The following is a 144,179-nucleotide window of genomic DNA, read 5'->3' as shown; positions in this document are numbered from 1 at the left end:
CAGACAGATGTAAATAAATGTTATATGTGGTGAAGATTGACACATGGTAGCCTTTGAAATTTTGCAGGTAATATGTATGGTTTATATTTCACTCCTGTTCTCTGCAGCTTGTTACTGTGGTTCTCATTCCCATGGCCCTCGGGCAGCAGCCACAGTATTGGGTCCGATCCTTTTCCGTGGCTTCCTACCTGCTCCTAGAAACCCAGACATTCTCTGTAAAGCTATTTCGAGAAGGACATCGCCGTTCAAAGGCTGCATTGGTGAAAGGCTGAAGCTTCACCTACTAATTTATTCATAAAGGACCATTACTCCTTATGCATTTTTAATCTGCCAGACATTGCCTTTTGTTGAGATATGGCGAAATCGTAGATTATAAATGGGCGTATCAATTAATACGGAGAGGACAGCACGCTGAAGCAATTAAGTCCTCTCCCAAAAGTCATTTCTCACATAGGCTGTTTAGCAATGTTTAAATATAATTATTATAAGATCAGTCATAATTACATTAAATAAGTACCCTCTTCACAATGCTGTGCAATATTTAAGGATCGTGCTGTTTTTTCAGGAAGTCGATTGATATACCTGCTTTGAGTCACACGTTCTTGGTGATGAATGAAAGTGTAATTTCATTCCATCAGTGCCGCAGCACCACAGCTCATATTCAACACTGTGGGCTGTGCATCAGAACCCTAGATGTGGCACTTATAGATGAACAACAGTGAATGATGAAAGAGAACCAAAAATAAACGTTCAGACATCATGTCGTCAAGAAGGAGAGGAGCTGCAGGTAATCATGGGTGTGTCTCTGGCTTCTGTTTAGGGACAGGGAGTGAAATAGAGGGACCCCACCCCCCCGCGCCCCTGAATGTCACCGATGGGTTTGTGATGTAATGGGATGCCCGCTCACTTCAGCAGGTTTGTGAAGAGGAAAGGCCTAGAATATCTGTCTTATGCATCCATCACATGTTTTTCCTCAAGATTGTGGCCTTATAAGTGCATGTGGACAGAAATTGAACAGATGCTTTTATCCAAAGTGACACACAATCGGCAATGCGGGGTCAGGCAGTCCCTGGAATGATTGGGGGTTAAGGGCCCAGCGGTGAAACCAGTCAACCAAGGATTTGAACCGGCAACTTTCCAATCACAGGCACAGCAGCCGAAGCTGCGGTCATTCAGAACGACGGCGCTGATTGGCCTGCAGACCATGAAAGGGCCTTCGTCTGATGACTTTCGCAGAAATGTTCCTGCATTAACTGGCTTCATCTAAGTTGTCTATTAGTTTTGCCACCGGTCCACCTGATCTCCGGCCGTAGCGATACAAGGTCCTTTCATTCTGTCATCCACATGTCTGCCTAAGCAGCATTCTGCCCTGACTCAGCTAATATCCGGCTCACAAATTCAGGTAGATGGACAGACAGACAGACAGACATGTGGGGGTTTGCAGAAGGATGTTTCACTGTGTGCCTGATTCCACCCCCCCACCCCCTGATCTGCATTCAGAGAATTAAAATTTCAGCAAGTCATTTACTGATGGCAGGCAGGTTGGGGGCTGCTTGGGTTTCCTGCGGTTCGCTGGACACTTTCAGGACGGGGCTGTGTTTTGGCTGCCTGCCACGCGCCCGTCTGTGTCCCCCCCCCCCCCCCCACCAACAAGGTCGCAGGCCGCCGTGATTCCTGCTGGGCGCACTGGCCTCCAGCGGCTGCGGAGTGCGTTGTCCGGAACACGCCGGCGTGCCGTTCACGTGCACGGTCGCTAACATGTGACTTTTCCTGACCTTCGCAAATGAAATCTGCCCAGAATGAATGCACAGAAGTATGCTGTCTGCAGATAATATGCTGTCTGCAGATTTTTAAACACGTATATGTTTTTAAGGACTTAATGAATGTACCGTAAAGTATGTTATGAAATCAATAGCTAGCGGTATCAGTGTTTTTAATTAATGTAATGGAAATATCAGATTGCACTCCCTAAGGCTAATGGAAGCTATGTTACTTCACTGGACAGCACCTGACCAAAGTCCTAGACTCTGCTTTCACTATCTTTTTACACTTCTCCCAAAAAAAACCACACAATCCTTCTGCCGCATTAAGCGCTGATGTCATAGCTTTAAATATACTGCATTTTCACACACCCCCCCCCCCCCTCAAATGCCGCCCTTGACCTTTGCAGGGACCTCGGCGTTCAGTGACAGTGTGGTTTGCGGTCGTCATAACCGCAACACCAGATCTACCCGATGGCACGCAGCCAGTGAACCAGCTCATTGGCTAATGGCGGATCGGAGAGGGACAGGCGCAAGGCAGAGGTGGGGGGAGGGGGGGCACAGTGCTGAAGACAGGTTGAGAAATCAAAGACAGCCACCTCGCCCCAACCTGAGCAGGTGGAGGGCTCACTCTGTCTGACGTCACTGAACAGCAAGAACCCGGACTCCTGCAGTGGGGAATGCAGTGTGGTCTGTCTCTGCGTGGTTTTCCTGGGCTGAGGTCAACGGCTGATAATGTAGTAGGCAGAACTTCTATATTAACACAGTGTTGTGTCCTTTATGGTTCTCAGTCAGCAGTTGGAGGTTTTCATCAAAGGTACATGAAAACACATGGTCAAAGAAAAATATAGAGGTTTTACTTTACAAACTGCATAGAACCTTGTACAGACAGTCCCCGAGTTAGGGACATGTGACTTACAGACAGCCCGTATTTATGAACAGACTACTGTAAAGCCTGTTACCTTCGAATTTTGGGTTAAGAACTTCGCGATGCACATCAAAACGTCACGCTTTTTCACTGGTTTGTCAGCTCCTACGGTACCAGATGTAGTTACTTGTATTATTGCTCTATAATATTTTTGTTAAAATTATTTAATGCTATTATTTTTCTGACTTACCTACAAGGCCGTGTGATGCCCGCAAGGTCACCGCCTCCCCCAATCTAGAATCTACGGGAAAGCATTTTACGTATCTGATTGTTTTTTCCAGCAGGTGTTTTCTGACAGCAGCAGGTTGCATTCCTGTACAGTCCCCCCCCCGGCAACGGGATCCCCACCCCCTTCATTTCCTGCACAGGGACGCCTCACCCCATCACAAGCCTGGCCTGTCTGGGCAAATGGCAGCTATTCATTTTAAATAGCAAAGATGGAAAGCTTATTTTTTAGAGTCTGTTCAATTGTCACTCCCAAACACTCTATGTCTCAGAGCGTAAGCTGCTCCCCCCCCCCCTCCCCCATCAGCAGAACCCCTGTCTTAGACAGCTTTACAGAGCTGGACCTGGTGTCCTTTGGAGAGACATAGAGAGTCTGTCATTCCAGCACAGTGACTTCTGTCCTGGCCTCCCAAGCTGTTAGCATTTCCCCGCAGCATGCTAATGCTAACTCCCCTTAGAATTGGAGCCGTCCCAAATGTTTCTTTTGCCCCGACCTGTTGCATCAATGAACCCCTCATCAAGTGGATAGCGACCCAACAGCACCCTTATAGACACGTGGACCTCCGTTACTCTAAGATCCCTCCATATCTGCGGGTCCCACATCCGCGAATTCAACCCTCCGAGGATAGATAGATAGATAGATAGATAGATAGATAGATAGATAGATAGATAGATAGATAGATAGATAGATAGATGATAGATAGATAGACAGACCAAATGTCTGTAAAGTGAAAAATGCTGGTGGACGGCAGAGTCAGTGTAAAGTTCTGATCTATGGAGGGTGGGGGGGCAGCGAAGAGTCCTGATGGCCATGGGAAAGAACCATCCCACCCCCTCCTGCGAGTCTTCTTCCCAACGATCCCTGCATCTGTAAGAAGGGACATCGTGGGTAGCCTGATCAGTGCTGCTGGCTGGGTGGAAGGTTCCGGAGAAGGCAGTGAAGGAAGAAGACTGGAGTTGGGTGGAGGTCACGGCACATCCGTGTCATGGCACTGCGAGGCCACATGTTGGCCAGATTCCAGTGAAACTGCAGCGTGTCTGTTATTAGGACGGGAAATTTGGAGTGATCATCCTAAACAGGTTTCATTTACAGCCTGACTACAACTGTGTCTGCCAGTCTTAGAAACTCGGATTTCATTGGAAAACGCTTTCACATTCCTCTGCCTGGCACTGGGCCAAGAATTTCACCCCTAGCACCACAATGTGACTGCTCTCAGCCATCACGGCTAATTATGATGGATCAGAGAACCCGCAGAATAGGACAGGGGGACAGAAATGGAACTCCTGACTGTGATATTCAGCCGACTGGGGCTACTTTAATTTCATTTGACTTAATTTAAGTAATAAGTAACTTTAATAAGTAATTCACATGTCCTAACAGTGAATTTGGCGTAGCAGTACAGTGTGCTGGCTCGGCTGTGTTCAGCTGAACATCGATAATTGACCCAAACCATTGGTTGTGGAACAGAATTTTATCAAAGTAATTCATTAAAGTTTCATTAACAGGATGTCAAAAGCCTTATAACACCATACACTGATTTCACAAAAGGCAACATGATAAAATTCAGGAGAATTAATATCCAAAATAAAATTAATTTATCATTTTTTTTAAATAACCCTCGATTGTTTAAATGTTACTCACTCACCATGTCTGTTGGCACTGTCTCCCATAGAGGGACGCAAGATATCTACAGCCGTCTGCCTGCGACCCTCAACACGCTGTCATTGGTCTGTCCCACAAAGAGGAAAAAAGTGCTTCCCTTGAATTACAAGCTGAACGATGCGCTGTCATGGTCTGAAAGGGTTTTACGGCAGGAGTTTTCCCTCCTTTTACTAAAATAAATAACCAAGGCATAAAGAAGTGGTAGAAGAATTAAAAAAAAAAAAGTTTAAATGGCTTAACACACCAGTTTAGGTTCTTTGTTTGCAGGAGGGGCACCGTAAGGGGGAGGGAAACTTAGGACGGTTCCAAGTGAGTGACAGGGGACCTAGAAAATAATTGGACTGGTTTGGACTGGGGGGCCCAATATGATAAGCCTTCATGGGGCCTTAAATCTCTAGCAACGCCCCTGGTTTACACTGTGACTCCACTCATTCTATTTTTGTCTTTTCCCCCTTTCTTTTGCCTTTCCCCCTTTTCAGCAGTTCATCCCCCCAGCCACAAGTGGGTGCCAGACTCAGCTGCAGCCATTACTGCCTTGCCTGTGGCAGGGCAGCGGTGCGATGAGCTGGGCTACCAGGGCTCGTTTTGATGACATCATCAGCGCCGTCTGCTCTCAGTCGCCTCCTGGGTGGGATGCCACGCACCGGCGACCACAGCGGGGCCGGCCGCCCGTGGCCCTCCTTTACATGCACCCCATGGGAAGAGCTTGATGACTTCATCTTCATCTCCCTGCTTTAATTCGCCGTGTCTGGAAGTATTCTGTTTGCTGTGTTAAAAGCCGTTCCCTTTGTATTAGTGTACCAGCACAGGACCTGCCTTGGAGGCGGACGAAGAACTCACCATTGTACTTTTTTGTCATCAAAAAGGGGGTGATTTCTTTGAGGCAAAATATCCCTTTGACTTTTAAATTTTTTTATTTTTATTTTAAATACCAGCAGTGGCCTAATGGAATAATTAAGAATCTTTTGAAAGAAAGTAACTTTAAGGTCAGAATTCCTTATAAGGTGGAGCTCTCTTCACCCACGGGCCACAAGAGGTTTCCTGGTACTGAAAGTCCTGCATGCGGCAGGGATTTATGTTTTAACGGCTATACAACAACATACAATTCAAAACAGAAAATCATAAGCAGCTGCCTCTTCAGAGCAAACCAGTAGGTGATATTTTAACTGAATTTGAGGAATTTGAATATAACAACAAACAGTGAAAGATTTTAGAGACGTGGTTTTTAACAGGCCTCGTCTACAGATTGTGTTCCTTAAAACCTTAAAACGCAGCACTATATGAAAGCTAATAATTTCTATTCTAGCTTCTCAAGTGGAAAAACTTATTCTTAAAATTTGATGCTCTGATAAGTTTCAGCTACTGAGTACTTTAGTAGTGTTTCTTAAACGGAGCAAACCGGTTCCGTTAGAGAAAGCTGATAAACGGCTCAATCCTGCCACCTACTGGATAACATGAATAACCTCATGATGTTAAAACTCATTGCCAAAGATTAATAGAAAATGTTTTCTCATAATAAACCACTTGAATTGAAGGGAGTTATTCCTTTAATTTAGCTATAATATAGAAATTTCATGCAAATACTAAAATAACTAATATTAAAATAACTAAGGTTATGAAGACATTTGACAGTCAAGGTATGTAATTTAAGACATATAGTCAAGGATTGACATAACTGGTACGCATTCACCTTTATAACGATACGTGCGGCAATCGATTGTTGTAACAGCGTGAATACTTACGTATTTATGTGCGTTTGCGCCGATCAAAATTATCGTGCATTTTAACCTCTATACCGCAAATGAAGTACTAGGATCTCTAACAATACGCCTAAACTAAGACAGCTTTAGCATAATCTTACTGCCATGTGATATGAGGGAAATTGCATGATACTTTGCACGGACTGTCAGGGTTCCTTTCTTGAGTAGTGGGATATATATCTGAAGTCCATTGAGTTGTTTTCTAAATTTGTTGGCATAATTAGATCAAAACATCGATTCTTCTTAAGTTGCTTGCGATATTTCTGCTGGGATGCCCAGTATTCTCCTGGCCTCCTTTTCAGCAATGATGTCAGAGCTAATCTGACCTCTTTTCTATTATTGAAGCTTCCTCAATGTATCTGGCTCTATGAAATATAACTCGGTTTGTGTTGTCTTGACTGTGGCCGTCCTCTATGTACGCCTTTCATCTCTGCTGCATCTCCATTATGCTGTTTATTTTTGCCAGTCAGTGTCCTTCAGCATACTGAATCAAGGCGGAAACTTCCTTTTATCGCACGGATCTTCTGAAAAACAGCCCCTGTTTTTCCACATCCATTTCATTCTTCAATGACTTTGTAGATGTTGTCGCAATGTTGGTCGCTCTCTCTCCTGGAATTCACGATTCAACACTTTAAAGAGATCTTTATCTTTGGCTGACTCCTATTCTTTGTGATTTTCACTGAGCCTCCTTTAATCCGCGTTCTCACTGAATTCTTCTCAGATTCCTCTTGGATGAGTCCTTCCAATTCAGCCCGTAGTTCCTCTGATTCTCCATCTAGTGAGTAAGTAAGTCTTGCAGCTGCCTTTTAGTCTCTCTTGAAGCTTGAACATAGGTGGTTCCACTGTTTGCTCTTGGCAATGTCTTTGATATTTGAATACAACTCTTTCAGTGTTTGGCACTCAGAATATGCTCTGTGATATCTGTCAGCTCCATGCAGTGATGTGTGGGTGTGAAGGTCACCCTGCTGTGTTGCCCACCAGCTTTGTTTCTGGTGCCGCTGGTAAGATATGCTATTCACCCTCTCATGTCTAACTTCCAGTGACCAGGAATACAGTGTTTGTCTGTTTGACTGTCATGTTGAAGAGGTGTTCAAGAAATCCGACTGATAGCACTCGGCCATTCTTAGCACTGTATCCAGTTACAGCCTTACCAGCGAGTCCTTTTTGACTCTGTAAGGTTCCGTTGTCCATTTCCTGAGTTGTTCAATCATGTTTTTGTCTGAACGTGTTAGATGTCGACTCATAAGCCTTCCATTTCAACTTTTAGGATGTCCACTTTTCACTGCTTCATGATCTGTACGTTTAATGTTCCAATGACAGTTCTTTCTTCTAATTGTCTTTGCCAGCTTTACCACTATCAAGAGTTGAAAAGTGTCGATAACATAATTCTTGGTTTACCTAGCCTGATAAGGTACCATACGATGGGGGATAATTTTTTATTGGGTCAACTGGTTTTAAAACTAAATCCAGCACTGACTGTAGGTTTTAAAACTGACGCTTTTCCCCGAAAGTGCGTCATAATTGATATTGCCACTAGATGGCGGCCCAACACAGGCTTGAACTTTGAAATGTTCTCTTTCGATCCCACTTTCTTCGTGGCTGCACATGCCTCGTGCCCTGCTTATTTTACTTCCATCACCGTTATGCATAATGGTCAATCAAGCCAGCTCATGTGGGTTTGCTATGTGTCTTAGCCTCAGATAACTCAGATAAAAATGAGTAACACTGTTGGAAAAAGGGTATGTGTCCAGATTTATGAACGTTCAGCATGATATCCCTGATTGGCTAACAGTCCCCCAATCAAAACATAATTAGATTGTTAAATTGAGAACTGCATTCAGATATCTTTCCAGAAACTCCAACTAGCATGAATGACCTGAACAGTTAAGGAGCAGACGAATGGAACCAGGGCTTGAGAAAGACCAGTGATACAGGGATCGGTGGGTGACAGCATCGGGAATAGGATGTGTGTTTGGATTTGTGAATATGCAGTGTCAGTACCCTGATTGGCTACCAGTCACCCAATCAAAACATGATCAGATTGTTAAATTGAGAGCTACATTCAGATAAGATCCCAGAAACTGCAGCCGGCATGACCTGATGACTGTGAAGATCACACTTATCAAAGTTTCACACAGCTGGTTATAGCAGAGGGCAGCGAAATCTGACATTTGAGTGGAGCTGGTTTTTCCACCTGATGTGCTCATTCTGGCCAACTTAAATTGGCTCATAGCCAGGTTGCTTTCATATGCAGTAATGAATGGTTTCAGGTTTAGTCTATGAAAGCTCATCCTTTGCTTGCTTCAGTGTTGCTAGTTGACCTCCATGTTGGTGCCTGGCTTTATTCTGATTTGATTACTTTCTCCTGCGCTTTGGTAAATGACCACATACTGCTCTTTGCATGTTCCTTGGAAAACACTTTAAAAGGAGCCACAGAATTGGACTCCTGGAGCTACAATGAATGGAGATACCATTAAGAATGACAGACTTAATAAAAGGTGTCTTGAGAAATCTAAATATAGCTTGACAGCTAACAAATTAGCTGGCCACTTTTCTTGGAAGTATGTGATAAGAGGTGGCAATATAAAGTTCTCACAACTAACTTGTGTTTTTCATTACTACGCAACCATTAGTTGGTGTGTGGCTCTGTGAGCTCCCTGCCCATGTTCAGAAGGTTGCTGGTTCAGGTCCCAGGCCTGGCCGAGTGATGTCACAGCCAGACCCTTAAGTAATGCCCTCAACCCCAACTGCTTCAGGGTTCCTGTGTGATTCTCACTTGTCCATCATATTGGGCACATGCATCTACTGACTAAATGTGTAATTTTACCCTTTTTTTTAATTGCTAACAAATTCGACTGCGACTGCATGCACGTGCAGTATACTTTGTTTCTTATATATAAATATAATTGAAGTTATTTAGATGTGAATGTATTTGTAACAGTTTTGATAACAATATGTAAGCATGTAGAAAATGGCCTGTAAAAACGTAACGTTTTGATGGTGGGGGATTTCGCGTGAGTAAGGAATCCATGAGTTTTGAAGCATTTAGTCATTTTGTATGAAATGCATTTTGTATCCTGCCACCAAAGTCCCACAGACACTGTACACATTTCTAGAAGGTGCCATGTGAAGACACCCTGGTCAAACTACGACAGTTATATTATTAGATGGTTGCTAGGCAACAGTAAAACCAAAATGTGAATAGTGATAATGTGAACCATTTAGTCCGATTCCTCTGTGCATAAAATAAAGAGTTGTTCAAAGTTTAACTGCTAAAAATTGAATGTATTCCATTATAGCTTGAACTCTGTTTCCATGTTTGTGTCTTTCCCCAGGCTGATTGGCTAGGAACATAAGAACATAAGAACATAAGAAATTTACAAACGAGAGGAGGCCATTCGGCCCATCAGGATGACCTGTGTCCTTCCTGTTTAATGTACTGATATATTCTGAGAAGATTTTATTATGTTCTATAGAAGAGCACAACATTTGTAAAATAATCAAAGTAAATCCCAGTATGGATTAAAGAATTAAAAAAAAAGTTTTACATGAGCTTTCGGAAGGCCACCTATAGTCTGGCGTGCTGCTCTACGTATCCCCCCCCCCCCCCCCCCCCCCATGTCCCTAAGCCTGAAAATGCCTGTGATTCCGTGTTACTGAGGGGCCTCTGTAACCTTTGGAATAGCCACGGCTGAGTAATCGACTTCTAAATAAGGATGTAATTCAATCAGTTTGCTGTATTAGGTTTGGCTTGGACTAGGGGCGGGGGGCGGGGGCACGTAAAATGTAGGTAGACATAATTTAAAAGAATGTTTCCTCCCTAATGGTATGATCCTCATTAAGAACAGCTCTGGCAAGTTTCTTAAAAGTTTATTGCCTCCAAAGTGACTGTCATTGGCCACGGAAGAGGGACCTGAGGTCAGCTGATTGGTTAGAAATATATCTTTCTGATGTCTTTGATGAGAAGCTCAGCTGCACTTGTGTTTAAAAAAAAAAAGGAAATGTGGCTGATGATGTGAAAGATGCCAGTGAAGCAGAGGCTTAATGTGGTGAAGCAGAGGCTGATGTTCAGCTCAGTCATTGTATGTAATACCGCAACTGTGGATCACTGAGAGCCTTCCGGATGATGCTCAGGGCTGGGAGAATCAGCTTTATGTTTATTGTGCACTAGAGAGCCTTTGATCTGTCTGGCTTTTCATGAAGCATTGCGTAATTGATTTCGTAAACCGAATTCACCAGGGAAAGCACATTGTTGTCTTTAAAGATGAACGGCTGGTCTGTTGGTAAACTACACTGTATCAATTGGGCATCCAATGGCCCAATAACAGTTTTAAAAATGTATAGTATTTGCTAATAATGAGAAATCTAATAATACTAAAGAAAACAGGAATAGAAAAATAGGTAGTCTCTGTGTAAAACCAGACCAGGTATAACAGAGACACAATGTATTTGAAAAACACAAGATTTACTTTGCATTTATGTTGTTTAGTAATCATATCAGGGTTAAAAAACATTACAGAAACACAATTTAGACAAGCTTTGATTTATCAAGCCCTAACCCTGACCAACAACATTTAACAGAAAAGCAGGTCTCCACAATGGCCTTGTGGTCAACTTTTCCAAAATGACTCAGCATTAATACCACAAAGGCATCGTTTCAGCCATCGGGACTTTCATGATCTCCATGGCGACCACGAGTGGCCACGTCGGAACACGGAATGCGCACTTTAGCAGATGCAAAATTAATTCTCATGCTGTTCATTAGTGTGGAGTGTAATCTCCCTTTAGAGATCGTACATCTGCCCCTACTGTAATATCAGACAACACATTCTGCTGTTCATTTATAAAAAGACTGCAGTCATGTAGTGATTTGGCAACTCAACACTATACGCTCATTAGATCCAGGACAAAGTCCCAAGAGACGACAAAAAAGTTGGGCTATTCACACATGGGTGGCACAGTTTGGCATTGTTGAGTGTGAGCGACTTCATCTCAGTAATATATTCATACTGCCTAGTCCTCCAAACCTCTCCACCAATCAGGGTACATTTGCCCTGTTATTAACTATCAATCCCAGAAAGCAGGCAAAGACCTTTGAGAGCACCGTCTGTCAGCTCTAATGTTTGATGAAGGGCTCCACTTTGTTCAATGGGATTCATTTACTGACAGATTTTGCATCAGCAGTTCCTGGAATCTTAAAATAGACAGGGGAGGGAAAAACTTTTGATTTACTTAGCTGTGAAGATGGAGCCGCTGACGTGGTGTGGAAGGCCAGGACTTACAGTCGAAAGATTGTCCTTGCGGCCGCTACTGGGGATCCTGCTGATTTAACCTCGGCCTTGGCGTCTAACCCGAGTGACTCCTGTAAAAAGGGCAGAATAAATGGCTCAACCATAGAGCTGAAAGAAAGATACATCTCCTCTTAAAACCCTTTGCTAAGCAGTTACAAAAACCAATAAATGATTCCTTTGCGCTGGAGATTTTTGCTTTTGATCTCGCTTTTACGTCAATATCACGATAGAAATCCAGCAAAACTCATGCGATTTCCACAACCTTGTGAAGTTGGGTGCTTGTTTATCGCAACTCGTAACCGAAAGACGTAATAACGGTGGCAGAATAGGAACAGTGATTCGATATATTTCAGCCCAGCTGCTATGAGCTTCTCTCGACAGACAGCCCAGTCATTACTTGACCCCTGGGGCAGATGTACGATGATGACAGACTTGCCAGTACAATGTATGAGTCAGTGACTCCATTATTAAACACCAGTGTTTTTTTACATTGAATCCTGCAGTTAGTTTAAGTGTCTGGGAAGTTTTCATAGCAGTTATAAAGACTATGATTATATGGAAAATAAGAAGACACAACATTAATATTGTTCGCTAAGAGGGTAAAAGCATCCAAAGATCTATGGTTGAAGTTTTTGCCCCGTCTTGATGCTAATCCAGCAGGGCGGTACCTCAGGGGTACCCCAGCTCTGGAACTGCGTTCTGCCCCCAGGACTGTGTCTGCAGTTTGCACGTTCTCCCTGTGTTTGCATGGGTTTTCACAGGGTACTCAGGTTTTCTCCTGCCTTCTAAAGACACATATTAAGTGTATTGGTGTCCCTAAGTGGCGTGTGCCTGAAATGGACTGTCACCCTATCCAAGGCCAGTGATCATTGATATCAGCTTGAGTCTTGTTATGAGTTGGTGCAGTTTTAGAAAACCCAGATTTCAATCGGCTGAAGTAATACAGTTTTCATTAGCCATCTCTGATGTTCTCCAAGAACAATATTTTTCTCTATTTCTGCTGCCTCTTGAAAAAACAGGAGATGAAAAGCAAAACACACACACACATACCGGCACCTTTAGTGGAGAACATGCCTCTCACTGTTCTGCTCTGATTTGAAGAGGCCGATGTGGTCAAGATCCCTGGCGTTGGTGTGGGAGATTAGAAATTGAGTCTCTTTATGGCTTTTTTTCCCCAGCCTCATTCTCTGTTGAATGCTGAAGAGATGGGCAGGGATAAAGATCTGTGTGACTTTGACAAGGGTCAAATAAGTGGGTCATGGCATCTCCAGGACGGCAAGGCTGGTGGGTTTACCCGCCATGGTGAGGACCTGCTGAGAGTGGTTTGCGGAGGGAAAAACTACAAACTGCACAATTTTACACCAGCATGAAGATAATTTAAACATCATTTTCTTTGACTGCCTAAGACTTCTGCACAGTGCTGTATATGCACACCAAAACACTACTGGTCATTTATACACACCAATTACCAACTGCACGTTTTTAAGGCTGTGGGAAGAAACTAGTGCTAAACGGGGAGATCGTGCAAACTGCACACACACACAATGGAGGCGAGATGTAGATCCCCAGCCCGGGAGATGCGAGGGAATAGTGGTACGCATATAGCCTCTATGCTGGCTGCGCGAACACCCCCAGGGCAAAACAACTGACATATCTCAAGCTGAAGTAGTCAGCTGACCTCAAGCCGAGAGCAGTCAAGAGAAAAGCGTAAGTTGCCCCAGGAACAAAGAAACACTCAAGAATGAAATGTAACCAAACCGCTCAGGTTCACTTCGGGTTTGGCTCAGGTGTCTCATGTAGGAAATGTGCCAGATAGCACAACCACGAGTGACCTTCCCTTAATGTGCTCTGCGGGGATTGTAGTAGGAAGGCAATAAAAACGCAACAGCACACCTGAACACAGCACAGACAGGGTATTCTCAGAGATATACAGCAAGCTGGGCGCTAGTGCAGAGGTTTATTATTAAGTTACCTGCCACAGTAGCAGGCAGTCTGCCTGGGAGGATCACAAACACATATTGAACGTGGACAAAGGGACAACAATCGAGCCAAAGTCTTTACCAGCTGGAGCAAGTTTCTCATTGCAATGTCCAACATGAAATTCTCCTCCATGAAATTTCCCCCAATATGCAAGTGTTGGTCATTTAAAGTGTCTTTGAAGGACTGAGAGTATTTCCAGGTTGCCGTTGCATGAACATTGATCCTAGCCTGACGCCCATTGCGCTTGGGTATAGGATGACCATGTCTACCATGAAGGGCAAACTGAAGGCTCCACTACTGCATCACTTCTGAACTAATAAAACCAACAGAATTGGTGAGTAATCTGGTCCTCGTGGAAAAGAAAAGCGCCACCTTTGCTGTTTGCTTCGAATCTAATAAGGTACCATTTTTCCATTCCTGCACCTAATTTCCATACTAGGTGAGAAGGATGGATGCTGGGATTATGGCGGAGCTCTGTGCTTGAAGAGGATCGGTTCAGACAAGAGCACTGCTGTATTGCCCAGGTTCAGACAAGAGCACTGCTGTATTGCCCAGGTTCAGACAAGAGCACTGCTGTATTGTCCAGGTTCAGACAAGAGCACTGCTGTGTTGCCCAGGTTCAGACAAGAGCACTGCTGTATTGCCCAGGTTCAGACAAGAGCACTGCTGTGTTGCCCAGGTTCAGACAAGAGCACTGCTGTATTGTCCAGGTTCAGACAAGAGCACTGCTGTGTTGCCCAGGTTCAGACAAGAGCACTGCTGTATTGTCCAGGTTCAGACAAGAGCACTGCTGTATTGTCCAGGTTCAGACAAGAGCACTGCTGTATTGTCCACGTTCAGACAAGAGCACTGCTGTATTATCCAGGTTCAGACAAGAGCACTGCTGTATTGTCCAAGTTCAGACAAGAGCACTGCTGTATTGTCCAGGTTCAGACAAGAGCACTGCTGTATTGTCCAGGTTCAGACAAGAGCACTGCTGTATTGTCCAGGTTCAGACAAGAGCACTGCTGTATTGTCCATGTTCAGACAAGAGCACTGCTGTATTGCCCAGGTTCAGACAAGAGCACTGCTGTATTATCCAGGTTCAGACAAGAGCACTGCTGTATTGTCCAGAGTTCAATGAGGTGTTGATATAATGATGGAATTTTGCTCTCTCTGCCAAGAAAACAATAAAAAGAATCTATCATCCAGCACCAAGTGCTAGACGTGCCTTAGGTGAAAATAGTAGTAGACGTCTTTCATTTCACAGCACATGCATATCTGGTAAGTGTTGACTTATAGACTTATATTCAAAACAGCCAAAAGGTGCACAATATGTCAAATGAAACCACAGAAATGATCACGGCCAAGCTGAAATCCATCTTTTCTAGATATGGAGAAACCTACACAGCTGTTTCAGACTGTGTGCTGTTCACTAATACTAAAATCATGCAGCCATGCAATATCTACCTGAGAAGATTGAGTGAAACCCATATTTAGGTCAATAGAGCAAACAGGTGTTGATGTATACACATTAAACATGAGGAGCACGTATGACGATGAAAACAGGGAAACCAGTACTCCCAGTGGTGGTGACTGAGAGTATATGGACACAGGAAAAGGATGTAGCTTTGCAAAAGCAGTCAGGTGCAGAGAATCCACTAAAGTATAAATGTAATTATACTTAAAATAGTTCACATTTTTAAGGGAGAAATATTTTCTATAATTTATGGATTGTGAGATTAAAAAAAAAAAAAACGTTTAATTATGATGTGCGAATCCCTGGATTTTCTGCTGCACCGAGATCGGGCTGTTAAGTAACATTCCAAATAGCTTAGAACAGAAGTGTTTCTCAACCCGGATCTTGGGGACTGCCAGACCTTTTTGCTCCTGCTGGGAGCTGGGAGGGACCAAAAACGTGGACTGTCTGGGGTTCCCTGAGGACCAGGTGGTTTAGAAGATCATGAAAAGGCAGACATCATTCTGCGTAATTTTAGCTCATTAAGTTTATTCAGGGTTTTATGGAAGCACTGTGATCTCAGACAACAGTCGCATATGTCAAAATCTTTTTCCTTCTGTCCTCCCATGTTCCAAACACATGTACTTGTGTGAACTGATGTCTCTTAATTGCCCATAAGTGTGTGATTGTGTGCCCTATTGTGGACTGCCATCCCATTCAAGCTGCACACACAGGCTCCGAGTTCCCACAGCCCTTCACTGGATAAGCCGCTATGAAAATGGATAGATAGGAAAACTGAATTGAGGCTGATGTATTATTCTACAAATCAGATAAAGGCTGGTTTAAAGAGTGGAGTAAAATGGAAACACTGTCCCAATAGCTACTGAAGGACAATTATTAAATTTGAATGTGTATTTACTGTGTCTGTAATATTCAAGGCCCTTACATGTCTGTAAACGTAATAACAAAGTAGGTTAATGGTCAATGTTGAGCCTATGAATGCATTTTAGCCTCCTTTTTCATTGACTATCGTTCCTATTGAAAAATGTACCAAATTGACTAACTGTGACCCCAGCAGCTTCAGGTTAAGGCTTATAAATTCTGGTACCTTTTTATCCAGCTATTGATTTATATTGATGCTTCACTGGTTTAGCAAATGTAAACGTATTGAGGTCTGTGGCATCTTCCTTCTCATTCTGTGTTTGACTGCATTCCTCTCCCGTTCTTTTCCCGTCTTGACAGCAATATTGTGCAATTGTTTTCTTGTTGTATGGCATCTGTGTAGAAATAATGGGGATTCCTGTCATTCATTGTCGTGAAGGGAGGATAGAAATGAATGAACGTATTTGGCAATGTTCTTTGGCAATGTAGTAGGATATGGAAATGTGGTCAATCAGCAGAACATTCTGTCACCCACTCTTCTCATATTGCACCAGATTCCCGATTACAAATGAGGAAAAAGGAAGAACAAGCTCACAAAATTTTTTTTGAAAAAAGCCTTAAGTCACTTGTATGAGCAAATTACAAAAACTACTGTCAATTAACAGACATTATTGTATATAATTAGTCATGTAAAATTCAGGAATGAGACTGTTCCTCAACTCTGAATGGAGACAATGGTTTCTGCATTTTAAAGTCAAATCTTATCTTATGACTCGGGTCATACAGAAACGCGCTCCAGAGCCTGAGTGACACACTGGTTTCATGAATGCTAATGCCCGGTGCCTTTCTGCTGATGTCCCATATGGGTTAGATGCAGATGACAGATTTCGTTGTTGTGTACTGTGGTGTGTCAACAATGACCACTGATCACCAACACATTAAGAACTCCTAATACGCTATGAGCAGGCTAAACAAAGTGGTCTCCTCTGTCTGGAATACCTTTCTGTGTCATGATTGGTCCTTGTCTTGTCCAGCCTGTACTTTCCCCCTTTGGCCAGCAGGTGTCACTGGGCATCCCGTTTCCCTAGTTTGTTCTGTTCCTAGTGTATTCCCCTGCTCCCTGGCTCACTGGGCTTATTAAGTGGTTTCAACCCAAGCAAGTTATCCATGGTGGGTTTGAGGCTGGCTAGAGACCTGCTTCACCATTTTGGACATTTCTTTCCTGTTCCCTGGTTTTTGTTGTGCTTCTCATTAATTATGTTTTCTTTAATCTCTGTTTGGATCCTTGTGTTGTACCTTAGTAATCCCTGATTATTGTATCTTGGCTTTTAATAGGTTCTGTGCCCGCATTCTAGTATCTCCTTCTGTTTGTACCCTTAATATTTGATTATTACCCTCACCTGTTCCTCGTTGCCTCTAGTCTTTTGTGTTTGTGGTTAACTAGTAATAGCCCAAACTTGTCCCTTGTTTAAGCTCTCATTACCTGTGTATGTAGGTGCCTGTCGTACCCCTGTGCTTCAATTAGTCATTATGTGTGTGCTACTGTTTAGATGTTTGTGTTGCTTTGTGATGCTCCTTGCTTAGACGTCTTTGTTCCTGTGCTGCTCCTTGCTTAGACGTCTCTGTTCCTGTGCTGCTCCTTGCTTTGCCGTCTTTGTTCCTGTGATGCTCCTTGCTTTGCCGTCTTTGTTCCTGTGCTGCTCCTTGCTTAGACGTCTCTGTTCCTGTGCTGCTCCTTGCTTAGACGTCTCTGTTCCTGTGCTGCTCCTTGCTTTGCCGTCTCTGTTCCTGTGCTGCTCCTTGCTTTGCCGTCTTTGTTCCTGTGATGCTCCTTGCTTTGCCGTCTTTGTTCCTGTGATGCTCCTTGCTTTGCCGTCTTTGTTCCTGTGATGCTCCTTGCTTTGCCGTCTTTGTTCCTGTGATGCTCCCTGCTTTAGTTCTTTGTTCCCGTGTCGCTCCCTATTTTGCTGTGTTTGTTCTTATGCTGCTCCCTGCTTTGCTGTCTTTGTTCCTGTGCTACTCCCTGCTTTAGTTCTTGTGTTCTACCTACCTACCTACCTCCATTAGATGTCTTGTGGTTCCTTTACTGAAGTCAAACAAGAAACTAAAGTCCCTTGTTTCATAAAGCCGAATATGGATCATCCTTGGCCCATGTCATGCCGCCATAACATCGCAAGGATGGTCAATATGGTGATCGCTGATGAAGCAACATGGCCCTACATCCGACTTACATGTGAAATGCAAAGTACCAAATATTTGAAATGAAACAAGAAACCAGGTCCATGCTAATTTTGTCCTGTTATTTTAAATTGAGTTAATGAAGACTGATTAGTTAATAGTTAAAATAAGTAGTGTTATTATTATCATTGGCTTCATATCTGGTTCTTGGCTTTGTAGATCTTGACTATCATAAAGTTATGCACATGGTTTAAAAGCCATCCACTGCATCCATCTCAGTCCTGTACTCATGTGACTTCTCAGAACCTGACTATGAATGCTGATTCTGTAATGTACGCTCCTGGGCAAAGAAATGGGCCAAACCCAAATTACACAACATTAAGCTTTGGCCCAGTTTTTGCCCAGGAGTGTAAATGTAATCACTGTGCATATCGAGACCGTTCTTTTTAACTAAATGTCTATTAAGTCACAGGTCGGTAAAGCCAGTTTTAAGCACGTCAGTTCTAAATACCTTAATTAGCGGGCACTTGGTGAGTTACGGCCCAATTAATTAGTCCATTTGACAGCTGAGCTAGAGTGGGTCAAGTGTTAACTGCAGTTGGCAGTGCTGACTGATTAAAAATGTATCCCATAATGCTCTGCTTCATTCAGGGTGCTTCTGCTTGTATGCTGTTCCATAACAAAGCAGAAGAGCCCCAGGTCTCCTGAAATCCCCTCTTTTTATGTCTGTAACCCTGTATGGAACCTGCATCTACAATAGCCCATTACACCAGTACCATGAAGAGCCTTATGGTAAGTCATATCTCCATGACTACTTTCTAAGGGTCTAAGATCATCAGTGGTGAGAGAGGTCATTTTGAGGACAATGACAGTATTTCACGTGACACGTGGCTGCAGTGTTAGGTGAGGCGCGATTTCCTTCCTCTGGATCACAACTTGATCAGCCTGGTTAGACAGTGAACAGACGGAGTCGTCATGTGTGGTTAATAGAAACCGAGCCTTTGTCTGCCCGCTTTGCCCTGTATGCAGGAATGACAGTGGACTGCAAGTCTTTTTGGTGACAGCGAGCAAACAGTGAGCTAATCTGTTTAGATGCTGGCCAAGTCTTTATCTGATAGTCGATTCAAACTGAATCTCAAAATGTTTCCGGGGCTCCGGATAAATGTCCGTACCGTGTGCTCTAACCCTAAGCTTTCTGTCAACCATCTGTGTGTGTATGTCTCAAAGGAGAGTAAGATGAGAAATATGTGAAATCTAAAGAATTCAAATATAATTGTACTTGTGCACATGGCAAATAAAACTCCATTCATTCATTAAGAAAACCTTTTCCAGGAATTTACCCTTGATTATGGAATATAGTTTTAGTCGTCTCCATAGCAACATTTGTGCGCAATGAATGGTTAGGTAAACTAAAAAGCATTCTGTTTGAAATGTCTTTATTTTTACTTTATATAGTTTATTAGTTTTAATAGGAAGATATTGCAGTTATATAGTTAGCATATAACTTTAACCAGTACTCTTGTGAAATATGCACACAGATTCATTAAATTGTATGGAAAAGCATCAGCAAGCCAGAGATTGTTGTCCTTGGACCTCCAGAAGTCTTTTCACTTCTCTCTTGCTATTTCTTTTGTTCTTTTTGTTTCTTTACCTCTGTCTTCATGGTGTGTGCGTATGTGCACATCTCTGTGAATCACACTAGGGCGACTATATTGGGAGAGCAGCTTTATGGGATGGAATAGTGTCAGACTCTGCCGAAAGCTCAGAGTCAGCTCTGGTCTTGCGACGGCAGGGAGCAGTCAAAACACCGCCGCCGTTTGTGAAGAGGTGAGGTGGCCCATCATGGGAAAAGCGTCGAAGAATCGCTCTAGCCAGGAAAGACTGCCTCTCTTCGATTCGCCCCTTTTGTTTTTTTAAACAAAAAATAGAAGAATGACATCCTAAATGGTCTCAGAGTTTGTTCTGACTAAAAGCATATGTAACACTTTGGAATAAATGTTTATTAGATAGGCGAAATATTCAAAAATGTCAAGGCATGTCAGACTACCTCAAAAATGGCTGAGAGACTTCAGATAGTTAAAGGGCTCATTTTATAGGTTCAGATTGGTTTTTCTTTTCCATTTGATTTAGACCGTCACTCAGTGCTGGGAACAAGCCACAAGTCTTGAGGTAGCTTTGTGCGAGACATAGGGCGTCGCTTCGGTTAAGCACTTGATGTGAGCATTCGCAGAGCTGAGCTTTGGACCGACAGATTACAGGTCGCATTACAAGCCAGCGGGAGAGGTGACGTTTCGGTGTGATTGCAGCCGGGAAACAAGGAGCCAGGTGGAGCTGTGAACTTTGAGCGGAGCCGATAAGGATACAAGATAAATGAAAGATTGCTTTAATAACACTTGAGTCACACGTCCTGTGTGTGGCTGTAGATATCTTATACTAACTATAGTGGGTCTTACATGGCATAGGGGCTGTTGAATGGCTTAGGCAGCAGATCCCCCCCCCCTCCCCAAAGTGCTGGGTTTTACGCAGAAGAACAGCCAGTTTGCTGGACAGTCAGCACGAAGCCAGTTGCTTAAGGTCGTTAAATTATCATGCAAAGTTTCTGCTTTAAAAACCAGGAACCTGCTGTTGGGCCCTTGATTGACATGAATTGCTCTATGTATCCAGCTGTATAAATGGGTGACATTTATCAATTGGAATGAAAAGCTTAGAAACCAATACATTGGGGGGGGGGTGCAATTAGGACAACACAGGTTGAAGATCTGTAAGGAATCTCCAAGGTCTGGTGGTTCAGATCTCTGGAGACTATGTTCTTGTACCCTTAAGCAATGATGCTTCACAATGCAGGCGTATGGGGAATTAAGCAATTTGCTAAGTGACTATAATATCTATGCAATAAACATGGAATGATAACAGGCCTCAGTATTTGGGTACATCACAAGCAATCAGCCAGTTATAATGATGTTCAATATTTTGCTGCTTTGTGATGCTTTGTCTGTACTTAAGTACCAACCAACCAGTCGTGTACTAAAACCTTGGTCTGGATTTACACGTCCTCGACCTGAGCTTTCTGCCTCGGTCTGTAATGAATTACTTTTGTGAGACACCTCCCTAACACCGATCACCAGTATGTGTCCTTGTTCCAGAGCAGACACAAAAGCTCCCCCAAGGAACCCTCTTTCATCATCGATATCCTGGGACAGTCCTGAAGTAGTCATAGCTGGGCGAAGGGTCTACATGTGCTATAGTTTTGGTGTCTTTCAGTAAATGGTTGTCTCATGTTCTTTCTGGGCTTTTGTGACAAAATAACAACCTTGATTTTTTTTTGACAAATAAAGGGATTTTTTCAGACTGATTCGTTTTAACTGTCGCAAATAACATATCGAGTTATAGGCGATATTCAAGGGATGGAGCTGTAATTCTCTCCCCCTGTAGCTCTGCGACCACAGCCGGACATCAGCACAGGGTGTCAGGGTCTGCCGCAGCCTGTGGACATTGTTGTGAGGAAGTGTGAGCTAAATGAATGAAGTCTGAATACAAATATAACTTTCTTTTAATGATTCGGTGCTGTAGGGCCTAATATCGTTTAGGTACAATGTGCAGGACCTGGGATGAAGGGCCTCATCCAGACAGGCTCGGTCAGGGACATACCATAAGTGTTTTTCACTCTTTGAATAAAATGTATAAAACATTTTTTTTCTAATTTTCTGTCTTTTTTATTGTTTTTTATTTAGTTCCCGTTTTAAAACTTTATTAGTCTGTTCTGTATCGTCTGTACGATTGAGAGGTTTTGATGAACAAAGATCAGAATTTTTTCATTTATCCCCTTGCACTGTAATTTTGATTTGATTGGCAATCCCCCCCCCCCCCCCCATATATTTACCATAAACCATTCTTCATGCCTTGTGCATGTGTAATATAATTACAATAATTCAGTTCAATTGAATATGAATACTTAAAAAAGAATCTATCAGCACTGTCGCTTAATAATATATAACAGTTTAGAGTAAAAAAAAATTAATATGAATGAACTGAATAAATGCTGAAAACATCATAGAAAGAAAAGGGATTTTATGTGGGAGGAAAATAAGCCCCCAGGGGTCCTATGTCGGCTGCCTGTCCAGCACCACTGGACACGAAACGTTACATAAATCAGAAGAGAAACTGTAATAACTGTCATGTAAAATGTCTCTTTACCTTGAATTATGCACTTCGAGAAACATGCTGCATGTAACGTTTATTACTCTTATTTTTATTATGCTTTAACAGAAGGTCATAATTTGATATGATGATATAACATACTGGTCAATGCAACTACATAATAGTATCATATAAAATATAATGCTCTTAAGAATATGTGAAATAATAAGTCTGCAGAATTTGATGGATTTCCTCCTAAATTCCATGAGCACTTTTGGCAAATTGCTTCACCCCAAGTCGTACAAATGAAACTTAAACAGAATCCTTTTATTCCACCACAAATGACAACAGGCCTCATTTCAGTATTACTGAAGGCTGATAGAGACCCAGTAACATGCCCCAGTTAACGGCTGTTAATACATATTAACACTGACATGATCAGTTGAGAACTAGCAACTGGGAATGAGACTCACTCCATGTGCAATCTACCTGGACCAAACTGCATTTATTAAAGTAAGACATTCATTAAATAATGTATGTAAATTCAGCATAATTAACATGACAAATCAAAAAATATAAAACAATTATAGCATCATTCGATGCAGAAACAGCATTTGTTAAAGCACATTAGAGGTTCCTATTCACAGCTTTCAATATCTTTGATGGGGAATCATTCACTCATTGGATAAAAGTACTATGCAGCTTCCCGATGGCCGCAGTCATCACTAATGGGATAAGATGACAGGGGTTCAGGCAGGGACGGCTTCAGCTGCTCAGGCCGTCAGCGTTTGCTATTTCCTTGGAACCATTAGCCACAGCAATTTGAAAAATCCTGAACTTCAAAGGTATTACAACCACCGACCGACACAACACAACATACTAGATGTGCTGCTTTACTTACCGGAACCATCAAAATGACTACACACATGTGAGAAGACATCATCCGGAGGCGGTGCTTCTGAGTAAAAAGATTAGACTGTATTTGGGGGTAGATCTGTGTTCATCAGGCCCCTGTGATTAAAGATTGATAACATGAATTAAAACAGATAAATAGATGGATGGATGGATGGATTAATTGGATTTCATAAAAACCCATAGTGGATACCAGGCCTGTAGCCAGAAATATATTGGTGTGGAGGTCTGGCAGCAGGGTCCCTCTCATTAAAATTAAAAAAGACCGGGGGGGATTCTAACCTGTAATTATACTACCTGCCCACATGCCTGTGTCAGGCCTAGTTATAAACACTAATCATGTTTACCGCTCTGAGGAGAAGGGGAATATAAAAATGTGTTTCCTTTTCGATATGAATTATTTCTCATTACCTTTCATAAATTGTACATCTGCCCATAGCAAAATATTTCTGGGCTGTAAGGGTGGACCTGAGCGAAGTTCGCGTGCAGCAGGTGAGGCTGGTTGAAGGGTAATTATGATTATGAGCAGCATGATTATTACAATAACAACTGCAGATGTGCGAAATTAGCTGTAATTGTATGTGCCCCCCTCTGCACGCCCTGAACGTCAGCTGGAAGTTTAGGACCTTATTTCGGGTGGGGTTTGGGGGTGGGGGTGACGGAGAATCTGTGACACAGTCCACTCTGTTGGCTTTACAGGTCAACAAACTGTCACTGACACACACACACACACACACACACACACACACACTACTCTGACCATGGGCAGCTAAGGTAAAAATGTTTGTTTGAATGCCTTACTGTTTGGGCTGGGTATCCAAACAGGTACAAATTAGAAACTAAAGCTCAGTCTGACTGGGAGGAGGATAGAGCCCAAGCACTACTGAAACTTCAGCAAGAGTTAGGATGCTGAAATCCGGGCCTCACTTCCATTTACCTCGGTCAGGGTGTCCTAGAGAGGATCATCATCTTTAAATGCTAGTGGCAGTTTGTGGGTAAGTGGATTTGACTACTGTTGTCATCATCAGAAGGTCACCAGTTCGAACCCCATGGTTGAAGGCATGTCGAGCCTTTGAGCAGGGCCCTTTATCCAAATTGCTTCAGGGCCTGTTTTGACTGGTTGTTTTCAAAACCTGCTAAATAAATAAATGCAATCTTCACATCTTACCTCAACAGTCACCAGCAACGTCCAGCAGTGCCCATACTTCCTCAGACGTATGAGGAAGGTCCAGATGTCCCCAGAAGGGATGATATGTTTTTACAGATTCTGGCACGGTATCTGCTCAGCCCAATACCACAGAGCACTGCAGTGGAGGCTGCAGATGACTGGGAGTGTTACTGAGGCACCTGCCACCGCAGCCCAGGCCAGACACAGCACACAGCCTTATAAATGCAGAGTGTGTCATAAGGACTCCCGCCGTTCGTAACGCTCGCTTTTCTCCCTGCTCCCTTCCGGCAGACACCAGGGGCCCTTAGGCAGCCGTCCGATAGCAGCCGGGGGGGTTATTTACACTCAGGCTCCCCAGCAAACACTAACTGCACACCAGGTGCCACAGCACCTGAAACTCTGACACTTCAATCTCAAAAACTCTCTCGCACATGGAAGCTCTGCCTGCTCATCTGTGGAGGTGTTTGCTATCCCCTGTTATTCATTGTTTATTACTTATCATTACCTGCTGTACTCATATATGTGTATATTAGTATTTATTTAGTATTAGTATAGTATTTATTTGACATGGCAGTCTGCAGGACGCAAGTAATTATTTCATTGTGCTTTGCACACAGGTCAATAAAGAAGCTTGATTGATATTTTATGAGTGTTACTGATGGTTCACCGAGCATGTGAGTGTGTCACAGTTGGGTTGGGGTAGGATGGCACATGGCTCTCAGAAGCATTATAGTAACTGACCTCATTTTGTATTCTCTCGCAGCATGATATTTTCTGTTAAAAGGACCCTACAGATGTGGATCACCGAATCCACAACACGCTGTGAGTCAGTCACGTGTATATCTCACCCAGAGTGCACAACAGATATCTTCCCAGAGTGCACAACAGAACTAAGTGAAAACAAAAAATAGATAAAATAGAGGAAAACTGATTACTGAACCATATTATCTTCTCCTTATGGCAATTTAGGTGATTTCTCAGCTCGACTAGTTCTACAGTTTAAACAGTGGACTCAAAGAAATCAAACTGCTTGTCTAACACAAACGAACTGAAGAAGAAAACGTCACTGTCAGTCTCAGTCTCATGTTGCCAACAATCGTTCCTTCAGAGATAGAAGAGGTGTGTGTTTTTAACAGGGGTTAGTATGATACCCCAGGCGGCTAAGATGTTAAAGCGCCTAAATCTGAAGTAAAAGCACTTCATGGAGCTGAAGAATCCACCTTGATGATCTTTATGACATGGGACAGTGTGTCTGACAACATATTATGTTAGGTGAAGTCAGTTGCAAAAATAAGATTATTTTGCTTGTGTGTTCATCTCTCCCCATTCATAAAAAAGAATGTCTATAAAAAAATCATGGTTTAATCAAAGATAGTTCATTGTTGATTTATACTGACTATCTCCCTGGGATGGAAACAAGTCAGTATTTAGCGAGTCAGAGTCGAGTCTTGAGTCAAAACATTGCAGTCCAAATCAAGTATTGAGTCATTCAAGTCATGTCCAAGTCTTCCCATTATTTTTGCTGTCAAGTCATCAAATTTGTGACTCAAGTCCAAGTCTCGTTGGGAGTCAGTAACTTGAGTCCCTAACTATGTCAGTTTTTTTTACCTTTAGTGATTAAAACTTGCTGCAGCAAAATCTACAGTATGTCATAGGATACATGCTTTATAGGCAGAGATAGGTTGTAAAGAGGGTGTCCACTCATGGTTGTCCTCACACGGTTTTTACGTCCGTATATATGCTGGGAGTGATGTATCTTTGCAACAAACTATCTCAGGAGACCTTGCATAGAATTAACCAGCAGAAAATTAATATACACTGAAATTATAAAATTAATGTCATGGTATCCAGAGGGGTACTGTAACCTCAAGTCTTCTTGAGTCATAGGGTCCAAATCAGGTTAAAGTCTCAAGTACATGCCCTCAAGTCCAAGTCTTTCTATTAGTTTTGCTGAGTCAAGTCACAAGTCATCAAATTTGTGACTTGAGTCCAAGTCGAGTCACGAGTCAGTGACTCGAGTCCCCACCTGTGCTATCTCCACATACCTGAAACACCTGTCTTACAATATTTGTCATGAAGTGACTAGCTGTCAGCCTTAGTTGAAACTTGAATTTGCAGCTATAAACTCTTGCTGGACATTTTGGTTAAAGCAATAAAGAAATATGCTTCAAAAAGACTTGAAAAGGGAATGAATAAATCAGATGTGAGGATGTTTTTGGTTGGCCCAGCAAACAGAATTGTGTGATATGTGGACTTGGCAGCGAGGAATGAGTTTACTGACTATATTTTCAGAAAGGGACTGGGCTAATATGACACAAAGGTAAATGCCAAAACATGGAGCTACAGTACATTTGTAGACAAGGAATTGATGCATTAAGGCTGAACAGGGAAAATGATTACGTGGGAGAAGATCATGGGCCAGACTGACAAACGGTTTGCAGGATTTACTAACGATGCACAGTGAAAAGTAAGCGGCAATTTTGCGACTGGCCACATTGCATATGCATTTGTAGGAGTTCCCCTTTAAAGCGCAAAATTTGTGGGAGGAGAGTATTTAAATGAATCACCCAATGCAATTTACTAAGGTCTGCGATAGGCAATATATTGCAAATTGCGCCATTATTTAACGCAGAGAAATGCATGTCTAATTTTGCACAGCCTTTGGTAGATTGGGTCGGTCGTTATTTAAATGAACTAATTGCGCCTGTGTTCATAAATTTGCACATTTTTATTAGATTACCCGCAGAACCGTCCACAGCCATTGGTACTTTTCTTTTATTGCGTCCTCATGTTAATTTGCCTTGCTTAGTAAATCTGGCCCTTGGCTCTTAACACTGATGTCTGAGTGCTTCCTGGGGGTGAGATAAAACAGAGAACACCAATATATACACTTTGTGAGGGGACAGATGGAACAAATCAATACAAACAAACCGGGTCACTGGACTATCCCACCGGGGGCCTACATCACAAAGCCGCATTTCTAGCTCAGCTGGATAACTTGTCAGATTTAAGGTAGTCTGGGCTAAATGTGAGTGAACAAAGATAAAGGCCATTTAAACTGGGGTACCTTAAATCCGAAAAATTATCCGGCTAATCAACAGATCTTGCTTCATGATACAGGCCCCAGAAATGGATGATCCTCAGTCTGAAATGTGACTGGATGAAGCATTTCTATGTTGAGGGGTAGCATGGTTGTGCAGTGGTTAGCGTTGTTGCCTCGTACCTCTGGAACCAGGGTTCAAGTCTGCAGCATGGCTCCATGTCTGTGGAGTTTTCATGTTCTCCTTGTGTTCTTGAGGGATTTCCTTCGAGTACTCCGGTTTCCCCCCACAGTCCCACAACATGCTGAGGTTAGTTGGAGTCGGCAAATTGCCCATAGGAGTGCTGGTATGAGTGAATGGTGTGTATTTGCGCCCTGCGTTGGGTTGACAACCCATCCTGGTTTGTTCCCTGCCTTGTGCCCATAGCATCCAGACCCCCCATCACCCTGAATAGGACAGTTACAGAAAATGGATGAATTTCCATGTTGTCATGTGTCCAGAAGCCTCAACAGTACCCAGTATTGCTTTGTGTATACATGCACAAACAGTCATGGTTGGGTTTTGAATCCACCCATAGTTCACACTTCCCCCCAACTTCTCAGGATTTACCCCCATTGCATCAGCTGCATGTGATCAGTATGAGTTCTATACATTACTCTTGTATCCCTCCTGCCATCTTGCAGAAGGAGCCCTGCTTTATTGGGGTACCCTGGCTATTTTCAGGCATAACAGGTTACCCTCTTCCTAGAGACTCATGCTGTGTTACATAGTGGTATTGCATTAAATATTTAACAAGTCATGATCTATTTTTGTTTATGCGAGCAGTAATTAGTTTTGTTGGTTTATACTTTGGATTGCTACATGTCATATAGATTACCGTGCATTGAAACATTTTCCAGGAAACTGAAGTACCTCCATCAGTGAACTGTCATTTCACATTCACACACAGCTCTGCCCACGAGCAGCCCATGTAAAAATGTTTTGTTTGCACAAGTTGTGTGTTTTGTTTTTCTACAAAGGGCTAACCTTGGAGACAATATTAAAATGGAGCTGAGAGAGATGCGTTTCTGAAAGTAATAAAGCACATAAAGAAGAAAATGAAGTGTTTGTTTAGTGAGCATGGTCGACCGAATCAGAAACAGATACCCATTGTCCTGATATAAAAGATGAGAAACAAAACAAAACAAAGAAGTATCATTTTTTAAAGCATGTTTTGTTCCACTCTCTGGCCTGTTGATATTTTTTCCTAATTTGTTATTGGTCTCACCTGAACCACAGGTGTGCGAGGTTAGATGTGGGTACAAGCCTCACAATCAGGACATACTTATGACTGAATTTAATGAGTGTTATTGATACTTCACAGAGCGTATGAGGGTGTTATGGCTGAGTGGGGCAGGTGGGGGCGGACATGGGGCTGGTGCCTAAAGATGAATGTGCTTCTGCACCATTGTGATAACATAGCAAGTTGTTAGCTGCTTAAAACTAGTTGGGTAGATCTTTGATTGGGCATTGAAAATTTTAATTTGATGGAAACTGCAAGGCCTTTAATTCCATTAATGACTGTACTGTGTTTCACGCCCTGCATTCCTTCCCCCTCATTCTCTCCTTTGTGTGGCTCTAATGAGCCACACCTGTTACTTGTTGAATCTCTCCTCTCGTTACAGCCCTCGTGTGGATCACCCCAGGTGCCTCTCGTCTGCTCCCTCGTCAGTGGTGTATATAGTGCCTCCCTGTCTTAGACTCCCCAGTCCAGTCATTGTTGTTGCTACCTGTGTGTACTCCCCAGTTAACCCCTGTGTTCTAGTCTAATCTTCCCTTTTGACCCATCGTGGTCCCTTTCCTTTGCTGTGGCTGTTATTTTGTTTTGATTTAATAAAACCCTGTTTGCTTTTCCCCACGCCTGCCTTCACCTCCGTCCTTCCTCGTAACGTGACACCATGTTATCTGAAAATACGTATATCAGAATACCATCATTTTTAATTGGTGCTTTACTATATAATATTCGTTAATTATTTATCGCACCATGGAAACCCGTGGAAAGCATGTATATGTAGAGGTTTATAAATGAACCACAAACTGACAGCCCCTCTATGCGGAGCTGTTGGCTGTTTCAATGCTTTGTATCAACCCTTCTATTATGATGCAAATTCAGCCAAGGAGACTCCACTGGAGACATTTCAGTGACCTTCGGTGCACAAAATGGAGCATATTTATCTACACCTGAGATGAATGAGACTCAGTTAGTACTCAGGGCTTGTCAGCTTGACGTGCAGAGAAGCTTATTTCATCCAAGTTTCTTTTAGTCTATAGGCTCTAACTCATGATTGAAGGGTTGGGGGATGATAAGACTGTAATGTGTTTGGAGCCAGGTGACTGTTCGCAGGAACAGCCATCGGAACTCCTGTAAGGAAAAGCAGATGTTTGCCACCACACAGTCACGTCACTGAGCATACAGGTGAAAAGGAGCTTAACTGGAGCCCATTAATGCTGGTTCTAGGGACCGTATATCAGTGTAGCATCTATTTCCTACAGCCGTTTACCTACTGCGTGGCCAGCAGGTCTTCTCAGAAGATACTCCATCACAGGGTGTACTCTAAGAAGCACACAGTTTGGACCATTTAAAGATGGCAATCCACTTCAAGCCTCAGGTCATTGGACCATGCGAAATAAGCAGAGTTACTAGAGAAAGTGGGGTGGGGTTGAGCTGGGTGGTATGACTGAGTGGATGGATAGAGGAGGCACTGTGCCCACAGACTGGCAGGCCTGCGTGTGTGGGGGTTGAGCTGGGTGGTATGACTGTACTTCAGCCATCCATGTATGTTTCATGTGAATGCTCTGGGGTTTGGGCGCCTCCCTGTGTTGTCGTGGGGTTTACAGCTTAATCAGGCAGTTATAAGAGTTACCATTCGTGCACATCGTGACTGGGACACAGAAACCAAAGGAATTTCACTATTTTAGCCATAAGTTCAGACTTTAGGCATATATTTAAACTTCCTTATTTTTTATACTATAAATACACCTCCTACACAATAAAGGAAGGAAAAGCTGGGAGGATTCATTAATCACAGTTAATTATGGGTTCAGCTGGTACAGAGACTCTGATCTGATGGGGGGGGGGGCGGCATGGTGGTGCAGTGGTTAGCACTGTTGGACCAGGGAGTCTCTGCCTGGGTTCCATGTGTGTGGAGTTTGCATGTTCTCCTCATGTCATCATGGGGTTTCCTCTGGGTAATCTGGTTTCCCACCACCAAAGACATGCTGAAGCTAATTGGAGTTACTAAATTGCCCATAGGTGTGCATGTGTGAGTGAGTATGCTCTGTGATGGGCTGGCCCCCCATCCTGGGTTGTTCCTCACCTTGTGCCCATAGCTGCTGGGATAGGCTCTGGACGGTCTGTGTTACTGTTCATCTTTTCTCTCCATGCCCTTATAAATGCATAATCTATAAGTTTGTTCTGTATATTAATTATGAATAAATGAAAATGAATGAAAATTAAATGCAACTAATCACCTCGCAGAACTATCACTATCACGTCACAGAAAGCAATGCGACTCCAATCAAATGGTAGTAATTTAAAGAAGTGAGACGCATGCCTCTCTCTTGTTGTTCCAGGGACACGTTAAACTCGGACGTGCATGGAACTGAAAAGAGGGTCATGTCAGATTGAGTTACTATCCAGCCTATTGGGTCATTGCATCATTGCATCATTGCATCTGCTTGTGAACACATACGTGCCTAATAAACATGCAATGTATCTGTGCTGGAATTATATGAGGCACATGGATAAAATGCTATTAGAAATGGGATCTATTGCTTATCTCATTCTTATCTGGGCCCGGGGTGCCTTCCATGATGAAGAATAAATCTTAAAGTAGAGTATTCTTTGGAGGGGGTGTTGGTCCGTTGGTGAGTTCTCTAAAGAGGAATCCAGAGATACTTGTGGAGCAAATCACAGCCATCAGCTGACCTAAGGAAGGAGTCACAGTCATTGGCTGACTTGATTAATTAGGAGCTGACCTGAGGAGTGAGTCACTGTTGAGCTGACTTGATGAATGAGTCACAGCTCTCGGCTGACCTGAGGAGGGAGTCACAGTCATTGGCTGGCCTGAGGAGGGAGTCACAGCCATTGGCTGGCTTGAGGATTAAGTCTCAGTCATCAGCTGAATTGACCAATGAGTCATAGCTATCGGCTGACCAGAAGAGAGAGTCACAACCATCAGCTAACCTGAAGTGTGTCTTCTGACTATGGGAGAAAAAACAGGTTACTTGGAGGCAATCCACATACATCAGTGATAAAAGCCAGAAAGCTTGCCAACAGAAGATGGGTCAAATTGAAACCCAGCACTGTGAAAAACAGCACCGTCATGCATTAGTGCACATACCTCTTTAACGTGGAAGGCTTCCAAACAAGGAGCAAATAAGGCCACGTCCACAAAAAAATAACTCAACGGGCTGAAAGCCATGGTCTAAATGTTGACATTTAGAAGAAGAGTTACTCTCTGTCCCGGATGACATTGTGTGTGTCCCCGAGACAATTTTCTGAACTAAAACTTTAACAAAACAACTGTGAAGACGTCTGCTGGGAACTGGTATAAAATCCCGAAAGCCGGCCTGTGATCCCCCTACAGGGTGTTGTTCTCAAATCTTCTTTTTCCTAGTATTGTAGGCAGGTATTGCTGCCTTGTTTAGCCCTTCAGATCTGGGTGCTTGTGCAGCTCTGATGTATATTCTCTGAAAATACAAATTCTTCTATAAACCTGAGCTGCCACAGCTGATTTCAAGCACTATAGGGTTACTGACACTCTGACACATTTTATAAACTCGTCCTTGTAACTACATTTCTTCCTGTAGAAGACAAATCTGAGGAGATGGCGGTGATATTTTGTAGTCCTCCTCCTTACATCAGGCCCGGATAGTTACTTCCTTTGGAGGACCATATCCGAGCTTCAGCATGTCAGCAGGTGCTGTTTTTTAACGATTAACGATATCCCATGAAAGCTACAATAATACACTTTCTAGATTCTACTATATATTTATTAAAGGTTCAGAGAAAGATTAGTGGACAAAATCCGTTCATCTTCATATATTTGAACATAAAGTTGAATGTGTGGGCAGTAAAATACCACAGCAAGCCAGACATAGCCCACAGTCAGCTTCTGCCCAGAGCTGGTTTAGGTGATGTTTGTTTACGTCTGATTTTAATGAATACTTCCTCCTTGAGGAATGAAACCAATGTTGACAGAGCACTGCTTAAACGTCAGTCAAGTCGAGGCCAGATTCCCTTGGGTGATGCTTCTCCTGCATGGATAATTTCAGGATAGAATAGAAATATGTTTGGGATGGGATGGAAACTCTAACCTTGTGATGCGGTGAAAAATGTCAGACTTGACTGAACACGTCACTGAGCATTTATTTTGGATCAACTAGGCATTTCCCCTGAACCAGTTTTAGGGAAAATGTCTGTTATTCTGGCATCTCCTGCAAAGTGAAATGATCCTTTGTCAATAACAAAAACACAATTATGGGCTTAAGCATCTCGAATTCTATACAGCAGGGGTGTCAAACTCCAGTCCTGGGGGGGGGGGGGGGGGAGCCCTGTGTAGCTTAGTTCTTTCCCTGTTCCACCACAAATGATTCAGCTCAAGAGCTGTGTGGTAATTAGCACAAGGAGTTGAATCAGGTGTGTTAAATGAGGGGAAACCAAAAAATGTGCAGGGCTGCGGCCCCCCAGGACTGGAGTTTGACACCCCTGCTTTACAGCAAGCAGTAGCGCTGGAAATAGGAGCGCTGAGGGTGCTTCAGCACCCCCTCTGGTTGTCGGTGGTAATGCAGCATTCCCATCTGTATAGTTTTCATTGCGCTACATTAATTATCCCGCAATGAGTCAGAGGCGACCTTACTATTATTTCTCCAAAAAGACAACAGTTGTTAGCTGTTGATAGGTGGCGTCGCTTACTGTGTATATATCATGTGGTGGACTGTCATTCTTCCCTTGCTGTCTCTACCTTGTACTCTGTTCTTTCTGGGATGGGCTCCAGGCTAAGTGTGGCCTTACACTGAATAAGCGATCATGGAAGATGGCTGGGCCGTTGACATTATTACCCTTTAATGTAGAGATCTAGGACCATTCAGTTCAATGCAAAGGCACGTCTGTTCCTCAAGTAGGACAAATGATTGATTTTGTTGGCTGGCAGATCTCAGCACAGTACATAAATCAGGGATATAAGCTTAGCCAGGCATGAGTTAATTTGCAAGGCTGAGTATTTCCAGTTGATATTTTTAACAAAGTTTCCTGAAGGTGCAGAATCACCTTCCATCGGCCGTGTTAAGTGGCACAGGAGGGCTCTGATGCGGAGTGACATCACCGCGCGGCTGTTGCGGCAGGAGATCGATCTGTTCCCTCAGCTGGGTGCCTGGATCTTGTAGATCAGCAGACGAATCCTTGGGCTTAGTCAGTCACATCAGCTAACAGGCGTGGCTTCACTCCCCCAGTCACTTCCGGCGTGATAACGGCAGTGTCAGCATCTGTAACAGATGCCGCTCCTCCTCTCAGACCCCAGATTCATAAGACTCTTGTGGAAAAGTTGGCAGCTGTACCTAATGTTGGTAAAGATCTTAGGCGCCAAGATTTTAAGTTCGATACATGGCATTTTTCCACATATGCAGTAATATTCCTATTCAGCTAATGGCTGAGGGCTTATAACGCCTAAATAAGTAGCTTAGCAACTGCAGCACCTTACTTTCCAGATATGAATTGATGAGCACAAGTAAATATGAAGACACTGCTCCCCCTTTCTAATGAGCGGTTACAAGATAACTTGCAAAACAAGTTCAGTCATCAGTGCAAAAGCAGGAAAAAAAACTGTAACAGCACTCAGAACGAACAAAGGCGCCACACGCGTGAACACAGCAGACGAAAATGCGGCTCGGTATCAATTTTCGTCTAGAAAGTTTAGTCTGCAGTTTCATAGGAAGATTGATTGTGGCACTATTTAAATCAACACAGCCTAGCATTTTGGCTTTTGTACGACACGGTTTCTATGGGAATAGTGGTATTTAATATTACAGTACCTTGTAACCAGGGCTTGGGAGGGGGGGGGGTGATTTAATGCATGATTTAATATCACTGTAAGTTCTTTCTTTGCAGCCTACTTGTGCAGGGTGACACAAACAAGAGTTTTGTGGTAATTATCCACAGCGAAACAATCAAGATTCTACAGCGGCTGCTCAGTCATGGTCCAACAGCACATCAAAGCAGCACTGTAGGCCTTCAAAGCAGCACTGTAGGCCTTCAAAGCAGCACTGTAGGCCTTCCTCTCCAGAGATTACGTTTGAGCTTATATCTATCTTCAGATTGCTTATCATACACAGGGGTGCAGGGGCCTGGTGCACAAGGCTGGGGTACAGGGATCCCAGTACTACAAAAGAGCAAGTTGAGGGAGGCGTAAAAAGAATTTCCCCACGGGGATTAATAAAGTGTAAATTATTAAATTATTATTATTAATTATTATTAATTATCACAGAGCACATAAACCATACTCACACACTTTGAGGAAATGCATAGATACAAAATAGCCAAACTGCATGTCTTTGGGAACTGGAGTGTCTGAAGGAACACTGTGCATGACCATGCCCCCTCCCCCCCCCCCCCCAAATTCACACTTAGGGCCTGCCAATGGCAGTTGCAGATGATGACATTTAAGTAGCCTTCAAATGTATAATATGCATGACACCAGTGTCTTAATCCTCATGAATGTTTCACATATATGTAAGATTTGTAGTAGGAGGGGGGGCCCTCATCCTCACTGGGGGGGCTTAGGCCCTGGGGCATCAACCAGTCTGCCCCAGTATGGATGGGCAGAGCTTCTGTCCTCAATCCTTTTGTGATCACACTTGTCACACACAAAGCCATATTTGGCACCAGATGAACACATAATATATAATATTTACTGAAAGAGATAGCATTCCTAGGTTATGAAATATATTTAATTTCCTCTCAAGGGATCTTGTGTTTTACCTTTATGGAAGAATAAATTAGAATCAATTTATAATCTGGCATAACAGTTGATAATGCGCCTATGGATTTCAGGAGGAGAATGTTCTCTGAATTGCCAGCAATGTAGCAATGATACAGTAAGAGCAGAAATGAGCAATCTAGTCAGTTTCTGCTAAGACCTTTGGGACAACACACGTCTCTTGAAAGGCATTCTGAAGTCACAGTAGAAATCACTGGAGTTCAGCCATGTAACCCTTTTCAAGAATGGCCTCAACCTTAATGAATGATATCTTGATTCTTGACTGGACTTGATTCTTCTCCTGACCTTAATCTCCAAATTTCAAATTAAAATTAGCTACAATCCGATGGTCGATCAGCCTTATGTCCGTATTTCTGGCTAGAACATAGTAACAAATCACGCGTTGCTAGTGATTTAGCCATGTGCCATGTCTCCGTGGATGAGTGTCCCTGAGCACAAAGCTCACGTTGGCCCATAATCCGCTTCTGGGAATCCTGCTATTGTCCAAGTAATTGGTTTTGCTCTGGGGGAACAGAACCACAGTCTCTTCTTTGGGATCGCCGTGACCTTCACACGAACAGCCAAGCGCAGGGGGAGTAGCCTGAAGTGTCAGTATCGCCCCAACCTGCCCAGGGGATTAGGGATGGAAATTACCCTGGAATGGAACTATCACTTGGTTACATGGGAGGGAGGGAAATGCTGTATTTGTAGGTATCAGGTAAGGTTACCATGAAACCCCTCTTTTGGAATGATAATCAATATCCTTCAGATAGGCCTCTACCACAAACTGTGCCAACACCTTTACAGGACCACTGTTAATCTAGTAGAGTTGTAAACTTCTTCCTTTCCTCAGATTAGCATGCTTGGGCTTCCCAGATACCATCATTACCTGCCATGCTTTGTATGGGCATCGTAAATGGCAATTTCCATGGTGCCTGATGTTAAATGCAATGGAAGGTGGCGAGATCTTTCATTTTCGAGACGGCTAGTAAGAGGATACAGCTCAGCCCTCACAAGCCGCAGCCATCAGGATGTTAACTCTCACCTTCGCGTCTCTTCTAACCTTCATTTCGCTCCATTAGTCCATATCGCAATCAGAAATAATAGTATTTATCCAACAGCATAGGTTCAAGGTAAGACTTTGAGAGCAAATAACCTGAACCTGTAGAGGGGTTCAGATAAAAAAATAAATAAATAACTACTGCATCCTCTATGTTAGCAAAACCTAGTGGAAAATTCCAGAATGACCTGCACCAGATGAACAGGAGGAAGTTGGCCCAAATGGACTTTCATTCCCGCCACAATCTCCCCAAAGTGGGACGCTGGTATCATTGAATGCCAGGTAACACTGGATTGTTGTCACACATTAGCCTTGCTGAAATCATTTTCTAATGCAAAAAAATGTATTTCTTTCATAAAATAAGACCGATGAACCAGCTAGTAATGTATTTGCACAGGCACAAGCTTTTAGTATGCGACTGGCAGACGGCAAGCCCATTTTAATTGATTTAACTTCTGACGGCTTTCACTGTGATGATGTGTACACAATGGCATTATGGGATGTAATCATTTTCTGCCTGTTGTCCGGGATTGAGCTTTTTGTTGCAGTTGTTGTCTTTTCTCCACATCTTGGGAGCAAACATACATGTGCTGTTAACCTCTTTAAAATCCACATCTGCTAAACTAGTTGAGGAAATGACATCATGTAACATCGTGGCTGCAGCCTTCAATCTGCCGTCCTACACAGGCCGGCGTAGAGCACTGAGTCAGTGATGGACTTTGACATCGTCTACACCTTGCTTTTAGCCAGCAAGTCCGCTCTTTCTTTTTCAATAATGTTAGCATGCCCAGGCGGGGGTGGGGGGTGGGGGGTGGATGGGGTTCTCCCTATTTGGGAGTTTTTGGTTCCTCTCCTCCATCATCATCTGACTTCTTTCTTTAATTTCTTTGTCTTTCCTTTTTCATATTTTTGTATCATTTTGTATTTTGTATTATTCTTAATGTATTACCCATGTAAAGCAACTTGGGGCAACTGTGATATAAAAGGCACTATATAAAAATTAATTGAATTGAATTGAATTGAATTGAATTGAGTTGAATTGAATTGAGTTGAATTGAATTGAGTTGAATTGAATTGAATTGAGTTGAATTGAGTTGAGTTGAGTTGAGTTGAGTTGAAGGCCATGTTTGAGTTCTGTCTTTGTGTATGTGTAAGAGACAGGGAGACAGAAAGTGATGCAGCCTGTCTGTGACTCTCCAGCCCATATACTCCAAGTCAGAGCCCTTGTTTCTGTAGCCTGACAATGTTCTTGTTGGTGCTCTTCATTCAGTCAGCAGGCTAACTGTGGGTATACAGTAATAGCGGCTAAGGTGGGGGGAGGGCATGGAGCAGGGCAAAGTCATGTGACAGGTAATACGTTCAAGTAATACACTAACATAAAACAACCAGTTAGACAGATGTCTTGTAACAGACTGGACCCAGCATTCAGCCCATCTCTTCCAGTTTGGAGGCCTGACCTCCATACTGTGTCTCCGTACCCTGTTGCCTCCCATGACATGTTTGTTCTTCTCCTAAAATATATTAAACACAAAGAAGGTCCCTGTTCCATCCTCCCACCCCCATATCACATGGATTCATTCCCTGTCCAGACTTGAGAAATCACCAGTGGTACTCACCATAGGAGGGTCAGGCCTGGAGTCAGGCACCGCCTCGGTCTACAGGCCTGCTCTGGCAGTCTACATCTCAGTACCAGCGTCTGCTGCAGATGCAGCGGACCCTGCCACCACGGCTCCCTGTGCTCATGGAACGTGTTATTTTCCATCTCATTACAGTCATTTCGATAATGACCCATTGAGGCTGATGCCAGTTGGGATCTGTGTCTATAGGAGACACGGAAAACAGTGAGACCATGGCGTGCAGGAAACAGCAAAGGCACTTTGGGGGACACACCATTACAGGGCGTTCTGTGCTGTCACACGGACCGTGCTGAGATCCTGTGTGGGCACAGAGGGGGGAGTGGGACATGAGGAAAGGGACAGGCTAAAACAAGAGATGGACGTCCGTGCCACTCGCATGCCCATTTTGGGTTTTGTATATGTGCATATAGTACTTATATGTTGGTGTGGATGTATGTATAGCTGTGTGTCTATTGATATGTGTTTGTCCTTGTGTTTGTATGTGTTCATATATATTTGTGGGTGCTTATATGCACAATTGAGCATGTACACGTGTGTTTGTGGGTGTGTGCATGCAAGTATGTTCTTGCAAATTTGACATGTCTTTGTCGGCAGGAAATCAAAATGAAAACTCTTCATGGACCAGTCTAGCATGTTGATTACGGATAAGTGAGAAATTCAGCGAGTAGCAACTCTCAAGCACCTGCCTTAATCGGCTTCATGACCACTTCAGAGGCAAACAAGCACCAAATTCTGGACCTTGGAGAAAATTCTTTTCTAAACAAAAGAACTCTTTATTCTGACTCTGACTTATCAGAAATATTGATATTAATGCAGCTGCCGTGCTTGAGATTGCGACTTGTTCAATTTGTCCAGCATACTTAGCACAAAGTGTGGCAAAATCCTTGTGATACAGAGCCTGAAGCCCTGAACACCCTGTGCTGGCTGGAGTAAGCCCATGATAAGCAGTTAGATGATGGATGGATGGATGGATGGATGGATGGATGGGTTAATAAAACAACTCCTGAAAAACCTTTTTCGCTATAAGTTAATTGCATTCAGCTCTGAATCAAACAATAATTTTATTTTAAATGTTGTAACTAGGAACCAATGATTTTTAAATTAATAACCTTTTGGTTGATGCTGCCGGCGATAGGCTGGGCTATAATGAAAGCCACTGCATTGCAGAGGAACGCAGTAAGGGAAGACGATGTAGGGTCTGAAGGAACCAGCCCCAAACGTAGCCCATGTTTCAGGAGACACAGGTCTCATTGTAATGCTTATTATCTACCGCAAACACATGGTTAATGCACTTATCTTTTGAAAAGGAACATTAATAGACATTCATATTGACAAGTACTGGGTACAACGTTTATAAATAATTCCAATATGTACACAAAATACAAAACAGCACAAGCGCCATTCTTGGTTAAAAAAAAAAAACTGTTTAATTTTGAAAGCAAACATACTGTGATATATTTCTTCATTTAAAAAAAAAATGTGTTCCACCAAGAGTCCACATTCAGGAGCACGCAGTCGTAATTAATTATTTACCAGTGTAAATGAACCAGTTCTGTAGCGTGCTATCGGATGTCCAGGACAGAATTGATCGGACAATTCAGAAAAATCATTCCCTTGAAAACTAGTTGATGACAATGAGTAATTGAAAGTGTGAGAGCTACTAGGTAACTGAAGTTCTCTCATTAGTGGCTGAAAGGGGAGGCCAGAGCATCTCAGTGTGAACAGACAACACATTCACCTTTTCAGCTCCATTTATAGCTGACCGGTTGTGTAACGGCCCCGAGCGAACCTCTGTTCTCCGGGAATGACAGAGGATCAGTGTGAAGTACATGCACACAGCTGCATCGCCTCTCACAGACCTACTCACTCACTGAGACCGAGGCCCTGATGCCATATTTGGCCGGCAGCGGCGGGTGAGGTGGATGCGTATTTCAGCAGTCCTGCCACTGTGCTGATTTTGGTGCATGCCAATTTTGAGGATGCCCGAAAGCTTTGTAGGCTGATACATATATTGCAGCCCCAAAGACAAAGTTTAGGCAGTCACCCAAAATCCGTGACACGGCTCAACCATGACCCACAATTTGGCAGTATAGGTAAATAAATAACTCATTAGGCAAAAGCGAAGGCTTTGCGAATCTGTTGTCAGGGTTGTCCTGCAGCTCGAATAAATCTGAAATACAGAACAGTACCATCGGCACCACTACTGAAAATATTCTCTCTCATCTACCACAGACTGGCTCTGAGGCTAAGGATCTGTACTGGCAATCGGAAGGTTGTTGGTTTGAATCCTGTGAATGTTGGGAGTGATCATGCTCCATTGGCCCTTGAGCAGGGCCCTTAACCTGAAATTACTCTGTTGTGCGTATGATGTGAATCTACATCCAGCTCGGCAAGGAGGTCCTTCTACTTACAGGGTATATTTTGGGGTTGGTGGCAGGATTGGCGCTGCAGCTGCTGTGCTGAAATATCACCTGTCTGGTTCTCATCCCTGAGGCGGTTTGTTGTGTGGTGGGTTTGGCAAGGTGCTGTAATCAGCGCATGATCCTTATCTCTCTCTCTTTTCCACATAAAGGAGAACAGGTAAAACATTCAAGCATCCATCTATATATTTACAAATGCTTCATTTTCAACCCAAAAAAGCGAGAAGTTATTTGCTAGCATAGGGGTTCCCTTCAAAAAAGCTTCCTTCATAGTTTTTTATTTTAATTGTGATTTTTCCCCATTCAGGATGGTGGTGTCTGAATTTGTCAAGGATAAAGATAAGGTATACATCTGAAGTTAGGACATAAGGACAAATTGTACAGAAATAGCTGTAAGGAAGACTGAGCTTAAGGGGTGTTTGGATTTCATTAGCACACGTTCCCACAGGTGCATATACTGCTGCAAGTGTGAAAGCCCAAATTCACACAATTATGCTTTATAATTGAGTTCAATATGTGTTCTGAAAAATATCTGAAAACAAGTTAGCCCTGAGAAAAAGTTAGTCCTTTGCTAGAATTCTGTGGGAAATCCAAGGCTGAGATCTTTTATTTTAATTGAATTGAATTCCCTGAATTCACAATAAACCAGACAAGAAGTGGAGAGTAGAGGAAACAGATAGTATCTGAAATAAATTAGGTATTATCTCAAACCTGTTTGAAAAAGGATACCTAAAATGATACCCCTCCGTAAAGTTCAATGTCTAAGAACATTGAATATCAAAAGAAGCTTAATGATCGTGCACAAATGTGCAATTTTAGTTTTATAGTTATGGGTCTAATTGTTATTTTACAGTATAGTAGCTTAGTGTAGTATATTACTTCATACGTTTTCTGTATGTGCCTAATTTATGCAGTTTATATGGTTACATGTTGTGCGTAATTTCTAACGAGTCGGTAGTTTTCACAAAGTGACAAGTGAGTACAGAGACATTACATTCTACACCACAGGTGCTAGAACCTTCTCCCAAACTCCAGAACCCTCTTCGCCCTCATGTTTGTCAACTACACTGTGTAACACAATTTAAAACTCTGTTAAAACTCATCTCATTGGGTTTCCTCAGAATCCACCTGCTTGACTTTTTGTTTTGTTATGTCTGATTTTATTGGTTTTGTTTTATTTAGATTTCATTACTTCTATAGGTGTTATTCTATTGTTATTGAAAGGCACCTTTAAATAAAATGTATTATTATTATTATTATTAATAGTCAAGTCAAGGGGCAAAGTCAAGTCACTTTATTGTCATTCCACACACCTGAAATGAAACTGCAATTCGTAGGAGCATCAGAGATCTAGAACAAAGAATATTTGAAAGATAAACACTGGACAAAAAATACAGGGAGTGAGATAAATTTAAAAAAAAAACATTAAGAATAGTACATATCAATAACAACAATGACTCATGATAAATAGTAGCTGTCTGTCATGCTATGTCAAATTTGAAAATATTGTGATAAAGTGGCACATTGGGTTTATAAAACACAGTTTGCCATTTCCTTTGGCTCCAGAGAAGCCATTGCATCTGCACACACCACCATTTTGACACATTACACTGAAACATAACACTTATCAATATTCATATTCTTAGGAAGTCATAGTAAATATATTTTGTGGCCTCACCACTCATAAGGTGAAACGTGAGTACAGAGCCAGGCTTGGAGACCTTAGCTATGGACACTGGCTTTAGTAACATGGAATGTTCCATCTCTGGTGGAAACGGAGTCCAAGCTAAAGGTATCTGTGGAAGAAGAATTGAAAGTTAGGTGGGGTGGGGTGCATTATGGGATTGTCGTTCTGCCTTAGGCCATAGGCAAGAAGATATTGTTAGTCCTTGCGGATGTGTGAACTGCACTCAAGTGGAGAACATGCTGACCTGGCATGGTTAGGGAGAACTGTCAGAGCAGCAGTGAGACAGGACACATCTGGGGGAAGAGTAAAGGGAAAATCAGGAATCTGAGAGGAATCCTGTTAAAGAAGACCTTGTAAGGGAATGGCGAAAGAGTTTATCAATAGTGCATTTTCATTGTTCAGTGTGTCGACACCTGGGAACACGGAGCAGGCTGTGCTACTCTGCTTGCTAATGAAGAAAAACGCACCTTACCGATATTTGTAGTTCAGAGTTAAATTCTTTGGAAAAGGACAAGGTAGAGAAGGGCTGATCAGGAGAATTTTATCTTCCACATATTGACTAGAGTGTAATTAGTCTTACCTCCAGTGACAGTGCTGTCCCAAGGACCCACAGGTGGACACCTATGGTTAGGGAGCTTTCCAAGCTGAAGAAGGAATTCTTTAGGTACATCGTTCTTTCACAGAGGGTCTCCTTAGGCTGCAGAAAGGTATTCATGGGCTAGAAAGGCTACAATGAAGTCAGACAGGGGGCTGAAAGCTTGGGAATAGCCTTATTCCCCATGGGGAAATTCTCTTTTTGCCTCCACCAACTGGCTCTCTGTAGGTGAGAGTAATCTTGGCTGTGATGGGCAGCCAGCTGTTGCAGTGCCCAGGGAGCTGGGGGTTAAGGGCCTTGCCGAACGAGCCATGGATTTGCCGAAGCTGGACTTAAACCAGCGACCCCCTGATGTCAGACACAGAGGTTTAACCCACACGCTGCCCTCGCGGCAGACAAACTTCAGCCTGACATAGCAGTGTGAGAGCTCGTAGGAACATGTCAAGTCTGTGGGCCAGCAGCAGATACTGTAGAAGATACTGCAGGAATATGAGTTACCAGGGCTGCTGCTGCTGAGTGCTGTTCCATTCCTGTATACATCTACTCACAGAACATATTGGAGGGACTGTATTTGCCAGCTGGCTCCGGAGTGTCCGGGGGTCGCCCAGACTGCCCAGGCAGCACGGCGCAGTGTTACTGGTGCACTGCAATAATCATGTACCCCTGTTCCGGGGGTCGCCCAGACTGCCCAGGCAGCACGGCGCAGTGTTACTGGTGCACTGCAATAATCATGTACCCCTGTTCCGGGGGTCGCCCAGACTGCCCAGGCAGCACGGCGCAGTGTTACTGGTGCACTGCAATAATCATGTACCCCTGTTCCGGGGGTCGCCCAGACTGGCCAGGCAGCACGGCGCAGTGTTACTGGTGCACTGCAATAATCATGTACCCCTGATCCGGGGGTTGCCCAGACTGCCCAGGCAGCACGGCGCAGTGATACTGGTGCACTGCAATTTGTTTCATTATCTTTTTCTAACAAAGAAATTATTTCAGGACAGATTTAAGTGTCAACCTGCAGTGTGGGCGACGCCTTACCGCAGATTTCCCTTTCAGGAATTATTCTGCAGCCTGGTCCAGTTTAGCATACAGATGTGCTAATTAACATAAAATCCTTGTAAGGAGCTCATGAACATGCATATATTTATTACAACCATGACAAAAGAGAAATTTACTATTTCTGTGTTATTTACAATGGCGTCTCCACAGTCACGTACATTTAAAAAACACCTGGACAGAGAAAAGAGTATCATTCCATATGGCCCCCAGGATTTTACAAAATTAATAGGCATTCCTTCATGGTTAAGATGTTTGAACCATCAAAGAGATCTGATTACTCAAAGTAATTGCCATGCTTTACATACACAAATCCAAAGCCATTTTGATTATGATACATGTTTCTTTTAAAAGAAGGCCGGCTGCATGTTTTATTTTTGATCCTGCTATTTTTTCTTGAGTATATAAGTTGAGCTGAAGTGAACAGCACAGCGTCTGGACCAACATAAATACCAGCTGCAAGATTAAAATACGAATAAAAATATTTCCAGGTTCCTTTAAAGTTGTTAATAATGCCGTTTAACTTCTCAGTTAATGGCAGCGGTAATGAGATTTGAAAAGGCATGCTGGATTATATTTAGATGGTAATTCCTTTCACAGGTTCAGAATCGAGAAGCTGCTGATCAGCTGCTGGTTCGCAGTTTTACTCCGGGTTTGATACGTTTCCTTAGCTCTTCTCTCTTGCCCCCAGATCCACTAGCAGTCTTCTGCCCCTGCGACCAGAACATCCAGTCAGACATTGGTACAGTTGGTGGAGGGTGGAGTGTCCACCTTGCTCCGTATCTCCTTGATGTCGTTCAGCGGAGACTCACTGGCGACCTGACAGCGGAACACCTGCTTATACGCCTTCCGGAAGTTCTCCGACAGGAAGGCGTAGATGATGGGGTTGACCGAGGAGTTGCTGTAGGCCAGGCAATGAGCCGCCACGCGGAACAGGAAGGACGCCTGGTTCAGGGGGAAGGAGCCGAACTCCACCCAGAGGTGGACGACGTGGTGCGGCAGCCAGGACAGGCAGAAGACCACCACCACCACCAGGACGGTCTGGGCGGTCTGTGGGGGCGCAAGGCAGAAGGGGGCACTCATTACCAGCAGGCAGCAGGGCTGGGGTTCGAGTCCCAACCCCGGCTCTGCGTGGATGGAGGGATACAAGTCAATATTATAACACAAAAAATCTTGATTGCAGTTCCTCTAAAAAGGAACTTGCCGTGTTCATGTTGGCTGTACATAGTGTAGAGCATAAGCGACCGTCCAATTCTGCTACGAGCTGAGCGGAAAGATGAAACCTGACCCTGAGGGGACAGAACCAGACCGGGCAGTCTGCCACTGCGGCCTGGCCGAGCTGAGCGTAGCAAAGCAGCCAAGATAACAAAGTCAACATGATTGAAGTGACTGAGACAGCCAGGGACAGGGACTGGACTTCCTCCACCAAACCTCCAGACGCCGGCAAGGAGAATGTGGTTTGCTTAGGTTCATTTTTAGCTCTTGGTTAATTTGCTTTGGCTGAGTTTTATCTGAAATACATGATTCAAGTAATGGGAACCATGTCAGCTTTGTCTATTATAATGAATTTGTTAATTATTTCAATTAGTCAGCACATAAAAATGGAGCAGGTGTTTATGAGGTAATGAAAGTTTTAATCCTATAATAATATATATCAATATAAAGGACAAACGGAGACAAGTCTTTAACTCTGTGACTGAGTCACTGAGTTTATCATGTGACTCACAGGAATAACAAATTAAATTAATGTGAATTTAGTATGCATCAGAATTCCATAAGAGACATCGGTGGGTTTAAACAATGACCAATGATCTATTTGAATGCTCTAAATAGCATATGCAGAGAACACATCTGTCAGAAGAATATACATTATTAGAAAGGGAATAAAATCAGATAGAAAAGGGAATTTTTGTCATATATACCTATTTCTCAACTTGTCCTAAATTCCTTTTGCTTTTCTCCATGATACGTTTTTTCCATCTTTACTTAGGGTACCTAAACCATTTAATCCTCACTGCTAAACTTGAAGCGTATCACTTAGAATGTGCAGGGAATGTTTTTCTGCTATCTCGCATTTTCCAGAGGGCCACTTCTGACCCTCAACTTGTGTGACCTGTGAGAAGTGTCAGCTTCCAACATTAAACCCTGCATTTGACACAGAAAGATCCCAAATCCGCCTTTATCCGTGTTTAATAAGCAGCAGAGCGCAGGGATGTCACTTAGGAGAGGCGAAACACTGGAAACAGTGCTGGTCATGCAGCTGTGTCACTGGAAACAGTGCTGGTCATGCAGCTGTGTCACTGGAAACAGTGCTGGTCTTGCAGCTGTGTCATTTACGGCGAACCAGTCCCAGGGTATCGGGCTTCTCAGATAAATACGGCAGCATATGGTTTTTTCACAGAGAGTGACAAATCACAACATGCCAGAGGTTGGTGACTCCGTCTCACCACGTCTCACCCCTGCCGGCCTGTGCTTCCCCTGGGACTCTACAGTGCGCCAGTGAGACCACACCGAGGTGATATAGGAAACACATTACGGTGGGAGTCCGCTTGCCAGAAAGGAGGTGCGGGCCACGTGATTGGGGGATTTATTCCTATATGTGGCCTTATATGGGTCTGGAAGGTGTCCAAAAACAGGGGTTTTAAACAGTTACCAAGGCAACATCCCTATGTGTACAGACCAAGTAACTAGCTGCATAATCCCTGAGTAACTTTCCAGTTTCTTCTTAAGACAAAAAAGTTGTCAATCCAGAGGGAACCTTGGAAAGCTCTCAGTTGTGGGGGGGCATCAAAGCCTGTGATTCAGGAGCTGCTGACTGATGCAGAAATCTGGGTGGCGCCATAGCAACACTGCAGCTTTCAGCCTGTGGTCTGTTTGTTGCCAGGACTTTGTCTCCCAGGTGGCAGCTGAACGCTCACCCACCCCGAATGTGATGTCACACAACAGACATTTTGCTCCAGTCTGCTACCTGCTCGGGAAACTGAGCATGTTTCTTATAAGAGGTGGGTCTTCATAATACCTGCATGGTGTCAGAACTGCTGAGTGAGATATTACAACTAGTCCTCTTGGAGCCATAAGCAAATCTGTATAAGGCAATAGGCTGGTGATATACTTTACAGTAACACCTATAAAGGTGTGGGGGTGATGCTGTGCCTTTAAAACAGTTTTCCTGCCCAGAGATCTGCCAAAAAGCTGCTGTGACCATCCATTCCCCTTCTTTTGTATGGGTTCGTTTTCATAAAGCATTTTGATGAATGTTTGCTGTGTCGAGCTACTGTGTTTTTGTACTATGCAAAAATATTTTCTGTGACCCCCCCCCCCCCCAATCCAGAGTACCCCAGGAAGGATGCTATGTAAAGCAGGGAATGTCCATCAGACAGGACACCAGTCCGTCGCACTCAGAAATGTCTTTGTGATGATGTACGAGATCGCCGAGAGGAAACCCCGACAGACATGAAATGAACACTAAATTTTAACACCAAACACTGGAGGTTTGGGGTGAGTCACTGTGTTACACTGCAAAAAAAAAACCTAAATTGAAAATAAAACATACAAAACATGATGTATATTTTACAGCAGGCAAGTGTTTTAACCCTCCTGATTTGAAAATAGAGTTTGTTAAATTGGATACAGGATGTTCCTTCCTGCTAACGAAGCAGTAGTGAAGGTGGGTAAAATTAATTTTGAATGAGCGCAAAATGCATTTGGTCAGTAAATGCATTCTGGAAAGAATAGCTCATAAAGAAAAATCAGTCTTCAGACATTTCGGGTGATGCCCTCTTACCTGAATAATCTACTAAATCAATCCGCTATCATAAGACATTTTCCTTCTAAATTTCGCTATTACATTTTCATAATTAATACTACTGTCCATCTTATATTCATCGTATAATCGCTTATCCTGGGTAGGGTGGCAGAGAGGTCTGGATCCTGTCCCAGTGGCAGAGAGGTCTGGGTCCTGTCCCAGTGGCAGAGAGGTCTGGGTCCTATCCCAGGCAGTACAAGACACACAGCTGATATACACCCTGGAGGGGATGCCAGTCCATTGCGGGGCACATGCACAAACGGACACGTAATTTAGAGAAGTCAATAAGCCGAACCGCATTTGTTTGGACTATAGGAGGAAATCACACAGAGTGAGGAGGTGGAGTTTGACCGTCCTGGAGGGGCGAGCAACAGCGTAACAATGAAATGATGAGGAATGTTAATCACCAAAGCAAATCAAAGCTCTCTAATGGAAACTGTGCTGCAGGTTCCGTGAGCAAAGAGCTCTCTCACACTCACATCGCTAGGGCAGATTTCTGTTTGACTGTGGCAAGAGTAACATTTATGCACCCTGTAAGCATGCATTCGTCAGACCTCAATGTCACTGCAAGACGCATGCATTTCCGATGGTGCTGTTCATTAATTATTTTGGGAAAAAAAGCACTTCAAGTTTGTATAGCAAATATTATAAATAAAGGTACTCAATAAGTTTCTTTCAAAACATAACTTTTGTTCAGTTATGTAAATGCAAATTCCCATTAACTGCACGATAGAGGGTGGTCCTAGTGTTTGACTGTGTATGTCACAAATAAAACTTGAAACCTGTAATGATTCCATCCATCCTCTGTACCTACTTGTCCTATTCAGGGTCGCAGGGGTCTGGAAGCTACAGGTTTGAGACAGGGAACAACCCAGGACAGGGTGCCAGCCTGCAACATGCAAACCCCACAATGACACGGGGAGAGCATGCAAACCCCACAATGACACGGGGAGAACATGCAAACCCCACAATGACACGGGGAGAGCATGCAAACCCCACAATGACACGGGGAGAGCATGCAAACCCCACAATGACACGGGGAGAGCATGCAAACCCCACAATGACACGGGGAGAACATGCAAACCCCACAATGACACGGGGAGAACATGCAAACCCCACAATGACACGGGGAGAACATGCAAACCCCACAATGACACGGGGAGAGCATGCAAACCCCACAATGACACGGGGAGAGCATGCAAACCCCACAATGACACGGGCAGAGCATGCAAACCCCACAATGACACGGCTAGAACATGCAAACCGCACAATGACACGGGGAGAACATGCAAACCCCACAATGACACGGGGAGAGCATGCAAACCCCACAATGACACGGGGAGAACATGCAAACCCCACAATGACACGGGGAGAGCATGCAAACCCCACAATGACACGGGGAGAGCATGCAAACCCCACAATGACACGGGGAGAGCATGCAAACCCCACAATGACACGGGGAGAGCATGCAAACCCCACAATGACACGGGGAGAACATGCAAACCCCACAATGACACGGGGAGAACATGCAAACCCCACAATGACACGGGGAGAGCATGCAAACCCCACAATGACACGGGGAGAGCATGCAAACCCCACAATGACACGGGCAGAGCATGCAAACCCCACAATGACATGGCTAGAACATGCAAACCGCACAATGACACGGGGAGAACATGCAAACCCCACAATGACACGGGGAGAGCATTCAAACCCCACAATGACACGGGGAGAACATGCAAACCCCACAATGACACGGGGAGAACATGCAAACCCCATACACACACAGCCCAGGTCCCAGAAACAGTGCTAACCACTGCACCGCCGTGCCATCCCTGGGAAGATTCCAACACCCAAAGTCAATATCCTCACATCTCTGGCCCACCAGGGCGCTTGACTGGAACTCTAAAATTGATTTAATGTGACCATTTGCAACATGCCAATCAAAAGAAAAAGCAAACTTCCAAATATTAGGCTCTTTTCCAGTCTAAGCCCATGTGGTCCCCAGCAAGCTCCACCACTGGAACGCCACCCCCCATGGCTAGCTTTGCCAAGTTGAGCTGTTCCCTCCCATCTGAGGTCTGTTGGGTGTAGAATACAACCTAAGTCAGTAGGTGTCCAACATCAAGGACAAGCTGCTACAATATACAGCAATTAGGAAACTGCGAGGCAGCCATTAGCGAACACACACCAGGCTCAGTCTCCAAGACCCTCATCTTCACACATTAGATCTGGCACAACTAGAAAACGCTGCAGTGTCAGCACCTAAAATAGATGCTCTCCTGTTAACGCACATTCTTCTCCTTTTTCACTTTCTAGCTTAATAAACAGTGACATGTAAATGGACTTTGGTGCCAGAGTTATTCCTGCGACCGATATCGACTTCATACATTAAAGCACTTTAGAAAGGACAACGTCCGAAAATGCTGACGGAACTCTCGTTTGAACGGCCTGTTTTCAAACCTCCGAGTAAATTAAGTGGTCTCCCTTTGCTCGCTGCTAAGTCCACTTTAACAGCATGCGATGATTTGTGGGCATACTGACAGTAATGAAATGATTTTGCGGCAAGTTTAATGAGACGCCCACCTTCGTGAACATCGCAGCTTTCACTGCAGGATTAAAACAAGTCATATCTTTAAAAAGTGAGTTCACAAGCTTACCAATGAACAAAAGCAGAAAAGAATGCGATGTGATGAGACAACATGATGCAGAAATTTTAATGCATGATTCTGATGTGCAGCTTCAGACACCAACAGCATCTGTCGCTAAAGACCTCTGGGTCCAAACACCTGCTGAGGGACCCACCTGACAGAAAGGCAGAGGATACCTGATTAACAAAAATCAATGGGACTTTAATTTTGGAGCTGAGAGCTGTAGGAAACGATGGTCAGAGCAGCAGGCTGCCGTCAGAGCACGGCACTGACACCGCGAAGCAAATCAGCTTCAGCCGTGTACAGGAAATGGCTCCGCAGAACGGCTGCACGCTGACTGCCTCTGTCAGCCGAGCTCTGAGGTACTGAAATTCGCATTACAGAGGACACAGGTAGCTGCCTTTCCCTGTGCCCTGTCTATAGAAGACTCCTCACATGCGGAGTGGTAATTAGTTTTTAAGTAGCCTAATTTTCCAGCAAGTAAACATCATCATCATTATTTGCTTATTCTTACAGAACCTGTTAGATATTCTCTGTATACCCATTGTATATCACTGCTTTCAAGAAGTCACCCCACCAATTTCAGTTGCTTCTGAATATAAAGGATTTTTTAATCTGTGCCCTAATGATAGTGATGGTAATATTTTACTGTTGTTCGTTTTTAGTAATTAATCGTACAAGTGCAGGCTGGCGTAATAATTACACTCAAAAGACTATTAAACGCCACCTGATGACTCTCTCCACGCCAGAGCTGGGAGCAAACTGGGAAGATCATCACACTTCAGTCAAACACATTTATATAACTATACTACTATTGCAATCAATGGTGACTGACGAATTAATGTTCAGCCATTGAAACGTTTAATTAAGCTGCTTCAGGGTCCTGTATCAGACAGACGACAACCAGTGGAAGCGGAAAGTCCATTGTCGTTTCACGTTTTCTATTTTTAAGTCATGAAGGACGCTTTATCATTAATATTTCCCATTCTTCTGGCTCACAGCCCCTTCGGACTGACACGTCGGTGGCTCGTACCTTTTTCTTCGACGCTTCCGATTTCTTTGACATGTTCTTCAACTTCTTGTGCAAATGATTTAAAACCTGTGGGGAAGAATAAAATGCACGTCGTGTTTAGCACACTTACAACTATTGTTTTTCGCTCAGTTTCATTCTACCATAATAATAATAATAATGTGGCAGTGTGCACAAGTAATTATCCAGCAGTATGTGCGTTTAACTCAGCGAAACGGTGATTAAATCTAACGGTGCTGACGGCGTTCATATGAAACATGAAGCCCCGCTGGAGTTAATAACACTCACACATAGCGGGTATAGAATAACCAGGGGCGATTCTAGCATTTAATCCTTATGGGGGATTAGACCCCAGAAGAAATATGGGACGCCACCACCCGGGCCCCCAGCATAGAATTTGCTGAACCGGGGTCCGTTATGTAGGCCTATGTGAAAATAGGATACGCACAATAGACAAATAGCTAAAATTATTTATTTATATATTTATTTCATGTGTGTTCAGGCAAAAACATAAAGTCTCAAACCATCTATAGCGGTAACACGGATGCTTTTGTTATTATTATTATTATTATTATTATTATTTATTATTAATGCCCTACTAACCTTTGTATAGCAAAAAGAAATTAAAAGCAGAGGCAGCACGTATCCGAAAATAAACGTGCACACCACATACACTTTCTTCTGGCTCTGGTCCGGCCACACTTCCCAGCAGTAGGTGTAGTTCTCGTTTCTCTGGACGATGTTCTGGTTGTAGGCAACAGGAGCGGCCATGGCGAACGAGAGGATCCAGATGACAGCCACTCCAATCAGGGCGTGCTTGGCCACCCTGATCGAGGACGACTTTCTGGAGTGGACGATGGCGATGTATCGGTCCACCGACATCGCCGACAGGGTGAAGATGCTGACCAGCATGGACACGGTGAAGAAGTAGTGGTTGAACTTACAAATAAAGGCGCCCAGAACCCATGTGTCGAGCATGTAGACCGTCGACTGGAAGGGTACGCAGAAAAGGAGGTACGAGAGATCGGCTATGCTGAGGTTGAGAATGAAGATGTTCGTGGTGCCTCTGGGTTTGCCAGGCTTGCTCCGTGCCAGCACCGTGATCACCATGGAGTTCCCTACAACCCCGAGGATGAATATCAGTCCAAATACGAGAAGCGTTATAAAATTGTCGGTGCCAATCCCAAACAAAAGTTTTGGAGGTGATACTGCATCACCGGTTTGATTCGAATGCAGCGATAAATCCGAGTGATTACTAAAAGTCGGGGACTCCATGACTGCTGACACTTTTCATGACTTTCTCTCAAAGTACTACAGCTTAATGGTCGTCCCTCCGCAGGCGCGTGTATGCGGCGCGCAGGGGAGACGCGCGCAGGTCTGCGCAAAAGTCTTAACTGATACTTCTTTGAACGTTTCCATGCGAAACGAATTAGCTTTCCAATAAAAGAAAGGACTTGGTCCCATTGCTTGAATTTGAAAAACGCCAATTTCTCCGAGAAATAATTTAGTTTTTTTATCTAACAGATGTTAATTAAGGTTACATATTCTTATGCATCTCGAGTTGCAGTCATTATCTATCTATGAATCGTTCTCTTTTGGTTCTTCTTTCATAAAGACTTCTCCGTTTTTATTAGTGGTCACCTGTAAGTCCTGCGCTCCGCCGGCTATCCGCAGATAAGTCCCCCTCTCTGGCTTTCTCAGGAAGACTTATAGTCCTGGTGGGCTACGCCTCTCACGTCATCACTTAATCCTCCTCCAGCACTGATCCCACCTGAATGCAATGCATGATCTGCAAGCGATTAGCCCGCTGCTGTTTCCCTCGATGTTCATTTCAGGAAAAGCCCGCCCTGCTTTTCGCCTTACCTGCATCTACAAAGTGTAACCGATCTGCAAATCTTAACTTCATCTTGGCGATTTAGGACTGGCTGCTTGCTGCGTGTTAAAATCGACGTGTTAAAATGCAGTGTGTCCTATGACCACCCCGCAGCTGTGTCGATTCGGTGCCCTGCAGTGTGTACAGAAATGACCGATGTTTAAGCCTGTCTAGAAGTGAAATCAGGAGTGTCTTCTTTTGAGACCCTGTTAGTAAATTCTCAAGGTTTCTTATATTTCGGAAGTAGTTGGATATTCTGCTTAAGACAACAAAAATGTTTTTATATTAGGGATTACAGTTATTGCACCTCTAGCCCATAAAGATGCATCTGTCTATTTTTCACAACCACTTGTTCAGTGAAGGGTCACTGTTAGATTGTTAAAATAATAAAAAGAGCTCTTTAAATTTTCTATATTTCTCTGGATTTCTCTTTTTTTCCTCTCCAATGAACTGCACCACTTTCCTGCCAGAGACCCAGCCGTGCGTCTCAGCGAATAATTTCCTGTGTAGTCCTGAAAAATTGAAACCAAGGGGCATATTTTTGGAGGACAAACCTGCAGAGTCTGGGGGGTGAAAGGAAGAGGGTCCAAATCACCGTATACCTCTGGCTCACAAGCTTGGTACTCTCTAATCTCCACTGACAAAGCCTTAGAAAATTAATGCAATTATGTCCAATTACTCAAATCTAACCAGGATGTTCTGTGAACTGTTTTTAAGCCCTTTGTGTGCATGTGTGTGTGTGTGTGTTGGGGGGGGACGGCACCGTTCACATATTGCTAAGGAAGGGCAATTTCTCAGAATGTTCAGCACCACAAAGGGCGACCGTACTCTGACAGCAACATGGAACATGAACAGAGAAACGCTCAGATAGAGGTGAGACTGATACGTGGGGTCAGAGCTGAGAGTCGGCGTTTCATCAGGCAGCCTTGGGGCAGCTCATGGGGAAAGGGCCACGCTCCAGGATGTAATGGTGATACGGTACCTCTGCCAGCCAAGGGATTCAAACTGGCAACCTTCCAGTCTCAGACACAGATTTCTAACCCACGGAGCAACACAACACCCAAGACAGGGTTCTGCAGGGTTATTGTCAGATAGAGGTTCTAAAAGATTATACCATTCCCTGACTGCAGGTGGCGTAATGGTTAAGAAACTTGACCGAATGTTAGTGGTTCATTCCTTGTGAAGAACTTGATCTTGAATCATTACGTGGGACTCTGCAAATGAGTCACTTTATAATTTAAAGAAAATCCAGCTGAATAAGCAGATAAACTGTATTATTTTACCTATTTTACCATGTGAATTCAGTCACATTACTTAGAAGCTTTAATGTTGCATATACTACCAAAGGATGCAATACATACGTAAATGTGCAGTATCCAAAGGCACTTAAGTACACATGGTGTAAGATGTTTGTTTTAATTCAAACTGCAACAGCATTAAAACACTAAACACACATAAACACACTATATTTCCAAAAGTATTGGAACACCTGCCATGAACTTTAATGACATCCCATTCTTAATACATAGACTTTAATATGGAGCTGGCCCACCCTGTGCAGCTATAACAGCTTCAACTCTTCTGGGAAGACTGTCCGCAAGGTTGAGGAGTGTGTTTATGGGAATTTTTGACCATTCTTTCAGGAGAACATTTGTGAGGTCAGGCACTGATGTTGGACGAGAAGGCCTGGCTCTCAGTCTCTGTTCTAATTCATCCCAAAGGTGTTATGTGGGGTTGAGGTCAGGGCTCTGTGCAGGCCAGTCAAGTTCCTCCACACCAGATTCACTCATCCATGTCCTTATGGACCTTGCTTTGTGCACTGGTGTGCAGTCATGTTGGAACAGGAAGGGGCCCAAACTGTTCCCACAAAGTTGGGAGCATGAAATTGTCCAAAATGGCTTCAAATGCTGCAGCATTGAGTTACTTTCACTGGAACTAAGGGGCCCAGACCAACTCATAAAAAATAACCCCACACCATAATCCCCCCTCCACCAAAGTCTACACTTGGCACAATGCAGTCAGGCACCGTTCTCCTGGCAACAGCCAAACCCAGACTCATCCATCGAATTGCCACACACAGAAGCGTGATTCGTTACTACAGAGAATATGTCTCCACTGCTCTAGAGTCCATTGACTCTGCAGACAGTTGGCGACTTCTGCACACTGTGCACCTCAGCATGCGTTGTCCCCGCTCTGTGATTTTACGTGGCCTTCCACTTCGTGGTTGAGTTGCTGTTGTTCCCAAATACTTCCACTATGTTATAATCCATTAACAGTTGACCATGGAATATTTAGTAGTGAGGAAATTTCTCAAATGGACTTATTGCACAGGTGGCATCCTATCACGGTACCACGCTTGAATTCACTGAGCTCCTGAGAGCGACTCATTCTTTCACAAATGTTTGTAGAAGCAGTCTGCATGCCTAGGTGCTTGATATTATGCACCTGTGGCTATGGAAGTGAATTCAATGATTTGGAGGGGTGTCCCAATACATTTGCCAATATAGCGTACAGGCAATCTTTTGTATCATACTTCAAGAAGTTTACATTAAGTCTTATTGATAAATGGGCAGTTATTCCTAAATATTAAATAAACGCAGGGCAGACGCCTCCTCGAGCTCATGGACAGCTCCTGTCCGCTCCTCGTGGTTTTCATCCTGGTTTTATCGTTCTTCATCCGAAGTAACAAAGGCTGCTTGAAGAGGTAAATGTACAGCACTAAATTTCCTTCGGCGAATGTACCATGAGACGGAAAGATGGTCTTTAATGTGTTCAGACCGCCGGTACTTAATCGTCATCTTTGCTGAGAATTAATCAATGGATTAATGAATGATGAATGAATAAGGGCGCTAAATTTAAATTAAGGTTACCGTGTGGCATTTAGCAGATGGAACCATCTTAATAATACATAAAGTTAATTTGTCCTCTTATTGTAGCTCAGTGGACCTGATGCGTGGTCATGCAGAATAATTAATCGCAGACACGTCCGAACTTTTGTGTTCCATCATTTCTATGCGTCTCCCTTCAGAGCAGTGTTATCTGAAAAAGCGGTTTGGTAAATTGTCAAAAACACTTCATCAGTTTTAGAGGTGGAGATAATGGCACATACAATATCTAGAATGGGACAGTAGGGGGACAGAACAATAACAAATGATAACAAGGAAAAAATAATACAAAGGCCTACAGAATAATAAAAGTGAAAAATTAGGGAATTCAACAACAGAGGAACACAAAGGAACACCAAAGTTTCTGTCCTGAATACAAACGATCGGGGTAACTGGCGAACTATCTAATTACAGAAACAATATACGGATAGTACGGAAAGGGGAAATATTTAAACGACTAGTAATTCCCAATTCCTTCTTTCAAGAGATTCTATAGTGTATCAAAAAAAAATAAAATCAAGCGCATTCCTCATTTGTGAAAAATTTCGACCATAAGTATGTTTGTTTGAATGGGTTCTCGTATTGGGAAAAAAACTTTTAGGCTACTAATAATTAACAATTTCCGACACGCTGAGTATCATTTACATTACTGAGCCAGCCTTGCGGTAATAATACGGGGTCTATAACGCAGATGGCTCGGGCTGTAACGAAAGGGCAGGGTACAATACGTCTTTATTAATCTGTCGGGAATTATTTCTTCCACCAGATGGGGGCGGCTTTTTGACTTTAAGGAATCAGTAGGATATTAGTCTGTCCATGAAAACTATTTTCCAGTATCTTCCAAACGCTCATCCTGGTCAGGATCGCGGACGTTGAATTATTACACGCAAAAATCTGTGTACATGTCGCCTAAAATTCTTAAATGTGAATTTGAGCCAACACTATAATATGTAGCATAAGCTAGGCCAATGTACTGAAAATGAAATTTGAAGCGACTGCACTGAACTGTACTGAAATAATATAAAATACAAATAAGGCATATATTCAATACCTATATATGTGGAAGTGGGATGTTTATAATTTTAATGAAGGCATTGTACGTGGGTATATTTAAATACTTTATAAAATGCTTAACGTCACTGGCATGATTTCCACTGATTTCGACCTCCACCTAATCATTTGAGAAAGTGAGTGTACAAAATAATAACGGGGTTTATTATATAAATAATACGCGACTTAATATGAAATTTTAAAGCTTTCTCCTCCAAACAAATGGTAATCAGTGCTATGGGATATAACCGTTTCTGTCATGTTCATCCTGCGTTGTTCAACTGAAGCTGTCACAGTAATTCGAGGCTTTTGTTTCGCTAATAAATCACTCGCTGCCGGAGGAAATTATTTACTTTCAGTAGGTCCTTTATAAGAGCTCTTCATGTTGGGAAACATTAGCCCCTCTTGTAACGGACAGCATGGTTTCAATACCATTCTTACACGCAGATTTAAGCAGGCAAAAATCTGATCTCTCATTCTTCTGATTCCCAGAAACTTCAAAATGTACCAATCGTGTCCTTTTTGAAGTCGGTTTAAGGACTTACAACTTAATTGTATGGGAACGGAGATGTGTCTCGATCGTCGCTAAACTGAGATTTAGCTTTAGCTGATGAGGTTTAGTTCCGCTGATCGGTGCATCACACCTTCTGTCTGTTGTCTGACAAACCCAGATGTCCGATCAGTTCATTTCTGAAATAAATTGCTACGACAGAGTTTCCATTCAATTTATAGCATTAGAGCGATGGTCCGGTTGCTGTAGATATGTAACCAGAAAATTCAGTAGGATGCTTGTCTCATTTGACTAATTTGCGCTTATGTGAGCCTAAATGAAGCAGGACTCTTAAGTAATTATACCATCAAATTGTTATCTATTTACTGCCTGAAATGAACCTTAGAACAAAAAGAAATAAAATACCAAAATGATCACAATTTGCCACCCATTTCCTGTTATATCAAAAAAGCCGTCTGTTCCCATGCATGTTGTTGCACCAACAATTTTATATAAATGGCTCTCAGCACTTTGTGAAGGTCAAACAAGTTTACAGAAAAAATATTTGTACAATGTTGGATATTAAAACTTTCAAAAATAGTATTACATTTCTTGGAATGTTTTGAAAATTTTACATTCATATGTTACATGCTTAGTAGACCGTTTTGTTGAAAGTGACATACAATCAAAGCAAATAGCATATATTGCAAAAAAACATGCTGTCAAGGAAAAATAGATCATGCAGTTTGCTAAGCTTAGCTAAAAAAATAATTGAATATGATAAAATGAATGAAAGTGACTTATTGTTTGTTTTATTAATAAACAGGCATATCCACCATAAGTGCCTCATAACTACTGCATAAAGGGTTTAAATACCTCTGTTTTTCTCCTGTTAATTGGCAACTGCTTAGACCTAAATCTATTAAGTACTCAATGAAAATAGTGAAAGATTTCCCCTCCTCAAAGAGAAGGGTTAATCCTGAATGCGCATATGAAGTAGAGAGCTTAGGCAGGGACATAAACTCGGTGAGCCTGCGGCCGTGTTTGTCTGAGTGGGTTTTTGCTTTAGAGAACAGTGCATGCGTGTATTGAGCAATCTGCTATTTTCGGTTGTGGCCAATCATTATGTCTCTTCTATGCCTAAGCAATGCCGTGCCATATTAAGGTGGCAATTACCTGCTTGTTTACCGTGTGCCGGGAGCCAAGTCACAAAATACTCCTATGACATGTATGCGCAAAACCCAGAACAGGGTCTGCCTGGAATCCTTGGGTGAAGTCAACTCAAAGACAAAGAGAAGTGTCTCTAAGACCACTTGGGGAGTTATTGCTCATAAACTTCTTAAACATAAATGTCTTGGTTCTTAAATCTTAATTATGTACTGATCCATGTGGTCCTTGTTTATGCTCACCTGTGTTATTTAAATGTTAGTTACTAACCCCTACCGCAACATAATGTCTGAAAGGCTCCTTTGAAGATGTCAACATCTTTACTGAGTATCCAGGCAGCTGGATTACAAAAAAAGTTTCTGTTCTCTATATTGTCTATTTGCTGCACGATATTGGAAAAACTTTAAATATCGTCATATGCAGCTTTGTGATAAATATTGAGATATTTATGAAGCAAACATGATTTGAAAATTGACCCAGAATAAAGTATAGTCAAACACAACTTATTATCTACTAATTGAGTCTGTCAAATGAGTTAGTGATGTGGCTGAGTTCTACCAACAGACACAAAGCCATGCTAATAAATGACTTACTGTTGCTCAATTTAGTCTCCGTGGAAACCAATATATTTCCATACAGTGGAAGGTGAATGTCTTTTTCTGATCACTTTTTGTTTGCATTTCTTCTCCTCACTCATTTTTGTTAAATATCTCAGACGTGCCACACGCTCTATAAGCAAGTCTGACAAATTGTTGTTGTTATTGCAAAAACATCCCTAAAATGTTCCAGTGAAACTTGATGTTTTCTGTTCAACAAAGTAGTATTGCACAGAGATAAATTTACACTTGTGTACCATAATATAGTATTTGGATGGTATGAAAAATTAGACACCGCCCAAGCCTAATCTCAGCCCGTCTGACTATTGTGATCCTTGCCATTGCATGTGCATCCCATTCAGTGTTGTAATGTCATGCAGCCCTAGTCCATCGTATGAAGCTGAGGGTGAAGATGTTCTAGGCTGTGGTGAAGACCGCTGACAATCCAATCCAATTTTATTCATAAAGAACTTTAAACAACCAGCACAGGACCAAAGTGCTGTACAGTAAATAAGTTAAGAAAAATAGATAAAATAGACAAGCCTGTTACTCATCTGTATGCAGTTCATTGTTAAGTGAAAGTTAATTTGTTAATGCTTAATTGCTGCTCATCACTGTGGATGTGTGAATGGTATGAAACAGTGTTTCCTGGTCAGTGAGAAGGTGCTTTGAATGTGTTTGCCCAGCAGGTGTTAAATTGGAGCTTTTAATAAAATCTCTCTGTCACCTGGATCTGCTCCTATTCTAACTTTTTCCATAACCATGTTATTCAGCAATGGTTTGTCTATTCGAAAATAGTGATTATTAAGAGCTCTCATAGAACATTTTGTCAGGGGCCCCAGAGTTTCTCGTTCTGCCTCTGGTAATATATATTTGCTTGTTTACCTTGTGAAGGTCCCATGTGACTTTGGGGCTAAAACACATACACCTTCTGGTGCTACTGCTACGTTCTTAGCTGACTACTCCAGACAGACGACCATTAGGTCAAGGCTGTAGCCATGGAGTCAACACTGAGGGGGGGGGACTAAGGCCGTAATTATAATATATATTCAGGGGGACATTGTGAGCACACCTGAATACTGGGGGGACAAATCTCCAACAATATATACTATAATTACAGCCTTGCATTACATGCATGACCAAGTTTGAATTTTCATTAATTTGTGGAATGCTCAAGATTTGAGACAAACGACAAAAAAAAATGCATTAAATCACCTAAAATCTACAACATTAAATGTCTGCTGATGGACAGATCCGATTATTATATATTGTACATTTGCAGGATACAAATTTCTGTTCCCAAAATAAGTTACCTGAGATTGCATGTTCATGGCAGGATACGGCGGCATTGCAAAAACATCCAGGTAATCCATTATCTTATTTCCGGAAGTTTTTAGGTAATGTCCAGTGGGGCATCTGGGTGGTCCGGGCACATGACCTGATGTGTGACTGATAACCCCAGTTTACAGTCACCATGGGGATTGAGGATTGATTGTGTAACACAGGACGCTCCCAGTTCTGTTAAGGACAGCAGATTACCAATCAAACAGGCCCCTACACTGGAAAACTGCCATCTAATCATGTAATATGAGAGCTAGGAAACTGCTCTAATCCCTGTATTTCCTCTTTAAACAGTACAGATTTATGTATAATGGAACCTTTGTTATAATTGTTTCCAGTTAATTTAATTTACTTTATATTAATATTAATCTGAAACATCATTCATCATAGAGGTGGGCCAAAAATATTTAATAAGTAGTGAACAATTAAAATCATTTGGTAGAACGTGAACAGCAGCCTAATTTATTTTAAACACAGTGGGTATGTTTCATTGTCATAAATCTTCACACAAACGATTTGCTTATGTTCTGTTCGAATTACAATCTGTCGTATATGAAACACTTTGTAACTCATTTGATTTATTTGATAATTATGACACAGTAGACTGGTTTATAGCTGTCTGTGCCGTCTTCATCCAGCAAGGAATTCTGGGACGTTGACCCTGCAGTCTGCTGAAGTATAAATTGTTGAATGTTCTGTATGTGATTAATGGTGTGTGAGGGAGTGCAGAGAGAACTGTGTGACCGGAGAGAAGATGATAGCCACAACGGACAGGCCCTTGAGGTGTAACTTTCCTCATGTTGTTAACAGTCACGATGTTGACAGTTCATGCGTCGATAACATGAGGAGCTAATTACATTGACAACTAAGACAAGTCAACAGACGTCATAATAAATGACAAGAAGTTGTCTCAAATTATATAAAAGTTCGACACCAAAGTTTCTGGGACTTTTTCAGTTTTCATGGTTAATATTCTGTGGGTCAGTCAAACTTTAGTTTGGGGGACTGCTGCCAGTCACGCTGCTGGAGTATAGCTCATCTCTAATCCTCTTGAAAGCCTCGAGGTCCACTAACCAAAGAGCGTACCCCGAGCCGCTGTTCGACTTCACAGCCATAACAAATCTAGTCAGTCTTTGTTCATTGTTTACTTTCAGTCATAATTATCGTGAGTGATTTGGAATTTTGCACTCCAGGTAATGATACAGGAAACCTAATTCAGATTTTGTCAGACCCCTGGGCGAAACGGTTTCCATGGTGACGGGCTGCTTGAAAAGATATTCATTAAAAAAATCGATTTTTTTCTCTCATTTTCCAGTCAAGTTTTCTCTTGTACGTGGTGCCATTTATTCACCTGTGAAAAGCCTTTGAGGCAGTTCTGCACAGTCTGGCCTGTCTGGACAGCTGTGGTCACAGTGCAGCTTCCATTTAACTTTACTGGTCTATTTTGGTAGCAGTCTCTGGGCTGTCCTTCACCGTGAAGGGTAGCAAGGTGGGGTGCCCCCTAGAGACGACATCAGAGCATTTTAGCTTTATTTTTCAAACAGAACTTTTTACCAGAAGCTGACCTGAAACCAAGCTGTTATGTTTGATGGTTGACCAGTAAGATACAGCCTAGATCAATTTGTAATGATTATTATTCATAGTGTGAATCTGAATTGCAATTTTAGGAAGTGGTGCAGATCTAAATAATACCACACACACACAGGATTCGTAATTGTATCTTTGTGGGGACTCTCCATTCATTTCTAAGGGGAAAACTCTAATTCCAACATGACAACCTTAACCCCTACCCAGCCCCAACCTTAACCAACTTTTGGCATTTTTAATTTTTTGACTGCGTTCACAGATCTTTGTGGGGACCTGAAAAATGGTCCCCATAACATAAAAAAACAGATTTTTATTACATTGTGGGGAACATTTGGACTATTGGACTGAATTTCCCATTACTTTGCTGGCAATTCGATGTTTGCTTAGACCTTGGAGAGCAGTAGAATCCATAGCAGTCATTAAATCCAACTCTGCCTTCGCTCTGACTCCAGTACAACAACAGCAACTGGTTTTGAGCAGAAGTGAAACTGCTGCGGATACCCGGGTATGGTGGCCTAGAATTACTGCTTTGAAACTGCCTCTTAAATGACTTTTCTAGCCTCAAACACAACTGGATGCAGTTAATTTAATAAATGCTGGCATTCAATTCCAATAAACAAAACAGGATTAAAACCGTAGTGTTTTTTTAACACACTGTACTTGTTTTTATAGGGCAAATTGAGAGAAAATAACAGAAGTGTGGAGAAACAATCGGTCAGCACATCATAAGAACAGCAGCAGAGATGACAGCATCCCTCAGTGTCTGATTTCGCTTCATCATATGTTTAGACATGTGGTCTGGTGGTGAACCTCGGAGGAAAGAGAACCTGCGAAGGGGATGCTGTAGGTCCGTACGGCGCTGGAAGGTCCAGCTCGCGGCTCCACTCTCTCCGGCCTCCCTCCCCTTAGCCTGCTTACCGAGAGGGAGTTTATCGGGAGCCTGCAAACTCGGCAGTGGGAGGAGGGCAGGCACACCCACCCCCCCACGCACCATATCGATCCTTAGTCATCATCAGACCGACGAGTGACACGGCCTCATCTACTTGGCCTGCTGCTTTAGAGGGGGAAAAAAATGCTGAAACATTTATTTCAAACAGATTTCATACCTCGTGCACATCTGAAGACAAGTGGGTGACAGAGAAACATTCTGGGGCGGGGGGGGGGGGGGTGAAAATGAATAATGAATTTGTTTGTAAATGGTTTATCAAGACAGCCAAAGACACTGCAGAACAGAAGTATAAAAAAGTAACCAAGGCAAGGAAAGGCAAACATAAGAGGGCAGAGTGCAGCTTCTGTGTGGATTTAAAAACAAAACGGGTGCAATAAGAGAACAACAGCAGAGAAAGGTTATAAACATACGGTTATGGCTTGAGTTTTGTTGTTTGGCTGTTTGACATGAACTTCTGTTGTTTTTTTTCTGCTTAAGCACAGCAAAGGTAAACATCAAAGTCATCAAGACACAAGTGTTAGGCCATATTACCACGCCTGAGGTCATGGCTCCAGATCAGCTTCTGAGAAAAGTCTCCTGTAGTGAAGGTGGGTTTGTAAATTGAGGCTATTAGGGGTCTGGGAGCCTATGCAGTCCTCGGACCAGATGTGCTAGAGAACACCTCCATAGACGTGCATGACTTCCTCATGTGCAGAGAGCAGCAGTGTGGTTACCAAAGAGTCATTTTTTATTACAAGTCCAATTCCACAGCTATCCATACTACTAAAAATAGCATAGCGATTAAGACAGATCAGCAGGCTTTGAACCCATGACCTTCCAGTTTCCAGCACAGTCGCTGGCCACAAACCAGGTTTCTTCATACACTAAATGTGCTGTGACAGGTGTAACTGGACAGAGACCTGATACACCTCATGTAAACACTTCAAAGAATCAGACGTCGGAACCTTAAGTTTAGCAGTCCAACGGCACCATTAACAAATTAAAATATAAATAGGCTACAATGAAACTTCCTCAATTTACAGAGGAATTTTGTTTTATGTAGATCAATTTAATGAAGTTTACGATTATTGTCGTTTCTACTTAGTAATGCTGATGACTGCTAATAGGCATGAGAAGAAACTCAACACGGTACATAGGTTCGAATGTGGGAACGTTGTACATGCAGTAAGTCTGTAGAAAACAAACCGCGTGTCCGAGCGTGTAATTAAGGTGCAAGGAAACTTTTTGTTTTTTCTTACTACAACGAGAAGGAGGTTATAACTTATAGAAACTGGAATGATAGTCTAAAAACCGCATAATTAGTTGCATTTAAATCCTAACATGATAGAATTCGGATGAAGTGTCAGTTTTGCGCTTAGACACGTACAGGAAGCGCCCGAACTGTCTACTGTGAGGCTCACATGCACACGAACATTGTCGCGTTTAATACCGATCGGGACGCGGCTGGGCAGAAACGCGCCGCTCGGACCGCCAGGTCCAGCGCCTTCGGCGTTAGTATCGTAACCCGACGGGCAGGGCGAGGTGGCTCTGAAAGCCCCCGATCACGCAAAAAAAAGAAAAAAAAAGAAACTGCCCCACCCCGCAAATACATCACTGCGGCTAAAAAAAGAAACAGGAAGCAGCGAGGCATGCTCTTACCGTCTAATGGGGGAGGACAGCAAAGCGTGCTAGGAGCCGCTACGAGAGGCGTTTATTTCCGCGAGGATCCGGAGGGGAGCAGGGGTGCCTGGCCGCGCTGAGTCCGTTTCAGGGGTACGTATGTACGCATTGTATTTACAATAATGCATATGATCGGGCGACCCCCCCTCCATCTCCAGCGCAGGCAGGCAGGTAGGGGCTGACAGGCGAGGAGCCTCCGTGCGATCCAGCTCCTCGATCGCAAATGTACGGCAATACGAGGGTGTCCGTGTATGTCACCGTAGGCTCGTACTAATGCATGCAGACCGTCCACTTACTTACCCACCTCGGTACTACGCAGTTTTACCACACCTTAAAGGTAGCATTCCTGGGTTATATTCGCGCATATGTTTTTCACACATACGTGTGCATTTGGGTTTCCAGCTCCGGCGGGGTCCCGTGCGGCTGGAGAGCCAGCTGGCGCCCCTGCGTCGCGGCGTGGACGCGCACTGACCGAAAACGGCCTCAAAATCACTTAAACTTCAGTGATCCGACGCGCTACTGCTTGCAAGAAGCTTTCGGGGCGCAGTCGACAGCCTTGTAATTTCCACTAGTCTCGAGAAACTGGGGCCCCAATGTGAAAGTCATGTGTGTTGACAACAAACGTGTATTAACTGGTGCGAAACAGAAGAGTAACTTTTCACAACACGCAACACCGTTAAAACTTAGGGTCAGGGTGTTAAGTCATGTCCAGTATAGGTATTATCCAGTCGTTATGAATAAATATGAAACACACTTTAAATATTACTTGGTAATATGAACCATGTGACATGTAATGAAAACTCCATTTACAGCACAGAGCAGTGAACCATTTGCTAGGGACCTGCACAGCCTGTCAGCTTATCTGTAGATCAACCGTCGAACTTTTCGTAGGGTGAAGCTAGCTGTTGGTTTTTTGGGAGTTTAGAGGTGTTGGGGCATTGGGCGAGGTAGGTGTTAATCTGCACATTGAACTATGAAGCAGGTAGAGTGGATGTGGAACGTGTCGCTGATGGTTTTTGGGTTGTGAATTCTTGAGAGAGGTGTTGAGTCATTGCTTTGCGCAGTGGGTAGTGGGACCGCCTGCCACTCGAATGGACGTGGCATTGAATACGACCCCCGGTCTGTGTATATTGAGATCGTGTGTTTCAGACTGGCTCCTAGCTGATGTTTATTGCCAGCTTCTCATTGACTTTGTTACTTGGGCATGATGACAAGCCTAAGTGGGTAAGTACTTACGGGAAATTGATGTATGTGTGTCCGGCGTTAAAACTGTAATGTGATTCAAAACAGATGGTGTTTGGGAGAAGATTTAAATTCTGTGTCGTCTCAGCGTGGACCTGCGGGTTACTTAGCATGTTAAGGTTGACTGACGACACCCAGAATTTTTTTCTATAGCCTGTGGTGGATCAGCTGAATTTCTAGGGACGATGCTGATGGGGAATTTAACGTGGAGTTTCCATTTCTTGCACATCTTTCCTTGGAAAGTAGCAGAATTCTCCGGAAGGCTGTGCTACTTCAGGTCTGTGCATGAGTGTGGTGGCATGATGGGTGAAAGATTCCTCCACTCCTGTGGCTGAGATGGAGGACTGCCTTTATAGCTGAAGATGATTGGAGCTTCTGCCTTGTTATGCATAACGTCAAAAGTGTTTCGTAAACTCTGGCCTGGTGCCTTGTCAAGAAATTACACAACTTCTTTAGCTCAGGCAGATGGACTTCCCTTGAGAACCGTTACGGAGGCCACTGTGTGGTGTTCTCTCTTTTGGCAAGAAGCTTTCGGCTCCAATTCAGCGTGTTGAGTTGTGTTTTAGGTGTTGGTGAAATTAAGCCCTTGTTTACGTCTGCTATTTGCACACATGGCTTTCTATAGTTTTTTTTTTTCCCCCCCCTCGCATTCCTGGTTGCGCAACACGTTCCTTTGCCGTGAAATAGTTCCCTTCATCTCTCCAGTCTGCCAGTGAATGATCTGACAAGCCCAGACACAGAAGATAAGCTCAGGCAGCAGAGCAGAGGCAAGTCTCCACACAAGTGTTGGGGGCGGCCACAGCGAGCCCCGCGTGAGGCAGCCTCACTGCTGCATTCACCTCCTTTGACAGTTAATAGTCTGTCACTTTGGACATGCGCTGTCCCGCCCCGTCCGGACTGGCGGGAATTTCCTGCTGTGTAGCTGGCCTCTCTATGTGCTCCGTAGAAATAGGATGAGCCGCGTGTCAAGGAGAGCACCAGATGGCCAGAATGATCTCACATAACTCGTATTACCAAAAAAAAACATAAAAATAAAACAGAGACACAACACTTTTGGTGCCAGATCCCAGATGGCATGTGTTCTGTAGAACTGGGCTGGTGGGCAGTGGTGGCTTAATCCCAGACCAACAAGGCACCACTGAGGTACCCTGAGCAAGGTACCGCCCCCAAGCACTGCTCCCCGGGTGCTGAATTAGCTGCCCCCTGCTATGTCATGACGTCACATTTGGGCTAAATGCAGAGAACACATTTTGTTGTTGTGCTGTGGTGTGTCAACAATGACCACTGATCATTAAATTCTAATTCTAATGACCAAAAAAGACATGCTTCCCTTCAGCTTCACCTGTGCAAGTGGCCTCGAGGGCGGTGGCTTTCGCTGAGTGTCTTCCAGAGCTTAGCGTAATCTGTTTTTGGTTGGAGGTGGGTGTTCCTGACGATGGTGAGACCATGACCATCAGTCCTCCACACACCCAGATGATTGAGCCCGCAGCAGAGGTCCCATGAGATGCTTTGCTGTGTCCACTCTGCCTTTGAGGGCTTTTGAGTTGGCAGTAATTTGAACCTCTGTTGGACGGTCAGACGCTTCACGGTCAGCATGATAATGTTAATAATCTGCTTCTGTGGTGCCGGTGACATCAGTCCGTTCTGATACATAATGTCCACTGGGGGGGGGGACGCGCGGAAGGTAATTTGACTGGAGTGATGTTTCTCATACGTTGGATGGACCTTTTAGATTGAGGGTCAACTTGCACATTCACACGCTCTGCCTGGGAAAGCCGCTGTTGCCACGTTATCTGCCACGTAAATCGATTTTGCCGCTATTTATCTGTGAGTCGTCACCAGGCCGTCGCTGGTTTTTCTTAGGTTTCAAGGTCAACAGAGTTCATAAAGGGCCTCGGAACCTTTACGGTGCCCTTGCAGCCCATAGTGGGACAGAGGGGCGACTCCGGATCCCATCAGTGCTGGGGATCTGAGCCTCTCATTATTTTATCGTACGGCTCATAGGGTTACCTAGCTGCCCTTTCCTATGGCGGAGGTGAGAACCCTGCTCTGCTGTGCGCCAGAAGGGCTCCTCCTGGTCTGGACCAGCGAACAGTTGGTCTCAAATCCTCAGGGCAAGGGGGGGGGGGTGAAAGGGAAAATGCGAGACGTAGCGAAACTCTTGAAAATGTCAGTCAGCTGAAACTGAATTCATGAGAGCAATTTCACCCCCCCCCCTCCCCCCGTCTCAAAGCCATAGAATCAAAGACACCATGGGACCTCCCTCAAAACACCCCCCCCCCCAAATGCTAATGGTAGCAGGGATAGCAAACAGGGCAGTGTTGCTTAACTTCCTCTGAAGTTCAAAAGGTCCCTCCTGCAGACCTAAAGACCAGCCTCTTCTCTCAAACCCTAAATGTCATATTCAGGGCATCACTAATTCAACCACAGTGTCTCTTTAGGATTCAAACTTTTTTGCTTCTTTTCTTTAAAGTGAAAGTCCAGAGATCATTGATCTAGAAATTTAGCACCAGTCACAGTCTGAGGTGCTAATCATCTCCTTGTGTCAGAAATAAGCATAAGATTTGCCTTTTTCCATGGTAACTTGAAATTTGATTCATTGCTCTGGTGTGTTCAATGAAATGTGAGCATCCAGTCAGGAGTGGCGAACAGAACCACAGAAACAGGTGGGCCAGTGGAGATTCTGTGTGGGCTGCAGGTTTAGCAAATGGTAGAGAGGAACACACACAGGTGAAACCCCCAGGGGGGATCGTGTGAAGGCCGGCAAGGGCACATGGTCAGGGCTGAGAGACAAAACGGACATAAATACTCATGGGAGGTGTGGAATTGGGCACTCGGCCTTGGTCACCCAGCTGGTCATCTGCCTTTGCTCACTCGAGCATGACAGTTTAACTCCAAGTATGTGTCCATCTTCAAAATACGTTCTTCAGATTCTCGGCTCTATGGAGGGGCGGGGCCAGGTATGCGTGAGCAGAGCTGCCATTGGTTAAAAAGGAAATCCAGGACGTCAGTGTAGCCCTGGGGTGTTTTAGTCTGATAAAAACAACACAGGAGTTTGTAAATTGTCTCTTTGTTGCTACAAAAACAAATATTTTCTGATATGGAGGCTACCTGAGGTCTTCCATCTTTCTGAGTATCTACTGGAAACGCGTAGCTTTTGATTCACAATTGACGGGAATGTAATCAGGAATTAAATTAGGTTGCATGGAAATGTTTACAGAGCAGCGCCAAAGCTAACGTGTGTCCTGCATTATTAACGAGAATAATTTCCCCCGAAGCCGGTATTCGCTCGGATCGGCCATGTTTACGGGCCGTACGTGCAGCACCTCCTCAGTGACTGACTGTGTCACGTCGCTGGCGTCACTGTTGGGGCCTTGATACCCAGAAAGCATGATGCTGAGGTGACGGGACTGAATGCTGATTCTGGCCACCTGTCCCTGTACGGTTTCCCTGCCGTCTCATCTCGCCCGTAAGGGAGGCCATACCCTAGAATACCCTCAGAGCGGCCGGCTTGAATAGTTCAGTTTCAGGATTTATGTTTTTATCTCGGGTGATGTATTCTGGTCTGAAACGCCTGGGTGCTGAAACCCCAGGCGATGGTCACAGTTTCAGTGGGGTGGGGTGCAGACTTTCACCCCCCACCTAACCATCCATCCACTGCTATCCTGGATGCAGTCGCAGAGGGGCCTGGGATGCACCCTGAACAGGAAGCCAGTCCCTCACAGGGCGCCCAGACGTAGGTATAGTGTCTTCCACCTCATTTATTTTTATTTATTTCCTTCTGAATGTTGGCTATTAACTGCATTCCCAGTCTTCTTAATTGTGGTTTGGGAAATCACCATATCCCTATTATCACTTCCCCTTTTCTCTTTAGTGTGCTGTGAGTTTCTCAGCCACCTGGATCTGAGAGTTGGTTTGTGACCGGGCCTTTTCCCTTTATTATTCAGCTACCTCTACGTGTCTGTCACATTAAACGGGGGGGGGGGGGTGAAGCTTGGGCACGCCAGGAAGGAATGTACGGACTGTTGCTCACTCTTTTCCCTCCGTGTTTCTGTTGAAAGAGAAGGTGTTTTTGTCGAGGTACGGAGGCGGTGAGTTTTAACAAGCGAAAGGGTAAAAAAACAGGAAGTAATCTGAGACAGTCGGAAGGAAGAGGTCAGAGGAGTCATGCCTGTGCTACTGCCGCTCGGAACGAGGTCACCGCTGCCAGGCGTTCAGGCCGTCGCCCCACAGCAGACTGTAGCCCCGCGACATGTGATTAGACAGTTGAACAACAAACACACCTCCCATTTTTGAGCGACACACGAGTGTGTCAGTGCACCTGCAGCAGTTTGCTCGTTCTCTGTGCCTCAGAAGTCACGCGCTGTATCTGTGCTCCAGGTGTTTGCGTACAGCAAGATTTCACCGACTCCACAGCTTTGTGTCTCTCCCCTGTTTTCATTTTTAATCTGCCCCTAAGTGAAAGTGGTGCCGTTGTCTGTATTCTCGCCAAGAAAAATGAATAGAGGATAAACAGGAGGTGCTCGCTTTTTCTAGGGCTGCTGGGCTGCGGGCTGGGATACTGGTGACTGAGATGGTAGTTCGCCCTCACTGGAGGATTGAACCGAATAGGAATCTAAAGACTCACTCAGACGTTTTTGCTAGACTGTACGCTTTCATGCCACTTGCAAATGAAATGCAAATGCAGAAGGGGATTCTTGGCTGTCCTACCGCAGAATCGCGTTTTCTCCTTTTCAAGTTTCCCTGTGACTTGAAAAGGCAACGAAGAAGCAGAATCTAAGATTTATACTTGTTTATCAGGATTTTTTTGTCGAAAGTGATATATGAGCGAGAAAAGCTTGAGGATACAGAGTCAGCGAGCGGCCCGGAGCAGCTGAGGTTAAAGGCTTTGTTCAAGGCCGCAAGAGTAATAAGATTTCTCTGCCAGCTGAGTATTTAAGCTTTCTGGACATGGGCGGCTAATGAAAGGGGCAATGATGCCTCTGCAGCTGCAGATGGATCAGATGGTCGCTGGCTCAAATCCCGTGGTTGCCGCAGTTATATAAATATGACACTCTATTGATCCCTGTGTGGAAATTCTCACATTCCCTCTTCCTCATGACACATGTAAGTGAGAGTAAGCTCGGCAGTGATGGGCAGCCACCTGCCACAGTAGCTGGGACTCAAACCACCAACCTCCTGATCACCGCCATAGAGGCTTAGCCCACTGAGCCACATGCTTTGGGCTTTGAACAAGGCCCTTAACCGCTGTTGCTTCAGGGACACTGTCTGCTCTCGGAACCTCGCTTTGGACAAAAGCAGCTGTTAAATAAAGGTCAAATCAGGAACTTCCTTAAAATAACAAGCAAATATTAAAACTAAGAGTTGTTTATAGCAGACATCGTTCATACCCCGTGTACTTCTAAATCTCTGTATACATACATATGCAGAGTCACACAAGCATCACAGGACACCCACATGCACACAGTCCTCTCAGGACGATCGCAGCCGCGCAGAAAGGAGCACCGAAGCCGGTGTGTGAAACATCACCAGTAGCACTTGTGCCGTCAGGTTCACAGTGTGCTTCGACAGAGTGGATTTAAACACATGACCACCTGGTGTGAGGCCGCGGTGCCTGCTGCAGTGGGTCGTGAGAGTGTCTGTGTGTGAACTCGTGTGTGTGTGTGTGTGTGTGTGTGTGTGTGTTTTAACCTGACAGTCTTACATCCCCAGTCTACACACTGTTAGGACCCCTGTCCCTGGTCCAGGCTGTTGTGCGGTGATGCAGGAGAAGACTGACCAATGTCTGCCCTTCACGGAAATATATGGCCGACCTTGATTAATTTTATTTACTTATTTCTTTCTGCTGCTGGTAACCTGAAGAGGGTTGTGTTCATGTTCTATTTGAGTAGCCTGGGGGGGGAGGGGGACTTGGCGAGATCAGGCTCCTGTTTGTCATCTGGGATTGGTGCCGAGTCACGAGATGGAGTAGCATGCGGACGGCCATACACACACATACACACACACACACGAGCACGCACACACACACACGCGCACACACGAGCACGCACACACGCACACACACACACACGGTTAAAAGCTTGGCTCATGCTCTCTTGGGTTCTGCGGCTCAGCCCGCTGATCTTTGTGTTCTGGATATTTACTCATGTCGTCCTGCTGCCAGTCCGCAGTGATGAACACCTCAGCATCGGCTGCCGTCCCTTAAACCGAATCCCGCTTTAACTTCTGCTCCCAGCTGAGTCACAGGGTGACTCTGCTTTAGAGGACGCCCCTCTGGAGGTGCTAAGAATCACAGCTGATTCCTATTTATTTATTTATTTTTTTGCTGTTCTTGAAAATGCCAGACACTGCTCACATTAACCCGTTCTTTCATTCTTTTTTTAAAGGCATCCTCTTTGTTCCACATGCTTATCATTAACTAATGAGGCCTGATTTTCCCTGCTAAGTGCCTTTCATCGTCAGGTACCTTGTCAGGCAGGGGAAACATGCAGAATGTAAATGAACGGGAGAAAGAAATCCCCCCTTTTCCTGGCTTTTAAAACATTACGCTCGTTCAGAAGAGGTAAAGCAGATTTCATTTAATGCACCTTGGCTTCCAAAGTGCTCGGACAGTGGTTTTTAAATTTTAAGTTGTTAACAATGTAGTAAAACTTAAAAAAAAAAAAAGTTCTGCTTCTCAAGGGCTGTGCGGAGTCCTTTTAAGTTACTTATTTGCCCGTTGCACAGCGATTATGGACCTGATCATGTGATCATAAGGTTTGAAGTTCAGGTTCCAGATTGTACTGTAACAGTAACCCCATTAAGGTGTATATGACTGTTTCTTTGTTAGATCCATTCTAACAGGTTATCCATCTGCTAACCCTGTTCCTGGTCCTGGCTGAGGGCTGTCCCAGACACTGGCAGACAGCATCCCAGCCAACACGGAACTTTCTGGAACTTTAGTCAATGTTACGTGAAGGTTTTCTCAGTTGGCAGAAAACCTTCTTACTGTAATTTATTTCCGTTAGCAAAGGTTATGTCAGTGTCATCATAATAAAATAATTACCTGAACATATTTTTAATGCAATTACTGTTGAAAAATGTTTTATAACAATGTATTATTTAATGAAAGTGCTATATGTGTGTATTACAAACGCACTGTTCTGCTTTGAACTTATGACCTTTGGCATATTACGCACATTGTTACCCGCTGTTCTATCACACCCTCCATCAGTGTTTTTGTTATTATTTTTAGTTGTTCCCTTTGTAGCGTTTGGTAAACATGTCTAGAACTAAAAACTGTTACCAGTGATAGGGCACAAGGCTAGGGTACCTGAACTGGGGTGAGTTTCCTGAAGCCTCCTGTCATTCGTAAGTTCTGTCTTTTAACGTAGAACTTACTGACAGGGTAGCGTTAAGAAGGTTTCGGGGATGCCTTGGTCTATTTAGGGTTGCCAGTTAGCCTAACTGCATGTCTTTGGTCTGTGGCTGGAAAGCCATGCTTCTAGAGGAGATGATGTACGGCTCAAGTGAGATTCGATCCCTCAGAATCTCCGGCGGCGCGACGTAACAGTACTGATCCTGCTTTAACAGATAGGGTACCGCAGAATTTTATAGGGAAATGATGAGAAGAATGATGAGAAGCAGACTGACGTGTCCTGGTCCTGATGGTGTGATTCTCTCCCTTTCAGGCTCTGTCAGCAGCATGGGACAGTTCTTTGGAAAGCAGAGCCCTCATATGGAGAAGGTAGGGATGTCCCAGGCTCCGGGAAGGGGGGGGGGGGGGAATGCCAGCTTGGCCTTCCCAGTCGCATTGCATGCAGGGCTGTTGTTTTTGGCGAATCGCATGAAAAGTTGAAGCTGCTATCTGGCGTGTAACGTCACCAGCAGCTGAGAGCTGGGACCCAGAGCTGGGACCCAGTCCCCCACACCAGCTCCTGCTCGTGAGCTACTTGTGGATAATTAGGCTGGTGATATGGCCACGCTTTCCGCTCTCCTGCATCTTCATATCCCTGCGTCAGCCTTGCCGGGAGGGGGTGCCCTCATCCAATACCAACACGACAGGCCCACTGACGAGCGGGAAGCCAGTCACCCACCCTGAATGTGGCACCACACCCATCCCGGGGATCTAGGGGACCTGCCTGTCCTTCGTTTTTTCTTTTCGTAAGAGGTCCTGCACGGATGTTTTTCTGCCTCCTCCTCAGCGTATCCTAGCAACGGCTCTCGTTTCCAGCAGCACCAGAGAGCACGATCTCTGACTTCGGAACATTCCTGCTCGGCACGTTTTCCCCCCCCAATAGAGTCCCTTTGTGCTGTTGGTTCTGATTGCTTCTCTTGACTGTTGGCTATATTAGCTGACCCCCCCCTTCCCACCCCCATACACAGAATGGGCATTACATAGCTGTGCGGGTACAACAGCGCTATTATAATGTTAAAAATAATGACTTTTTAACAGGCCTAATTTAGAAACATTGCACCTGCACATCCTCTGCGCTTTTTCTGTTCCTCTTATCAGCGTGTCATTCTCAGATAGTCACGCGCATCATATGCCATGATGCCTCAGTGTTCCGTACAAGCACTTGGTTTTTCCTGATTAGCTAATGTTAGAAAGACATTTTAGCAGGCGAGTGGATATACTTGTTTTTGCTGGGACTGCTGTCAACAAGTAAGTAGAGGTTTTCTTAGTCGCATGAGGGATGCCGCTATTGATTCCCAGGCCGATGACCAACACCACCCCCCCCCTCCCCCCATTGCCAGGCAGCGGCACGGCCGACCATAAGGACGGAGCCTCAGATCGAGGGCCAGACGTGAGCAGAGCTGAAACTGCAGTCCAGTCTGTGAAGTCAGCCTTGATCATGGAAAACGAGCCGCTCATTTCCGATGGTCTGCCGGCCGCAGCGGCAGATTTAGGGCTCAGCGCTGCTCCAAACTCCCCCCACTCTCAATGCTATATTGTGTCATGAAAGGTAAGAGCAGTGGAGGGGGAGAAATGAGAGTTTGGCTGGAGCCCTGGAGTGCTGGGTGACCCTTTCTGGTTCCCTTCTCAGTTTCGAAAGTGCTCCTCCCTTCGACTCCAAAAGTACCTTTCGATAGCGAACAAAGAAATATGAGATGTAAAACACTCCATGGAAATGTAACCCAGGCAGGGACCTCGATCTTCGCTGACGTCTTTCTGAGGCTCTTGGAGCTGGGAATGGTGCCGATCGGGGACACTGGGGAGCAGGGTATACCCCGCCTAGTGCCCTCTGCTTCCCAGGACAGTCAGAAGACGGATGGTCCTTAGAGATCCATCCCGCCAACGGCGGCCTGTTACGCTTTGTTTGTGACCAATGACAGAAGTTCATAGATGAGCTGCTGTAGATGTCGGCGTCCCATGGGCACAAGCTGAGAGACGCTTGCTGTTAAAAATCCGTCCTGCACTGGAGGCTGTCCTGCAGGCCGACAGCCATCATACACGGGCCCGAGAAACCTGCCACAGAACACTCTAGAAAGTTCTGGAATTCTGCAGGGACTGCAGTTCCACAGTAGAGAGCATATTTAGGGACTGTATTTATAAGTTAAATAAATTCTGTCAGCGCGGCGACTAATAGATAACGGAAACAGGAAAATCGATAGCACAGACGCCCATGGATATATTAGATCAACCGAACTGGGCATGTTTTAGGTTCAGACCCCCAGCAGACTACTAATGATCCGTTTGCTTACTTGGGGACTTCAGATTGTCACGTGTGTGTGATGCAGTGTAGCGGTAATAAGTGACATGACAGAAAGACGGCGTGCGTCACACATCGTGGAAAACAAATCACACATTAGTGTTGTTTTCCCTGCCCTGCTTACTGTTGTGTGGGATCTAAGTCACCAGTTTAAAGAAGATTAAAATAAACAGCCAGTACAGTATGTGCTTATGTAATGAAATGAATTTCGTTATATAACATTATTTTATTGTAATATGGAGATACACAGTAGTAGTATGTACGGAATCTCTGTTAAATGACGCCTAAAAGTGTGGCAGCTCTTTAACCTTCTGTTCTGATCATCCGTGTCACACGCGTGTTATCTCTGTGAAACCGGCTGTTTCTGCATGCAGGCCGGCTGGCTAGTCCTCACCTCCCCCAGCTTCACGGTGCTCAGTCCCCTGGGGTCTGAATCCGAATATCCGCAGGGGATCCGAGGCAGCAGGACGACGTCTCCCCGGAGTCACAGCTCTGAAATGGTGGCGTCGTTTGTGATTGGCGTTTAAGATCACAGGCCGGGTCTCCCCACTGCTCTTGCCATGTATAAATCAGTTGATTTTTGGTATGGCGGACTTCCTGTCCTTCGACTTAGGGTTTCCCCTCACCGGAGGGCTGAAAATCAGGCTGGGTTGGGGGTCATATCAGACCCTTGGCCTTGATGAGCACGTCGAGTGTCCTGATTGGTTTTAGGCTGCTGGAGGGTTAGGCTAACAAGCTCCTTCTCTAAACTCTTACTGTCCCTCATATGCACTGGGCAGGTTAGACCACTGATTCTAAACTTATTAAAAATGTCAGCACACTCAGTAAATCTCACGTTTATTTTTAGTTTCTTGTCAGTCATTTTAATAGTGCTGACCTAAATTATACAGGTTTTCACATTTGGTGCAGAAGGGTCTTTGATGTAGCGATTTGTCACGGGTTCGACAGCAGCAACCTGAAAGTCTGATGAAGTTCGGGGGAATCTCATATGTTCAGTGATGGAATTATTGATTTCTTCCAATGACTCTCGGGATGAGATTAGTCCTTCAGGAGAAGTACAGTGAAACGTACGGATTACTTGTGGTATTCTGTGTCTCTCTTGTCCTGCATCTCCCTCTCTGTTTTGAAATGCCGGACGAGGTGTTTGGGAGGTACAGAGGAGGAGCTTCCTGCTCTGCTTCCTGTTCTCAGGCAGCTCCACGTAACCCTGGCAACACCCCCCATCCTATGCCTCTCCAAGCCATTGGATGCCACCTTCATCTATTAGGCCATGTGTCTCATTTTTGGATCCTGTCCCCTGTGAGCTCAGAGCTGACTCTGTCTCTGCAGGGGGAGGGTGGGGTCCCTCCACTGAGTCGTAGTCAGTACCAGTTAGCATCAGAGCACCTTTTCCATCAAGGAGATTTGTGGAAGTTCTCCTTCAATATCCTAAGAACCAGAGCAGAGCCTAATCCAGTTGGTTTCCATGGCATTCCCACTCGTTTCTCAATTCCAGAACTTCCAGTTGGGTCCAGAGACACAATCTACACCAGTTTGGGCTGTGGACGTGCTCTGGGTCGGACAGGGTGCACAGCAGTGATGTCACAGTCCCAGCTCTCTTCCTCCACTGTAATCCAGCGTGTCCAATAGGATGTCCCTCAGTGAGGAACCTCGCACCTTTTGGCCGTGTAGCTTCCACTATTTGGGATGGTTCTCCTCCGACAGACCTGAGACATCACAGCACAAACACAGATCCTGGCTGAGAAGCTTGCTTGGGCACCATCCCGCCGGGGGCCCTGATTAGCCGCTGAGATTTACAGCTTCGTTTGTTTCCCTTTGCTTCCGGGACTTTTAACAGCATGTAATGCTCTTCATTGATGCTGGGACATCAGCCTCTGCCTTCAGTTGATTTGTAGCACTGTGTAAACGGCAGGCAGCTGGGTGGGTGTGCTCTGCTGGGCACAGGACCTCCCCTGCATTACCCAGGGATGTTTTGGCGCGTAAACAGGATGGTGAAAATGCAGACTGGCAGATTGGTGGGTGAATGTCAGGCTGTGGTGATTTTATTGTTATCGTCGTTATCGTTGTTATTATCATCATTATCCCCCCGAATTCACAGAAGATTGTATTTATTTACTTAGCAGATTCCCAGAGTGCCCGAAGTGAGTGTCAGAGAGCAGAATCACAGAGTGTCCCTGCAGCCTTTAAGGGCCTTGCTCAAGGGCCAAATGGCAACATCACACATCACCTTTGACCCCAGATTCATAGCCTTACACACCCAAGAATTGTCTATTTTGGTTAGTTGTTTCTCTAAAACTTAAAACATATGAGGAAGTTTTGAGTTCCACCCATTGCCTGCTTTTACCTGCAAAGCAATGGTTAAGGTAAATGAATCTAGCCGTGTTATCAGAGGTGTCCTCTGAGCAGAATAATTAGCAAACGGAATAAGCCTTTTCTCTTTTGTTCGCCCCGCTCGTTAGTTGTGTGATATTTCCGTATGAAGCATGAATCAGCTCTACTTCCTGTTTTCCATTAGTGCTGTCATTCTTCAGTGCCCTGTGGAGGGCACCAACAGGAAGTGGGGGATTTAAGCGTGTCGCGCTCTAACGTGCAGGTATCTGTACATCAGCTTGCTTAATTCCAATTCAGCTTTTTGTTCCGCTCTGAAATAACATTACATTGTGTCAGCGGCATTGACGGTCAGCACAGGCTCCAGGGCGGTATGACCACCGGAGAGAAGACTGCACGCATACGGACACGGCGGTAGTGGCAACCCAAGACCATTCCCTCCATTTTGAGACGCAGTTAAGGAACTGGCCTCTCACGATGGTTTCAGAAGCCCAGAAAGTTCAAAAACTTTTTGGACGTTTGGAACCAGAGCAAAGCCAAGTCGTCCTCCGCAGACGGTCATCGCCTCCCGGACACGCCGTGGAGTGGGCGCGTTCGCTGAGGATCACGACGTACCTTTCATGTACCATTTCACACAGTTTGCTTCGTTCCCATACGGGCTAAAACTCAGCCTATGGCTTTTGAAAGTGGGTGGTCTGGAAAGGAGAGCCTGGAACGTCCCAACAGAGACCGCGCGCGCGTGCGTGCCGCGCATGTGCGCAATTTGCGCATTTCTGAATATTCATAAGGAGGTCATCGGGTATTAGTTCTTGGAGTGAGTGTCAGGTTCCCTTCACCTGCCAGGCCTTGTTTATCTGCCTCTGTCATCCGTAATTGCAGAAATGCGTTTGAACAGCCTTCCCGTAAAGGTTGCTGCTGTTGTCATGGTGACCCCGGCCTGGTGGGCGAAGGTGGGCGGCTGGCGGACGTATGACATCAGCAGAGTCTGCCTCTCGAGAGCGTGTGTGTGTACTTTTGCAGGGCTGACTGAGCCGCGTGTGCATGTGTCATTGAGTCTTTCTATGGCTTTGTCTTCTTTTGTCCATTACTTTCCAAAAGCATTTTTAAAGTTTTGCAAAACGTCTGGTAAAATATTTATAAAACTATAAAATAACATGGCTTAATTTGGTTAATGAGTGGGTAGTATACACTGATGAGGTCATATACATGCAAAATGCATCCTGCCTTAGGTAGATCCCAGTTAGAGTCTTTCTGATTGGATGCTAACAGTGTCCATCAGGCAGCCTGGCCTTTGGGATTTAAGTTGCAAGTGTGTGCCCGCCCCCTGTGCTGGCCCAATACTTGTGGCATGTAGTCCATCTGTGTTTCTGTCACACATTGTCACCCACATTCAGCCAGAGTAGTAAATCAAATCTGTAAAGATTAGACGTTGATGAAAGGTGTCGTGGACCAGCAGGTGAGGGAGATGGACCTAATCCAGCACCTTTCTCTCAGAACCTTTTCCTTATTATTAGTTTCATTATGGTTGCATGGTAGTAAGAAGGTAGAAAGGCAGTGTGTGTCTCATACTGCAGCAGCCTGCTTCCAGTCACCTGATTAGCACGTCATCTATCTGCCCCAAATCTGCGTTTCCCACAATCATCTCCACGTGTCACCTGCCCCCCCCCCCCCCAACCAGAGTCATCGGATCCCCCCTCCCCCCCGCCTGACAACAGGGTGCGTCATCCTCACACAGCTGCTCGTTGCGTTGGGCAGCCCCCCAGCGGTGTCTCTGTCATCAGGCTGATTGCGGGATTAGCATCGGAGCACGCTGCTCTAATGCGGAGTCTGGCATCCTGAATCCTCTGACACGCAGAGCGACACGCAGAGTGACAGAGCATGTTTTCACAGATCCAACGCGTGACCTTTGACCCCTGCAGACTGTGCCACAGGGGAGCCTATCCTGTCATTTATCTTTGGCGAAAATCTCAGCTGCATGACTCACGACTTCTGCGTTCTCGGGCTTTTCCCCAAAGAGACTTGGCTTGCAGTGGTAGAATTTGTTCCGCTCGATTGTGACTATCCGTTCACATACACATGGTATTCTTTTTAACAGTGGTGCCCCTGCATGACAGCCAAGGCTAATGGTTAAATTATGGCTCCGGAAAACAAATTGGCAAAGATGCCTGTGGCTGTGACGCTACACTTCGGAAGTGGCCTTCCTCAGCCCCCAGCAGAGGTGTCGTGGGGGTGCCGGTCCCTCCAAATTACAATGCATTTCAGTCAGCACAGTCATCGGGAAGAGTGCATATTTTACTTTAAATCTCCCAAAGGACTTTCAGATTCATCTCCGTAACCTTAAAATGCTGCATCTTTACTTTTCAGTTCTACTCTCTGATTCTTGTCATTACGACGGGAGTTTTGCGGTTGCCTGGTTTAACGTCTGAGCTCGCAGCTGCTACGGCATGCGGCCGCTGCCAGATCCGCAGGCGCGTCTGCAGAAGCCCGCCGTGCCCGACACTCGCAGCAAACACGTGTGACTGTGCGGGGGAGTACAGCCAAGCATGGGGCCGTCCTGCGTTACATCAGCAGACGTTCTAAAGGGTGTCTCGTGTAGTAACCCAGAAAATTATTCCGACAAACATCTTCTTTGTCCGGTGACTAGAGGAACAGCACATGAACAAACAGAAAGTTTCCGGGGGACAGAATGTCACGTCTAAGCTAATTAGGAAGTAAATTTGGAACATGCATAGCTGGTGGGGAGGGAAGTACCGTGCTGGACAGCTGAACCTGAACTCGGACTTCAAGCCCAGATGTGGCTGGTCCATTTTCAAGGTCCTGGATGAACTGACTCGGACTTTGTCAGGTTCTGGATGGACTCGTCTGAACCTTCCAGGAGCACACTGTGGCTTTCTTTCCAAAGACATAAGAAACATCCATCCATCCATTATCTATACCGCTTCATCCACCGGGGTCGCGGGGAAGCTGGAACCAATCCCAGCAGCTGTGAGGCGCCAGTGCTAACCGCTGCACCGCCGTGCCGCCCACATGAGAAGCAGTGTGGACAGAAAACAGAGACTGATTTTGATGGCTGTGATCCATGTCGCATGCGGAGAGGAGGACTGCATGCGGTAATAGATTACAGGACTTTGCCAGCCACGTTTACAGACACCCCCACATCACACCCAAGTGCGCCGGATGACTTCCGTGGCCCATGCGAGCACTGCGATCGTGGCGTGACATCATCTCAAGCAAAGACCACTCTACAGGCCGACATGAGGAAACCCTCTAAAGAGGTTAGATCTCACAAAGCTGCGAACCTTGACAAAATCTCGTCATGCGTCATGAAGGCCCGTGCTGAGCAGCGGTCGTAGATGTACTCCAGTGTCTTCAGCAAGTGCCTGTATGTTTTGTGCAGTGCCGTTGTGCTTCAAGAAGGACCTTTGCCAACTAAAGCTCCCTAAATAACTTCTAAGCTCTTATGTAAGTCGCTCTCGCTAAGGGGCGTCTGCCAAATGCCGAGGAAGTAAATGTAAATGACTACGGTCTCAACACTTTAACCTTTTATAGTTTTGAAGTGTCGTACATTAACCACCACATGCCTACAGTCTTGGATTCATTCCAGTGCACATTTCCGCATAACATATCCCTGGATGATGCAATCTCACCCGCCCTGCACACTACCCTCGGGCATGTAGAAAAGGACGTGTACAATCAGGATGCCGCTTGTTGACTTCAGTTTGGTGTTTGACGCCAACTCTGCCATCCATCCTGTTGTCAAAGCTAAGAGACCCTGGTCTGATCTGCTCTCCTTGAGAATGGATGTTTGAACATATAGACCCCAAACAGTGAGAACTGCCAACAGGAGATCATCCACATTAATCGTCAGTACTGGCGTTTCACAAAGCTGCCACCTCAGCTCACTGTTTTGCAGTCCGTTCACCCAAGACTCAATGGCAAAGTGTGAGGGCAAAGGCATTATCGAGTTTGCTGACGACACCCCCATGATTGGCCTTTTCAGTAACGATGATGAGGCTACTTAAAGGAGGGAGGTAAAAGACCTGAATGTATGCTGCCATGAAAAGCAACTTTTCCCTGAACTTAAAGAAGACCTCTCACTACTCATCAATGGATCTTCCGTAGAGATAGTCAGCAGCTTCAGGTTCCTGGGCGTCTAGATCACAAACTCCCTCTCATGGTCTCTAAACATCAGCTGTATTATCAGCTGAGGATGTTCTTCCTGAGGAAGCTGAAGAGCTTTGGGTTGGAAACCAAAACCTTGATGAACTCACTATACCATTGAGAGCTTCCTGACTGCATCATGATGTGGTTGGGTATCCTAACCGCATTGGACCGCAAAGAACTGTCTGGACAGCTTCAAACATCTTCAGCACAGATCTTTCACAGCTAAAATCAATCTACATCTCCTGCTGCCAGAAGAAGTCATCATCAGGAATGGCAGCCACCCAGCTCACGCTCTCCTGGCGCTCCTGCCCGCTGGGAAGCGTGTCCAGTGCAGCATTCCCTGCACCACCCATTCAAGAGACGGTTTCTTCCCTCAAGCCATCGGGGCATAAAAAACATGTACCGGTCCACCCTATTGTATCTTCCAACACTTTATAGCCAAGTGACGACAAGTGGCCTTTATTCTCATACCATTCATATACAGGCCATGCATAAGTATAGGGTGGCACAAGGTGGCATTGCCCCAGGAACCACGGTATACAGCGGGGCTATTCAACTCAGGCCCTCGATTCCAAATCCAGGCCTTGTTTTCAGTTCTCCCAGGTGGGGGGGGGTTGGTACTATGGCTGAATACTGCAGGCTGCAGACATATGCTATGGATTCAGATGAACTCAGGAAAGTTTTTTAAGTCACAAGTGTTCAAGACAGGAGCTAAAGTTCACCTGAGAGTGTGACAAGATCGAGTCCAGTTAGTGATCAGTTCCAGTCCAGGAGGGCGCAGTCAGTACCCTGCGGAATGGTTAGAGGTTAAGGTGGGAAGCAGAGTATTCACTGTCCTGACAGCCTCGGGGGAGAAGCTGTTGCTGAACCTGGCAGAACCCGTACCTTCTGTGTGACAGCAGCGCTGCTGTATGCCGGTTAGTTTGCATGTCACACAAAGCTACCCCAGGCCTGGCCTGCACCAATGTCAGTGTCAGCGCTGCATGCTATGGATCACGAGGAGACCATCGATAAGTTACGCTGAGACATTTTTACTGTCTTAGGAAAGAAAGCAGCATATTTATATCAGACTGGCACATTTGTCAGCAATTTAGCAAAAATGAGTGAGGAGGAGAAAAGCATAAAAAATATTTTGGATTCCGTAGTATTGATGAAAAAACTAGTGATTCGTCGGCACTGTTTTCTGTCGGTCGGTGCGGCTCACAAACACACCGGCACTTATTATGCAGGCTCTGTTGGTAGAGAATAACAGGTGCTATTTTACTATAGTTTATTTTGGGTCAGTTTTCAACTCCTTTTTTGTTATGTGAATATCACAATATTCATTGCAAAAAATCTAATATCACAATGATTTTTTTTTCCCAAAATCATGCAGCCTGTTCATTGCTTATTACGCTGTATTTTTATTCTCATCATGCACACTTGTCCTGCACCGTCTTGTCTAGCATTGCATCTTGCCTACAACTGTTGCCTAAGAATTTCACAATGTTCCCTGAATACGTCACAAAAAAAAAAAACTTGAAACTTTAAAATAAAAGAGTCCTGGAACATCAGCTTCCTTTTGATGCAGCCATCCATGTCACAGATGGTAACATGCCAGAGGCCCCCTTGTTACCGTAGCGATCTGGACAAACAGGTAGATGAATACGTGCCATGTTTATCGTGACAGTCAGACAGAATGGATTACTGGGAGTGCTGGAGGGGGTGGGTGGGGGGGGGGCGCTGAGGGGGAACAGGGGAGAACTGCCCTGGTTGCTATGGTTTCCCATCTCGTTTTCTTTTTTTTTTAGACTTCGGTACCTGAACCCGGAGGAAGCCAGACCTCGGAAAAAGCAGATGACGACAACGAGGTTTTTGGTAAGCAGCTCGTCCACAATGCACTGAGGAATTACAGGGTAGCTCTGGATGCAGCATCCGTGTGCTGCGGTGCTGTAAATCACCAGTAGGGGGTGACAGCTAGTTGCCTCCTGTGCCGACGTATTGGTCGCGTGTCAGACTGCCATTCTCCCTTTGATTAGTGGTGCTGTACCTACTTAGATGAGGATTCCCTGTAAACCTGGGAGGAGACCAGCTGTTGCAGCCCCCCAGACCTGTATAATCGGAACAATCTCCTTAAAAAAAATAAAGTAAAATATTAAACTGAAGCCACTTTAGATAAGAGAATTAATAAATAGTCACTTTGGATCTCTATGATTCACAGAGACTTTAGCACAGTATTTTCAGTTCCCAGCTGTTTATATTTTTATTTTTATATAATCCCTTCCCCCCTCATCTCTTTTCCCTTCTCTGCCCCCAACCCCTGTGTATTGTCTGGATTTTGACAATTTTCCTTTTGTTTTTTAATGTTGTTCTCGTGCTGAACCCGTCCCGCCATTCCATTCCGCGGGTGCCTGCGCTGACCCTGGGGGGCAGTTATTCCACCATTTCCAACGCAGTGTTTCTCTTAGCTTGATTATGGTTAATTATACACTTAATGGAAGGCATGTAAATATAATAATTAAAACCATTACATTAGACAAAAAATGTCAGTTATCCACGTGTATGTGTGTTTGTGTGTGTGTGTGTGTGTTTGTGTGTGTGCGAGTGAGAGAAAGAGAGAGACAGGTTGAGCAAGTTGCCCTGATATGTTTGACCATTGTGGCATTCAGGACTGGAGGGAGAGCGCCGCCCTGTTGGTGACTGCACCATGGGAATGTGGTGACCTCTGTCGACCTGTGCACAGTCCTACCCCATTACTGCACTCTCATTGGTTAACAGCAGCCTGTTGTTCTCTCTGTCCTCATGGCCTGCTGCTATGAATGAATGACACAGGGACGGGTCCTTCTGTGGGTCCCCATGTGTGGATTGGTCCAGGAGTGCATCCAAAGTACAGCCATACATAGAAGAAAAAGCCCCCCCTCCAAAAAAAAAAAAAAAAGAAAGGTCACTTTTATCCAGCTACACTGTGTTTTGCAACAGATTGCGGGCGCCAGAGGAAGGACGTGTCTTGCTGTTGGTCTGGTGCTGCCAATTAAGGCAGCAGTTACGTGAACGCCGGCGCGTGATCGTGTTCAGGAGCCCGGTGCTAATGGTAGCCTTTGGTGGGGCCCATAAGCGGAGCAGCCTTTTATTTAAATAAAAGAAAAAGAACAGAACCAACCGTCTGCCGTTCTCTTCCGTTTTATACTTCTGCATGGACCGAGTTAAACATTTTTCCATCCTTTGACGGAATCCATAAAGCGATCAATCCCAGAGTGTAGTATTAAGGTCAGGTTGGAGAATAAATATTTAAAGGTGGACATTTTAAGGACTTGAAGCTATGTGCGTTATAAACAGGGGTGAGTTGAGTGTGACGTGCGTGGTTACACGCTGCCCTGGAAGACTGCGCTCAAACGTCTTTCTGATCTGCTTGTACTCACTACATCGGGCAAAAAGCCAGAAAGGCGGGCATGCGTGCGGCAGTCCTGCATGAGTCAGAGTAAGACTGAGAAGCTTTGAATGGCTAAACTATAAAAATAAGGCTGACCTGGGCATTTTTACCTGTCATTACGGTACCATGGTGAATGTCTGTTAGGACAGTACATGTCAGTCCTGCTTTACACACACACACACTTCAGCCATACAGAGCCCCCCCCCCCCCAGTTCATCAGGCTGTTCATCTCGCTCATCGTTGAGTAGCAAACTCTGCCACAGGTAAATGAAGGGAGGGTGAATTGAAGCAGGCAATTAAAGCAGAGCAAAAACAAGCCGACCTGGTTACCATGAGTGCTGAATCGATAGAAGAGCCATTTTGTCTGCCGTCCAGACGGAAGCTGCTTGGGCTGTCATGCCAGAGCTGGGGGGGGGAGGGGGTGTTGCCAGGTAACTGCTTAGGAAGGTAAACAGTCCTGACTGTGTAAGACGCGCTGATCTGGCTTCTGGCGTCAGGGCGATGACCTCACCCCTCCCCGGCCTCCAGTGCCACATGTGATCATGTGATTTGGCCTTTTCTAAACACTCTCTACCGAGTCCATTACTGGCCCTGGCTGAAACACATTTTAACATTTTTGACTAATCAAAACGTATTATAATGTAGTTTTTTTTGCAGGCTGGTGAAGCATTTTTCACTTCTCTGTCTGAAAAATTTGCCATTTAAAATAGTTTTTTTTTTAATTATTTTCAGCTCTGATTAAATCCATCCATATTCCTAAAGCTTATACTAGATTTTTTATGCCATTTAACTGAATTGGTTTAATTTTTTGTTATGACTTGTTGTTTCAGGCTGGTTTGTGATTCATGATGACATCACTGTTTTATTTCTGAATAATATAATCCCCACCCCCCAACACCTTTTCATTATTTTAAACTCAGTCTCAGTCCTTAATCACCAAGACCGTCCTTATCCATTATAATCAGAGTTGCCCTTTTTAAGACACATCCTGAAGAGACATGATCTCAATAACCTCATCATCTCATTAATATCTGTATCGTGCGTGTGTGCGTGCATGCGTGTGTGTATGTGCGAGCGGGTTTACCTATCCTTATGGGGACACAATGTCCCCATAACGTGATAAATATCCGTTTTTTTTTTCCCCTATGAGGACCGGTTTCTTGGTCCCCATAAGGGAAAACTCTATTTTATAAAAATTGGTGACTGCTATGAAAAAACTAAAAATGCAAAAACTCTTGTATTTTGTTTGGTTACTTATGGTTATGGTTAGGGCTGGGTGGGGGTTAAGGTTATCATAGTTAGCGTTAGCATTTTTCCCATTGAAATGAATGAGTGGTCCCCATAAGGATATGTTTACCCTACATATGCGTGTGTGTGTGTGTGTCTGTCTGTGTGTGTGTCTGTGTGTGTGTGTGTCTGTGTGTGTGTGTATATATATAATATGTGTGTGTAGATATAAGCATAATTGGACCATTTGGTTTTTCTGGCTCTCAGGGTATCCTAAACAGGATTTTAGATTTTGGCCATCTGGTGGAAGTAACCAATCATATTATCAGGGGATGATTAATGATTTAATTATTTTTAAGACCTGCAGAAGATCTGTTTGGCTGTCTGTGTTTTCACATTTTCCATTTTGAAGTAACCGATACGGAGGTGTTGAGTCATTGTATCCTGCAGAGCCTGAGGTGGATTTTGAGGGCTTTTATTGTGTTTCTCTTAGTTTTGGGGTTTTTTTAGACCAGAGAAGTTGTTTTTTGTTTCTCAATAATGCATTTCTGACTGATGTATCTCACTCAGCACAGGGTTGCGAGAGACTTCTGATGTTCGGTGTGACCAGTGAAATTTCTTCACGGTGACATTTTGTCGACCATTTGCTGCCACGGTTTGGTGCCGGGAGTGCAGCCACAAGCCGCAAGCCGCCAGGCAAAGTGTATTTAGCGTGCGAAGCTTAAGGCCGGCGCATGGATGCGTGTCGCTTTGTTTGAGTCTGCAATCTGCTCCGGGCCATTAGCCGGACCCGGCTTTCGGACCCGTGCCGCCCTTAGCTGTGTACTCAGCGGACCCGAGTAAACAGGCAGACGCCAAATCGTCAGCTTTTTAAAAAGACATTAGGAGTCCATTAGCAGGCGCTCGGAGCGCCGTGTGCACACAAAGCCGGCACGTTTTACCCCATATGCCCCCCACCGGCCGCTCGGCCCTCCACCCCCCCGGATTGGTCTCACGGTTTTACTGCATCCACCCGCGCCGACGGCCCGTCTAGTCCGCTTTACTTTATGTCTGCACAGCACGTTCCCTAATCCTTCTGCATTCTCTCCCAGAATGTAGTTACTGTGGGCTAACTCTGCCCCCTGCTCACGTATCTCCAGGGTTTCTGGTGTCTCAGTCTAAACTCGCCTCTTTGGATCGGATCGCCCTCATGTTTCATTCTGACCACGTCATCCCCCCCCCCCCCCCCCCCCCGATTTTAATTTAATGCTTCATCTGCAGTAACACAGTAGTGTATTACCTGTCTGTCAGCTTGTTCTTCATATGAACTTATGAATATAGGGCGCCATTCGTGTAAGGATGGGATTGGCTGGCCTGATTTTTTTTTTTTGGTCTGCACTATTCTCTGTTAACCACTAGAGGTGCCATTGTCAGCTTAAACCACTCACAGCAAGATACCAGGATTTAACTAAGAGATGTGGAAGGGCCCACAGACTTGCCAAGGACTTACTTTCAACTAAAGAAACGGCAGCTCTGTTTCACAGTCCGGATCTCCAGAGTCCTCACCCTATCGCCGAGCACCAGCCTGACAGTCCTGCAGAGAGACCTCATTTCAGCCGCCTGCACTTGCAACCTTGTCGTTACAGTCATTACCCAGAGCACATGAGGTGAGGAAAGGATGCATCCTCACTACGCTCAATAAACCTACGGCGGCCGCCGGTCTGCCTGTCTCGCTCATGCTTCTTCTCCGCATGGCTCGTAAACAAGATTCCTAGGCACTTAAACTCCTTCACCGAAGGCAGACTCTGGCCCTCACCTTAGAGGAGCAATCGGCTCTTTTCTGATGGAATACCACGGCCTCAGATTTGGAGGTGCTCAGTCGCGCCCCTGGCGATTCGCACTCTGCGTCGAGCGGCTCGAGGATGCACCGGAGGTTCTGCTCGGATGAAGCACTGGGAGACACACCGTCATCTGCCAGTAGCGGGGGTGTCCCCTCCAGCCCGCCATTTCAGCCTCAGCTGCACCTCGTTACCTCCTTCATGAACATTACAGACGGGATGAGAAAAGCTGCACCTTTGCAGGAGGCCAACACTCACACTGCATGACCCTGAATGCGTGTCAAGCATGCGGACACAGATTCTACTGCGTTCGTACAGGGACACAATGGCATCCAGCCGCAGCCCATGGGCATCTCCAGCAGTATCTGCCTGGGCACATGGTCATATTCCCGCTGCATTTCCACAAGGCACTAGGTTGGCTTATTTCCATGAATTCTGCTAGGTAGTAGAGCTGGACCTCGGTTCCATGGCCAGACTGTAATCCTCATTGTTCCTCTTCAATCCTAGATTTGAATACCAAGTATAATCCAGTGCCCTGGTATCTGCTTACTCAGGGAGGCTGAGAAGTTGGACCACACCCTCTGGTTCCCCCTTAAAAGCAGATATCAGAGTATATCAGAGATCCCAGTCTGGACTAGGGTTACTGAGACCTGCTTCTGACACCAAAAGCAAGCCCTGTGGTTGGTGTGCACTGGGATGCACGCTATTGACCAGCCTGGCTCAGGCCAAAATGGTTACACTGAGCCATGTGGCGTGGTCACCAGTCACAAGGAGAAAAGTGCCGTTTGAGTGGCAGGCATGTGTGGGAAGGGTGTGGACAGGTCTGACCTCGGCCTTGGAGGATAGCCGTGGGATCATGCAGTGGTACCTCTCTGGCTGGTTGGTATCATGTAGGTACAGCCTTCTCCCCCATGAGTGCTCTGGCTTTAGAGACAAATCTCACTGTAATTTTAATACTATTATTATACTATATATTATTGTATTCCCCGGACAGGGAACACATGGTTTTAGAACCAGTCTCCTGCTGCATACGCTTTTATGTTAGCATGAGAACTTAAAAGGTATTTGAAGGATCTCTTTCTAACTTTGCAGACACATTGTATGGGTGAACAACTGGAAGTTTTGAGACCTGTGGTGACCTTGATTGCACTGAGACAAGTCACACAAAGTTGGGCTTTTAATCAAGATGTTTTTGGAGAGGTGGGGAGAGTGTTGGAGGATAGAGATTGTAGAGGTTGGGGGTGTGAGAGGAGTAGGGATTAGATGGGGGGGGGGGGGTATTGTTGTTGTTCCGAAAGCTCATCATTTTAAGATAAATGGATTATATACCTTCTTATGTGCTCCTGCTGATTCCAGCATGCTGTCACCTCCCGGTTCTGTGGGCCGACTCTCCGTGCTTCCTGTGGTCTGAAGGGACCACATTCAGGATTTATTTCCACGCAGGAGCGTTAGTTTGACAGCCGTGTGTGTGTGTGTGTGTGTGTGTGTGTGTGTGTGTGTGTGTGTGTGTGTGTGTGTGTGTGTGTGTGTGTGTGTGTGTGCATGTGTGGATTATGTTCCCCATAATGTACTAAAAACCTGTTATTTTTATGTTGTGGGGACCATATTTCGGGCCCCCACAAAGATCTGTGAATGCAGTCAAAAAAGTAAAAATGCCAGAAGTCTAGGATCTTGTATGGTTACTTATGGTTAAGGTTAGGGCTGGGTAGGGGTTAAGGCTGTCATGTTGGGATTAGAGTTTTCCCCATAGAAATGAATGGAGAGTCCCCACAAAGATATAACTACAAACATATATATAAAACATAACAGTACAACATTAACACTTTAACAGTAACACAATAAAAATAAACAAGAATTTCTTTTGTTCTCCAAAACGTACTGATATGGGTTTGGATGGGTAGATGAAGACCACTTCAGCTCCCAAACCTCTCCTCAGGGGCACCCTGGCAATTCCATGTATGTCCTAGATTTCACCACCACCACTGATGTATTTATTAGGCATGCAAGGCGTTCCAGTGGTCGAAAAACACTGCTGCACTGGAGAGTTGCTGCAAACACGGGGGTGATTTTAATAGAGGCTTTGAAACGGCGAAGCTGATACGCTTTGACAGGTTTAGTAGCATAGCTTTAAACCAACAGGAAGGTCATTTAAACATTTTCTTTGGCTGCCTAAGGCTCTTGCACAGTACTCTACACACACACACATTACATATATAGTACAAGGACTGCGTCTGAAACATTTTTAAAACTCTCTTATAAATATCCGGCACTATAGCCCCATGAAGGTGAGTGACATGTATCTTTCTGTTCGGCACCACATTCCTCCGCTCTGATTGGTTCTCTTTAGCGTTTAAGCATCCTTGTTCCTGTTTGGTTCTCTCTTTAGCGTTTAAGCATCCTTGTTCCTGTTTGGTTCTCTCTTTAGCGTTTAAGCATCCTTGTTCCTGTTTGGTTCTCTCTTTAGCGTTTAAGCATCCTTGTTCCTGTTTGGTTCTCTCTTTAGCGTTTAAGCATCCTTGTTCGTGTTTGGTTCTCTCTTTAGCATTTAAGCATCCTGGTTCCTGTTTGGTTCTCTCTTTAGCGTTTAAGCATCCTTGTTCGTGTTTGGTTTTCTCTTTAGCGTTTAAGCATCCTTTAAGAACCTGTTTGGTTCTCTCAGGTCACTTTCCTCTTGCTTTGTGGTTTGCTTTCTGACCTATAGTCACTTTTACCATGTTACGTTAAAGAACCATTTTAATGTCAAAGGATAAGGGTTCCAAAAGCATCTATATTACAACATAATTATTATGTTGGAAAACATTTCAGATTTAAAAAAAGAAAGGAGAGAAGATTTCTGAGGATTTCTGGCATTTAACAAATGTCAAATTATTAAAGTGTAAGTGTTCAGCATTTTTAGAGGTCATGTATGCAAATTAATAGGATTAAACTTGTTTTTATAAGCAGACTAACCTTATCTGACATGATTAATCTGGCTGTCGCCTGGAATTTGAAAGGTCAGTATATGGCGATATACGATGTGGTGACTAGGCGGTAAGCCTGGCGGGGGGCGCAGGGGGGCGCAGGGGGGCGCAGGGGGGTGCAGGGGGGCGCGGCGGGAGAAGAGTGCAGCTCGTACCTTCAATCCTGCTGCCACCGCAATTAGCGTCCATTTAAGCCGTGTCACAATTGTACTATTAAGGGGAGACAGAGCTTCCATTTGCGTGATGGATGCGCAGACGCAGACGCAGACCTGTGCCACGTGTGGATCCGTGGGCTCGAGGCTCTTGTCTTCCTCCTTCCTGCCCCTGCAGCTGCAGCTAGCGCCAGCTGGCACAGACCCTGGGGTCATTCAGGGGCACTGGCACTACCCACGCCAACATGGCAGTGCCCTCCTGCCCTGTGTGTGTGTGTGTGTGTGTGTGTGTGTGTGTGTGTGTGTGTCATGGTCACTTTCATAAAGGGGCTGTGTTTTTACATGAACAAACAGATGGACCCCATCAGTCCGCACCAAACTGGGCTGAGCGATATTCCAGCCCATAATAGATTCTCTGTTGCAGCTTCTCTGTAGCTTGAACGTTCACGTTTGAACACAAACAATGCTTTTGGTATTTTCAGCATTTAGTTGATTTAATTAAATAATCTAAACAGGCAGGTTCTACTTCGTTCTAGTACGTTGGTCATGCCTCGGACTGCATGCATCTTCAAGAGATGCGGAGTGTGGATCTGCGACCTTCGTGATGTGAGATACAAGCCCGGGCGAATGTGTGCAGCCCGATGCGGGGCAGGGTGGCAGGGTGGCAGGGAGGCCAGCCTGAGCTCTGCCCTCGAGGCCGCGCACTGCTGACCGCGCCTGATTGTGCTGCTGCTCTGGCATCATGCCTGACAAATGGAGAGATGAGAAAGGGGACCCAGCTTGAATCAGTGGTCAGCGGTAGGGAGGTTTTCTGAGCTCAGGTGAGATAGACTGACAACTCGTTGCCTGACAGTCGCCATCCTCATGCCTGGTGCCAACTGGGTTTGGACCAGAATGAGGAAATCAGGGCTCAGTTCCCCCTCCAGCTTTGATGGCCTTGGCTTGTGATCCTGCAACTGGGATCAAAACCCAGTCACCAGATCAAGGGCTCTTTTAGAATCAGACCCAACCCTGTGAGACATGATGAATTCAGCCAAGGAAGTAAGGTCACATCCTTTCGGTGTAAATGATGGTTTAGCTCAAGGTGAGGTGTTGCTGTGGTATTTCTTGGCTTACCGTCTTTTCAGAGGCTGTGCAGGGACATTGAAAGCTCACTCAGGTAAACAGGACATCGGTCTCACTGACCAGTGATTTTCTTATGTGTGTATATGAGAAGCTTCTCATTACTTGACAAATTCTCCACATCTCTGACGGAGTCGGCGGTGGAAACGTGTGCAGCTTGTGCATCTAAAACTCCTGTGGGTGTTTGTGCACTTAATGTTTCCGAGCTGTGAGGCCAGTTCGGCAAGAGACGCCTCGTTGACACTGAGAAATGCCTTGTCATGCTGCCACAGCCTAATTGATAGCTTGGAAGTAGGCTTTGCTTAAAAATAAATAAATAAATAACCGGCGTTGATCGGTAAGTGCGTTGTAAGCGACTCGTCCATGCCAGGCTGCTTTTGACGGGCTGCATCCGATTTCACGTCGTATCAGATCCCCTCATCTGCCGGTTGTTTACGTGAACCTCTCAGAGGTCGTGGCTCCGTCGTTGCTACTGTTATCAGGGAGGTCTGATAGCCCGGCGCTGAATATGCGGACACTCAAAGCGCCGAGCATGCTGCCGTGTTCCCTGTTTGAGTACTTTAATGGATTTTGAAGTAGCATCCAGGCTAACAGATCAAAGGGGCAGCCTGCAAACTCGGATCACGTGAGTCACCTTCGCGTGAGCTCTCTGACCTGCAGGGGTGAACTCTTGCATGTTTGTCTGTTGGTGTCAGTGCCATAGCAGTGCATCATGGGACACGAGACAGGTGTGGGCTGTTAATGGTATACGGAGGTTAAACCTTGTCTTGCCTTTGGGGGAGGTGGAGTAGTTCCTAACCCCGGGATGATGATGGGTATCTCTGTATCTACAGCACGGGTGCCTGCAATCCAACGATCCCTTGCAGGCTGATCATGAATTAAACATCAGCTCTGCAGAACAGAGAGCCGCTTTCTCACCAAGCCTGTGGGAGCCACAGACCTGCTGCGAATGCTGCCGGGGGGGTTTGTTCAGGGGCCCGGGTGGGCGTCGCCGGGCCAGGGGTCGCATGCCTCTGGCCGGCGGGGGGACATGCCGCTGAGTCCCACCGCTTGCAAAGCAAAGGCTCCCGTTGTCCGCGGCTGGTCCCGAGGAGAGCGGCCCCTCCGGCGGACGCAGGTCCCACTCGCTGCATTCCTGTCGCAGGGCCAGTGGATGCCAGCCTGCGGACATGACCGCATCCTCTTTGCCCATATGCCGCCCCCCCCGCCTTGATCTGACAGTATTACATGTTCCAGCATCCTTTCAAATGATATTATCCGTCTGCACCTAATATTAAGCAGCGATGGATGTTTTCTGTGATTGGGGGTGGGGGGGGGGGGTGAGCTTTATTTATGTCCTCAAGCTGTAGTGGGAGCTGAAGAAGGACCATAAAGCTTGGCACTGAGGTCCTGGATGGAGGCCTGGAACCTTGAGTTGGATCCTTTCCTGAAGCCATCCTTTCATACTCAAGGGGCAAATGATATGTCATTAAAAATCCTTTGGGAGCCCAGCTTGAGAAGGGGGGGCCGCTTGTGCCTTGCTGCCTGCTGTACGCAGACGGTGGAATGGAAGCGATTCCCCACTTCCTGTCTCTTCCCATCGCACTGCCGCTAGTACTTTGCATGCGAATGTGGAATCTCAGCCATACTTCTAGTGCAAAATAAGCTCTCAGACCACGGCGAAGAGTATCTGTTATGGCCTTTTTCCTCTTATACCCTAAATGGAGCCATTTCCTGTGTACATTATCGTGCTAATGCTCCTTTTCCAATGTCGTTTTGTGTCTAGGACAGAAGCATATATTTTTTTTTTTGGAAAACCCCATTCCATTTACAGTTACAGATTATAATTAGAAATACAGTAAGTATGAATGCAGCTTCAGAGCGTCAGATGAAGGATGTGATGCCCACTGTGGCCCCACAAGGGGGGGGGGCGTGGCCAGCTATGTTGGATTTTTTTTTTTTTTTTTTTAAATCTCCAATTTTGTCTTCGAACCTCTATAGATAGCAGTTTTTGTTTCCTTTCTGCCTTTTCCCCCAGATCAAGTTTTAACCGTATAGCATTAAAAGCGATACTGTTTGTGTTATTGTCAAGGACCTAATTATGTTTTGTTTGTGTTATCGTTAAGGACCTAATTATTTTTTGAATTAATTAACGGCTTCGTTGCTCAGCAATGAGCTCGTCCACCGCCGCAGCCGTCGCTTTTATTCCGTCACACTCAGACCCCCAGTGGCTCTCTCGTTCTTAAGCCGGGGGGGGGGGGGGGCAGAGCTAGTGAGCACTGGCAGGGCGTTCAGATGAACTGTGCTGGAAAGTACAGTGAGAAGATTGTTCTACTTGAAGCAGAAAAATGTTTTTGAAAGTGCTCTTTATAGAGCTTCAGGAGAATTTATTCAGGGCGAATTATCACCATATCCTTGCTTTATTATCATACCAAATTTTATTCCATGGCTCGTTATTTTCCACTGATTTGCACCAGATTTGATTCGATCCAGAGCACCTGGCTGGGGACTGAGCTGAGATTTTCATCATGTCATTTAAAGCTTGAAAGCTTCACGCTGGTCCAAGTCCATGAGCAGTAAGAGGCCCATGAGCAGTAGGAGGTCCATGAGCAGTAGGAGGCCCATGAGCAGTAGGAGGCCCATGAGCAGTAGGAGGCCCATGAGCAGTAGGAGGCCTATGAGCAGTAAGAGGTCCATGAGCAGTAGGAGGTCCATGAGCAGTAGGAGGTCCATGAGCAGTAGGAGGCCCATGAGCAGTAAGAGGTCCATGAGCAGTAGGAGGTCCATGAGCAGTAGGAGGTCCATGAGCAGTAGGAGGTCCATGAGCAGTAAGAGGTCCATGAGCAGTAGGAGGTCCATGAGCAGTAGGAGGCCCATGAGCAGTAAGAGGTCCATGAGCAGTAGGAGGTCCATGAGCAGTAGGAGGTCCATGAGCAGTAGGAGGCCCATGAGCAGTAGGAGGTCCATGAGCAGTAGGAAGGCAGAGGTCGGTCAGCCCACCTGGGTGCCGGAGATCTACAGAAGGTTACATCCCCTGTTGAGAGGTGACGTTCTGCACAGAATCGTAGCGGACCCCCTTGCTCGGGCTTCCTTGCACCACTTGACGTCCTTGGAGGTGGTTCTCTGCATGCACAGACATGTCCGATCATCCTCTCTGTCTATTTCAGGATTTCTTCACCACAGCATCACATTGTGCAGGTGGAGGCATTTCTGTGAATTCCCGACACTTTCTAAAAACAGCTTCTGCTGTCATACGTGCGTCCCAGCAGAACACCTGCTGTGTACATTTTTAGTTGCAGAATGAGTACCTTCACGGAAAGCTTCGTATCTTCTGTGCATGTTTTTTTTTTTCTCTTTTTGTGACACATTATACATAATATCTTCAAATTTAATCAGTTTCCTAAATATACCAGGATCACTCATGCAATTCAAGTACACAAACACAGAAATCAGTTTCTCTAAAGCTGTTAATATAACAGGTTACCACTGTTAAAGCACACCGTCAGGATAAGTTGTCTCCTTGAACATTACATCGTTTTTAATTTAACGTTTCATGTTTTGTCACATTTCTCCCTCTGAGTCGACCGTCTGCTCAGTGACACATGAACATAAACATTGAGCTCTGGTGCTGAGGATGTCCAGGAGTCACACGCTATTCGTGGTTTTCATGGCCGACGTGGACTTCCATGCCCGTTCTCAAACACAGACTGCTCACACTTCTGCAGTTTCAGGACAGCTGAACATTATACTTGTAACGTTAGAACGATTGCAACACCAGTCCATCCTTTGTGTTGCGTGTTTATTTTTCTTCCCTGGTGTAGCGGTAAGAACTCACAGAGTCACAGAAGTGCTCCTCATTTATTGACATGGATGGACACATCTGTGCGGCACCGGGACTTAAGGTCAAACATGAGCGTCTTTTCTGAATCAACAGAACAAGGATAAGAATAAATGGGGGGGGGGGAACTCCCCTCTAACAGAAAGGTCTTCTGAGAACCAGGAAGCACTGATTGCTCATCCATGTCATTAATTTAAGAACGCATCAGAGGATGATTACTGCCCTGGTAGTTTGTATCTCTCTGTGGGCTGTCCTTCCAGCAGCAAATCGCAAATCTTTTTGATAAGTATGTTATACAGGCACCTACCTACCCTGGGCCAGCCGGGGCAGACGGGCTTCCCCTTCGAGTCCAGTTGAGCTTGAGGTTTGTTCCTCACAGCAGGGTCTTTTTGCCCTGGGCTTCATTTGCGGTGGTCAGGCACAGATTCCCTGCAAAGTTGCTTTGTGATATTGCCTGTTCTGAAAAGCACCATACAAATAAAACGGAAGTCAGATGGAGCTGCACTGATACCCAACGACCGAGGTGTTTTTCCGTGGTCATCCCTAAGGGCGCTTTTCCACCACACCAGGTATCGTACTTTTGGTACTAAAAATTTGGTGCTTTCCCCTTTCCGTTGATTTCTGGTCATATACCAGTACCAAAAGTACCAAAAGACTTTTTCGGTACTTTGGGGTGGAACATGCAAACATGTTAATTGTTAGTTTGGTTATGCAAATAACCTTCCTTGCAAACACAAAATAAATCCGCTAATTTGTAAAAGCATACTTGCAAATTCAGAAAACAACGGTAAATCCTTTTTTTCCCCAACTTCTTTTTTCAGCTAATGGATGCTTGGTTAGCAATGTTGCCTCACACTTCTGGGACCAGGGTTCAAGTCCCTGTCATGGCTCCAAGTTTGTGGAGTTTGCATGTTCTCCCTGTGTCTTCAAAGAATATCCTCTCGGTAATGCAGTTTCCTCCCCTCATAGTCCACAGATACATTAAGGTGAATTGGAATTACCAAACTGTACGTGTGTGAGTGTGCTGTGTGATGGGTTGGCTGGCACCTTGTACTGGTTTGCTCCATCTGTGACCCTGAATATGACAAGCAGTTACAGGAAAATGGATGGATGGAATGGATGCCTAGATAATTTAAGAGACCAAACCTTTAATTGCAATCTGGTCAGAATAACAGATTTAACAAGATGTGGATGGCAGGACAAGAAATAAAAAAGTATTTAATATACCAGGGCTGGGAGCAGGTCACGTCTTGGCAAGTCTGAGTCAAGTGTCAGGTCATGTGTTCTGAAGTTCAAGTCTTTCCATCATTTTTACTGTCGAGTCACAAGTCATCAAGTTGATTTGTAAGTCATGTAACTCAAGTCCTACCTACGTGTTTTTTTTTTTTGTTTGTTATTTTTTACCCTTGGTGATTAAATCTCACTGCAACAAAACCCCGCCACAGTACCTTGTAGGTTGAGTCCTTCACAAGCAGAGAAGTTGGAAATAGAGTCTCCACTCTATCACGATTGACCTTGCAATTTTTATGTCCATGTATATGCAGGAGTGATGCATCTTTCCAACAGAATATCTCCGGAGACCTTGCATTCAGCCAAATGAAAATGCAGAGAGCAGAGAATTAATATACACAGAAATTATGAAATTAACATTATGGTATCCAGAGGGGGACAATAACCTCAAGTCTTCTCGAATCATAGGGTACAAGTCGAGTCCAAGTCTTCCTTTCAGTTTGCTGAGTCGAGTCACAAGTCATCAAATTTGTGACTTGTGTCCGAGTCGAGTTGCGAATCAGTGAATTGAGTCCCCACCTCTGCAATAAAGGGCTGTGCAATATTGGAAAAATCTCAATTATAATGATTTGATTTTGTTGCATTATATATTGGGATATTTCTAAAGCAAAAACGGAGTTCAAGATAAATTTCCCGCAAAACCTAGGAATGATTTAAACAGCAAGGATGAAAATGATGATTGGTTGGGAATGCACATGCAGAGCTCAAGCAAAAGCAGGGGCAGTAAGCATTAAACATATGCTAGATAATCTTGATAAGGAATAGTCATTAAAATTGCAAAGCCTGCCAAGTTTTGTTTCCTATGACATTTTTTTGATGTACCAAAAGTTCGGTAAATGGAGTCTTAGAAGCAGTCAAACATGAGAAAGGTCCAATAGCCAGTGACTGATGGCTAGCACCCATTGGTGGTCTTTGAAAGGTTAGCCTCTTGCACTCTGTATGCCTGATTGGTTTTTGATTTTTTTTTCCTCTTTAAGTTTTGCACTGCTGTGTGTATGTTGTTGTGGATCAAATGGCTTTTTGGGTAAATATGTATCCTAGTTCATGTGGATGCGTTAATTAGCAGCCCAGAACTGTTGGTATGTGATTGTGTGATTGTATGAGCGTGATGACTGCTGACCCAGGGTGTTCCCCAGCCTGGGACCCCACTCAGCCCCCTAATGGTTGGGCAGTTAGTGAAGATTGGTGGACCGCTGAATGTATTTCCATCTACGGGGGTTTTTTCGAATATTTTTTCAATACGTTTTTGAATTCGCCTATTTTGTTATTTCACCATTTGCAGATTTGCACAGCAGTGTTCACTGCGGTGTTCCCAGGTTTTGGTGTGACCATTCTGAGAGCAGTGCAACGTTTTCACAAAATGGGGTTACTGGTACTCAGTATCCTTGCACTTGAATTGTGTGCCTTTGGACTCGGGCTGCCGCAGGTTTATCATGGTGAGCTTGAAGCACCACATCTCCGCATCACCATCTTCCGTGTTGGATTAGTGTCACTGCGCTTTGGGTTCAGTTTCATACCCAGAAGAGTTATTTTTATGACACAGCTTCCATTGTCCCACACAAATAACTATGCAAAAAAACAACAATGGGCGACTGTTGAGAAAACGTTAGCATTCAGAAGCTCGGGTGTTTGGCTGCACGCTTTATTTGGGGACAAAGCCGCATTGATGGCCAGGTTGGGTTTGCTGCCCTCAGCAATGAAGGCAGTGCTGTAAGCTGTGTTGCACATCCTTTAGCTAAATTCCACACGTCAACATGGGCTTCATAACTTTCAAAACCAATGGAAGCCACACTTGTCCATAGATTTTCAAAATACCATCATCCGTAGTCGTTGCAGTCAGTGGTGGCATTCCCCATCCTCTCACATACTGTACTGGGCCTGTCACCGACGTCCAACTGGTAAGGCTCACATAGGTTTGTCACAGGCTGTCCCTGCAACCTGCCACATCTTTTGTTATTTTGTCCCTCTGCCTTTTCCTGTAGCTCCCTGCTTTTCCCTAACCCTTTTTTCACTCACAAAGGCTCCCATTGTCTGCTTGACTGTTCTGCACCAGGCTCAAGTTCATAGATGACCCTTGTGTTTTTTTCCCGATTTTCCAGGCCAGGGCGAGGCAGATGCGTGCCTGAACAATGGCAGACCTACCAAGGGGACAGCGCCGACTGACTCCGCGGGTGCGGGGAATGCGGGGAACTGTGCCAGCACAGCTGACCCCAACAGCTCCCGCCCCCACCTGGTCCGCCTTTTCTCCCGGGATGCCCCGGGACGGCAGGACAACACCTTCAAAGACCGCCCCTCAGAGTCGGATGAGCTGCACACCATTCCGGAGTGCGCAGCGGAACCGTCGGTGCAGGACAGCGACTAGAACCCTACTTCAGAGCCTCTTTGGGACAGAACTCTTGAACTGGACCAACCTCCCCCACAAGACCGAAACCCAGAATGGCCACAGCAAGTACCTCTGGTCAAGCCCCCTTCGGGCTGGGCAAGCGGAAGAAGAACCCTGGACTCCTGGACCAGCTAGGTCGCTTCTTTGGAGGAGACAGGCGGAGAAAGGGCAAGGTGAGGATGAGGAGTTTTCTGTGGGGGAAAACAAGACAGAAACTGCATTCTGTGTTATTGCTCCTTGTTTCATTTATTATTTTTCCTATTATGTTGGATGGGGGATCTATAGAATGTATTCATATTTCTGACTATTTTTTTTCCTTGGTCTCCATTTGACTTTCCAAAACTCGCATACGAACCTGTGTTGTACACAGACAGTGGGTCAGTGTGGTTTGGGTGTGGTTAGACACCTGTGACACGCGGGATAGAGTTTTGTGTCAAAGGGACATCTTAAAAATAACCTTCAGTTGTCTTTGATAACTGTAATCTACTTTTTCGATTTCATTATCTTGAATTTAATTGCCTCTGTGCATGTTTGTGACACGGTGTTTGTTCTCTGCATTTGGTGGTGGTGCGGGAGTGATCTGACCTGTCGAGTTATTGAACACGGTGTGGATTTGCCGGAGGCTGACTATCAGTTTCCCCGCAACATAAATTATTAAAAAGCCTGTTTAATTTTTGTATCTTTTAATCTTGGGTTGGGGAACACATCAGCGTTGCGGGGCTCGATTCTTTTTCCTAGTTCAGAATGTAGATCGATGCAGCTTTCGGAGGCTGCTGCTAGGTGACCGCTCTTAGTATCGACCAATCACAAGGATTTCCCCAGTTCATTTGTCCTCACGTATGAGGACCAAATGTCAGCCTTAATATCATACCACTGACAAGGGAGATAGTGGGCGGATTTGTCAGCCTGAGTACCAGGAGCAGACACGCACGCCACCCAAGATCTCGCTTAGATCGTGTGAGGGTTTTTTTCTCTGTAGACAGCTCTACGCGAGTGTAACCTCCGATACATTAAACGGGTAGATATTTAGCTAAACTTTCCATAAGCTGTAAGCTGTATTACGAATGGTACAGATATTTCACACGTATATAGTATATGCTGCAGAATATATCACTGAAATGGGGAAGGGGGGCTTTTGCTTAGATGGGTGGGGCAGTCTTGCATAGTGGGATTTCAGAACTTGCTTGCTGGTAGTGGTTGAATGAGAAGCGGAGAGACTAGACTTTTTTGTGTCCCTGGTCGTGCGACACTCTTAGTTTGAGCCTGGGGGGTCGTCGGTAGCACCCAGGTAGTTCTGGCCCCCATCATTGCCACTGTGTGGCTCCTGGGATGTTGCTGCCAATGAGCACTCATTTCGCCCAGTTGTACTCCGAGAAAAGCCACGGTTGTTATTAGGTGGGGGGGAAGGGGATTCAGTATGTCAATCCATCCCAAAGGTGGCAAGAAGCTAGACCGAATCCCTCCACACGTGCTGCTGCGTTCCCCGTTAGCCTTCTCATTTACCCCGAGCGGGGGCATCAGCAGGGGCGAGGCGTGAGCCGGAGGTTCCGTAGAAAGGTCAGCACTCAGGTAGACAAGCTGCGCACCTCTGGTCAGGCCTCTGGTCAGGCCTCTGGTCAGGCCTCTGGTCAGGCCGTCTCATTCATGCAAATATCTCTAAACACACAAGTGACTGGAATCGCCTTTGGGGAAAAAAGTACGTCTGCCTTTTGCAACATCTGTCTGTTATGTTTTTCTGATCAGAATTTTATTGCTAATAATCAATAACTAGTACTAGTTAGTAAGAACTAGTTAAAGGCTGTGTATTTTATGATTTTTTTTTTCTTTTACTACTTGGGATTATCTTTCTTTTTTTTTTCAACAAAATAATTGGCTTAAGGTTTCCTTCATAATCACTGTAGTGATCAGATATGTTTGACTTTTTTGTTTGTTTTGTTTTGGGGAAAAAAATTAAAAAATGCTATTCCATATAAGATGTCTCTGTGTATACCAAATAATGTTCAGGTATTTCTCTTGTACAAAGAATTTTACTGTATTGTTGGGGAACTGTGTTATGTTTCAGTAAAATGTTTATAGGAAATGTTCCTGTGATGGGGTTTAATTGAAATTGTTCTTGAGGATTTTTATACAGAAAGCTTGCAGTTTGTACTCTTTTTTTTTAAGACTTTTTTGATGTTTAAATAATTTGAGGGAAACAAACTGCTTTTGAAAAGTATTGTCCTACTCACATGTAATTCAGATTAATTAAGATTTTACAGTAGCATGATAAAATTGTTACTTTATTCCAAATGTTCACACAGTGTTAGTGCACAAGTACAGTAGTGGTATTTAAAAATGTTTTGTATTTTATCAAAATGTTTGTTAAAATTGTTTTGCCTACCCCCCCATATTGCTTAATGCATGACAATTTATTGAGAAGAAGCTCTGCCAGTAATAGGCAGTGCAATGTTAATAAGTCCAAGAGAGCGATATTCCATTACTCTGCCTGCTTCTCGTTAAGAGATAAATGGCTGAAATCAGGGGATGGTTCATTGATTATCCGCATTGTCACAATCACTCTGCCACAGGAAGGAGGTCACGAACTGCACTTCTAAGTTAATGCATGAATGAGTTAATATGAACAATCGTGAAAATTAAAAACTCCCCGTTTCCTCTCCCAGTCGTTAATGGTCTGCCAGCTTCCCCACCAGCTGGTGACAGCCTGGCGTCGTTCGTTATGTCACATTAGCTGAGACGTTGGTCTGTGGTGAGCCGCCGTGTCGGTGACGTAGCGCTCCCACCATAAATCATGCTATATAGGCCACCTGCTCTTATCTTTAAATTTTAATGTAATTGTTCTTTTTCTATATGCCTTATGAATGACATTAATGCTTCTGGTCACAAACTGCTATGAATTGTGTGTGCAAGCCTTTTCTCTGCCTCTCTAACATAAGCTTTGGAATAGTACTTTATTAAAGTCTAACAAAAATGACTCTTGCAGATGTTTGTTTTTTTTTGTCAGCATGTAAACCCTAACCGGCTTTAAACCATAACCTGGCTGTATTGTGTGATTAACTGCTGCCTGCTCTCACTTATGCAGCTAGACATGAATAAGCGTGCTAATCGTTCTGCAGAGTCTTCAGCACGTTTGTGTCTGTTGTGTCTGCTATTGTGCTCAAGCTCGAAATGTGCTAGAAATGTATCTGGGTGTATTATAGACAGAGCGAGCCTTCGGATTGCAGAGTCCGACAGGTAGTCCGACGTACAAGTGCATCGTTAAAACTGTAATGATGTCACCCGGGTAATTAGCCTCAAGCCACTCCCCCCCCCGAGTACCAACTGGGCTGTGAATCTCAACACCACCCGCCTCTCAGCCCCTGTGGGATCGATTGGTTTGGGTCCAGGAGCACAGTGGTCAGAATGGGGGGGGGGGGGGGCAGCAGCACGTGGTATAGAGCCTGTCCAGCTGGTTAATATGTGGGCTCCATGCTGTGCAGGGCTGGAGGGGAGGGTATGTGGTGTGTTTTATGTGTTGTTGTCACCATTCAAGGACTGCTGTAAAGCCTGTCCCTCCTGTCTATAGCCAGTTACATCTAAGCCCCCTAGTGGACTGAGACTGTACTGCAACAAATTCTTCTGTTAATCTCGGATAATCTTTAATAGGAACTTTAGTCGTGCTGTCAAAGGTCAACCATAGCTATTAATTTTTTTTGCTGCCAAGCTTTTATTCAATTCAGTTCAATTCAATTTATTTTTATATAGCGCCTTTCACAACAGTCGTCCAAAAGCGATTCACAGGGATGTGTCGTGATACATTAAACATCATTAGAGAGAGTGATACACGTTTTATGAGACGTCTATTGCCTTATGTCTCTGTGGAGTAATATGTAATGTTTCTGCCTACAAACGTCCAGTTGTTTGAAACTTTCTGGTCATGTACAACAAAACATGTTTAGCTTTAGCATTATGTGCCATCTTGTTAGGTAGGAAGACATTTTACTAATTTTAATGGATCATGTGATGAGGGGCATTATTTACTGCCATTTATTCCAGGAATATTCCACAACAGCTGGATTTTTACCTTAGCACCTTATTTTTTTTTAAATGTCTTCAAGCACTGTCCATGCCAGGGTGGGCATGAGCTGTATCCCAGTCAGACCAACCCATTCCTAGGCTGGTCTGTTTACTGGTTAACACTTGCCAGGCCAGTCCCTGTTGATCTTCATGACTTTGGTTCCCCATTTCATGCTAAATTTCCCTTTTACAGGGAGTCGGTCACTCTATACCTCCAGGACAAGGCTGTCATAATGTATAACGTTACAATCAAAGCTGCATAATAAAGTGTTAATGTATTAGCCCTAGCGAGTGCTGAAAATCCACTGAGGACATAATTTTTAGTCATGAAATCAAAGGCTGCTCTGATAGATTCTGATGGCAAACCACCACATATCCACATTCTTTCCTTAAATCTGGTTTGTGTTTAATTGCTTTCTTTCTCATTCTTGGATTTTTTTTTTTTAGTTATGTCATTTATCTGTCCCCACCCTACTAGTAGGCACGTAGCCCCATAGTAATTTTCCTACTAGGATTAAATCAGTTTGTGTGGGGTATGGTATAGCTAAACCCGGAAAACTTCAAGTCAATATAACTTGGAAAAACATTTGAATTTTCTCTGGTTCACATTTACGATAAACATACTGCCAGAATTGGAGGAGTGCGGAAATGTTAACCAAGAAAGAAACAAAACTAAAAAAAAAATACCCTTCTCTACCTTATCATTATGTTATGCAGAGCAGTGGCATTTTTTTCTTCGGTTCAGTCCCATCATTAACATATAAATGAGATTCCTCTTTTCATCCTACGTGTTGAGCAGTGTTTCCCAATCTGGTCCTCAGAGACCCACAGTCAGTCCATGTTTTTGCTCCCTGCCAGACAGTCCACATTTTTGCTTCCTCCCAGCTCCCAGTAGGGAGGACTGGATTTGGAAACACTGATTGAGAGCCTTGGAAAATACCAGGCTGCCGCCCACAAGTTTTAAACGTAACCTATGGGAAATTACAGCTACAGAGCAGGTTGACACGTTGGAGAGTAAGAGAGTCGTCCCAAGTCCGATGTCATGATTTGAATCTGTCTCAGGAAGTGTGTGTCCTTGATTGCTCCGTATCGATACACAACGAAGGCCTTTCCATTCCAATGACAACCTCATATTACAGCATCTCCAACAGCACAAATCTCTGAAGAACCTTCAATTTTTCAAGAGTGAGCTCCGCAGATACGCTTTAATGCAAAGCCAAGGGTACGTGCTGTCTGCAGCAGCTGGAACTATTAGGAAGGACGTGTCCGACCCGTATGGATCCTGGTCCATCGAGGCTACACCAGTCTGCCATCCCCGGCTCATGCCAAAGCAAACTACATGCTGCCAAGTTCATTAAGCTGGGTAAGTCGTGCAGTAAAGAGCTGTGCTTCAACTTCCAGCGGATAGAGATGAGGATCTCGGGGAGTAGCTTGGCTCTTACCTTACCAATATTTGTGAGCTGTTTAGCGGGGGGGGGGGATAACATAACCTGGGAGATGGTCCTTACTGGCCCAACAGCAAAGAGGCACTATGCCAACTATTCAAGCAAAGTTTAATTAAAAATAAGGGTAGGAACATTGGAAAGTTGACTTTGTTAACTTTAGTTAAGTATGAGAAACATACAGAATACTTCATTCCAAAGGGCTACACATCCCTATTTCACACACCTTAAAGCAAAAGTCACTTTTACTGTTATCCCTGCTTCTTCCAACCACTCATTCAGTACAGGACTGCAGAGAAAACCTGCAGGTGGCTCCGTAAAGAGGGAAAGGTTCCGATGAGTGACAGGGGCCATAAAAAAATCTGGACCATAACTGGATTGGTCTGGGTTGGAAGCCTAATATGATGATGGCCGGGACCCTGTCCCAGAGGGTACAAGGCAGAGGAGACCTGAACAGGGTTCCCGTCCATTGCAGGGCACTGATTTGGTGTTGCCAATCTACCTAACAGCATGTCTTTAAGGTATGGTACCCCGAGGAAGATCGGGCACCAGAGCGGCTTGGCAGGCCGCACCGCTGCAGACAGCGTCCTCCGATTTACAGCTATCATTCCTTGTAGCCTTTCAATTGTAACAAGACAAAGAGTAAATAAGCTACAGAAAACTGTAACATGTCGTTTGAATGGAGATTCTCAAGGTCTTTAAGCATCAGTTGATTTTTTAATTATTTTCTGTGACTGCCTACAACAATGGTCCTTATTCAGTTTGTTCTTAAGAAGCCAGATCTGTTGCTTCGTTTACCTAATTTCTCGTCAATCACAATCCACGTTCCTAAAAGAAAAGGCTGTTCTACAGCAGTGAAAGGTGCAAAAACACAACTTCTATATCATGAAGTGTAGTAACCAGTACGATCCCTAAAATCACTGCAGGCAGTCCCCAGGTTAATAACATCCAACTTACGGACAACTACCAACAATTACAAACAGACAATTATGAACAGACCACCATAAAAGCTTATTATATAAAAAATTTGAGATATTGAATGATTCGTAATAACGAACATGAGCATTACTTTGTGACACTTGTGAAAACATTGCGTGGCTTCAGTGGTTCATCATATTAGTTACTTTTATTATTCCTGTATTATTAGTAATAATAATTAATACTTGATGGATCCACATGGGGAAATTGCTCGGCTAGCTCTTTTTGTAGAGTAAGTTGTCCACAAAGGGCATCCACTGGGTGACCTTCTGATTACAAGCACACAGGCATAGTTCACTGAGCCACACCCTACCCCCACATTGAAGAATTATGTACTGTATTATTACTGTTCCTACTTACCTACAGAATAAAATGAGAATTTCAATGGATCTTCTTTGTAACCTGCGGACTGCCTGTATTGTATTTTTCAACCTAATAAAGGTGATTACGCAGAAAGTTGAAGCACTATAACACGTGTTAATCAGGGTCAGATTAAAGCACAACCTCACGCTTTGAGGAGCTCTGTAGGGTTTTGAGAGTTATTTAAGAATTTGATATGGATTCTGTGTTGATAGAATATCCCCATTAAAAAAAGACAAGTGCCTAATCATCATCACGAAGTTACAGAGGTAGGGAGCTTTACTGTGAAGCTTATGTAACGAAGACAGCCTTCAGTCATGATGCTGTATCTTTGTGTTGCTGAAGGGCATTCGATCGTGACACTGTGTGCTCACGCTGTGCATGAAGCAGAATAATGACGTTCTCGAGAAGGTAATTATGGGGTCACTTTAAGAACTGACATTCCACAAGACCTGCAGGGTCCCCGCTGAGAATCCTGCAGAATGTATTCGATTTAGAGGGAAGTCAATGATATTGATTCCAGGGTGATGTTGGGGAAATGGCCCTCCCCGATCTGAAAGATAGGATTCTTGCATTGATTCCTGTAAATCGAAAAGTGCCCGGTCAATTGAATGTTAATGGGTGGAGTAAACAACTTCCATGTAGAAACTGCCCACTGCCAGTATGTCAAGGGAACAAAAGGCTACAGATATGGTTCCATTGTTTTTCTCTTCTTTTTCGACTGTTTTAGTTTTTGCCCCATCTTTTTTCAACCCATTTTGGGCCCATTCAGAGCACTAACTAATTAATTTAATACATGCGCTAATTGGTCCCTCAATTACACAAAACAGTGTACATCCATCCATCCATCATCTATACCGCTGTATCCATCTGGGTCGCGGGGAAGTCAGAGTCAATCCCAGTATCATCAGTGAGAGGCGGGGTACTCACTGGGCAGGCCGCCAGTCTACCACAGCAAAACAGTGTCTGCAATTTTAAAATAAAAATGATTGATGACAAACAATGGAAAGTCTGTACTGGAAAGGCCCCCTCCCCATAATATCTGTAAGATTCCATCCATCAGCTCATTCTTCTTTAATTTAGCTTGATTACTGAAAGCCACTTTAATTAAAACTTGTTTGCTGCTAGAGTAATGGGCGTGTTCTAGACTTTCAGCAGAGGACGGAAAAGGAAGCGACTTGGTTCATTAAAAGTTTTCCACAATGTATCTGAACTGACACTGGAGGTAATGAAAAGGTTTGTATTACCTCTCTTGGAAGTAGGTAGATCAGTTTCAAGTCTGGGAGATATTTAAGGAACATACCTCCATGGCTTGGAATTGCATCTACAACAACAACAACAACAAATTTATTTTTGTATAGCGCATTATCACAACATTACATTGTCCCAAAGCGCTTTACAGCATCCCCACCCAAAGCCCCCAGTGAGTAAGCCATAGGCGACAGTGGCAAGGAAAAACTCCCTAGAAGGAAGAAACCTTGGGAGGGACCAGACTCAAAGGGGGAGCCCATCCTCCAGGGGCCGGCAGGGAGAGTCTACATTTTATCTACATAAAATGAGAGACCTGAAAAATGCAATTTAAGCACGACCAGTATAATCATGAACAATATAACCTGAAATTAACTGCAAAACCCTACCGCTTAGATGTTTGTGTGCTTATGTGTGTTTGTATGTGTATGTGTGCGTGCATTATTATAATGTTTATGCTAATCCTGGGATCCTGTGTCATTTCCAAAAATGGACCTATTAAATTCTATTCTATAATCTTGCTAGTACCTGAAAACCTGCCTCTTAAAACTGGTTGTTTTTCACAAGCAAAGAAGAGAAATTTGGGTTTATTTGTGACAACCAGCCGCTGTTGACTTTTTTCCCACCTCCCTGACAAAACTGGAATAATTAAAATAATTGCGATAGTGTTGTTTACATGCACCACATATGTAAACACATTACCACCTGCAACGTCGCTGGGGCTTGTCAATAAAATTAGCATTAATTTAAAACTGAAGCATCCTTAAAATTTTGGAAAAATCGTTTGTTGCGTACACCTGTCTGCTTTTGTTAGGTTTTAGGTAAACACCTGAGAGTCAAAATACACGAATAACAATCTGCCCATAGCAGAATGCTAATATTCTCTTTTTCGGTAATGCCGCTTGGAATGGAATCTGACTGAACATCCAACAGATTTCCAACCAATTATCCTGGACAGTGTGATTGGGGGAGACAGTGTGAAGGAGAACGGGAGAGTAACAGTACAGGCAATTTAGAAAAACGATTAATCTAACCAAGGTCTCTACATAGTGGAAGAACACCCACACATCTTCAGTGAAAAGGGCTGATTTGCTGCAGGTTCTCGGGAGAATGTGCAAATTCTACACACATCAGGGGAGGCGGGACCCGAACCCCCAGCCACAGAGGTGTCAGGCATCTGTGCTATCTGCTGAACCGACTTCAAAATATATTACATTTTAAAGGTCAATAAAAATGAGCCTTCGGCTGCTTGAGAAGCTTTTATAAGCACCGGTGCTCCAAGCTTTTCACACTCGATGTAGTGAAAACATTCTGTGTCTCTTTGTGCCCCCAGGGCTCCTTCCGGGGCTCCCTGTCCTCCTCCCCACAGCGCCCTCTGCAGGGTTCTCCCCGCCGGCGCGGAGACGAAAATGCCGTTGTGCAGTTCTTCAGGACAATTGTAAGTATGCTTGCTGGTTCTGCTCTGCTCACTGGCTGTAAGCTTGACTATTATTTCCTTTCTCTAACAGAGAGAAAAAACCTTTCTATCTATGGGCTTCGTGCCTGAAAATTTAGCCTCCTACATTCAAAGAGTCCACATGTGCTGCCAAGGAGTGGACTAGGCATAAGTGCAGCTAGGCTGAGCTTCCAGTGAACGCCCAGGTACAGCTGGGCTGAGCTTCCAGTGAACGCCCAGGTACAGCTGGGCTGAGCTTCCAGTGAACGCCCAGGTACAGCTGGGCTGAGCTTCCAGTGAACGCAAAGGTACAGCTAGACTGAGCTTCCAGTGAACGCCCAGGTACAGCTGGGCTGAGCTTCCAGTGAACGCCCAGGTACAGCTAGGCTGAGCTTCCAGTGAACGCACAGGTACAGCTGGGCTGAGCTTCCAGTGAACGCCCAGGTACAGCTGGGCTGAGCTTCCAGTGAACGCCCAGGTACAGCTAGGCTGAGCTTCCAGTGAACGCCCAGGTACAGCTGGGCTGAGCTTCCAGTGAACGCCCAGGTACAGCTAGGCTGAGCTTCCAGTGAACGCCCAGGTACAGCTAGGCTGAGCTTCCAGTGAACGCCCAGGTACAGCGTAAGCTGTATTAGAGCAACTTCTAACAAAGCAACAGCCTAATAAGACTTCTTACTCAACAACGAAGGAAGCAGCAAAATATTGTGGTCAAATATTAAAGCAATATTCACATTATGGATATTATCATGTATTTACATCATACATTAATCCAGAATGTCATCATCTGCCTTAATGGCATTTTAAGTACTTCCGTTTTATTAGGCAGTGTAGGTGGGCAGATTCTAATAGCATCCAGACAATATCAAACAGTGCTAGACAGTGATGGATTTTCCCTGGCATTTATCTAAATATCAGCATGGGGAAATGCCTCTTTGTAACAGCTCTCATAAACTCCCCAGTTTGTACAATGAATATAAATTCACCCGCTTACTCTGACTTTGTTCTGCAGGTGTCCCCTCCTCCACCTAAGTCCAAGGTAAGCCCCCCCCCTCACTCTTCACATGCTTAAAAAAGAGAGGATGGAAAACAATACTTTTACCATGTAATATAGGTCTTTGGTAGTTATACTTAACCTTGCAATTCCAAAGGACTAATTTAGTTCTAATTTTGAGATCCAAAAGGGATGTTCATTTCTTATGTGCTTTATAAGAATATTTCCTCTCTTATCTGTAGTTCCAGATAAAGGGTACCGTCTCATTTGTAGGTTGAATGGGACAATGCTCATTTCTTGCTCCAAATGGTTCTTACTTCCTGTATTCCTTGTACATCTATGTCCAAAATAATGATAGTTACTTCTTTCAGTTCAAAGGAAATGCACTACCTCATTACCAGCATGTACACATCTGACAAGCCTAAAACAAGCCAAAACAAAATAAAAATGGTTTCGAGACAGAAAGAAAAGACAGAAAATACTATATACATTTCTACAAAATAATGACACATCTAGGACATTGTACCAGCTTACTGCTGTCACACAGTGCTGAAGCAGGGTTCTTGGAAAACTGATTTTGTTTTGGTCAGCAAAAAATAAATAGTGTGTTTAAAGTCCAAGCAAAATGTATCAAAATTGTCACAGAGTTTTGGGAATCACTTATTTCAAAACAGAAAAATGAAGAAAATTAATCAGGAATATGATTGATAGGACCATGTTACCAGGGAAGCCAGAGATAATTAATGCTGTATTTTGGCATATTCATCCATCCCAGAATAAACAGGCTTCTAACAATCATGCACAAAATATTTTATTACTATTGATTGTTGTTTGGGAGAGGAAGGAGAGAACAAAAAGTGTGTGATAATCTGTTTAAGGGCAGCGACTCCCCGGCTGGAATACGAGCCATCAATGCTTAATCTGCATTGTAAATTTACCAGTAACGTGTCCTGTTAAATAACTTGAGTCATTAGTCTACCAATATGTCTCCAACTGCCTCTCACTCATCATCATTAGAGTTTCTCATTTAACTGGGTATGAATCAGGCCAACAAAATATACTGAAGCTTATCTGTGGAGCCACAGGGACTGACGCGGCTTGAGTGCTGATTGGCTGTGGCCAGCAGGGGCGGGCAGCCGCTGCGTGAGTGCTGATTGGTTGCGGCCAGCGGGGGCGGGCAGCTGTGGCTGACGCGGCATGAGTGCTGATTGGCTGTGGCCAGCGGGGGCGGGCTGACGTGGCTGGTGTGGATGTGCTGCTCTCTGCGCTGCTCTGTGCTGTCACCCTCTTGACTTTCTCTCTCTCTTTCATATCCAGTGGCGAGGACTATCTGCCAAATTAGGCCGGGTAGGTGATTTAAAAAACAACAAAATAAAATAAGACCGAAAAACAACCAAACAAACACAAAAAAACAACCCTAAAAAAACTCCCTTGATTGATTTCACAGCCCTTTTTGTCACTGGAAAACTTGCAGCCAGGGTGAATGCTGCCTCTCCTGTTTGTTCTTCCCGTCTTACCTGGTAAAACGTCCCCAATTACCTTCCCTGTTATTCTTCACTCCTTCACATACCTTCCCTTGCATGTCTCCCTACTCATGTTCCTCACTTCCCTTTGCCTGCCTGTTTATTTCACTCCCCCCCCCACCCCCACCCCACAACCCCCCCTTCAGCTGCTGTCTCTGTCATGGCTACTCTCAATTCACAGCCATACATCTTCAGTGGAAAAAAAAAGTTGATTTGCTGAGGTAAAGTATCACTGTCCGGTTTGGCTGCTTTTTCCCACAGATGTGCAAATGGATGCCTCCAGACAATATTGTTACCGCAATCCAATAAACATGTTCAAAATTATACACTTTTCATGGAACAATCTAAATGCATAGAACGCGGTGGCCAGATTTGTGGACTGCACCTTTAAATCATTTTATCCTGGGCTGTTTTTCAGTGAACAGATAATTCGGGAACCAGTCTGCTCAGTACTTCATAAATTTCAAGCGACACTGCAGTGCGTTCAATTCCCCTGCCAAGATCACCCAGCTAGATCAGGTGTGGCCGTTATTAGACTGTGTTCTGTCACAGCTGGACCTCTGGTAATTAAAAGGCCGTTTGGCTAGTGGGCAGGATTCTAATGATGTGACTACAGAACAGTTCTGCCGTCCCTCACATCATGCAAGGCAAGTTGAATGGCGCTGCTGCTACTTTGGCCGCTAGAACGTCTTTTCTTTCCTCCTTAAACGCCTGACTCTTCTGGCCGTGCGTCAGATCTGCAGAGGCGATCGCTGTCTTCCATCATCTGGGTTTGTGTGCGATGGTTTGCTCACCATTCAGCTCTACATCCCACTGAACTTCGATCTCTCCTCCTACCCTCCTTTCATAAAGCGACGTCTCCCTGGATGGGAGCAGCAGATCTATCAGAAACCTGCAGGTTGTCACTCAGGTCAGAAAGGTCAGGAGAACATCTAGACGCAGAAGGGAAATTGGGGTCAAGTTGGGTATCCAAGCTGCTGCTGCTTCTATTAATGATGATGGTGATGACCAATATCTGGAGCCACAAAAATCCCTAAATCTCCATCCCATCCATGCACATCATTTAGGTTCATTGTGCCACAACTGACAGGAGAATAAGCTTTCAGCTGAAGTGACTGGTTTTATTATGAAAAAGTAATAGCTCAGTTAAAACATGGTATTATTTCCATAATTAAATGTTTTTTTCAATAGGCGATTACTTTTTGAATTGTGTTTCAGTGGAAAAACACTCATAATGACATTGTGAAACTGCAAGTAGGAGTTCCAATAAGGAAACGCATCCTCTGTGATGGCACAATCCCGTAAAGCGACCAAAGGTGCAGGCGCAGCCCATCGCCTTCAGTGAACATACAGTGTTGCTGTGCAGCTTTGCTCATTTAACCCGACAAAACGTGGTTGAGTGTGTCCTTGGACCGCCAGGAGCCGGGGCTCTCCAGAACACACGTGCCGTACTCCTGGTCCAGCCAGAGGGTCTCAGCTGTGCACCAGTAGCAGTCTCTGGGGCCCCAGATTTTCCAAACCCCCTCCTCTCCCACCCGAGACTGATTCTCATGCCTTTTTCCTTAGGGGGAGCAGAAGTCTACACAGGCAGGCCGCAGTGAAGGCCAAGGAACCTTGTCAAGGATCTTCAAAATGGTAAAGAGCTCACGCCATCCTGGGGCATAAACACAGACGGGGACAGGGACATTGTAATTAATGCTAATACAGCAGCAGGGCTAAAGGCTGTATGAGCCTAACATGGCTAAGATGCGCTAGTGCCTTTGGCTCTACAGACACTAATGAGTCCTCCTGTGCTGTCCCAAACTGAAGAGAATATCATCCTTCAAACACACATAAATGCATTAATGGAGGTCACAGTCGATATTGTTATGGAAACACAAAGACTTTTCCTTGAGATATGTCCCCGAGCGTGTGCATGTGTTACATCTGGATTGTGTTGATGCATAAAATCCCCCTAAAAAGGTGTTTTTCTTGGGTTTGTAATGCCTGAGAGACATCACTATATTCCAGCTGTAGTGATACACGCAGCCGTGGGACTCTGAGCCTCTGAGCCTGAGCCCTGCCCGGCTGGGGGGGAAACCCTGTGTCACCTTAAGACTGCCATGGACTTAAGCGCTTTGGAGCGGCGCGGGGATGCTACGCCTAACGGCTTTATTGACCCATCAAGTTGGGGACAGTTGAGGACAGCTGAGGACAGTTGGGGACCGTTGAGGACAGTTGGAGACAGTTGTGGACAGTTGAGGACAGTTGAGGACAGCTGGGGACAGTTGAGGACAGTTGGGGACAGTTGAGGACAGTTGGAGACAGTTGGGGACAGCTGGGGACAGTTGGGGACAGTTGAGGACAGCTGGGGACAGTTGAGGACAGCATGAAAGGCTTACATTTCACCACAAGACCTTGCTTCCATATTTTTCCATGGCAGTTCATATGCAACCAGAACATATGGATTAAATGCCACCACCTCTGTGGAGGCAATTCTGTGTGAAAAGCCATATTACACAACGTTCACAAGGGCACTGACCTTGCACGATTGGATTCTGCTGCAATACCCTTGTGATAGAATTACTCTGGTGAGAGTAATCAGCTGTAAGATGGACACTGTAATGATAAACACATTTCTCCTTTTGTTGTATGACTGTATTTAAGCTGGGTGAATTTGGATCTCCAAATGTTTAGACTTGGCTTACTGCGTTTTGAACTGTATCGGCCCATCTTTGGGCACATCTGGGGACGCAGTGATGGCAACAGAATTGATTTTGTTCTGAGTGAGCTGACACCTAATCGCTTGTGTGACGCCAGCTCTTGAGTTCAACCGAGCAATACTGAGGAAAATCCAGAAAGAAACCAAAGCCCACAGGAAGTCGTCAGAGGCGTAGCACGATTTCAGTAATTAGCAAGTAATTCTGTTCAGTGATTAATTCATTTAAGTGTCTTTTTTCAGTTTATCTTAGGACTTAATTTGTGAAATAGTGAAGGGAGGAAAATCAATGCTTCAGAATGTCTTCACCCTACTTGGATGCAGATTGTTAGGTTACATATCAGCTTCATGAAAGCAGCATGCTGAGTTTCAGGGTCTTTCTTCTGAAGAATAATTGTGTGTGTGTGTGGGGGGGGGGGGGGGGGGGGGTTGGGTGTCACATGATTGGCTTCAGCTGTCCCTCCCTCCCAAAATGATTATTGATTGGCATGCTGTGATGTGTTTCAGCTAGTAACCCTGACCACAGGTCAGATTCCTTGCCTGGGTTTGTGCTTTTAATTTGTCTGCCGAAATGGTGTCTCTTTTTCAGTATTTACATCTATGTTCTGTTCTGCCCAAATCACATCTCCTGTTCACCATTCCCACCAAAGGGATCCTCACGATAGCATTAATAATTTGTGCCTGAGATAAAATTACATTATCCAGCTTACATTTTGAAATAAGTTCATTTGATCTACTGTAACAGATCTTTTCTGTGTCCTGCTGCATCTAAAGTTTTCTCTTTCTTTTTTTGATATTGTACCTCAAATCCTGCAAGCCTGAGTCGCGTTTGATGTGAAATCTGTTTCTCATGAATGTTTTGTGACAAATACCAGCAGTTTTCTTTTCCCTCTTTATATTTTTAGATGTTGAAAGGTGATTTTTTTTTTCAATGCATCGTAGTATCTCATTCAATTCTACATGGATATATTCAGCATTATCCTATTTTTTCCCCTTAATTTAGAAACTATAGTCTAGTCAGTAACATCAGTAAACACAGCAGAAAGACGTCAGTTTCTGGTCATAAAATGAGGTTGACTGGTCCAGCTGCTAACGCTACCTGTTCTCTCATTTCCTTCCAGGGAGGAAGTAGATCTGGGTCACCTGCCAAGCGCTGATGTCCCTTCTTCCCATTCCTTTTTAATGCCAAAAAGGGTGTATTTGGAAGAAAAAGGAAGCCAACGAGGGAGATGAAGCAAGAAACCGGATTGATAGCCTGACCACTGCCCTGCCGCTAACGCACTAACGCTGGCCTTTGCGTCTCCACCTCACGGCTCAGCCGCTGCGTCTAACCCGTCCTCCGGGACACAAGCATGGCCGTCGTAACCAGAATCACCGATAGCCTTCTCGCGCACGCAGCCTCGAAGGGTCTCATTCCCCCTTTCTGTCTTTTTTCTGTTGCTGTTGTCGTCGTTGTCAAAGTGTCGAACCCTAACAGTGGGGACTGGAACATCGGCGGGCTTGGTAACCAGCCCATCCGGAACGTTCCCTTTCCGTCGCCTCTCCCATGTTTTCTTTTTTCCATGTCTCCCCACTCTCCCTTTCCGTATTTGCTGTGTTTACCGCCTAACAGATTATTAGTTATTAGAGTAGCATAGAAATGCTTCTTGTGACTCTTCTTGTCATCTTGTGCAGATTAGTGTCTTTGGTTGTAAATGTGTAGCCCAATCACTCACGGTCCGTGTGTTTTCACTCCGAGCATCTTGCTCAAACTGCAACCGAAACTGCACAGATTTTAATACCTCCATCCCATCATAACGTACAGGCAGTTTGCCTGGAATCTGTAATGTTTAGCGCCTGATCTTGTTGGCTGTAAAATTGGAGGGGAAAATGACCTACAAGGGTTGTAATTTAACCAATTATATATATATTCATGGTACCCACTGATTTTCTATCTGCTAACTATTCTCTTTAGCATGAACACATCATTAATTTAATTAATTAATTTAAAATTTTAACGGTAATGGGACGCCATTTTCCCAGCCAAACTTTAAGTAGATTAAAAGTCTGTCTGTACTGCACTGTTTTTGTGACTGTGAGGAAACGGCCTTCACCGAATCAAGTTCTGGGGGGCATTAGTATAATTATCCTGGTCTTTACATCATGATAAATTTAACCCCCCACCCACTACCCACCCCAAGCCATAAAAGTGTATTTTTTGTTGTATGCTATCATAATGTCTCGTGTTTGTTACATTTGTTATCTGTCGAAATAAAAAAAATTGAATAGCTAGTTAACGCAATGCCATTTGTAAACGCAAGAGAATTACTGCCCCATGATTGTGTACCTTTGTTTTCCTGTGTCCTGTTGAAAGTGTTTCCGGCTGTCGGGAAAAACAGACACATCCTTTTTCGCATCTAAGCAAACACTGGGATAGAGAGGAATAGGACAGGTTGCCAAAAAGTTTGTTGAGTGTCCTGAGGAACAGAGGGACGGAGATTGATTCATCTCCACCGTGGTTTTGCCCACGTTCATCCCCAAAAACAACAGCACCATCTGTGTATTTAAAGTAAGCTTCAGCCTGCGTACGCATGTCTCTGTGTGTGCGGCTCATGCGAATCAGTTTAAACCTAGAAGCCTTCGCTGTCCCCGGCACAAACAAAATGACCCGCCTCTTAACTTAAATAAAAGCCATTTAAAAGTTGTGGTGCAGATTTTCTTTGTTATTTAAGAAAAGAACCAACAATCTCAAAGCAATGGACTTCTCTTTGTTGGCAAATCATCCAGACATAGTATACCAATATATACACACCTATCCATGGCTTAGTAATACAATACTGCAGCATGCATGTGGGCCACTTTAATAAAGATACACGAGAGCGCTTTCAAAATCCGAAGCTCTGACTTTATAACAGAGTACGGAGAAGTCTTCCTGTTAGTGTAGTGCAAGCTAAAACCTGCAGGTCCTTTAAATCTGGGTTATTAGCTGAGATCTCTCCAAGCGAGCTTAATGGGCCGAATGGCCTCCTCTTGTCTGTAAACTTTTTATGTTCTTACTGTGAGTCCATTGCCAGCAATAACCAGATAGGGAAGCCAACAATTAACAATTAAGCTAACATGTCTGGTGGTTCAGACAGTTTCACCTGGATGACTGAGAATCTTCACAGACAATTAAGGTAACAGAAAAAGACGCATTCTATGGTAAAACGTTACATGGTTACAACACTTATAATTTAAAATGTAAATACATGAACACACACCTTACATTACATTACATTTAAATATTGCTTTATATGTGTGGCGCAAGGCATGCTGGTCGCTAGAATAATTAGCCCATACTAATCAGTGTCACAATACTATTTTGAGCTGTTCTTATATAAAAAGGCAGTAATGTTGTGGTCTATCAGGCTCCACAAGCCAGGTCAGTTTGTGAGGCTATAATCTGCCAAGCGAACAAGTTTACCGCAATACTTTTGCCAGTAACACCTGGACAGAGTATCAGAGTTACAGAAATAATAGTTGTACAAGAAGACTAATTGATCACAGACAGTAGGAGCTTCGCAGGACCTGAAAGGGCTAAAAGCCGATCGGACTGGCTGCTTTGAAAACATGCCATATTCTCCGTACGAGAGAGGAGAGGCAGTGACTTCAATTTCGGTATTTGGAGACCTGCTAGCGTCTGTCTGGCAGGGAGTGAGTGAGTCTCTGGGGAGGTCAGCTCTGCCCGCGAGATTCTCTACCTCTCTGGCGAGATATCAGGTCAAGAACTTGGCTTTGCTATTCAAAGGCACAGTGAGCTTTGCAATAATGCTTTGCTCAAACATGCTGATGTGTGTCCAGTTATGTCTGTCCATCAAATTCTGCTTTTCACATGTCACCCAGTGGCCTGGAAGGGATCCTGGAAGCTCACTGGCTACCTGCCTCTCTCCCATGACTGTCTCGGCCAAATACTATTTTCTTAGATTTGACGAGACGCAAACAGAAGATTGTTGACATAATCGAGAAAGGACAAATCTATACCAGAGAATGCCGCGAATTAGTCCCGAAGGGTGGCATTTTCAGAGCCATCCATTTAACCATATAGATCCAATGAAGCTCTGAAGACACCTATAATAATCATAGATCATCTTGATGATGGCCTCATTGATGTATTTTTCCACTGCGAAAGAGCGGGTTAATTTCAGCATCTCTTCTTAAAGTTCATTTAAAATCACCACCCATCTCTCATTGGCACACACAGGCCATAAGTCCCCTGAAGCTGTATTTATCCTAAAATGCTTTGAACAAAAGAGAATTATAAATATTCATAAAAGCATAGGCCAGGAATCAATTATCAATTAGGCAGGAGCAATAGTGAAGTTCCCAAAAAAGCCCCATCCCAGCCCCCCAGGGCCCAGAGCCAAGAGCCATGTCCTTCTCTGCCCTCCTGTAATTCCAGGCTCACACTCCGTCCCTGATTGCTCTCATCCATGTCATAACAGTCACGCAGCGACAGTGATCCCAGGCAATAGCTGTGATTGGATGCTATGCTGCCCAGCGTCTGTCTGCCTTTGTCTGCTGCGTCATGCAACAGGCCCCACTCATCATGTTCTCTCTGCTCTAAAATTAACAAAGATGTTTACTGAAAATTAATATGATGAGCAAATTCTGGAGTGTTGCAGAAACCCAGTAACTCACTCAACTGTGAAATTAAAACTGAAATGATGGATACATATTAAACAAAAACAGGGGAAAGGTTACTAACAAACAAACATGGTGTACTTACCTGTACCACCAGGAGGTGGGGGGGGGTTATGGGTAATGAAGTCCTTTATACAACCAGCTGGGACCTGGAACTCAAATACTGTCCTAACATAGTATTTAATAGGTTGAACTGTATTTGCTGAGCTCTGGTCACCCTTCAGACATGTAATGGTAAGGCAGCAGAAAAATGACAAGAAGGATCAACCACCTGTTCTAACTTCTAATATTTACCAAACTTATGCATAGACAAAGATCAGAATCAGAAACTTTATTGTCACTATACAGAAGTATAACGAAAATTGTGTGTAGTCCCTTGCAGTGCAAAAATAACAGAATATTTAAAGCAATAAAATAAAATAATTTTCTTATGTATAAAAATAATATTTAACAGAGCAGGTTATTGCACATTGTAAGTTTAACAAATATTGCACAGATTTAACTCGGTAAGGTATTGCACAGGTTTGTGATAGAGAGCATACCCTTTCGGTGTTAATTTATAATCGCAACCACCCTAGGATATGTGCTGTTTTTCAGTGTCTTTGTTTTGGCTTTTATTGACCTGTACCGCCTTCCTGAGGGTAACAGCAGGAGCAGGTGATGTGCCGGGTGGGATGTGTCCTTCAGGATGCTGCAGGTTTTACAGTGGCAGCGGGACCTGTACAGCTCCTCCAAGGAGAGGAGAGTGCAGCCCGTGACCTTCTGCACTGTGTTGATGACCCTCTGGAGCGCTGCCTTTTCTTGAGCAGTGCGGCTGGCAAAGCACACTGGGGTGCAATATGTCACCAATATCACTCTATTTAGAGCATAAGAAGCACAGACAAGAGTGTTAGTAAATTGGCTAGTGGGAGTCATGGCTCTTGGTAATTCACATTTTTTTATTTTTAATCTAATGAATTAGCGTCTCTCAAGCTGAAAGAAGAGCAGTCAGTGGCTCATTAGTCAGTGCTGTGACCTCTGACCCCCATGATTCTGGATTCCATTGGATTCTTGGGTTCCTCCCAAACACATGAGGTGTCAGGGGGAACTGTGAATGTCCCTCAGTGTGTTTGATGTCTGTATATGCAGATGAGCTCCCGCATGTGGCCTGTGTTACATAAGGCAGGACAAAGGACATGGGACCGGGAGCTCGGGCAAAGAAAACGGGTTTCATAGGATCATAGGCTCATAAACTGGGACGAACAGGAGCAGCAGAATTAATGTCAGGACAGGGGAACACAGGACTGGGAAGCACTTTTAACAGGGACTAACGAGGGAGCACAACGAGAGGCAACTGGAGTGTATCACAGAAGGGCAGGAAAGAGAGGTCAGAGAAATGCATAACAGGCCTGGCACATTAGAACCACGCTAGGGGGGACATAGGAGGGGCAGGAACGCAGGGCGTAACACTCTGCGATGAACTGGCACGCAGAGTATCCCCTTCTGCATACCTGCCCAGTGCGGCCTACAGGCCCGCCATCACAAGGATGGACGGAAGAATAAAATAATCTTCCACAGCAGATTTTGAAACAAGCCCTTATTGATATCTCCTGTGTGGCTGACATTAAATACAGTTTCTTTAGGGTGGTTAATAGACCATCAGTAAAGGGCATGTTTTTTCTGATCAATAATACATTTATCAGACCAGAATGTTTTTTCGGAGACAGTCATACATCATCCTTATTTAATTTGCCTTTCAATATATCTTCATGAATCTCATAAACACCTCATAAGTGTGTGCTTCTTGTAGGGTCCTGCTGTCTACATTTTTATGAAGCACCATTGCTTGAACTGGAAGGAACAATGATGGATTAAACACTATGGTCTCATTTCAACCATAACAAGAATCCAATGTCGCTCTATTCAGCGTGGTTGTTTCTAGCCATTGTGCCATGGCAGTGGCATGCAGAGGTATGTACATCCATCCATCTACTCTCCATAACAGATTTCCTCTCCACTTTCAAGAAGGACAAAAAGCCAGCAGCAGTAAACAAACCACATCCCCAGAGCCCCAAGTCTGCAATACCACCATCTTCACATTCACTGTTTTCTTTGGCCATGAGTAAACAGGAAGCTACAAATCACAAACACCAGCCTTATTCAGGGCAGCATCTTTTCAGCTTTAGCCTTAACAATTCTACTGACAGCCTCAATATGCGGCTTTGATGCCGGCCAGGGAAATGTGACCTCATCAGCCATCCTGCATTACCAAGTACGAAACGCCATTGGTTAAATTCAGGCAGTTAGCATGTCTGCTTTTCAAAACGTGACGTCATTTATTGCATTTTAATGCATTCATTCATTCATTCATTCATATGATACTTACATCTAAGTAATTTCATGCCTTTAAGAGTTTGGCAATAGATTTATTTAAAAGCAAACTTGTTTTGTATAATTTATGCCATTTGATTGTTATATATGGCAAACTCATTACAGTTCATCCATCCATCCATCCATCCATCGGCTGTACCCACTTGTCCAATGCAGGGGTACAGTCTATAATTATCTCAGTGCTGATGTATTGCATTGTAAGTCCAAAATAAGATATATTAAGTGGCTTAAGGGAGAAATGTTGTGGATGCTTTTTGTTTCAAGTGAAACAGAGCGGTTTACTCATTCCCAAAGTGGTTTAGCCACAGCGTCCTGAAGCCACCTACCTGACACAGCCTGACAAACCACCCAGCAGGAAATTACAGCCACGATGGATTAGTCACGCCACAGAAAAGCCAGACTCTACGCTCTGGGCCCCTAATGCTCAAATGTGGTGTCTCACTGAACACCGTGGCATTGATGCCACCGCTAGCTGACCTGTGTTTGTCATGAGGTTTGAGGAGATTACCTACTAATTTGCAAACTCCTCATTAAACATTGCAATTAAAAATGGAAAACATATGGTGAGCACTTCAGATAATATGAAGATAAATTGCAATAAAACTTTGATAATGCACCAGTTTGAAATTATATTCCGTGTCATAATATTATCTTGATGGCTTACAAGTTTAGGACAAACACTTGACAAAGGCACTTGAGACCCCTGAGTATATGGTGTTTAAAGTCTGGAGGATTATATCAGCGACCACACTCTGACTGTACTTTTTCTTTAATTCCTTAATTTTTTCAAGGAACAGTTCTTAAATTTGATTTTTTTAAATGGATTTACATGCTCTAAATATATACGCTTAATATATGCATTAATATAGCTGGAAGTCGTGTAGTGAATAAATTCATGGTAATTATTGTGGAAAGGATTAGAACAGCTGGAGTTCAGGAATTTGCACCCTTGTGGTCAGATAGTTGCTGATGCTAATATACAATTAAGATAAAAAGGAGCAGAGAAACATTTTCTTAAACACTACAGTAGAACTGATAGGACTGCAAGCATCTATTGTCAATAATAATATGCGATAATGGGTCCAGCTATTGGGAACATTACATGTGCCCCCTGAGCAGAATCAGCAATTGAAACATGAAGGGATGAATGGAGATGTGAGCATTAGGTTTGCATGGACAATCCAGCAGCTATTTATCTCAGATGAATGGGCACCTCGTTATTTCATTTGACGCTACAGCTTTTTCCTGACGCGCTCAGGAGACCATTCTCATGACATCGTCCTCATGACATCGTCCACATGACATCGTCCCCATGACATCGTCCTCATGACATCGTCCCCATGACATCGTCCCCATGACATCGTCCACATGACATCGTCCTCATGACATCGTCCTCATGACATCGTCCCCATGACATCGTCCCCATGACATCGTCTCAACCTCAAGCCTGGAGCAAGTGGGAGGGTGTTTTATCACATGACATACACAGAAAACGGGCCATTTATACCGATAGGAAAACAGGCTACATGGAAGGGTAGACGGTGACTATATTGGTTTGTTCAAAGAGCAGGAAGTGGTCATGTGACCAGGAGCATTACTTTCATTCGGTTCTCCAGTTCCTGCGCTATCAATGGTGGGTTTCTGGTTCTATCCCTGCCCAGATGCTGACCCCAGTGATAAATTTTTTTCAAAACTTATGCTCATGCCTGTACCAACCGTTGAGGACACCGAGGTCAAGTGCTTATTTCTTTTGCAACTCCAATACCCACGATGCATTGCAGGGTACGCCTAGGATGGGCAAACACTTTTTACCTCAGTGTTTTAAAAATCCTGGTTACGGCACTTTTTACACTAAAATGTCAACTTTGTGTCCCCACGTCGCGCAGTTCTGTTCACCCGACTGACTCACACTCCACGTTCATCACGTTCATATTTTGCACACATATAGAAGCAGTGCTAAGAGTCACACTCGCTTTGCAGAACCCCGCAGGTATGCGAATACTCCCATCACTTCCAGTATCATCTCTGCCTCCATGTTCTTATTACTGGCCTTTAAGATTGTTTTCCTCCAGGTCCTTTCTACTGTAATTTGTTTTCTTGTGCATTATATTCAAAGCACAAGAGCTCACATAAATCCATAATCCATAAATCCAGGTAACCTTTTAGTGATACTGAATGTATCTATGTATTTAGGCTGACACACAGGTATACTATAATAAGGTCCATTAATCTGCCAAACTGCTGTTATTCTTCAGATAACAGATGCAGATTTTACTGCATTCTGCTATGATATTCTTATGAGTATGAGTATATGTATATTCTCATGAGTTTGAGTATATGTATATTCTCATGAGTATGAGTATATGTATATTCTTATGAGTATTGCTCACAGGTCTTTTGCTCAAGAGTTCAAGAGGCAGTGACATTTTCGGCTGCCTGTGGTTCCTTACATCAGTGCCCCACACAAAATGAGCTGGTTTCTTCTTATCATCCAAAAAAAGCAGAAGGTGATGGCTGCCAATCAAAGGCTGTGCGTCTGTCTATGAAGTGTACTCACCTCTGTCTATGAAGTGTACTCACCCCCTGCGGACTTTCTGGTAGGGTGGGGGAGGGCTGACGTGGCAGCCAGAGCCTGATCCAAATCTGTATCTGCAGAGATACTCTGAACACACTGCACACAGACTCCGGCTCACCAAACCAAACAATCCCCACGTGTCAACTTCCCCTTTATACAGGAGTTCAGCGTTTTACCAAACAAAATCACACGACTGAGGCAGATATAAGTGACTGAGCGAGGAAAACATTATCCATAAAGGGTGAAAGTCACAAAGCCAATTCCTTAAAAAAAAACAAAATCAACAGAATATTGTTTAATAAATCAGTAAATGAATCACTTGCACCGTATGTAACCCAAATGCCATCAGGGGCCATTGTAAGGATCAGAGGGGTAATCATCCAGCGAATGATGTCTGCGAACAACATGGAGGCATTCCACATAATACTGTGTAGCTAAAACACACGCTGAGAGAATGCGCCTTTCATCTCTCAAAGGGCTGTTGAACTCCACTACTGAAGTGTATTCAAGTCTGAAATTTATAATTTGCTTGGTAAATATGGCAAGGTTGCGAATCTGCCTGGAAAACCAGAGTGAGCAGAACATTATGTTCCAGGACACCATACGTGGAGGATTTACCGAAATGTAACCTACACATGTTACCTTCAATTATCCAAAGTGACGTGGGGTACTGCCAAAACAACAGAGAACAAATAACCAGGGCGGTCCCACTGTCCATATTGACATTTTACCATCTTCTGTCACCAGCTCTTCAATTTCATTGGTTGTCCCAGGCAAAATGGACTTATCACTGGCTGTCCCGGGCAAAGTGGACTTGTCATTGGTTGTCATGGGCAAAGTGGACTTGTCATTGGCTGTCCCGGGCAAAGTGGACTTGTCATTGGTTGTCATGGGCAAAGTGGACTTGTCATTGGTTGTCATGGGCAAAATGGACTTGTCACTGGCTGTCCCGGGCAAAGTGGACTTGTCATTGGTTGTCATGGGCAAAGTGGACTTGTCACTGGCTGTCCCGGGCAAAGTGGACTTGTCATTGGTTGTCATGGGCAAAGTGGACTTGTCATTGGTTGTCATGGGCAAAATGGACTTGTCACTGGCTGTCCCGGGCAAAGTGGACTTGTCATTGGTTGTCATGGGCAAAGTGGACTTGTCACTGGCTGTCCCGGGCAAAGTGGACTTGTCACTGGCTGTCCCGGGCAAAGTGGACTTGTCATTGGTTGTCATGGGCAAAATGGACTTGTCACTGGCTGTCCCGGGCAAAGTGGACTTGTCACTGGCTGTCCCGGGCAAAGTGGACTTGTCATTGGTTGTCATGGGCAAAGTGGACTTGTCACTGGCTGTCCCGGGCAAAGTGGACTTGTCACTGGCTGTCCCGGGCAAAGTGGACTTGTCATTGGTTGTCATGGGCAAAGTGGACTTGTCACTGGCTGTCCCGGGCAAAGTGGACTTGTCACTGGCTGTCCCGGGCAAAGTGGACTTGTCATTGGTTGTCATGGGCAAAGTGGACTTGTCACTGGCTGTCCCTGGCAAAGTGGACTTGTCACTGGTTGTCATGGGCAAAGTGGACTTGTCACTGGTTGTCATGGGCAAAGTGGACTTGTCACTGGCTGTCCCGGGCAAAGTGGACTTGTCACTGGCTGTCCCGGGCAAAGTGGACTTGTCATTGGTTGTCATGGGCAAAGTGGACTTGTCACTGGCTGTCCCGGGCAAAGTGGACTTGTCACTGGCTGTCCCGGGCAAAGTGGACTTGTCATTGGTTGTCATGGGCAAAATGGACTTGTCATTGGTTGTCATGGGCAAAGTGGACTTGTCACTGGCTGTCCCGGGCAAAGTGGACTTGTCACTGGCTGTCCCTGGCAAAGTGGACTTGTCACTGGCTGTCCCGGGCAAAGTGGACTTGTCATTGGTTGTCACAGCTATAATCCAAAACTGTACATCTGGTGTTCTTCCTTTCTTAATGGTGCTGATAAAGTCAGCTGGGGTGGGGGAAGGGGGGGGGGGCACTAGCATAGAGAGAGAGAATGACACTGAATCCTGAACTTTATATTTTTTACAAAAAAAAACAAAACATGAAAACTGTTGAGTCAAAGATGAAGCCCTTTCCTCAGGCTCCTGCACACGCACACGCACACGCCTACCAACTTCATTACCACGTGAATCACTGCTCTTCAGTCGGCACACGTTCCCAGTAATCGATTCATCACGCAGCCAATGATTTTCGTGGCTCGCCCCGCTCCCGCTCCTCCAGTCACTGTCAGTCCTCACACACGGCCTTTCTCTGCAACAAGGAAGTTCAATTCTGTGACAGGGAGGGGGACAGCTTGTGATCAGACACGAGAGAATGTTCATTTTAAGAACAATGCTGAGCTCTACAATGGGGAAAAGAGAAAATGAATAAGGTGATTTTTATTTGTCAGGATGATAGTGATTGCTATTAAGGTTTTTATCCATTTTCACTCTGAAACAGATGGATTTTTAAAGGCTATATATATATATACACATACAGAGGTGGAAAGTCCAGACCAAGATTTAGTTTCAACCAACTAATTCAGTATAAAGAGTCACTGTCACAGAGCACTCAGCTGGTTGCTGGAACGAAATCTTGGTCTGGATTTTTATTTTCTGGACCTGAACTGTCCACCTGTGTGTGTGTGTGTGTATGCGTGTGTGTGTGTGTGTATATATATATATATATATATATATATATAAATAAAGAAATTCACACACACATATAGAGTGCAAAAATTTACTTAATTTTGTATAATGACATAACCACAACTAATTTTCACATTAGGACAAAGGATACATAGACACCCTCATTGTGTGACCATGAAAGCCACACCGGCAGCTACACAAACTCTTCTGTTTTAGAAATATGATTCCAACCCGCTATGAGGACCCACACATGGAGTAACGTGTGCCGGTTCACGTCCCAAGGTGAGAAAAGTGTGTTCGCTGTTGGGCCCTTGAGAAAGGCCCTTAACCCCTAATCGCTCCAGGGGTTGGCTGTTCCCGCTCCAGCAACTGTACGTCACTTTAGATAAAACCATCAGACAAATAAATAAATAAATGGAATATATATCGGGATGAATGTTTAGCCAGCGTCTTTCTGCTGTTGGGCCAGAACATTGCAAACTGAGGTTGCAGACTTGAAAGTGGTAGCTGCCCCGCACTGCACCAGCACTGCACCAGCACTGCACCAGCACGCTATGTGCCGTGAATTCACGTCTCGCCACTCTGCAAGTCACTTTGTGGTTCCTAGTATGGGTGAAGCATTTCTATATCTCAGTGCAAGGTTGGGTGCCCATTATGTAACGTGCCAGAGAGAGCAGCTCTGCGGTTTGTCAATGGGAACACCGTGTTGTATCGACGGCATCAAATGCACGGCCCAAGCCCCGCTGCTCTGCCTTTAAACGATTCCTGGACTTCACTGCATTACGTTTCTCCCACTTTCTGTCACTCACGCGGCGAGATGGCAGAGTGCGGAGCAGCTGGAAAGGTGACGGGTGACTCAGAGTCCCAGAAGGTTCCATCAGCCCCACCATTGTGTCCGGGGCATCCTGTCCCAGCCTTGGTGCAAATTGCTTTGAGCATGAGTAGCTTGCCCTTGTCTGCACCTTTACAGTTGCCTGGAATATGATTTTTGCGGCTCAGTGACCTAAGGGAGGTGAAAAATGAGTCCCTCCGGTGGTAATTACATTATATTCCACTGAGTTGTTTTCCCGTGTTCTACCTGCAATGTATGTCACCAACACAGGATAGGTACTATTACAATGTGATACATACAGTATGAGTTCAGAAGGTGGTATTGCTCTCTGTGGTCACTGTAAGCGTGCTGGTGTGTTGGACACACATTTAAACCGGAACTTGGCACAGATCTTGATATATTCACACACTTAGACACACATGCACACATCCATGGCAGTACAAATGCAATCACGCATTATATTTCCGATTGAAACGGTTGAACATTTGGAAAATGACATTAAGGCCACTGATTTATTTCTCAGCCAGATGGCACAGGCAGGCGATGTGAAGGTGAAAGAGAACCTTGGGCAGCCTTCATGCAAACACGTTGACAAGGAGAAGATGATGGCGCCGCCCTGGTGGCTGGGCAGAGCGACAGAACCCTGCGTTGGCCGCACAGGAGGTCCCCACCGTCACTGAGCCAGGCTTTAGTAAATGGCTTTATGCTCCACTGGGTCCCAGACACGGAAAAGAGCAGCCTGACAGAGCAGCTTTTCATCCCGGAACTGGGTGGCCTGATACCAATACTTATAAAATGCAAAATGCAACCTGCTGGACTTGTGAAGTGTTGGACTTGCATCCAGCAGTAACTGCAAGGTGCAGCTCTGGCAAACGCAACTCTGCCTTGCAGTGCCATTTCCTAAGCAGCTGGACAGAGGCTGAACAATAAAAACCAGACATTCGCACTGCAGAATAGGAACACTGCAATAAACATCTTACATGCAATTATACAAAAACAAAAAGTACAGTCATTGACAGCACACTGACACTGACAGAGAGCAAAAGTTCCCAAAAAATGAAAGGGAGACAATCTTCCAGCAATTGAAATGACATTGTCACCAAACAAAATCATCAGTTGCTCTTGGAATATAGAAGCTGGTTGGCATGGTCCCAGCCTCTGATGAAATTCCACAGATGCAAGAACTTTCAAGACAGAATAAAACTGTACCAGGTATCAGAAAAAAGTGCACCTGTGATTTGTTACTGTCTTCACTGAATGCCAACTGACACCTCCACCAAACACAGAGGAAACTTGTTCTCCCATTTATACCATAGTATTCTTGAGGGGTGACAGACACATATTTTCCCCTTAAAGTTACATTCACAGCTTCCAGTTTTATCTGTTTATGTCGCTGGAAATTTACTGAACAGCCATCGAGGGGATTTTGCGGGTTCATGCTCAGGAAGACCTGCTAGTTCTCCACAGACATCTGCCAGTCCCCCAGAACCATTGATCAGGTTTCCTCAGATAGACATTGGCCTGTCTACCAGGAATCTATAATGGTATGCAGCATGCCTAGACAAAAACAGGCTTTTTAAATGTGTCATCCACCCACCCATCTTCATCCTAGTGAATGTTGAGGTGTGTGAAAGGCAGAAGGTAAACCTAATTATGGTGGTGCAGCGGGAGCTGAAATCATGCCCTGTTTGTGTATGCCCATGTGTGAGTGTGGGTTATGTATATATTACGTTGTGGGGACCAAATGCCCCAACAATATGATAAAAACCTGTTGTTTTGATATTGTGGGGACCGTTCTTTCAGACCCCACATGGGAAACTCAATGTATAAAAATCTGTGACAATTCCAAAACTAAAAATGTGTGTGTGTGTGTGTGTGTGTGTGTGTACTTAATGAATGCTGCAAGCAAACTGTTGTCCATTCAGCTGTCCCTCCACATGCGCTTATCCAGGACCAGGTCACACTGGGCTTGGAGCCCATCCCAGTGCCGGAAATGGGACCGAGGCTTCAGACACCATGACTGGGATGGCAAGTCCCCACAAGGAAGCATCTCACACAGTTCAGAGACACACAATTCACCGATTTCTTTGGGTTCTGGGGAACATGGTCAAATCTAAAGTTATTAAAGTTATTCAGAAATGTTATTTCACGTCAATTAAAGAGAGGTTAAATTAAATAGTTCTTTATGTCTCACTGCAACAATATCCAAATTCTGTTGAAATATAATTCATTTCCTAAGGTATAAACACCTCTTCTTGTTTTTGCCAATGAACATGGTGCATGCATGTGATTTTTTTTCCATTGACAGTAACATTAACACAGTGATCTGACTTCCCATTATAAGAATATCCACACAAATACACTGGGCAGGTGACAGCTATCCAGATTGATTACTACTGCCTTAAATCTATTTGCTGAATTTGCAGAGTTGAACGGGAACTGTGCATTCAAATATCCGTAACTGAAACAGCTTGCTCAGCACAAAGAAGTCATCTCCCCTATCAAATCTAAACCCAGTACTGTGAACTTAAGAGTTATTCACCCCTACAGGGTCATTTGTCACATTTTGTTTGTTCAGTGAAATTCCTCAGCAGCCGCACTGTGATATCATCGACTCAGCTATGCTTGCTGGTGTCTGCTTTTCCATGTTCTCCTGGACAGGCACTACAGACATTTCTGCTTATTTACTTCATCTGGTTTCCTTGAGTATCAGTTATATAAGTAATCAATGGGCTCATCGGCCTTTTCATAGAGCTTAATCACACTCGGGGGGGCGGGGAGGTACTCAACACAAAGGTTTTGCCCCAGGAAATTCCCTCTTTAAGGATCCTGAATATCTCTTAAGATGCTTGTTCTGCGATTAGGATGCTACAAAAGCCCCCACGGTTTGCTTTCATGTTACAAAGCCCCCACTTGTATTTTCAGTCTATTTTTCTATATTTTCTAATGTCAAATGCACATTCTGGATTTTAGTACTGATTTCATAAGTGGATACAGGCTGTTCCTGTAGTTCAACAACTGTGCAGTAAGCTAACAATACAGTGGCCATAGGTTGAAATCCCAGTGAGCATACATAAGTTAATTAATCATGTGCATGTTAAAAACCAGGACAAATTTTAAGCAAAGTTTATAGGCAAATAAAATATTTTTATTACTGTAATGAACTAAATTTGCAAACGTGAAATCGGCACAAAATAATTACTGGAGAATAATGAATGTTTTAAAACTTACATTTTTTTTCCTTCAGTCTGATGTTTGTGTTCAGAAACAATTATACCAAAACAATTTCTCCCTTTCATTGCACTTCTGGCTTTTCTTTTAAATAAAGTGAACAAAAAGATTACTGGAGAACAAATGTTTTAAAACTTAAATTCTCTTTTGAGTTAGAGTTTTTGTTAAGGAACAATAATAACTAAATATTTTTCCCCTTTCAATACACTGCTATTTATGCTAAGTTGGTACTACTCGACTTTTAGAGTCGTCAGATGGATGAATTGTTTGCACTACACGACTTGTCCTCTTGTAATCGGGAGTCTTGAAATCACTGTGTTTTGCACACTACATGACTGATCAGCGACAGGGGGTCACACACTGCATGACTGATCAGCGACAGGGGGTCACACACTGCATGACTGATCAGCGACAGGGGGTCACACACTGCATGACTGATCAGTGACAGGGGGTCACACACTGCATGACTGATCATCGACAGGGGGTCACACACTGCATGACTGATCAGTGACAGGGGGTCACACACTGCATGACTGATCATCGACAGGGGGTCACACACTGCATGACTGATCAGTGACAGGGGGTCACACACTGCATGATTGATCAGTGACAGGGGGTCACACACTGCATGACTGATCATCGACAGGGGATCACACACTGCATGACTGATCAGCGACAGGGGGTCACACACTGCATGACTGATCAGCGACAGGGGTCACACACTGCATGACTGATCAGCGACAGGGGGTCACACACTGCATGACTGATCAGCGACAGGGGGTCACACACTGCATGATTGATCAGTGACAGGGGGTCACACACTGCATGACTGATCAGCGACAGGGGTCACACACTGCATGACTGATCAGCGACAGGGGGTCACACACTGCATGACTGATCAGCGACAGGGGGTCACACACTGCATGATTGATCAGTGACAGGGGGTCACACACTGCATGACTGATCAGCGACAGGGGGTCACACATTACAATCGAATCGAATGGCTTTTACAAATAATCTAATCAAATAAGCACTGCAAGAAAATACAGCAGAGGGGGGCAGGAGGAGGAGCACAGTGTGCATGCATGAAGTGAAAGGAGCAGTGTTTGCACAGATCTACTGTATCAATTTTTTGATGAAACGGGAGTAATGGACTAAATGTAGAAGAGAGAAACTGAAGCTAAAGTATCGATCCTGTCACGCGAGTATCATTGCGATACCAGTATTAATGTTGGTATCTATACTATCGATATTTGGTTCGCCAACCACTCTTATTTACCCTGCTACCAAAGACATCTCCCATACAAAACGGAATGTTCTACAGCTTACATATGTGTTCTGTGGTAAAGAAAAGGAAGAGTGGGACATCTGTAAATGGCTCCTGGAAATTAAAGACTTTCACAGGTCAACTGGCAACGAAATACTGATAATACGCAGCATGTTCAACGCATACTCCCATCGGACTGCAGAGACCACGACTATGAAAATGGTGCAAATATGCCAGGAAAACGTGAAGGACACATACCACAGAAGAATGCTGTCACTCACTCACCTCACCCTACCTACAGCCTTAATCTTTATTCAGCAGTGTCTCTGGGGGGGGGGGGGGCATTATCACTTTGGAATATGAGAACATCATGAGGAAAGAGTGTTTGCATCATGGAATTCACCTGCCCCTGTAAAACAGCCTCATATTCCTGGGCTCTTATACAATCATGCAGGAGCAATCAGCAGACCCAATGACCGCCACAAGATGGCTGCCCAAGTCAACAGACAGTGGATTGAAGGCATCCTTCAGTTTCCTCCAGGAAGGCAGTTTGTCATTTTACATCCAGATTATTATCTATGGCCTTTAACACACTTTCTGGAATCCGGGTAAATTACATTATGAACAGACACTCACAGTAACAAGAGCTTAATAAGGTTTTATTTGACTTAATTTCCTTTCAGTGCAGGAAAATAATTGCTCGGCAAATGGAAACACGGAGACTTCTATGTGGATGCTTTCCTCTTCTAATCAGCAGAACTGATTCGATCTCATTTTTCTTCTGGAAGCTTCCTACAAAGAAACTTCATAATGAAAAAAGAAATTTTCTTCCATCCAGGTTACTCCTGTCATTGCTGAATTACATATTTGATTATCAATTATTCATTCTTTTCAATCACAGACGTTTCCATAAAAAATATTTTTCCTTAAAATGTGAGTGCCAGGTCCTGCCTGCCGCACCTGCCCACCCCTCCTGCCTCCTCCCTCACGTGGCCCTGATGAACTCCACCTGATGCTGGTTGCCCCGCATTAGTTTATTTATTTAAGTACCTATTTGTCTCATCCTCGCTAGTTCGGTCATTAAGGTCACTACTCCTGTCCGCCCATGTCTGCCCCCATTCTACCCCTTTTGTTTTGATCCCTTGCGATTTAGTTTATTTCCAGTTCCAGTGTGTTTCAATTCAATAAAACCCCTTTTGTTTTACCAAGCGCCTGCCTCTCACACCATTTGTCCCGCTTGGCGTGACATTAAGGCCTAATAGACCACAAAATCATCGCATCTGCATTTTTTCTTTTTTGTATTGAAAAAACAACAAATGATAAATGAAAAGAAGAAAAAACTTTGATAAACAAAGCACAGGAATCCAGTGCATCACAGGGCACACAAACAGCAATGCAGATTTACATGCTTCAGTCTTTATAAATGACATATTTTTGGATTGTGTGGAGACCACCACACACACAGACCCAGGGTCAGAACTGAACCCACAGCACCACCTAGAACCAGAGTCAGAACTGAACTCACCGCAGCATTGAGAAGCTGCATAAGAATTGAACCCACAGCACCATCTAGAACCAGAATCAGAACTGAACCCACAGCACCACCTAGAACCGGAGTCAGAACTGAACTCACAGCAGCCTTGAGAAGCTGCATAAGAATTGAACCCACAGCACCATCTAGAACCAGAGTCAGAACTGAACCCACAGCACCATCTAGAACCAGAGTCAGAACTGAACTCACAGCCCACAAGAGAAATTCAAAATATACTTTAGATGTTTCTAATTTACTGCATTAAAAACACTTGACATTTTTCATTTTCTTGTACTAGTTCTCTTAATATAAAGTCCTGCCAATCCTGTTGACATGTTTTTGTCTCATATCTATGGAATGTGACACAAGCTAAATTGCTTTTGAATATTTGCAAATTAAATTTTGGCTACAAACCTTGAAAAATTCAGCACCCGATTATCACAGTTAAAGTGTTTTTTAACCCCTATTGATTCAAATATTAAAATAAAAGAGGAAATTACCTTCATACTGTTCAATATAAATTTATTATAATCATTTCTTTTTAAAAATTGGCATATTTTTTGACAACATTATTAGTATGGTATAATATGGATTTTGTTTTGTTTATATATCAACTGTTGTTAAGAGGGAGAAAAGCAATTAGCCTTGTACTGGTGGTTGTTTATGTCGTGTTTTTCATTGGCATTTTTTTATTTGTTATTTAAAGCACATTGAAGGCATCTTGCGTAGCCTGACAAACTCTTTCCACAGAGAGTATCAGCAGATATGTGAAGCTTGAGAGAAACTGAGGGACTGAATGAAGATTCACACACATCAGACAGCACCACTGTGTAATATTGTTCAGGTACCCTGTCCACAGCAACACAGCAACTCGTGGGGTGCAGGGTTAGACCATCTGTGAGCTACTGCATGTGTGAGCTAATGCATGTGTGAGCTACTGCATCTGTGAGCTATTGCATGTGTGAGCTAATGCATGTGTGAGCTATTGCATCTGTGAGCTACTGCATGTGTGAGCTAATGCATGTGTGAGCTACTGCATCTGTGAGCTATTGCATCTGTGAGCTATTGCATGTGTGAGCTAATGCATGTGTGAGCTATTGCATCTGTGAGCTACTGCATCTGTGAGCTATTGCATCTGTGAGCTATTGCATGTGTGAGCTAATGCATGTGTGAGCTATTGCATCTGTGAGCTACTGCATGTGTGAGCTATTGAATCTGTGAGCTATTGCATCTGAGAGCTACTGCATCTGTGAGCTACTGCATGTGTGAGCTATTGCATGTACCCCCGCCTAGGTCATTTTGGTCCCCCTAATTTCAAACTCCTTCCTACGCCACTGTCTGTGAGTTTAGGTGAAGAACAGATCAGACTGGAGGGAAATTAGGACCAGAGTCCATCACTGACCATAAGGTATGCACACTTCCATGTAATAATTGGCTTGCAGCAGGATCACATGCAAAAATCCAATTTTCTGATTGGCTGGTAGGTAGCTATTAACTCGATCGAGACAGCTATGAACAAGCACGAATCTAAACAGGACACCAGAACAAGAACACGTGACACACGGAACAAGGCAAATCAACTACATGCGTGATATAGACAGAGGCTATTTACAATGGCTCAAGTGCATGCTGGGATATTCTAAATCTGCTGGCGCAACAGTACTGAAGTTCCGTACCCAACCCTAACTTTGACCAACTTTTTGTATAGCAAAACCTTCCAGTGGAATATCCAGATGTCTATAGAGAAAAAAGAGGAGAAGAAATGTTATCTCAGTATTATGTTAACATCTAAATTTCGCTTATGCATCATTCAGTTCAAGGATTATTAGAAGCTTTCGAGCAGTGTTTTACACAAGGTGACGTCCTTCAAACAGCTCTTTCCAAAACGAAAGTTGTTGAAGGGAAAGGTTACGTCCATAATAGCACCTGGCACAAAGAAGAATCATCTCGCTGCAGAAGATTTCAGAAACTCTCGGTATCAAGGATGGGTGCTAGTACTGCTCCCTCCACTGTCATGCGGCTGCCAGTTTGACGTCCCCGCAAAAACCTATGCTTCACAGCTGTTGCAAAGCAGTGACAGCTGAATCAAAAGCCCTTGGAAACAGATATTTGGTAACTGTCATACATCTATACACAAGCTAAGACCCCTGGTTCCAACAAAATGACAGTGCTGATGGAGAAAAATAGCTTGAAAGATGGACATGGCCGCCTACTCTAAAGTACAGTGCAGAGCAAAGGGTGCCGCCTACTCTACAGTACAGTGCAGAGCAAGCAGTAGGTGGACTGATTCCTTGAAAACCCTATAGAGACGGAAAATATGAGAAGCTAATATCATATGGGGTCAAAGCCACCACAACCCGAGGCCTCTACACTCCAAATACGGACTAAAATTACTGAAGGAAAACTATCTGCTTGGGGTAAAGGACAACGCATTTGAGAACTTGAGCAGTCAAATGAACAGAATCCATCAGTGACCCATAAAGAAAGACTTCCTAGGTTCGATGTGGGACTGTCACTTGGAAAAGGGAACAGAGGAGAAGCCACAGAACACCAGAGGTAAAGCTCCACCATCCTCAACAGCTGAAAATGATTCATTAATTGTGACCTGTGTGTGACGCAATTGTTTCTGTGTTATTGCTCTCAACCATCTAAAAGCCAACTAATCAGCAGAGCTTTTCGAGACTCAACAACAATGTTGGACCCAGACCCGCCAGGCTCTAGATGAGATTCAACATTTCCACAGCTTTTCTTCCTAATCCTTTCTACTGCTTCCAAAAAAAGTATGTGCAGCAAAAAAAAATTGTCCAATCAGAAGCAGTGGGAGCACAGCAGTCATATTTGTAACATTTTAGACTGCAAGAGGGTACCAGAAATGATCTATCTATTAATTAATGAGAAAAACTGCACTGTTATCCTTTTAGTGACAAAGAACAGTCACCCTGCAGACTGTATGCAGCTGAGAGTGCATTCTGTTGGCTCAGAGACTTTAAAATATCAAAAGTAACAAGGATACTCTCCAGCACCTCAATTTTTGAGCTGCTCTTAGCTTTTCTTTGCGAGCTGGCCCTGTGGTGCTCTCTGGATGACTTTACTAACGCATAAGCATCCAGGTCTTGTCCTAAATATGGACCATCGCTCACCAGTCACCTGTAGGCGCTAAATCCACACCAAGTTGTGTTAATGGTGCCTCTGACATGGAAGAAATCCAGATCAACAACAAGACTCCACAAAGCTGCAGTTTCCAAGTGTAATTATTACTCCATCAAAGATGCCACCGTGCCATCAGAACCTTCAGGCAGGAAGGCAAACACACACAAGCACTGAAGTTCTGGGTGACGGAGTGTTTACAGTATCAGCAAACCTGTGATCCAACACAGACCCAGGTGGAAGGACAAGGGGCCTCGGGAAGTTATCAGTCGGCACAATCTTATTATGGCGCATTTTTACAACTAAACTGCACTGAAGTGATTTACAGCTGAGAAAAACAGAGCAACCTCAAAACAATGATATTGGGAAAATGGTATTGAGAATTTCCCCTGTCGTCTACAAAGAAGGTCAGTAAGTGGGCTGGGGAGGAGGAGCCCAGTGATGTTCTTCATCATGATTACTCCTGCCAGTACCTTGCTCTCCTCAGGATGTATAAAGTGGTGGTTCTGCTTTGTGTCACTCAGAGAATTCCAGATACCTACTGATGCCTATGTTTATAATCTCCTCTCACGCTGTCACTTTCCCATTCGCCCTCAACACATCGCTTCCATGCTTTCCGCCCTCACTGGGTCCATGTGTCAGTTTGTGTTGTCCGAGCCCGAACCCAGCACACAAAATCGTGCGAGGGAAAGCCACTGTGAGCACGACGTTCCTCAACGTCAACCTCAACGTTACCATTTTACTTATTCAGCAGACACTGATCTCCACAGCAGCACACTTTTCTGTTTTAGAAAGCAGGGTCCGGAAATCACAAACATTCTAACCCACTGAGCCACACGCATATCTGAGCCTAGGAAGCCACATGGTTCAGCTTGCCGTCCCAACTGGAGACGTTTATAGAGTCTCTGCAGTGCGCATCCTCTCCTAAGACCCCGATAAAGGCATCGTGGGCCCTGGAGCTTCACCTTGTAACAAAATGTATCTTATTCTGTGATCCTTGCCTGGCAAACACTGTGTTTTTTGAAATCCGAATGAAAACGGCTTCACCTTGCTATCTGTGCGTAAGACCAGCCAGTCAAAATGCAGGATTGGGAGTCAGTGAAGCAAATGAAAAATGAAATGAAATTTTTTTTTGACATTTGTGCAAGTCAAGTCAAGTGGGGTTTGGGTTACACCAACCATAGAGCAGCAGAGATGCACATAAATATGAATGTGAGTAATAAATATCACTGCAATAATGGCAATAATGTTGCAAATGACAAAAAAGTTATGGTGCTGGTGAATCAATGCAAAGTTCAATTTCGTAGGGAAAGGGGCAGCAAAATATAGTGGTTTTTTGCAGGACCCTTTGTTGGGGGTGGGGCCCAATGCAGTTCCTCCTCATGGGATTGGAACCAACAACCTTCCAATCACAGGCCCAAAGGCCTAACCCAGACAGCCACCCACCACATCCCAAAAAAAGTCTTCCAGTGTGACATACGGGTCGTGGGTGGTCATGTCACCATCAAAGTCATGGTGATGTCGAAGCACAAGCTCATCTCACAACGCCCCTTTCTGTGCAGAACACTAATCTCAGTCCCCAGACTCGTTTTCCGTCGTCTCCACTCTTGACAGCTGAGTTAGGGGCTTTGATGATTAAACAGGAAGGGTAGGGAGCTGCTACCCTTGTGTTTACCCTGCATAACAATAAGACCGGTCGGCTGAATTACAGCGGGGAACATTCATGACACAAAAATCCCAGCTCTTCTATACAGGCCTGTAAGCGCTTATCTGTGCTGTTGATCTGAGTGAAACTGCCATGGAAATTTTGAGAGCTGGACTGATTGTTTGTTTATTTATTTGACCAAAGGCATTTTTTTACATTTATGAATCCTTCTCTTCACATTGAATGCATAAATTCAAGAATAATCCCTTTAACATCCCATTCTCATTCTTGGTGACAGAGCTACATCCTAGGAGAGAGTGAGCTCCGTCTCCTTGCACGCACACCATAAATACCTTCACCACAGCTTCTCCAACAGTCTCCTTTCATATTTTGTCCAATCGTGGCTGATCTTCCCGTAAAATCATTTCTCTCCAAGTCTCTTACTGATTGTTCGAACAATGTCATTCTGAGTAGACAGAGTTTGTTTGCCATGGGCACCGGGTGTGAATCAGTATCTGAACGAATGTTTGCTGGGACACAGAAGAAGAATAAGGCATTTGCTGCCCTGAGAAGACAACTTCAGCACATACAAACAAACATCCATCACCCAGCACCTACTCTAGACGAGCCCTAAAGACTTGGGGACCTCCAGCCTATACAGACAAGATCTTCACCTTTTGTCGCTTAATGGATTCAAACAAAATCACCATAACCCGATCAAATCTGTTCTGGGGGGGGGGGGGCAATTAAATATAGGGCTAACTAGACCATGAAGGGAAGAAACACAGACTCACAGCAGTTCAATAGCAATGTTCCTGCCCCTCCCTTTAGGACGTTTGACCTTTATTAAAATAACTTTTCCTGTCTGCAGATGAAATGAATAAAAAGTCAACATGTAACTGCAAAGGGCAAATGACAATCAAACTAAGCAGATGAGTTTATGAAATTCTTCTTTGGAGATCAAAGACGAAGGAGCCGAGATCCTGGGAAGGTCAGATGGGCCAGTGCTGCTTCCCGGACGTGCAACCATCTCTATGACCTGCTGTAATCCAGGCAGGAGCTTCTATGACCTGCTGTAATCCAGGCAGGAGCTTCTATGACCTGCTGTAGTCCAGGCAGGAGCTTCTATGACCTGCTGTAATCCAGGCAGGAGCTTCAATGACCTGCTGTAATCCAGGCAGGAGCTTCTATGAGCTGCTGTAATCCAGGCAGGAGCTTCTATGACCTGCTGTAATCCAAGCAGGAGCTGCTATGACCTGCTAGCTGACAATCTGCACCTCAGAAAGGGGGTGTAAAGTGATGGGGGGGGGGGGGGGGGGGGAATGCTTGGTAACTTCACCTTATTATCATATACGAATCTTTTGCCCATTTCCACCAAGGCAAAGCTTATTCCCACAACCCACTGTGTCCCATCCCAAGATCTAATGGGGGCCTTTTCATTTTCTTCTATGTCTCTGCATTTTATTATGATTATTATGATTATGATTATGTGCCATCATGTCAATATGGCTAACATTGACCATATATACTTCTTCAGATAGGTCTTTGGGCTTCCTATTCACATGTTCATTGTGTTTATATGAGTTTGCACGTCTTGTTGGTCATCCTCTTCCTCTTTTGCTTTCGACTTTCCGAGTGAAAATAAATTTTTTATCTAATTGAAAATCGAGATTCGTTTTTCCCTTGCGGTCCTTGGTGTTTTTCAAAGTTTCAAAAGAATCAAAACTCTTCTATACAGATGCTGACAGTTATCTTCTTGGGTTCCTCACCATTTAAATAAACTCATCTCCATTTTCTTACCCCAATGGGCCCCTCTTTCTTGGTCCTATGATTCTGTCTGCTTTCTCACCCAGAAGAAGCCTCACAGCCCCGTAGGAGGAAGCATGTGGAGAGCAAAACGCACAGCTATGGGTGTCTTATAGACATGAGCAAACCATGTTTCCTCTAAGAGTGACCCTGTCACACCAGGTTCACATCAGGTTCATGGTGATCCCCATACCACAGCAGCGACAGCCATCTGGACAGCCCAAGCTGCACCCCCCCCCCCCCCCCCCCACCCCCAGGATTTCCTGGTACAGAGCAGTCCCGAAGTCCCGAGAGTTTCTAATACTAGGTTCAGATGTGCTCTGTGTTTGAAGGTACCACAGTGAAATTTCACAGGCTCACAACACTGGCACAGGTTTGTCTTCATGAAACATCATCAGGATTCGTGACAGTCCCTGCACCAGGACCTCCATCTAGCCACAGCATGGAGCTGCACTCCAATTATACCAATTTTCATAAACCGAAGGGCGTTCTGTAAATCATTCCGTGGAAAAAATAACACCCCCACCCCCCACCCCTGATGGTTCCATCTTTATCCTCCCCTTGAGACAATTATAGAAATGGAGATGCCACAGATTGGCCAATCTCAGAGAAAACAGGCAAATTCAAGATACATCTCATCTCCAAAGGTTCCCGGTTTGCAGACACCAGGAGCCGACAAAGAACAAAATGAAAGGGCACTGCGAAATAGCTGCGAGCGGCCCCTAATCTCATTACGGCGGATAGTCATTGTAAGTGCACACAAAGGACCGACTGCTGGGTAAAAGGCGTTGAAAAAAAAAAAAGCTATTCTAACTTGTTTATTATCTGGGTTACTGGTCTTTTTGCATTATATTTTTGTCAGGTTATTGGTGATTAATAAAACTGGATTGATTTTTCCCTTTATATTTCATTCATTTTTCCATGGTAAATATGACAGGAATGTTCTCTTTGTAAACAATAAACGTGGAATTAATTTGTACACATGCTTCAAAACGGACTCCAATTTGTCTTCAGCGAACTGAAAACAATTTGAAATGCAATGAGCCTGATCAGCAGCCATCTCTGAACTCGCTTTCATGCAAAAACAGTGTTTTCATAATAATCCAGTATAATAATCCAGTATAATAATCCAGTTCCCCGGCGGAAGCACCAGCAAATGCCAAAAGTACAGAACACCTCAAGCAAAACAAGAGGCAAAAATAGACTTCAGGAACACTTTAAAGTGGTGTGTTTTGCCAGAGGTTAAACACATTTGACTCTCCATTATAAAATATTTTCACTTCCTATACTGGGATTATTGCCAGTGGTTGGAGAAAGAGGTGGGTGTTTGAATTATACAAAAATGTATTTCCTTGCTAATAATTCAGTGGAAAGCTATGTCCATTGTGTTTGAGGGCAAGGCTTCCTCCTCAAATCCCTCTCAATAATAACGTTCCTTGCCTTTCAAAGGAATATTATCACCGATGAGGATCCTTTGTTACTTCAATGAAGTGCTGCTATACCAAAAAAGGTATCTATTTCTGAACCAAGAGCCACACACAAATATGGACATATCATTTAATTCAGAACAAAACATCTTCTGGACCTATATATGCCAGGAAGACCAAAGCCAATACACTAGTGTTCATTTTCTGAGTAACAAACCATACTTTGCATGACTTAGTCTGTCCTTTCACGGAACAGGAACTTCATTTATTACCCAAAGCAAAATAAAAAGTAAAAGTCCATGCTGAGAACATGCATGTATGTGTGATACACTGATCGATCAGACAGGGACCGGAATCGGCCAATTTCCAGCATGCTCGGCCCATATATTTCCAATATCGAACCGGTCCGTTTTACGCACGCACCATACGTCATACGCACAGCAGCAATAGCTTCCCAGCCGCGGGCACGCTCATAGCCACGTGCACGCACACAGCCGCGGGCACGCTCATAGCCCTCAGCCGTGGGCACGCTCATAGCCATGTTCTTCGCCGTGAGTGAAGGAGACACAAAGCCTGCAATTTGTAATACATGTACTTTAAACTGATTATTAAACATGTAGTAGATAACCTTGAAAATGAATAATCATTGTAATTGCAAAGCTAGCTGAGGTTTTTTCCTATGACACAGTAAAAATGTCTCAGCGAAACTTTAACCCCCATGCGGTACAATGTCCGTAAGTATAAAGTATGAAAAAGCCTGATCTTAACTGGACAATGTAAATTGACGTTTGTTTTGTTACTTAAATCTGTTGCACCTGCTCCTGTTTGATAAAGTAAAATATGTCACATAAAGTTGGGTGTACGGCAGCTAAATTTCAGTTAATTGTTACTGTACTTCTTTCCATGCAGTTACTGAGTATTTTATTTTGAGACTTGTTTAAGTGCGAGAATATCCTGTAACTTAGTAGCGTTTGGGGAAACTTGTAAAATGTAACCATTTATTTTATTATGAAAATAAAATTTAGCATTGAAGAAATGCTGGTTTTTGTTTGTATATGCTGTCAAATATAGTTCTTAGAAAATCATAATCGGCAAAAATCGGTATCGGCCGGTCACACAAAAAAAAAAAAATCGGAAATCGGAATCGGCCAATAAAATTGCAATCTGTGCATCTGTGTGTGCCGGGTATTTTATCCAGTAATACATATTTTGAAAATAATGCAAAGCAAAAAAGAAACAAAAACAATGATTTATTGGGAAAGGGGAAAAAATACACAAACCACATAAACACCAATAACTACTTCACTGCCCAGACTCACTGAATCACTTAATAACACTTTCATTTAGGCTAACCAAAGACCAGGATACTGATAATTAAGTAAGTAAACAGCAAGTAATTAGCTCTGTTTGGTATAATAAATGTCCTAGTATTGCCATGGAACAGCTAGACATTTTGGGACCTTTTGAAAAAAACACACAAAAATGATAAATCAATCCCTCATTTTTACTGCACAATAAACTGCAGGCTTGATGTTCAATTAAGTCAGTTGCAGAGCTAAAGCAATATCTGTATAACTTCTGCACCTAGTTTTCTCCTGATCTAAACTTACAAATGAAGCTGAGTATGGGCACATAAAACATTCGTATTGTTAATGAGTACAGTACTGGTACCTCGACCCACAAACAGTCCTGTTCACAAACCAATCGGATTACGAACCAGATGTTCGAAATTTTTTTGTACCGGTTCGCAAACCGTGTTTCAGGCTGCGAACACACAAACATCCCCCAAAAGCGCC

At 44.3% G+C, this 144,179-nt stretch overlaps 3 protein-coding genes across 5 annotated transcripts; 2 read left to right on the top strand and 1 right to left on the bottom strand.

Annotated features, from left to right (window-relative positions):
- Positions 1-43,897: 43,897 nt before the first annotated feature.
- Positions 43,898-53,106, bottom strand: LOC111845976 (galanin receptor type 1-like). 2 transcript variants are annotated; one of them, XM_023815764.2, is made up of 4 exons: positions 51,917-53,106; positions 51,317-51,382; positions 44,640-44,877; positions 43,898-44,540 (listed from the first exon to the last, which is right to left on the bottom strand). In XM_023815764.2, the coding sequence occupies exons 1-4, from the start codon at positions 52,586-52,588 to the stop codon at positions 44,524-44,526; spliced, it is 993 nt and encodes a 330-aa protein (XP_023671532.1). In that variant the 5' UTR covers positions 52,589-53,106; the 3' UTR covers positions 43,898-44,523. The 2 variants fall into 2 exon arrangements, with proteins under 2 accessions (XP_023671532.1, XP_023671525.1); XM_023815757.2 differs by having other exon boundaries at positions 43,898-44,877; positions 51,917-53,029.
- An 11,569-nt stretch (positions 53,107-64,675) lies between these two features.
- Positions 64,676-100,492, top strand: LOC111844834 (myelin basic protein-like). Its single transcript, XM_023813676.2, has 4 exons — positions 64,676-65,003; positions 73,823-73,878; positions 84,127-84,193; positions 100,230-100,492. Exons 2-4 carry the CDS (start codon positions 73,837-73,839, stop codon positions 100,490-100,492), a joined length of 372 nt encoding a protein of 123 aa, XP_023669444.1. The 5' UTR covers positions 64,676-65,003; positions 73,823-73,836.
- Positions 100,433-117,924, top strand: LOC111845462 (myelin basic protein-like). Of its 2 annotated transcripts, XM_072716889.1 has the most exons (6): positions 100,433-100,686; positions 109,928-110,032; positions 111,039-111,065; positions 112,338-112,367; positions 114,110-114,178; positions 116,363-117,924. In XM_072716889.1, exons 1-6 carry the CDS (start codon positions 100,567-100,569, stop codon positions 116,396-116,398), a joined length of 387 nt encoding a protein of 128 aa, XP_072572990.1. In that variant the 5' UTR covers positions 100,433-100,566; the 3' UTR covers positions 116,399-117,924. The 2 variants fall into 2 exon arrangements, with proteins under 2 accessions (XP_072572990.1, XP_072572991.1); XM_072716890.1 differs by lacking the exon at positions 112,338-112,367.
- Positions 117,925-144,179: the final 26,255 nt, after the last annotated feature.

This window comes from Paramormyrops kingsleyae, chromosome 9 (assembly GCF_048594095.1).
Source record: "Paramormyrops kingsleyae isolate MSU_618 chromosome 9, PKINGS_0.4, whole genome shotgun sequence".
NCBI classification, from domain to species: domain Eukaryota; kingdom Metazoa; phylum Chordata; class Actinopteri; order Osteoglossiformes; family Mormyridae; genus Paramormyrops; species Paramormyrops kingsleyae.
This window is presented reverse-complemented; position numbering and strand designations above follow the sequence as displayed.

What these genes read in the sequence shown, in the direction of transcription:
- LOC111844834 (XM_023813676.2), top strand. Translation starts at nt 73,837, where the DNA reads ATGGGACAGTTCTTTGGAAAGCAGAGCCCTCATATGGAGAAG. An exon ending in AGAGCCCTCATATGGAGAAG is followed by an intron (nt 73,879 to 84,126) that starts GTAGGGATGTCC and finishes TTTTTTTTTTAG; the next exon opens with ACTTCGGTACCTGAACCCGG. An exon ending in TGACGACAACGAGGTTTTTG is followed by an intron (nt 84,194 to 100,229) that starts GTAAGCAGCTCG and finishes CCGATTTTCCAG; the next exon opens with GCCAGGGCGAGGCAGATGCG.
- LOC111845462 (XM_072716889.1), top strand. Translation starts at nt 100,567, where the DNA reads ATGGCCACAGCAAGTACCTCTGGTCAAGCCCCCTTCGGGCTGGGCAAG. An exon ending in ACAGGCGGAGAAAGGGCAAG is followed by an intron (nt 100,687 to 109,927) that starts GTGAGGATGAGG and finishes TTGTGCCCCCAG; the next exon opens with GGCTCCTTCCGGGGCTCCCT. An exon ending in TATCTGCCAAATTAGGCCGG is followed by an intron (nt 112,368 to 114,109) that starts GTAGGTGATTTA and finishes CTTTTTCCTTAG; the next exon opens with GGGGAGCAGAAGTCTACACA.
- LOC111845976 (XM_023815757.2), bottom strand. Translation starts at nt 52,588, where the DNA reads ATGGAGTCCCCGACTTTTAGTAATCACTCGGATTTATCGCTGCATTCG. An exon ending in TTTCTTTTTGCTATACAAAG is followed by an intron (nt 51,383 to 51,916) that starts GTTAGTAGGGCA and finishes TCTTCCCCACAG; the next exon opens with GTTTTAAATCATTTGCACAA. An exon ending in CGGAAGCGTCGAAGAAAAAG is followed by an intron (nt 44,878 to 51,316) that starts GTACGAGCCACC and finishes GCGCCCCCACAG; the next exon opens with ACCGCCCAGACCGTCCTGGT.